At 39.6% G+C, this 121,896-nt stretch overlaps 3 protein-coding genes across 7 annotated transcripts in view; 1 reads left to right on the top strand and 2 right to left on the bottom strand.

Annotated features, from left to right (window-relative positions):
- Positions 1-1,463: 1,463 nt before the first annotated feature.
- On the top strand, positions 1,464-69,450 carry LOC148373630 (retinal-specific phospholipid-transporting ATPase ABCA4-like). 3 transcript variants are annotated; one of them, XM_088327511.1, is made up of 50 exons: positions 1,464-1,579; positions 5,156-5,312; positions 5,372-5,465; positions 6,558-6,699; positions 6,765-6,901; positions 7,634-7,761; positions 10,809-11,006; positions 14,830-14,919; positions 17,595-17,835; positions 20,922-21,061; positions 21,131-21,247; positions 23,379-23,576; positions 27,421-27,626; positions 28,639-28,815; positions 31,779-32,001; positions 32,152-32,373; positions 32,442-32,646; positions 33,122-33,214; positions 34,205-34,417; positions 35,179-35,356; positions 35,431-35,562; positions 36,184-36,323; positions 36,396-36,533; positions 36,603-36,784; positions 40,354-40,459; positions 42,807-43,012; positions 43,798-43,855; positions 43,937-43,981; positions 44,769-44,920; positions 46,521-46,645; positions 46,737-46,835; positions 48,505-48,786; positions 50,318-50,350; positions 50,435-50,540; positions 50,618-50,692; positions 51,928-52,097; positions 53,111-53,288; positions 53,368-53,483; positions 54,179-54,326; positions 56,490-56,613; positions 56,710-56,839; positions 57,956-58,076; positions 58,160-58,222; positions 59,723-59,829; positions 61,718-61,859; positions 63,030-63,164; positions 64,174-64,277; positions 65,844-65,936; positions 67,615-67,864; positions 68,452-69,450. In XM_088327511.1, the coding sequence occupies exons 2-50, from the start codon at positions 5,247-5,249 to the stop codon at positions 68,566-68,568; spliced, it is 6,945 nt and encodes a 2,314-aa protein (XP_088183637.1). In that variant the 5' UTR covers positions 1,464-1,579; positions 5,156-5,246; the 3' UTR covers positions 68,569-69,450. The 3 variants fall into 3 exon arrangements, with proteins under 3 accessions (XP_088183637.1, XP_088183646.1, XP_088183629.1); XM_088327520.1 differs by lacking the exon at positions 43,937-43,981; XM_088327503.1 differs by having other exon boundaries at positions 43,798-43,981.
- Positions 69,451-70,921: 1,471 nt separating this feature from the next.
- On the bottom strand, positions 70,922-76,100 carry LOC148373629 (noelin-3-like). 3 transcript variants are annotated; one of them, XM_088353562.1, is made up of 6 exons: positions 75,777-76,100; positions 74,435-74,584; positions 73,967-74,122; positions 73,675-73,894; positions 73,440-73,546; positions 70,923-72,808 (listed from the first exon to the last, which is right to left on the bottom strand). In XM_088353562.1, the coding sequence occupies exons 1-6, from the start codon at positions 75,840-75,842 to the stop codon at positions 72,134-72,136; spliced, it is 1,374 nt and encodes a 457-aa protein (XP_088209688.1). In that variant the 5' UTR covers positions 75,843-76,100; the 3' UTR covers positions 70,923-72,133. The 3 variants fall into 3 exon arrangements, with proteins under 3 accessions (XP_088209670.1, XP_088209688.1, XP_088209679.1); XM_088353544.1 differs by having other exon boundaries at positions 70,922-72,808; positions 73,675-74,122; XM_088353553.1 differs by having other exon boundaries at positions 73,675-74,122; positions 74,435-74,581.
- A 2,368-nt stretch (positions 76,101-78,468) lies between these two features.
- Positions 78,469-121,896, bottom strand: part of LOC148373628 (collagen alpha-1(XI) chain-like) — a 94,654-nt gene continuing 51,226 nt past the window's right edge. The window contains exons 12-67 of the mRNA XM_088327490.1: positions 121,082-121,156; positions 120,880-120,963; positions 117,033-117,089; positions 116,695-116,748; positions 116,574-116,627; positions 116,425-116,478; positions 116,293-116,346; positions 113,507-113,560; positions 113,387-113,431; positions 111,849-111,902; positions 111,717-111,761; positions 110,081-110,134; positions 106,519-106,563; positions 104,873-104,926; positions 104,743-104,787; positions 103,721-103,774; positions 103,606-103,650; positions 102,255-102,308; positions 102,056-102,163; positions 101,936-101,989; positions 100,934-100,987; positions 100,468-100,512; positions 100,286-100,339; positions 100,152-100,196; positions 99,929-99,982; positions 99,780-99,833; positions 99,566-99,619; positions 99,341-99,448; positions 98,466-98,555; positions 97,115-97,168; positions 96,093-96,200; positions 95,906-96,013; positions 95,662-95,715; positions 95,519-95,572; positions 92,305-92,412; positions 89,040-89,093; positions 88,899-88,952; positions 88,765-88,818; positions 88,454-88,507; positions 88,255-88,362; positions 88,122-88,175; positions 87,919-87,972; positions 87,778-87,831; positions 87,051-87,104; positions 86,786-86,893; positions 86,662-86,715; positions 86,542-86,595; positions 85,851-85,958; positions 85,718-85,771; positions 85,604-85,639; positions 85,437-85,490; positions 83,742-83,997; positions 82,556-82,668; positions 81,677-81,745; positions 81,368-81,601; positions 78,469-79,328 (exon numbers count right to left, since the gene is read on the bottom strand). Of these exons, the coding sequence (XP_088183616.1) occupies positions 79,182-79,328; positions 81,368-81,601; positions 81,677-81,745; positions 82,556-82,668; positions 83,742-83,997; positions 85,437-85,490; positions 85,604-85,639; positions 85,718-85,771; positions 85,851-85,958; positions 86,542-86,595; positions 86,662-86,715; positions 86,786-86,893; positions 87,051-87,104; positions 87,778-87,831; positions 87,919-87,972; positions 88,122-88,175; positions 88,255-88,362; positions 88,454-88,507; positions 88,765-88,818; positions 88,899-88,952; positions 89,040-89,093; positions 92,305-92,412; positions 95,519-95,572; positions 95,662-95,715; positions 95,906-96,013; positions 96,093-96,200; positions 97,115-97,168; positions 98,466-98,555; positions 99,341-99,448; positions 99,566-99,619; positions 99,780-99,833; positions 99,929-99,982; positions 100,152-100,196; positions 100,286-100,339; positions 100,468-100,512; positions 100,934-100,987; positions 101,936-101,989; positions 102,056-102,163; positions 102,255-102,308; positions 103,606-103,650; positions 103,721-103,774; positions 104,743-104,787; positions 104,873-104,926; positions 106,519-106,563; positions 110,081-110,134; positions 111,717-111,761; positions 111,849-111,902; positions 113,387-113,431; positions 113,507-113,560; positions 116,293-116,346; positions 116,425-116,478; positions 116,574-116,627; positions 116,695-116,748; positions 117,033-117,089; positions 120,880-120,963; positions 121,082-121,156 (4,014 nt within the window). The 3' untranslated portion in view covers positions 78,469-79,181. The remainder of the gene's footprint in view (positions 79,329-81,367; positions 81,602-81,676; positions 81,746-82,555; positions 82,669-83,741; positions 83,998-85,436; positions 85,491-85,603; positions 85,640-85,717; positions 85,772-85,850; positions 85,959-86,541; positions 86,596-86,661; positions 86,716-86,785; positions 86,894-87,050; positions 87,105-87,777; positions 87,832-87,918; positions 87,973-88,121; positions 88,176-88,254; positions 88,363-88,453; positions 88,508-88,764; positions 88,819-88,898; positions 88,953-89,039; positions 89,094-92,304; positions 92,413-95,518; positions 95,573-95,661; positions 95,716-95,905; positions 96,014-96,092; positions 96,201-97,114; positions 97,169-98,465; positions 98,556-99,340; positions 99,449-99,565; positions 99,620-99,779; positions 99,834-99,928; positions 99,983-100,151; positions 100,197-100,285; positions 100,340-100,467; positions 100,513-100,933; positions 100,988-101,935; positions 101,990-102,055; positions 102,164-102,254; positions 102,309-103,605; positions 103,651-103,720; positions 103,775-104,742; positions 104,788-104,872; positions 104,927-106,518; positions 106,564-110,080; positions 110,135-111,716; positions 111,762-111,848; positions 111,903-113,386; positions 113,432-113,506; positions 113,561-116,292; positions 116,347-116,424; positions 116,479-116,573; positions 116,628-116,694; positions 116,749-117,032; positions 117,090-120,879; positions 120,964-121,081; positions 121,157-121,896) is intronic.

Raw genomic sequence — 121,896 nt, 5'->3', positions numbered from 1 at the left:
TACCGGACAGGGCGGGACTGATACTGGATACACGAGCAAGATACCGGACAGGACGGGACAGACGGGATCGATACCAGATACTGGTTACAGAAGCAGGATACCGGACAGGACAAGACAGACGGGATCAATACCGGATACCAGACAGGACGGGTCAGACGGGATGGATACCGGATACTGGATACACGAGCAAGATACCGGACAGGGCAGGACAGACAGAATTGATACCGGATACTGGATACTGGAGCAAGATACCAGACAGGACGAGACAGACGGGGTCAATACTGGATACACGAGCAAGATACCGGACAGGGCAGGACAAAGAGAATTGATACTGGATACTGGACCACTGAGCAAGAGGAGGGAAGCCAATCAGGCAACGAGCAGCAGCTGGCGCCAAACGGGCGGGCAATGGGCAACCGTGAAAATTATGAACCCAATATTTTTTTAAACACTCCGAGAGTTTTTTACTTTTTGGAAGTGGGCATGCCAAACCTCTTGAAGGTATTCCGATTTACAAGGCTAAGCAAATCATTCTCCCAACAATACAGTGATCAATAGAGTGGATTTTGAACAATTAACTGCAAAATACAAAAAGAAGTTAAAAAATCAAATTCACTATCCCTGAACGCATCATTATCAGAAACTGTGCAGCCTCTGAAACTGCAGGTGTGCGCCAATCCAACAAAATGAGTGCTACACTTAAGGAGAAACACAATACAGACAATAAAAGTGCTTTTACTTGCAACACACTCTGACGGACATGCATTGATGGATAAGGTGCTCATGGCTGATAACGAGTACAAGCACCTTGAAATCGATCCTGAAATCAATTAGGCTGTTTGTACCCATGTTTAAGGATTTTAGTCTCCATTCAGACTCAGTCTTACTCCTTTGGTTTCCCATTCTCGTGTGCCAATGACCCTGCCAAAATGGGAAATACCACCCAAACAAGTTTTTGCGTCTCAACGCTGGGGATGCTTTAACGGCCCGCAGCCATTCTATAGTATTTAATGTCTTAACAATCTTGGACCATCTCATCTGTCTGATTTGCTTGACATGAGCCCTTTGGTCCTCGCCTATGGAACGGTCTAATGGAGAACATCAGGTCTGTGGGGGACCTATGATATTTTTCTTTCCATTAATATTTAAATTGATTTGATTCTAACCATTGTATGTGTCTTTGTATTAGGTGTTCCAGGTTGTTGGAAGGGGAAAAAGTGGATTTTATTATATGATCATATATTGAATGTTTTCAGTCGTCAGTATGAATGGCAATTCATTGGCTGAAAAATGCTTTACAAATTCATGGTCTGAACCAAAACATGTAAAAGCAGGTGTGGATGAAATACTTGTTCATACACAATCGGTCGGATGACTACTGTTGTCCTTTTTACTGCAGCAAGCTGAGTTGAGCTGGGAGATTAGAGCAATCAGATTAGAAGCGTTGCAGTTTCTGAGTCTGTCATTGCTGAGGAGAGTTCCGTCTGTCCTTCTGCCCGTGTGTCCGCAGCACTCTTTTTTTTGCTGTAAGCTTGATGGGCTCCATGCTGGGGGGCTCATATTCACTGCTCCCTCACAGGTAAGATTTATTTACTTACAAACTCTACAGCCGGGTTCTTAAACTTACTTTATCTGGGGGGTGGCGGAGCTAAGGTCTTGGTGAGGTAGGGCCAAACTGAGTTTTCATTGTAAAGGTGAGGTAGAAACATTCCACTGTTTTCAAATACAGTAATGTCCAAAAAGGTCAAGTCAAGTCATGTTTATATGCTTTATAAAATGTTATTTTTACAAATAACTTCTGTATGGTCAAATTGTGTTTCCATAGTGCAGTGGTACGCACATTCGCCTAAAATGCGAAAGGTCTCTAATTTGAGACCGGGTGGAAACATTTGTTGGCCTGGAGAGGGATGGGCGCCACCAGGCTGTACTTACCCAAGACGTGCCCCTACAATACTAGTCGTTAAGGGAAACCCACTGTCAAACGAATTAATTTTCTTGTTGATTTATTGCACAACTCTGTGAATTAAAGAAAAAATCCACTATACTTTACATCAGGGATCTAACAAGTCATGCTAACGAGTCATGTTAACGACTACATGCTAACAATTTATGCTAAAGTTGACATGCAAACGAGTAGATGCTGATGACTCATGCTAATGGGTACATGCTAAAGAGTTATGCTAATGGGTACTTGCCAATGACTCATGCTAACGGCTACATGCTAGCCATCTATGCTAAAGGCTACATACTTGCAAGTAGACACTAATAAGTCACGATAACAACTAAATGCCATCAAGTAGATGCCTATGAGTGATGCTAACGGATACATGCTAACAGCTACAAGCTAAAAGGCCATAGTAACAGTCACATGCTGACGTGTAGATGCTGACGGTAACATGCTAACGAGTCAAGCTAATGGCTACATGTTAATGATTTATGCTAACAGCTATATGCCACAGGTAGATGCCAAAGAGTAGATTTTAATAAGTGGATGCTGACAACTAAATGCTTAAGACTACATGCCAGAGCCCAGTCCCAACTAACACAATTGCCGCAGGCGGTGTCCAGTTTTTATAATTATACAATGAAATACTTTACTATGGATTCATATCAAAGGGAAAAAAAACTTTTAAGACAATGATTCAGCAATTAAGTAAATAATCAAGTACATTTTCTACACATAAAATCTACGAATAAAAGAATAAAAATTAAAATGACAATAAAGCGGTAAAATTGGCATGCACTTACTTCACTTAATTCATTAATTTCATATTAAGGCAAGGGCACTCTAACCATTGAGACCCCTGTTGTTAGCTGTCCCAGCATTTATCCCTCCAGCACCAGTATCAACTCCATCAATTCCATTTTTTTGACAAAGGAAAATCTTCCCCGTGCAGGCCCTTCATGAAGTCAAACCTTGTCCTAACAAATGACTCCTCTTGAGCTCTTGTCATGCTAGTCGGGGATTACAAGTTTTACAAGGATGCATCCATGTTATTGTTCTGAAATATGAATGCAAAGGTTGATTGCCATGCCAGAGTGGCGGAAAAACGTCAACATCATGCGGATGTTGTGTTCCCTCGACCAAACCAAGACACGATTTCTTGATTTGCTCAGTGGCTGATCCTCAATCATAACTAGATGGCTGGGCGCACCTGTCCCTAATTATTCCGACCCTTCACAATGACATTTTGGGCAGCACACATCGTTAGTTCCCTTTCATTCTTTTTTCATTTCCACTGTTACAGCCACTCGTTAGGACATTTTGTCAGTAGTTCAGGGACCACTTGGTTGTTACCATGTTTCTTACCTCTCCATGACTTGTTTCTGGTTTGGATATTTTGTTACTTTGTTCCTAGTTAGTTCCTGCCTCAGTTCCTGCTTCCCCCTCACATTGGGTCCACCCCGCAAAAACATTTACCTTGCAAATGACATTTTGTCATTTTCATGGTCATAAATTGTTTTTGCAATCTCTTTGAATACAACCATGTAGTATCCAAACCATTTTTAACAATATATATTAGAATTCTACTTTTTGACCCCCCCCCCCAAAAAAAAAATAGTCCTCATTCTGTTAGTCATTTTACAAGATAAAAGTGTTTGTATAAAGGAAATAAATTGGTCGTTCATAATTATGCAATACTTTATTGAATTTAGAAAGTTATGATTGATTTTATGATTTTTCTTGTAACATGAATCAAACATTACTCTATGAAGCACTAAGTTTTTGTCTTGCCTATAATTTAGATACGTTGAGTGGATCTCATATTCACTTTCACTTGTTTTTGTTTTGTTTATATTATTATTATATTTTTGGTGGAGAAACTAAATTGGACCAAAATTGACACTGTATGCTTTATAAGAGGAATTGTGTATTCGTTCGCAACCTTTAATTTTCAACTTCCTAAACACAGAGTAATAATGATTGACTTTAATCAAATACATTCACAGCGCAGATGCGGAAATATTTCTGGGTGTCATTTTCCTTTTATCTAGGGTCATTCACATCCAGAATAACCTACCTGTTTTCTATTTCAAATTACCTTGAGAGGGTAGAATGTCTTTCTAGGGAAGTAAAGTCAGCAAAACAAAAAATGCAAAGTGAGCTTTTTTGGCAGCTTTCATATTTGGGGTAACCTATCCTATTGCATATAAATGATGGTGTTGATATTCATTGTTGTTCAGGCCTGGGAGAGTTGAATGTCTATTTGAAAACAAAATCTGACTCAGCAAAACCAAAGGTGCCGTGTACACTTTTAGGGGCAATTTTCAGATTTAAGCCAACCCTTATCCCCTCAAAACATTGTGTTGAGATTTGATGTTTTTTTTCCTGGAAGAGGGAAATGTCTTTCTGGAAAAAATGCTGAGTCACCCAAATCTAAAGTTTTGAGTGTTTTTTTTTCTGGCATTTTCACCACCAGAGTGACATACCCAATTGCTTGTGAAAAATAGTGATCCTGGCCAGACTTGTCCTGGCCTGGGAGAGTCGAATGTCTTTATGGAATATCTGCTAAGTTGGCAAAACCAAAGATGCTGCGTCAGATTTGTTTGGGTATGTTTCACATCTAGGGTAATTTAACTGACTTCCTGTAAAATATGTTCATACTATCCTGTGTTATTTTGGCTCGGGAGAGTGGAATGTCTTTCTAGGAAAAAATGCTGGATCAACAGACGCAAAAGTGCAGAGTCAGCTTTTTTTGCTCTGCTTTTTTGGGCATTTTTTCAAACATAAGGAAATCGACCTCACTGCGTGTGAAAGATGGTGTTGATATTCAATGTAATTCTGGCCTTGAAGTGTGGAATGTCTTTCTAAGAAAACATGCTGAGTCAATAAAACCAAAAGTGCTGAGTCAGCTTTTTGAGCATTTTTCAAATCAAAGGTAACCTACTTGACGGCCTGTGAAAGATAGTGGTGATATCTAAACTCCTTCCCCTGTTTCTTGGCTGGACGGACGGACGGACACACACACACGCACACACTATCAGACAAACAAACAAACATATATACTGCGTATATATATATATATATATATATATATATATATATATATATATATATATATATACACTTAGATCCCATTTAAATAGTCACAATCCTCGCTTTGCTTGCAGGTGATAATGAATGAATTCATATTTTGTAATTGTACACTTCAAGGGGAAACAAGAGCTGTCAATTTGGTCTGAGGAGCACGACTTGACTTGTTTCGGCTTGAGCAAAGTCACATGACCTTATCTGAGGGAGAGCCATGAAGACGGGCTCTCAAGTCCGCCTGCTGCTCTGGAAGAACTGGACCCTGCGTAAAAGGCAGAAGGTAAGATCCAGCATGGTCCGTACAAATCCAGGTGTTTACACTAAACTCCTTTGACGCAGATTCGCTTCCTGGTTGAGCTCCTGTGGCCTGTTTTACTTTTCATCGGACTGGTGTGGCTCAGGAAGGCCAACCCGCTCTACCAACAACATGAATGTAAGACTTACATATGGAAAGAACGCCATTTCCGTAGTTCGGGATGTTTTACAAAGTATGTCAGATGAAGCTGGTGTTGACAAAAAGAGGAACTTTACCTTAACTTATAAATGAAGTCGATGTGCTGCTCCTCTTGAATAAAAACATGAATAGATAGGTCATTCTTTGTTATGAAAAAAAAATCATTCAACAAAAAAAAATATCTTGGATGACTAGACTTGCGGCTAAACTATCACTAACTATTGTTTGTGGCTGAGATCTACACCAAATCAGAATCCTTGGACTCATTATTGCCTTCAACCAAGAGGCAAGAGAATTTCTTGCCTCACTCTGCATTTGCAGACGCTCAGCACAGCAATACGTTACATGCCAAATTGAGTGTCATCTATGCCAAGCGAAACCATCAAACACCGTAAGGGCTGTGTTATTAAAACTTTAATTCACTTCCGTGCATAATGAAAACTGCATCAATACAATGCATTGAAACCATGTGCCAAGATTTTCACCAAATAGCCAAGTGGATAAACTTTACACTTCTCCGAATTATTACAAGATATAGTGATTTATACATCATATAAACAGTTTTAGAAACTTACTGCATTTCCTTCTAAATACTTCAACATGGACGGAGAGGGATTTGACGTGACACTTCTGGTGACAACCAGATTCTGTTATGCGGGAATCCCAATAGTAGTATTATTTCACTATATTGTTTAAAAACCCTGAATACTCACGAAAAATACTTCTTAATGAAATCAAATCCGTTTTTACTCTTGTTTAAAAAAATTAAACACATTAAATACAATTATTTATCAAAGAAAGACAGTAACCATAAGGGCACCACATTATTTGTAAGATATATTCAATTGAATTTATTTTATTCATAATATAAAATTTAGCCATTTTGACACATAAAATCTAAACATTGTAAAGTTGAATGAGAAAGAATCTTAACACAGAATAAAAACAACCTTTGACAGGTGGGGCACAACTTCACCATAACTGACATGGAACATACCACAAAGCAAAGTCAACTGTTGTGCAAAATCGAATGACCTTTTTTACATTTCCACGACTTTCTATTGGTTTTAGGTCATTTCCCCAACAAGGCCATGCCGTCTGCAGGCGTCCTTCCTTGGATCCAAGGCATCTTCTGCAATGCCAACAACCCGTGCTTCAGACACCCCACAAGAGGAGAGTCTCCGGGGGTCGTCTCCAACTACAACAATTCAGTGTAAGTGCATCCATCTTTGTCAGCCTGCGCCATCCAGCATCTTAACTTTGTTGATGTTACTTTAGATTGTCGCGCTTCTATACCGACATCTTGGAGATGTTCAGCGATGCGGAGGTGCAACAGCTCGGTCGTCTGTGGCGGGAGATGACCTCCTTCTCTGACTTCATGACTATACTGCGCAACAACCCAGCCATCATGTCAGGTACGATTTTCCTGGAAATGTGTATTTTTGTGGTAATAGTGATGCTGTATTTTTATATGACTTTTGTGGTATTTCTGTTATAGGACTTTTGTAATATTTCTTTAGTAGAGTTTGTGTAGTATTTCTACGGTAGTATTTTGTATTATAATAATACTGTAGTAGTATTTCTGTAGTACCGTAAATTTCGGACTAAAGAGTGCATCTGATTAGAACCCGCACCAAGTACATTTTTACTGAAAAAAACATTTTGTACATATATAAGCGCACCTGATTATAAGCCGCATGTGCCCATATTGAAACAACCTTAACTTTCTGACTTTTGATAAACAAATACGTGTCTGAACGAGGTCACCAGTCACTGAAATACGTCATTCCATATATCATTGGACAGTGTAAACTCTTGGGATTTAAGATATCATTTCAAAATATACGTATACAATCAGTGTGAAACAAGATACCTGGAAACTACAAAGCCGAAAAAACTCGTCACCTAGTCGTCTTTAACTTCTTTGAACTTCGGTGAAAATGGCTTTGTTACATTAAGGAAAAAAGTGTCATTTCTCATTAGTGATACTTTTTTATGATTTCGTATAATGCCCAATTGCCCATTGTATTATGGCTGCCAGATTAAAACCCACACGAGCCAAAATTTGCTCAAAATAGACAATTGTTTTTTCGTTTTTCCAAAATCAAACCGGAATAAAACATCAAATGTTGTTGTGTTTCGCTCAGGTCATGGTCTGAAGATCGAGGACATCCTGAAGGACGACGAGGTCCTGACGGCATTTTTGTTGCGAGACGCCGAGCTACCCGAGTCAGTTGTCTACCAACTGACCAATGCCCGGATACGTATTGAACAGGTGAGGTTGATGCTATTGCTAATGCTAATGCTAAAGCTTACCACTTCGACTGCAACTATTGATTATTTCAACAGTCAACTAGTCACCGACTATTGAAACCATTAGTTGAATAATTGGATAATTATGTTTTTTTTTTTTAATTTAGCATGAAGTATTTATGTGACAAACGATAGTAAACGCAAGAAAACTGGTACAATGACAAATACTTATTTTCTTGAACATACTGCAGATTGCTCAACAAATTGAATAGAAATGCCGTACCCAAAAGAAAGTGCTTGGTCAGTAGAGACATCAATCCATAATTAAACCTCAGTCCATTTTTCCAGGAACAGGCAAGAAAAATATTACCGGTATATTAAATCAACATTTCTTTTATCCCCGTAAACCAAAAACAGGCTCTTTAGCAGCAGTAGAATAATAGATTAAACAATTTCCATGTGCATTTTCTGAGGTACATTCTGTGTCAACAGCAAAATCTGTACCAAAAGCAAACAACGGTTTTAATAACTGACGTTTGTTGTTTTTATCGCTTTGAAAACTGACGTTTGTTCTTTTGGACTGCAAGCTTTCCATTTCTAATGTGTTTGTTAGGCACAGCATGGCATCACACCCGAGCTCTAATAATTAGCAAAATATATACATATGAAATATATATACAATATATATACACTCATTAAACCCTTGTTGGCTTGAATGGCACTTGATTTTACTCACGACGAGCCTGACTCAGTTTTGTTCAACTGTCTGTCATGCTCTTTAAATGTTCGTGCGTCACTGATCCACCGCCATGATACACAAGGTCAGTGTGGCAAAGTCTTCAGGTAGTCTTTTTATTCACTGTATCCAGGCTAAAATGCTCCCGGACTTTAAAACACATCCCCCACGGGCCAAATGTGGCCTCCACCATCATTTTATGTGGCCCTCAACATTGAGGAAACCCAGCCTGGTGTTATTTAACACTCCACTTATTGAAACATGAATATTTTGTTTGTTTGTTTGTTTGTACATGATTCAATTGTTTGTTTGTTTGTACATGATTCAAATTGAATCTTTTCTTCCGGCGCCGTCACGAATGGCAGCCACTCCAGCAGCTCCCGTGTTATTTTCGATTGTTCTCGATTGTTCTCAGCTCAGGGATGCTGCTGGAAATGTGAATTTCCCTTCGGGGATGAACAAAGTATCTATCTATCTATCTATCTATCTATCTATCTATCTATCTATCTATCTATCTATCTATTTTACAGAAAAGCAAAGTCACAGACAGGCTATTTAATGCAACACAAAAATACAAATAAAAAGAAACAGTACCTGGGTATCCTTGTAGGAGTAAAAGCTTTCTAAAATAAAGTAAACTCAAACAGCAACGTATACATATTCAGGGAAAACATTTCCCCCAAAAAATAAAAAGCAGAAAGACTTTTAAATCATAAAATCATTCATTCAAATTAGTGTTTGTATGCTATTTGTGAATGGGTAAGTGTGAAGCACATTGTAAAGCGCTTTGGGAGGTCTTCATTGACTTGAAAAGCGCTGTATAAATGCAGCCATTTTCTGTCAGTTTCACTGAGTTTTTTTTGTACTGTTAATAAAAACAAGAAGAGATTAAGTTTTTAGAGAAATAAATACATTATTGAGGGGAAAAAAAAACCTTAATAATCGTTCTACAATCAAATCTTACATCCTTAACTTAATTGTGAGCCTCCAAACAGACTCCCTGCCCTCTAGCTAAGGCACACACTTTATGTCATTAATTTATTAGTCTGGTGTTCTGAAATCCCTCCCGACCTATATCACGGTCCATGGATCCCTTAACCGCATAGGTCGTCGGGGCACCAATGAGACGCAACTCTAGACAGCCTTCTCCACTGTTGACGGTCCCTGACCTTTCTTGGGTCGTGGCAAAGTTGGGACCAGTCCAGTCCTTAATGTTGTCGGCCCAGTTCTTTTTCGGTCTTCCTCTCCTCTTGCCCCCTTGGACTGTGCCCTGGAGAATTATCTGATGATCTTGTGCGGGACCATACCACTGAAGTTTCCGTCTGCGCAACAGTTTTTTGTAGGTTCCAAATTGCCCTTTGATGGTGTTGTGCACTGTTTTGATTATCACATGGGGTATGTAGCTAATGCCTAGAAGTTTCCTGTAGCATCACATCCCCATGGCCTGGATGTTCGCTCATCAGCTTTGCTATAAGAGTCCATGTCTTGCAAGTGTGGAGGAAAATGGAAGAAACCGTCGCTTGCATGAGTCTGATCTTTAATTTCACTGCTATGTTCTTCCCTCCAGATGGGTTTAAGTCTGGAAAGTGTGGCTGTGGTTTGAGCTATCCTGGACATGATTTCTGGTTCTGACCCCTCTTCTGATAAGACAGTTCCAATATATTTAAATTTAGTGACAGGTTCTAGCTCTCTGTGGTTGATGCTGATGTTTGTGAGGATACCTTAAATGATACCCATACTGTTTAGACATCCTATTAATGCCCAGTGCGCTGTCTTTGTGTCTTTGAATGTGCCAATTTTTGCTTCAGTCTTATTTGACTCTCACTTTTTTTGGTGAGTTTTTCTGTGGTAGCTTTCTAGTATGGTGAATGTTGGTAATCAACGAGTGTATGCATGCTTACCTTTGTTTTAAATGATCAGTAAAAGTTCTGTTACTGGTTTTAGTTAATTATAAAGAAAAGAAAATTACTGGTGTCAGGTCAGACCAAGATAGCACGTCACTAGAGGGTAGGATGGTTTTTGGCAGAACACAGTTTTTTTCTACCTTGTGGCCCCTGTTCCAAAAATTAATTTGACATCCCCTGTTTTAGATGTTTTGGTAAGCAAATTTAAGATTAGCGCCAACATTTTTGTATGATTTCGCTTGAAACAGAAACGCTAGTGAGCATGAGCAACTCTAGGCAGAGATTATATTCATCTAGAGATGCCTCACTCCGTTAGAAAAACAGTTGACGATAGAATTCCCTAGTTTGAACTCAATCCAAGATATAAGGTTGTCATTGTTTTTTTAAGTTTGACTAGTGAGATTTTTTATTTCTATCATCTACGTCCAGTTTGCGTCGGGCGTCCCGGACCTGCAGCTGAAGGACATCGCGTGCAGCCAGGTGCTACTGGAGCGCTTCATCATCTTCCCCAGTGTTCGTGGCCTCCACGCCGTGCGCAACAGCATATGCGCCCTCAGCCAACCGCGGCTGCAAAAGATGGAGGATGTACTTTATGCCAACGTGGATTTCTTCAAGATCTTCCAACTGGTGAGAGTGGCCCGGCCACAATTTATCCCATGGTCGGCAACCACCGGGCCATGGACCGGTGCCAGGCCGTGAGTCATTTGGTCCCGCGTTGCACAGAAAGATTTTTGCTTATTTATTTGTGTATACACACATTTTTTTTAACCTAAAAAAAAATCAGTTTGTGATGTTTTACGGTGGTAATTTACAGTATTTTAGCAATGATTGATTTATCGACATGTACTCAGACCACTTTTACTCAACATTGGATGCACTGTTGACTGAGGAAAAGGCATTCAATTTGATCTCATCATCACACTATTTTTACTCACACTTTTTTATCTTGAAAGCACACATGAATAGTCAATTGTTCTACAAAGTTGTTTTGGCTGAACTCATTCCCATAATACTCCATTACAATGTGAAACAACGTGGCACGATCCGATACCGATGCTTTTTGCTCGGAAAACTCATGACCAATGAATAATTGAACCCCTCACACTTTGAGGTCGTTTTTAATTGCACTAAAATCGTCACTTTTGAATACATTTTGTAGCTGAAATGCAAACTTTACTAGCATATGAAAAATATCAGTATTTAATTCTAACTGTTTAGAACTAAAGCCAGGAGATTCAAACCAAAAAAGCAGCAATCTAACAAAAGTCAACATGAAAAACATAATAGCTTCCATTACAGATGTATTTAAAAATAAAGCTAAAGTGCCAATGGTGCAAACGAAAGAATGTAATAACCTTTAACAGTATAAAAATCCAAATACTTCAACGACAATAACTGTTTCAGAATAAAAGTGAAGAGAGTCAGATCAAAAAAGCAATACAAATAAAATATGACAATGTAAAAAAGACAACTAAAATAACACATTTATAGACTATAAGCCACACCCAAAACCCAAAGGACCCCAAATTTGCCAAGGATTCAAATGTGCCTTATAATCCATTGAGCCTTTATACAAACAGAAATAAGGTAAATATAATCGATAATGCAAAATTATAGCGGAAGGCTTCTGCTGTACATACAGTAACCATTTATATTCCCTAAAGTTTGTATTAAATGCACCTTATAGTTTGAAGCGCCTTTTATATGAAAAATAAATCTTTCTCAAGGGGTATTTTTGAAGGTTCGGCCTTATAATCAGGTGCGCCTTATAGTGTGGAAAATACGGCAATCGTTGCACGATATTTTTTAAATAAAGTCAGTAATGTAAATAAACTGTAACCTCAATTGGATCAAATTTGAAAGTTATAATGTATGTATAGTCTTACAGCACACTAACAACATTATAATAATGATAGTTAAAATGGAAAGATAGTATCGATCTTAATAAAATACGATCAATGTGATCCAAGTACACGCTTATTATCGATAATAACGATATTTGGATTGATCTGGTCGCCCTTACTTTTCCCATATCATCCAGATACCTAGTGGTCCAGTAATAACACAGTGGATTTAGGCTCATCAGTACGATTATTATTGTTATCGTTATAATGCTGACCACTATTTGAGCCCACCAAACAAAGTGGCCACAAGCGCTCAGCAGGTGCCTGGAGCTTTATCCGTCTTGCCCCTGTTTCCCTAATAAGCTTAAGCCAGGCCCCACCCACGTACTTTAAGACGTGACCCGTGGCGGATTCTCTTGGTCGGCAGATAATCGTCGCTGTACTCTATACCAGTTAGCAACCTGTAGACCCTGGACCGATACAGCGGGTCGAATTCTACCGGCCTGCACTGAAAGAAATAAGTTGCCTTATTTTTCACTATCAACATATTTGACATGGGGTTTTATTAAACACAAAACAACGCAAAGGGCTGAAATATTGTGATGCTGGCTAAACTTCTGGCCTTCGAGAGTAGATTGTTTTTCTGGGACAGCTACTTCGTCAGGAAAATACAAAATTCAAAGTCAGCTTTTTTGTGGGAGTTTTCACATCTGGGTCAACTTATGTGACTGTCTGTAAAATATGGGGTTGATATTCAATGTCATTCTTCCCTCGGAGAGTGGAATGTCTTTTTCCCATCTTACAGTTCATATACTGATCTCAATTTAATTACGAATACAATTTATAGGTTCATTTGTTTGTCACTCTGACTGTATCTCACAAGACACGGATCGCACTGCCCGTCACTGTTCCAGGGCATCAGTAAATAGTATTATTTGCAATCACTGCTCAAAACTTGATAACTGGCATGCCAGGAATTTGCATACAAAGACTGATATTTGTCCATGTTTATGTACACCGATTCATCTTTAAAGGTAATACAGAACAGACTTATTTTTTCCCTACATTTATGCTAATTTATAATAAGTAGTCCTCATGCAAGGGCACTCAAAAATGTAGTCTCTAAGTTAAATGATCTGGCTTATTTCCTCCAGAGCTGTGACATAATTAAATGAACACAACACTTTCAAAATGGTAAATCCCATTAACACAAGATGTGTGGCCAGCTCCAAAACAGACGGCGATTGTAGTGAAAAGCGATCACATAGCAGTCATTTCTGCTGGGAGAAATTGGAACTATGCTTACCCTGTCGCTGTTTGGTCCGAGTTCCGTGCTTCAAGCTCCAAAAGGGTAGCGTAGGGTAAGTTTACCTGCCGCTGTTACAGCGTGCATTCCTGCCTTTTAGGTAGGCGATTTTGCCTTTCTGTTGTGTTTTTTTGTCGCCTGTGTCGCGGTTGGTATCATTTTGTCCAAGTAGCTCTCCGTTAGTGTAGGTGCTGCAGAGAGCTTTCCCTGTTTTATTTGCCCCAGTTGGTGCTCTTTGGCTTCCTACCGTATGTTGTTTCACCGGCTAGCCTGGCGTTGGTGCAGGTTTTACCCTGTCCTATGGTTAACTCCTGGCTGGCTTTGCCTTTATCACCGTATCTTTTTGTTGTTGGTTCGCGGTTAGCCTTGCTGTCCAGCATCGTGTTTTTCAGCCTAAGCTCGGGCCACCTTTCTTTGATCGGTCTCGGTTAGCCCCCATTGGCGGTGCTCTTTTTTCTTTCGCCAGTTAGCTCCTTTTTGTTTGCTCGGCTTTGTTGTACCATTACTGCACCAACCTGCAACACAACTCCCGACAAAGGGTCACCAAAATGGTCTCCATGGCCACCAGGTAGCCCCCTAAGAACACCCTAGTAGCACGTGGATGTGATTTTCTAGGAAAATCTTTTAGTGGTCGACAGCCTATTTTTATTCAACTTCAAATAATCTCAACCTTGTAATAACATGGTGACAACATAGTAATAACATCCTAGGTTGCCATTTTAAAAAGGCCTATAACACTGGTTGCCCTCCTGTACCAATCAGTAAGAAAAAATAGCTCTTAGGTTTATAAAGGTCGGTGACCTCCGCAAAAAACAACCAAAACGTCGCTTAAAACACTTTGATGAATTAACACATAAAACAATATGGTAGCTGGCTTGCTAGGGTGCTGGTGTTCCTTTGGTGACGTCACAGCTCTGGATGAGAGAGACAAGACATGCTGTCTTCAGAATGCATTATCTCGAAAAAAAGTGCAATATACCAATGGAATATATATCGATTTTATGGAAAAAAAAAAAAAAAAACATGTCCTATTTCCTCACATTTTTATGTGTAAGAATTTGTGAAAACCTTAAAAGTTTGAGTCATATTTAAGAGAGGACTACGCCCATTCTTCCTCCACCCTCCAACCAGCTTTCGTCAGCTTGGCTTCCCCTTCCCCCTTTGTTGGTGAAGAATGCGCCAGGAAGGATGTCCCGCGTGTTTTTCTTGGCGTTCCCTCTCGCAATTTCCCTGCATCACCTCGGCCGACTTCCTTTGAAGCAATACTTGATGAATCAATGAACTTGTACTCTGCCCTAAGTTGCCCCGCGTGATGGACAGCTCCTCGGAGGGCGTGGACCTACGCCGCTGGGGTCGCGTCCTCAGGGCCACGTCAGAGAAGATCCGAGAGGTGAGATGTCCCACAATGCACCGCTGCAGCTCTTTTTACACCAGCCCACCTCATCCAAATCCCTCAAACCGCCACACTCCCAAAGGCCCCAGAGGCTATTTCAAGCTTCTTAAGTGCTCATTGGGGTCAACATGGCCCTCTTATTACCTCCGCCAAGTAAGGCATCTGGTTGATTGGTTACAGTCTTTTTAGTTCAAGTTAACAGCTAACTGTTAAAGCAAAATATGTGCTATCAAGCTGACAACGCCCCCCTCCCCACTTGAAATAAGAAAAAAAAAAAAGATTTATTTACTGTGCATTTATTTTGAATCATCCGATGTTTTGATCGAGTAACGCTAGATGCAAATACTAGTTGCTAATGCTAATACAGGTAGTGACAGTCTGTGACGTCAGCTGCTTAGGCAAAGCTAGTTGCTAATGTTCTAGCGTCCCCTCAAGCAATGACATCAAAGATACTAAAGCTTGGGGCTAATCACTAAATCTAAATGTTTTCCAAATACCTACAAAAACATTTTTTGTGGAATATGCATTCATTTTAAATTTTCTTGAATTGAGAAAATGGATGCTAAAAGCTGCCTTAGCAACACAAGCGGCTATTATTCATGTGCGATCAGTAGCCTCTAGTTTCTATTTCCAGCAAAATTAACTTTTAAGAAAACAATTCGAATGACAAATTTATTTCATTTATTCACTCGGCTGCAATATTTACCAAAATATAATCAGATTTTGGGCAGCACGGCGGCGCAGTGGTTAGCGCTTGTGCGGCACAGTTCATGTCATGGGAACCTGTCGTGGGTTCAAATCCAGCTCCAGACTTCCTGTGCGGAGTTTGTATGTTCTCCCCGTGCTTGCGTGGGTTTCCTCCGGGCACTCCGGTTTCCTCCCACGTTCCAAAAACATGCCTTTCAGGTGAATTGGCCGGTCCAAATTGTCCCTAGGTGTGAATGAGCGAATGCATTGTCTGTCCCTGTGTGCCCTGCGATTGGCTGGCAACCAGTTCAGGGTGTCCCCTGCCCACTGCCCGGAGATGGCTGGGATGGGCTCCAGCCCCCCCGCGACCCTAATGAGGATAAGCGGTACGGCTGATGAGATGAGATAATCAGATTTTAATACAATCAAATAAAGTGCAACAATCTACTAACCAAAGCAAAACATTCTTCAAGAAGTAATGTACAGTAAAAAGATAAAATACCAGGTTCCTTGTGTATGATATAATAATGTCTTAAGATCATCTCAGAACCTGTTGAAAATCTTCCGGGCCACAGCTTTGACATACAGTATATGGTTTAAATAATTACAGTAATGATTAGTATTTTTTTAATTGCAGTGTTTTTAGGGTTATTATATACTCCTTTGTAAATGGGCAGAGCTTATTTTTATTTCTTAGGAAAATCATGACTCGCACTTTGATAAATTTGTGTGATTTGGCAACTTACCCGCATTTTTGTGGGAGGATAAAGTAGGAAAGAGCAGGAGGTGCGCTGTCCATGAAAGGATGCTGTTTGTCATCATCCTCATCACTTCAGATGAGTGAGAAAATAATTGCGAGTGGGTGGGTTCACATTCCATGTTTATGACGCATCCTGCTCGGTGGGACCTGCATGTCGTCATGGAGACAGACAGCGCAGCTCGATGCTTCCCGTCTGACTTCATATATTCTTTGGAATGAGTGGCCATCAAAACGTGACACAGCAAGAACTTGTAATAAAACACCTGGGAATGGATTATGCCTGGGCTTGAATGTTGGAAATGTTTGAGCAAAGAAAATAATATACAAACATATCGTAAAAGAAATATAGCCAAACAAATGATGACTAAATATGAAGGATGAACTTCGATGAGAGTTACCGGATTTAACCGTGTGTAACTGTTTGGCATTTTGTACACTTACGATGTATATTAGCAATGATTGATAGTCTAAAAACCTAGCTGTGTATGCAGCATTGAGAGCACCGAAACCTAACCACGAGACCACCAGTGATACATCTGATGTATGAAAAGGCATTCAATTTTATCTCAGTATCACACTATTTTTGCCAGAAACAAATGCTGGAGAATGGAGAAAACAGAAAGTTCCTCCTGAAAGAAATAATCAAACGCAAAAAAACCCAGAATGAGTGAAAGAGATCAAGCAGGAAAATACTGTACAGGCTGTTTTACGTATGTGTACAAAATAAACAAATGTTATTGAGGCACAAGTGAGAGGTTAGGATACTGTTAATCATAATGCAATTTGAATTTCAGTGTTTCTGGCACCCTACCATAGTTTGATAATGAGATGAGCTCGAATGCCTTTTCTTATGTTATTTGGAGAAATGTTAATCTAGTGGAAAGGTATCAGCGCTCTCACCGTCACTGCTTGGGTTTGACTCCCGATGGATACTATGTTTAGCGATTCTGGGTCAGCAACAATTATTGTACGATCAATGATTGCCTTAATATATGTCTTAATTCTATAAAAAGCCCACCCCAACGGTTAGGTACACAAATACACACTCTTACTGTAGTCTAAATTTGATGTGCCTAATAGTCCATTGACCTTAAATATGAAAAATATATGACCAAAAACTATTCTTGGGGGTGCACCTTCCAACCTTGTCCACCTAATAGTGTGCAAAACACAGTAGTTATTTTTCAATGTATTCAAAGTGTTACAGTCATTTTTCCCACGTTAGTTGATGCAGCGCGACAACTCCCGGGCACTCATCCAGGCGGTCAGTTCTCTCTTCCGTGCCGGGGGCCCCGCATCTTTCTCAGAGCTGACGGCGTCCGTCTCCAGTCTTTTCTGCGGTTACCCTGAGGGCGGCGGCGCTCGCGTGCTTTCCTTCAACTGGTACGAGGACAACAACTACAAGGTGTTCCTGGGCGTCAATAGCAGTCGCGCCCGTGACAACTACGTGTATGACTACACTACCAGTAAGTTCAGCCTGCCAAAAATATTTCTACTGCCAAGCACTGCTATCCTTCACCTTTAAACCATCTATGTCAAAACGTTTCAAAAATAACTACTGTATTTTCTGGACTGTAAGGTGGACCTAAAAACCCTATTTTGGCCAGAAATATGCCGTAGAATACGACGGATAAGATTATAATTACCGGTACATAGAGTATTTACAGGTGAAAATGCATGCAGTATTTATAGGTGTGAGTAATTACTACCGTATTTATGCAATGATTAACCAATCAATAAACATTGCCTACCAAAATCACAAACTATTGTATGCAACGAGATCCTGGCAGTGAGAGGGCTGACACTTCATCCCTCGACCACAAAATGTACAAATAACATGCCGATGTATGAAACATACATGATAAGACAAATTTTTTGGGGATGGGCCTCAATGTACGGAGACTACGGTAATAGATAACACATTTTGATGGATAACAGGCAGGGACTAAATACCTACTTCACTTCTGGCCTGGATTATTGCAACTCTTTTCTGTCTAGACTTCTCCTTCAATCATTATGAAAACTCCCAACTTCTTCAGAACTCTGCTGCTCGTATCATCACAAAGACTCCTTCGATGCATTACATAACAACACTTTAACACCAAATCCATTACTGTTTATATTTCATAGTTGTTAGTGTATTGTGTTTTCTTTTATCTGTTGCTCAGTGACCTTATTTAAAATATAACTTAGTCATACAATTATACCAGCACTGGTGAGCTATTTTCAATACAGATCCACAGAGATCTCAGATGTCCACAGGGAGCACCCTGGTTCACACCATGATCAAGACCTCTGGTCTAAATAGATAAAACATTTAATCAACAAACCAATTGACTGTTTTTTCTGCTAACTTAACAAAGTAACTTAGTTGCCAACCACCAGACAAAAACGTTTGTTACTAACTGCTTATACAACCCAAACAATCAACCTACCTACATACCTACCTACTTTCCTACGCACCCCCAAAAAATAGTTTCTGGTCCTATATCTTCCATAGATAAGGCGCATCGGGTTATAAGGTGCTACAATGGGAACGTCGACAAAACAGTCAGATGATTCAGTCCAACTGATTACCCCCTTAACATTCCCAAAGCTTGCAAAGAAGCAAATACGTGTCGTAGACACGTGCGGATGCGGTGTCCGTACGATGTCACTTAAATGCGTCATTTCAAATATCATTCGGAAGGTTGAAGTCTTGGGATTCAAGTAATGCCAAACTTTTCTATGTTTCTATTTTCTTTTTCGCTCACACCTTTACTGTGCATATGACAATAAACACTTGAAATTGAGTTTAATTCACTCAACTCATCACAGCAACATCAAGATTGTTCTAAAACAAGATACCGGGAAAATATAAAGCCGCATAACTCACCTAAGTTCTCACGTTCAATAATGATACGCAATCATGGTCTTCTTACAACCGTTAGTGAAGTAAATCCAGGAGAGTAAATTATTTGCAAATACAGACTAATAAAACATGTTTCTTTATGGTGTACTTTAGCAAGCTTGCTAAGCTTGCTACGCCATTGCTAAACTCGGCCAATTGCAGGGTTTGTTTTGGCCATCTAGCCTATTGGAGGCTCTGAATAACTTCAGCCAATAGCGATCGATTTAACTGATGATTGACACATCTTTTTCGGCCAATTGCAGGGTTTGTTTTGGCCATCCAGCCAATCCGAGGCTCCGAATAACTTCAGCCAATAGTGATCGATTCAAATGATGATTGACACATTGGTTAGCCAATGAAACGCCGGTATATAAATCCCAGCATACACCGCGGACTTGCTACGCCATGGCTAAACTCGGCCGATTGCAGGGTTTGTTTTGGCCATCTAGCCAATCCGAGGCTCCGGATAACTTCAGCCAATAGTGATCGATTCAAATGATGATTGACACATTGGTTAGCCATTGAAACGCCGGTATATAAATCCCAGCATACACCGCGGACTACTCCACGTTCGGGGTAAAATCGAGTCGGCGGCTGTTGAGTAAGTTGCGAGACCTTGCGAATTTAATATTGAGCCATATATAAGGCGCACTGTGTTATAAGGCGCATGGTCAGCTTTTGAAAAAAATGAAGACTTTTAGGTGCGCCTTATAGTGCGGAAAATACGGTACTTACCAAACTACCTATCAGACTTGCTAGAATTTTGGGTACTAACCAACCAATCAACCCACCAACCGACCAACCAACCAACTACCCAACCAACTGACCAACTGCTTTGCTACCCACGTACAAAAAAAACAACTATCCGACTATTTAACAGACGTAACTTTTTGCAACTAGCTTATTACTAACTTGCTAATTGACTAATTAACCAAATGTCTTGCTAATTTTCTACTCACATAAGTGACCTACTAACTGGAAACACAAATATGCATGAAGATAGATAAGTACTTTTATCTTTACTTGTCCACCAGAGTAATTACACGTCCAGCTGTTAAAGTATTGTAGTAATTTTACCTTTAGCTTAATACTGAACTAGCTAACTAACTAACTAACTAACTAACTAACTTCCCCCCTATTGTCTGAGTAATACATTGCCCATATTAAGAGTTACATAAAAAATGAGTTCCACTCACCCACTACCTAACCAACTATATAGTTTTCACTCACTCACTCAATCATATCCGACGAAAATCTGCAAATGATTATAGTTTCCCTCGACCAACAGAGGTGCCGCAATTGGTGCCTGTATTGTTTTTAGGTCCCTTCAGAAAGAATTACTAGATTAAACTGTATTAAAGGAGGAACACATTGAAAAAATGCTGGGCTGCAGCCCTTGAGGCCTGAAGTTTGCTCATCCCTAAACTAAAATATCCTCTCTTGTTAAAATTAATCTTCATGTAATAAAGTTAATCGAGTCCATGATTCGAGCTCTATTTTATGGTATGTATTTTATGAAACAATCGTTTTTGTTTTGAAATCAAAATGGCTTCATAAATTCAGACGTCATCCAGAATGTCTACTTTATTCAGTTAAAGACCTGAAATCCCTTCATAAATTCAATAAACATGCAAGTGATTTCTCCCTTATTGCTGTTTGTAGCTGCCTTTTGCAACAGCCTGATGCAAACCCTGGAATCAAACGCGATCACGAGAGTGCTTTGGAATTCTATCAAGCCCTTACTGATGGGAAAGATCCTGTACACTCCTGACTCTCCCGCCGTCCGCAAGATATTAAAAAACGTAAGGACGGTGACCCCCGTGACGCTTTGACTTCTATGATGCTCAGTGTCTCTTTGGTGTGTGTGGCAGGCCAACACCACCTTTGAGGAGTTGGAGAGGCTGCACAATTTTGGCAAAATGTGGGAAGAGGTGGGACCACAGCTGTGGGCTTTCTTCAACCACAGCGTGCAGATGAATATGATCAGAGTAAGACTGGAAAAAAATTCCTGAACGTTATTTATTTGTTATGTTGTAGTGCATTTACACTAAGGGATACAAACTCTATTGTACCAACAAATCAATAAAGGAATTAAGACGCTAGGGAGCTACCAACTTACCTTGATCTCTGAGTAACTTATTTTGGATAAGAAATTTAAAAGCATTTGGGGGCAGTGTAATACAGTAGTTCTTCTCTATTGCCATTGAAGCTAATGCTGAAGGTTGAGCCTGTCCTGACGTATCTCTTGCATAAGTCTTTATTCTATTCAAGGCTGAAAAAATTTGTATGACAGAAGCATTAGACCAGTGTCTGAAATAACATCTGCCCGGAAGCCCGGTGGCGTGCATCTTTTACGTCGGGCGTACAACTTACAAAACGTCTCCGCCCGGGTGGCCGACAACTTGGAAACAAAAAAATATTTTTTTTTCCCTTTGAAAATCAAATCAAACATTTGCTTAATTCCGTTTTCAAAATCTTCGTTCGGTTTGGAAATTTCGGTTCGTTTGGCAATTTGCATACTCGGCAGCCAATCAGAATCCTGCATGGAATAACTTCGTGCTTCCAGACTCTCCCTAATGTTGTAAGGTCGTGCATTTGCATATCATTTTCTAAAGTAGACGCACAGAGAACACAAGAAAAATTGATAAGTAGTTAGGACTCAAGCCAAAACCTAAGCCCCAGAAGAAATATTCAAAAGAAGCTAACGAAATTTATGACGCTACAAAATGTAAACATACTTAAAAGTATCGTGCAAAGATGAGTTCACGTGGCTTGTAGCAGATGACGCAACACAAACATTGCATGAATGAAGATGAGTAAATACAGGTACATAATGATGGCAGATGGAAAACAGCGATGTCATATCCATGCAATGAATGTCAAAGTAGAGTTATAATAAACGTAATTTTAAAGAGTTGTTCTGTTATATACTCTGATTATCAATCCTTAATACTCTGCAACAATGTTTTGTTTTTTCTTTGCGATTAGTTGTCTTTATGGCTGGGCAGGCAACTTTTCAGAGTTGTCTGCCCTGATGCCCGGTAACTTTTTGTCATGAGTTTCAGACACTGATTAGACACAGGGATTTTTTCTTCACCCTTTTGTTTTGATACTTCTGTTATTGCCCCTAGCCAATATTAGGTTGTGAAACCGCTGATGTTTCCTTATGCCTTTTAGAAGGCCCTGCCCCGCCAACCCAAAATCTGATTGGCTAAACCAACAACTGATGTAATGCGTCAGGGCCTGCAGAACTGACTGTTAAGGCCCCAGGGGAGATTTCTGACCCTGGCAAGAAGTAATAGCTCAAGTGTCCATCCATCCATTATCTGCACCACTTATCCACAGTAGGGTCGCGGGGGTGCTGGAGCCCATCCAAGCCATCCTTGGACAGTGGGCAGGGGAAACCCTGAACTGGTTGCCAGCCAGTCGTAGGGCACACAGGGACAGACAATTCGCTCGCTCATTCACACCTAGGGACAATTTGGACCGGCCAATTAACCTAACATGCATGATTTTGGAATGTGGGAGGAAACCGGAGTGCCCGGAGAAAACCCACGCAAGCACGGGGAGAACATGCAAACTCCACACAGGAGGTTCAATCTCTTTACCTAAGAACTGTGCCGCACACGGATACCACTGACCCGCCGTGCTGCCCTAGCTGAAATGCAATTGATTAAATGCTTGAAGCACACATCTCAAAGGAACTCAACCAGAGGAAAAGCAAAGGATGAAGCTGACATACAATCTGGAATTATTTAAAAAGTATTCATGGAAGGAATAAAATTAACATCACATGATTTAGATATTTTTTAGGCTAGCACAAGAGGATTTGCACCACTGGTTTACAACAACATTACACATGACAATCCAGGATGAACAAAACCTAAAAGAAAGAAACAAGATCAATATTTATTATTTTTCAAACCTCTGTTTAAACACCTGTGATCCCTTTGATCGATGCAGTAGAGTACAATAATTCAACCTCAATCAATGCTTGATTGACAAAGCAAGTTCAGATAGTAAGCTAACAGCATTACTGGATGCCTAAAATAACAACCTGCTAGCATTTTTTTTTGTGGTTGTACTGTTTATGTAAATATTTTCCTGTCATGGCCTCAGGACACACTGGGAAATCCAACAGTGACAAATCTTGTGGACAAGAGCCTGGAAGATGCCAACGTGACCACCAGAGACATCCTGAATTTTCTTTACAGTGGTCCGGAAGAGCGCCGAGAGGATGGACTGTCGCGTTTTGACTGGAGGAACATTTATAACGTCACCGACCAGCTCATACGCACAGTCAACCAGTATGCTGAGGTGAATGCAAAAACACGAATGGATTTTCTAAAATCATTTTGTAACTTTAATAGATAACACTCAAATATTATGCAAAAAATGATTTTGAATATGAGGTAAGGAAACATTGCAAAGTAACCCACTTGTCAGCGCAAATTCCGAATTCATACATTTTGCATCCTCTCATGTATTCAGTCACATTTATCTCTTTTAAATCTACATAACAATGATGAGTGGAGAGTGTATCGGGTGTAGCGAAAATGGGTGGTGATTAAATAATTCTAACAAACAATTTATTGACCAATTGAATTAAAGAGCAGAGTTTTTTCTTTTCAAAACTCGTCCCGCCTTTTTGGAGCACCACATACGTTTTTAGATCATTATGGCTTCTCTGAGCTCGCTGGCTTTGTCCCACTGGTTTGGCTGCAAGCTTGATCAAGCTTGGCTGCCGACTGGGCAAGGCTCGCAGGCTGCCTGTTGAGCTGGGACCTGGCCAGGACTGACCACGGCCTTGATCCAGCTTATTCTCCTGTTAGGACTTCCCTCCTGTCTTGTGACTGGCCAAAATCAGACTGCTCTTGCGAGGTGATACGTGTACCAGTTTTTGGTTCCGGTCTCCTGGCGGGGGCTGACCCCCTGTGGTGGAGTAGTCACAGCAGCCTTTGATGCGCAAATGAAGCCAACACCCATGTCCCCAACCTCACATTCCAGCAGTAACAGTCAGATAACATTTCTGTGTGATTGACTTCAAACACAGTATTCACCTCACAAGTTTTGACATTGTTTGATCATTTTCTGACATTGCAAAACAAGATTCTGACCAAACGTCTAATACTCTACACAAGAGAGGCCTTGATGTCACTGTTTAGCTCAGGGTTGGACAATATTTTGCAGTCGCAGGTCCCAATAAGTGAAAAAAATGGAGCAGGAGCAGGAAAAAAAGAAGATTGAATTTTTTAAATCTACCGATCCTGATTCTTGATCCGATGAACTCGGCAATGCGGGAGTGAACGACATATGAAATTCTCTTAACATGTATGAATAATAATCCATGCAAAAATGTATGTGTACAGGTAACTTATATTCAGTTTTACTGTATATATTTTTACCACTTTACGTTTGAAACATTCAGAATTAAAGGGACAGTGTGAATTATTTAGTGCTTCCTAGTGTTAGAAAACACTTTATTCGATTAAAAAAAACAAAAACAAATTGGTGAGCAAAACACATAAGCAATTATATAAACGAGAATCTTTTAAAACTAAAATTTGTATTTATTTTACATACTTTGGGCCTCACCTAGAGGGTGCTGACATACTTGTCAGCCATCTTGCGAACTAAGGGTACTCTAAGTCTCCGTTGTTGGTAATTTTCCATGTATCTTTAGGCAGTCATTTTCGCCTGCACTACATAATACAGTGACATAATACACACTGTCTCTTTAAAGCAAAGGAATATATCGTGCCACCTTTCTAAGCACTAAATTTGGTAAGTTGCATTAAAAAAATCAAAATGCAAGTGTATCTCAGATGATAAAAAAAAATGCAAAAAACTGAAAATTGCAGTTAAGTAACACTTGTGTTATTTGAGTGTACACAATACAGTAAATTCTGTTTAAAAAATATACAGTCCCTAGCCAAAGTATTAGCCCCCAAACTTGTTGTCATATTCCCACATTTCAGGCTTCAAACCTAAAGCTCAAACACTGAAAATATTTTCTTAGAACATGTTAGACACCACATCATGATCTACATGGTCTGCGTTTATATAGCGCTTTCAAGTCAATGAAGACCTCCTAAAGCGCTTTACAATGTGCACACATACCCATTCACAGACACTCACACACCGATAGCAGCGTCAACCATGCAAGGCAACCACCTACCTACTTATCATCATGAAGCGGAACCAATTTTTTTCGACATTTTATATTATGCTTACAACAACAACAAAAAATGTGTTGCAAAAATATCTCCTCTCATTTCTCTCAGCTCAGCCAGCTGACGTCAGAAGTGCCTTAATGACGTCTGAATAATCCAATGCTAACCTAAATGACAAACATGACAAACAGAATGCACCAGTGTGTCATTTAGTCAGAGTTTAAAAGGATCTGCTCTGTGATGGGCTCAGCAGTCTGAGAAAGGATACACTAATAATACACTAATGCTGACTGTTCCAGCATTATGAACACCAAACACACCAGGCAGGTCCGGGATAAAGTTGTGGAAAAGTTCAAAGCAGGAATGGGATACCAAATAGGTTTTGCAACATTTATACACCTTCAGGACCACTGTATGAGCAATACTATCGAAATGGAGAGAGAATAAGCTCACTGCAAACTTTACCAAGGCCCAGCCATTCCTCCAAACTACACAATTTGACAATGAGGACAAGAGTGGCACAAAAAACAACAACATTATTTTTGTTTGTATTGATTTTTAAAACTTTTTGTTCCGTGGGCAGGATTAAAAACCTGTCTGAATTTGGTCCATAGTTTGCCTACCCAAGGTCTAGCCCCTGATCATCCTCCCCCGATTGCACACACCCTGAATGGCGTCAACACAGTTTTAAACAGATGTCCGTGTGCATAAAAGTGAGACAAATGGCTGAATCCATTCTCCACACAAACAAATGTGACACATTTTTTTCAGCCAATTAGACATAGCCGTCGGATACCTTTATCCTGCCAGAGGACACCCCCGCCCTCTGTCAAGAGCTGAAACATATGTAACCATTAGGCTCTTTCATCCTGACATTTATGAATGCAAAGGGATTTCTGAACTAGTGTGCTTTTTCATCCACGGTCAAGTGAATGTGCACACTAGACTCACTGTGGAATAGAATTCTGTTGTTTTGCTTGTCTTGGGAATTTTTCAGGCTGTGTTCACGTTGGTGTGAAGAGACTGTTTGATAATTGAGTGTTTCTTCCATTGCAAACCAGGTCAATTAATCCTTACTAAGGTCTATGGTAATGCTACTACTACCAGGTATAAAACTGGTATATTTAACAAGATTTTACAGAATTAAAAAAAGATTATTCACTATTAGCTGACTAGCTAGATTGATTACATTGCAACTATTAAATTCAGAAAGTCAGTAGCAAGCTTACTACCTAGCTTACTAATTAGGTCACTTAAGTTTGTTCAAAGCTGGCGAAGTAAGCGGTATGTCATAGATTGCCAGCTTAGAAGTTAACTCACAACATTTAAGACCGTTTACGTTTAAATTTAATAGACCCACAAAACAAGGAGACAAGACATCAATGGAAGTTGAACTTTCAAATAGGACCGGGAGCAAAGCTTTCAGATAAGAGAGTTCCATACACGTTATAAGGCCCTCCCCTGAACTATTCGTTTTATTAAAACTAGATCAGCCCTAAGGGCGTAGGGGTCAAAGAATAGCAGCATGTTTGGCCGATTGCAAGAATGATGTAATAGTCAAATCAACAAACAACCGTGCGCAAAAATAGTCAAAATAAGAAGGATGCATCCTATGGATTCTCCTTTGCAGGGTCCAATCTTCAAAACAGAATAAACGTATTGATACCCTTTTGCTTATTATACAATTGGTGTCTTGCTTATCTAGCAAAAACTGTCCAAAAAGACCTTTAAGAAAGTGTCAACGTTCTATTCAAAATATGTCTTGAGTTAAAAAGATGATTTTTTTTTTGAGATGTCAAAAAAACGTACTTAAACACTTTTTGGGGGCTAAATTTGGATAACAATGGATAAGGTAAAGTGCTAAAATTAATATTTTCAGAATAAATTAGCGACATGTTGGAAAGTTCCAAAAAAAGCAACTGGACTGTTCTTTTGATAAAGGCTGTTTGTTACATTAGGTGAGTTTGACCTTGTTTTACTAACTGTAGTGCATCGACCTTGACAAGTTTGTGGCTTACACGGATGAGTCACAGATGATCCATCACGCCTTGTACCTGTTGGAAGAGAACAAATTTTGGGCTGGGGTGGTCTTCGCTGACATGTACCCCTGGACCACCAGTGTACCGCTGCATGTCAAGTATAAGATCCGCATGGACATTGATGCCGTGGAGCGAACCAACAAGGTCAAGGACAGGTCAGTGGGGATGTTATTTCAATTCTGAAATGTTCTTCTTTCTTAACAAAGAGCTGTCGAATGTGACTAAAACAACAAAAGACCAGTATTGTTAGCACTGAGAGACTGGGTGGTTAATTTCAGAGATACCTAGGTACATAATCTGTCAGGGATCAGTGTTGGAACACTGTATTATTCGAACACTGAAAAAATATCCCATAGTAATGGTATTTGTTTTTACGCATCCCTAGACATTCCAAAATAATAACAATAAAATGTGTACATAAACAACAATAATGATTTGAATGTATAGATGATAAAGATAAAACAAAATAAAGATAAAAATACAGTCCAATACACCTTTGAACAGCCGTTTGATGACGAACACTAGTATGCCATTCTCGTATTTCGCAATAATTTATTTCTTCAACTCGATGATATTTTGGCTATTTTCCTTTTTTCCCCCCTCTTATCACCAACTTTTTGGGGACCCATCTTTATCAGCAATAAAAAGGCAGTCTAACACACAAAATCAAAGTTAATTCTCAAAATGTGTTGTAGGAATGATGATCTCTCTCGAAAAGATTGTAATAACCCTAACACTAACTGTGCTAGAGTAGCCGTTATGGCTAATCATCTCTATCAGGCACACTTTCTGCTGTCTCTGGTGTGTTCGGATTTGTTTGAGGTACGATTTTACGCAAGAATACAAAAGCTAAAATTAGTCAAATTTAAGGGTCAAATACTGATTTATTCCAATAAAGTCGTTTGAGTACTGAAGTATTATTGTAATCATGATCTAACTGTAACCATTTTAGTGTGCCTACCATTGACTAAATAGATCGGCAACAAGCTGGCTGAACAAGCTATGTAACTATGAGTTTATAAGTAAATCAATTACGACTTAAGTAACTAGCAAATATAAACTGCAAAGTAAATTACCAACTTTACAATTTATTTTGAAAAATAACCAACCAATCAATCAGCAAAAAAAAAGCCTTAGCTTCCAAAAAGTATCTCCTTTTTTCCTCAGGTACTGGGATCCGGGCCCGAGGGCGGACCCAGTGGAGGACCAGAGGTATATCTGGGGAGGTTTCGCCTACCTACAGGACATGATCGAACACGGCATCATTAAACTTCACACAGGCCATGACTGGCCACTCGGTGTCTATGTGCAGCAGATGCCCTACCCTTGCTACGTGGATGACCTGTGAGTTTGCACTGCTAGTTAGATACCGTACATGGAAAGGAAACCGTGTACCATGTATTTACGCCCATAGGGCGCACCCTGTGAAACAACGCGGTCTCCGTAGTTGGTTCTATTTTAGCATTCAACACCCAAGAGGCGAACCCTCCCGATAGGGCACGGGTGCTCTCGGGTTGCCTGAAATGTTTCCACCTGCACATAAAAGGTTAATATCTTCGTGCTTTACTGTTCTATAACATTCCCCCCAAATTACACACAAAAACATTTTAGTAATTTTAGCACCTCGAAGGTGGACATTTTCATGCTTGGGGGTGGTTAGGTAATTTTTCGGCACAGACAAGCATACAAGTGTGAGTATTTAAAAATACACTGATAGCAAAACATAGGTTTAGTTGTCTCATCTCATCAGCCGTACCGCCTATCCTCATCAGGGTCGCGGGGGGGCTGGAGCCCATCCCAGCCATCTCCGGGCAGTGGGCAGGGGACACCCTGAACTGGTTGCCAGCCAATCGCAGGGCACACAGGGACAGACAACTCATTCGCTCATTCACACCTAGGGACAATTTGGACCGGCCAATTCACCTGAAATGCATGTTTTTGGAACGTGGGAGGAAACCGGAGTGCCCGGAGGAAACCCACGCAAGCACGGGGAGAACATACAAACTCCGCACAGGAAGTCTGGAGCTGGATTTGAACCCACAACAGGTTCCCATGACATGAACTGTGCCGCACAAGCGCTAACCACTGCGCCGCCGTGCTGCCCAGGTTTAGTTGTATTAATTACAAATTAAAACAAACTAATAAAAACTTGTCCGAGTTCTTTTTCAGCTTCCTTCAACTTGCGAACCGTCGATTCATTAATCTTCAATTCTCTTGCGGCAGCTGCTCGGTTCCCGTGTTCTTCCGCGAAGCATAGAAATCCTCACACCGCTGTGGACAAAAACACGGAAAGCATACAATGGAGGGAAAGTGAGGTTTTAGATTTAATTTATATTTAGGGGGGGGAACCACTCTATTTAGCCTCCGGTAGCACAATAACTTTCAAACTGCTATATACGCTACAGCGTTAGTATCCATGAGAACTTCCGCTAACAATGTATTGCGTGTGACCTCACGCTTCTTTTGCATGAGCGGGAAATAATGGCAATCAAAAAAGAGACACATAAAAGTCAGAGGAGATTCACAGAAGTCGCATTGAGTTGGAAATGTTAACGGTCTCACAAAAACATGGGATTTCAGGCAGAAATATCCAAGGCTTGACTCGGCCAAGGCTCGTACCGTGACCTCCCATTCTCTGAATCAGGCGCCCAACCCAAAGGCCACTGAACTGGTCCATGTCCGCTGCTCTGCATAAGATACAGGGGGCACTGCCCGATAGGGCGCGTCCCACAATTTGAAAAAAAATCGGAGACTTTTAATGTGTGCCTTATGGGCGTGAAAATACAGTGCATAAGATGGTTACTAATTATTATACATAAAATACCATGTTTATCAGATAAAGGTAGTGAAATCTGACCTTCTAGTTCGCTAAGTAAGTACCTAAAAATGGAAAAAAATTCCCTAAAAGTTTGCATGGCTTTTAAGTGCTGTTAACAACCAGTATATAATTCATAGATTACTAGCACCCGATCAAATGGGTTATTAGTTGGACTGTCATAATAATGCCCCTTGGTGCCTACGATCTGAGAGTGCTGGTCTTCTGATGATCCCAAGAGCAAAGAAGTCTTCTGCTGGTTCGAGAGCGTTCTCCATCCGGGCACCGGTGCTGTGGAATGCTCTTCCCCCTGAGATTCGATCTGCAACCTCAGTGGAAATGTTTAAATCTAAACTTAAAACTCACTTCTACTCCATTGCATACGAATAACCTACTCCTCTTGTCGGTTGAAAATAGTTTGTGTAATATAGTGTAACAATCTGTGAAGCCCTTTGAGACTCTTCGTGATTTAGGGCTATACAAATAAAAATGACTTGACTTGACTTGGTCCACTGACTGCATACCTGTCAAGCTTCAAGGCTTCGTGACCTTACAAACCATTGCATTTTTGCCCTACAAAATACAAAACAATGTTACACCAAGGCTAAAGCTTTGGCATGGACGGAGGGGATGTGTCCCATTAATATCGAGTAATGGTTATTTTGTCCCCATCAATATTATGTGATCACCTAAAAAAATGAGCTATGTCCCCACCAATGCCTAGACCAAACCCACACCCCTGTCTTACACCATGGATTTATTATTAAAAATGCAATACACCAAAATATAAATTAAAAATATTAACTCTGCAATGCTATAAATAAACAATAAAAAAACTATTAACAATTGAATTTAAACCAAAGCAGGCATACACATAGATGGCAGGACTCATATTGACCAGTCACGAGCGCCTTCCACAAAAAGAAAGAAAGACAGAAACAAAGAAAGAGAGAGAGAGAGAGAGAGAGAGAAAGAGAGAAAGAGAGAGAGAGAGAGCATTTGTTTGATATGCCTTTTCTTGATATTTGGTGCATAACCAAATGGTACCTATAATTGGCAACTTTGCATTTTCTATAAACATTTTCTTCTATGCTGTAAACACCTTAAAATACATAAAAAACATACTTTTTACGGCAAAAGTGTTCTAATTGACAGGTATGTAACTATCAATGTGAGTGTTTAAGTAGAGTAATTATTCTTTCTGTCTGTACATCAAATTGTGTTCACTTTTCTTCACTAAGCAGGTAATTCATTACCTACCTGTCCTTCAGTATATTACAAGCTACATGGATGATTAGGTACATACTGCAAATCTCTTAGGTGTTGTTAGCTGTAGTAAGTATTGTAACTCTTGAAAGCTATGAGATAACTAACTGACTGACTGACTGACTGAATAGAAACCTGTGCAACTCATTAACTTAGCAAGTACATGGACAGATAACTAGCTGTGTTTTCGTTATTGGAGCATAAGCATTTCCTGTTTCTCTTTCAGCTTCATGATCACACTGAACCGCTGCTTCCCGATCTTTATGGTTCTGGCGTGGATCTATTCAGTGTCCATGACTGTGAAGAGCATCGTGCTGGAGAAGGAGCTCCGCCTGAAGGAGACTCTCAAGGCCATGGGAGTGACCAACGGTGTCCTGTGGTACACCTGGTTCATCGACAGCTTCGTCACCATGGCGGCCAGCACAGTGCTGCTCACCTCCATCATTGTGGTGAGTTATTAGGTAACTACTGTATATTGCTACCTATCTAAGCAGTAAATGCATAACTATTAGAAAGTATTGGAACTTGTATAACTGATTAAATCAACCGGGTATGTATGGAACTGACTACCTCACTGACACCACACGACCGAATTCCAGGGTGGCAAGGTGTTGAACTACAGTGACCCCCTGCTAGTCTACATTTTCCTGCTGACGTTCACAGTGGCCACCATCATGCAATGCTTCCTCATGAGCGTCTTTTTCAACAAGGCCAACCTGGCAGCAGCATGCAGCGGGGTGCTGTACTTCACCCTCTACTTGCCCCACGTACTTTGCTTCGCCTGGCAGGACCGCCTCACAACCAACATGAAGATGGCTGCCGTATGTAGACAAAAGAAAGGTTTGGTGAGATTTCAGCCAGGTGATGATTTCACCCCTTGACTGTCCAGAGTCTGCTGTCGCCGGTAGCGTTTGGTTTCGGGACGGAGTACCTGTCGCGATACGAGGAGCAGGGGGTGGGCCTGCAGTGGGACAACATCCAAACAAGCCCGCTGGAGAAAGACACATACTCCTTCCTCACCTCAATCTTAATGATGGTGCTGGATGCCACGCTCTATGGTGTCTTGGCCTGGTATCTGGACAACATCTTTCCAGGTGACGTCCTGAGAATTAGATGCCTTTCAAATGCCTTTGTTTCTAATGGCTCAATTTTGTTGTTTGAAGCTTTGCAATTAGTGTTCTTTTTAAAGAACCAACTGTTTCAGCTAAGCTCACTAAAAAGAGCCGATTCTTTCCACTCTCAAACGGCTCTTCAAATTTTTCTGCTTTAATGATACATTAATAATAATTATCGAAATGTATGCTCACCATTAACTAATAATTAATTTCAAACTGTATTATGGCACTATATTCTAATAAACTCTGTGTGTGTGTGTGTGTGTGTGTGTGTGTGTAAAACGAAAGGATATGTCAATAGCAAGATAGCTAGATTGAGTAAGGTATGTGAAGCAAATTTCTCCAAAAGAAACCATATAACTTTCCACCAAATAACTGCATGCAGCTCCAGAGCCGCCTATGAATGACCCCTGAGCTAACTACATAAATGACAAATTTTCCTGTTTTTCTGCAGGCCAGTACGGTATTGGTCGGCCATTTTACTTCCCCCTTCAACCTTCGTACTGGCTCAAACCTCCTTCTGCAGCTGCTGCCACACCTGATTCAGGTATAGTAGCATTTCTATGTCAATTTGGCTATTTTTTTCAGTTGCCATAGGTGGGGTGCGCCGTTTGAGGTGTCCTTGAAAAGTGTTAAGTAGAATATTTTTTCTATTAAGTATGCCCAACTGAGCTCAATAAGCCTTTAAAAGTTTTTTTTTCCACTGCACCTTTCTGTTCTCATCTTACTTTTATCAGAGCTTTTCAGGACTCACATCACATTAGAAAGCAGTGAAGGCAGAAAGGGGGAGGGGGTCGAAAGTGATTTCATGCCTGTCCTCGCAGTTGTTGAAAGTAAGAAAAGGACCATTTCAAATACTGTCAAAACACCAAACCAAACCCCAGAAAGAAGAAAATAGAAGAGTTCATTTGAGCGTGTCTAAGAAATGCATGTACTTGAACGTACAACACAAGCAGCTTGAAAGAGGCTGCAATGATGACTTGAGGCCAGAAGATGGCCTCAGCGAGTAGACAATTTCAAAATTTCGCACAGCACCACTAAAACTTGGGTTCAAATCCAGCTACCGGACTTCCTGTACGGAGTTTGTATGTTCTCCCCGTGCTTGCGTGGGTTTCCTCCGGGCACTCCGGTTCCCTCCCACATTCTAAAGACATGCATTTCCGGTGGATTGGCCAGTCCAAATTGTCCCTAGGTGTGAATGAGCGAGTGAGATGTCTGTCCCTGTGTGCCCTGCGATTGGCTGGCAACCAGTTCAGGGTGTCCCCTGCTCACTGCCCGATGATTGCTGGGATGAGCTCCAGCACCCCCGCGACCCTAGTGAGGATAAGCGGTGCAGCTAATGAGATGAGATGAGACCACTAAAGCTGAAAGTTGAGAATACCTTTGATTTTCAAAGCTATTGAGTAGTACTTTCGCTAAATTTGCCTGTGACTGATGCCCAACAGAAAAAGAAAGAAAGAAAAAAAGCAAACCAAAACGCTGACCCAGATTTAACATTAAATTTTGGAAAATTGTAAAATGTGCATTTCTTCTCCAGCAATTCCAAAAGTGGACGATGCAGAGCTAGACCCAGAGAGTGGGGACTCACCTGCTGAAACTGTCAACACCTGCAATGGCTCAGCCAGTAGGAAAACATGCAAGCACCAAAACAAACGAGAGCGCATGGAGCAGGAGAAGGAGTGGCTCAGGCTACAGGACGAGGAGAAGACAAAACAGCAAGAGGAAGAAGAACACGACTGTGAAAGGGAAGGTGAGTGGAACAATTTTGGCAATTACAGACAAGGGACTAAGGGCAACATCTAGTGGACAAGTGAAGTATTACTAAACAAAATGTAATAACAGTACTATTATTAAATGAAATTGGATGTATTTTTGTAGAATTTTATTTATTTTTACTATTACTTTATTTTTAGAAATTATTTCTTTGAAAAAACGTATTTTTAAATTTTCACTCAGCAAAAAAGAAAACATGTTTGTCCAATTTTTGGGGGGAAATACAAAAAGTGATTGCACTTTTTCAGTGTGGAACAGTAAGCGTTGAGAAAGACTATAAGAAAAAAATGCAAAATACAAAATATGAGGCTTAATTGTTCTGGTAGGGGCAGCACGGCAGCGCAGTGGTTAGCGAGTGTGCGGCACAGTTCTGAGGTCATGAGATCGAACCCTCCTGTGTGGAGTTTGCATGTTCTCCCCGTGCTTGCGTGGGTTTCTTCCGGGCATTCCGATTTCCTCCCACTTTCCAAAAACATGCTTGTCAGGTGAATTAGCCGGTTCAAATTGTCCCTAGGTGTGAATGAGTGAGTTGGCTGCCCACTGCCCGAGGATAGCTGAGATGGGCTCCAGCACCCCCGTGACCCTACTGAGGATAAGTGGTGCAGATAACGGATGTTCTGGTAGGACTACGGTTAGGGATAGGGTAAGGCAGCGGTTCTCAAATAGTGGGGCAAGAAGCTCCATCAGGTGGGGGACGTAGGCGCATTTGGCCCCATGTAAAACATTGAGTCTCGACAGGACTGCTTTTGTTTGAACCTGATCCGGAGAGTCTGGAGTTAGGCGTTTGCATCCAGGAGCTGGTCAAGGTATTCCCAGAAGGCTCTCGTCCAGCCGTGGACCGCCTCAGCCTCAACTTCTATGAAGGTCAGATCACGTCCTTCCTGGGACACAATGGTGCCGGAAAGACCACCACCTTGTAAGATGACATTATACACGTACTTATTATGGTTGAATATATTGGGAATTTTTGCGACCTTTTTTTGTGAATAGGTCCATCCTTACCGGACTCTTCCCGCCCACGTCAGGCTCTGCTTATATCTATGGAAAAGACATCCGCACTGACATGGACGCAGTGCGCTCCTCATTGGGGATGTGTCCCCAATACAACATCCTTTTCAATCAGTGAGTGGCTAAAAACAAATGACACATTGGTTTTGCCAGAGGATGCTTTATTCCAGGGTTCTCCCGAAAATAGCTCATCACGATTGTGATTTTCTAGAATAATTATTCTTTTTTACTATACATATATATATATATCTTGAACCCGATATAAAAAAAAAAATAGACATCCCTTGTTTTTTTGGGGTTGCATTCCAAAAAGGTTCCGCGATATTTAAAACCTTCTATGTAAAAACTTTTATCCATACATTCATTCATTCCTTCTAATTTAATATAGCTGGCTTGAGTTTTAGCCAAAGTCGACAATCTTTTAGAAAATGTCCAAGCTTCATTAATAAAAAAATGTGAAATTTAAATATCAATAACATAATACAAGTACTGATAGAAAAACGTTGTTCAGTGCATGTATATCAAACTGCATTTTTAATTGATATAATTCATTCGTAATACTGGCCCTGACTACAATATCTGATAATAATTGCATCCTTGTTTCCTGTGGTGTTTGTTCTGAAATCTAAAATGGTAAAATTGGAAAGCATACCAGATTAAAAAAAAAGTTAAATCCTGTGACTATAAACAATTGAAATTCAATTGAATTCTGTGTGATTGGTGTTTGGCCTCTAGTTTGACAGTAGAGGAGCACATCCTGTTCTACTCACTCCTAAAGGGTCGAACGCATGCCGAGGCTCAGATAGAGGTGGAGGACATGCTGGTAGACCTAGGCCTTCCTCACAAGCGAGACGATGAAGCCCAGAATCTGTCAGGTCAGTAGCTGTTTCTCTATTTTGATTTTTATTTGAAAAAACAATCTCCCATCTTCCATCCTGCTCCACAAGGTGGCATGCAGAGGAAGCTGTCTGTTGCCATGGCCTTTGTTGGTGGCTCCAAGGTTGTCATCCTGGACGAGCCAACTTCTGGCGTGGATCCATATTCCAGGAGGTCTATTTGGGACCTCCTGTTGAAATACAGATCAGGTATATATATTGACCAATATCTGCGAAGCAAGGTTTTGTTTCCAACTGCTTATCGGATGCTGTGTGCAGGTCGCACAGTGATCCTGTCCACACACCACATGGACGAAGCTGACCTCCTGAGCGACCGCATCGCCATTATCTCCAAGGGGAAGCTGCACTGCTGTGGGTCGCCACTCTTCCTCAAGAATTGCTTCGGAGCCGGTTTCTACCTGACACTTGTGCGTCGCATGAAAGATCTCAAGAAGAAAGAGGTGAGTTTCCACATGCTGACTCTATAATCTAGTGGAGGGGTGTCAAACTCCTTTTCATCGAGGGTCACATCAGTCAAAGCACTATTTGACCCGTTTACTGGACTGTCTCAGAAAATTAGAATATTGTGATAAAGTTCTTTATTTTCTGTAATGCAATTAAAAAAACAAAAATGTCATACATTCTGGATTCATTACACATCAACTGAACTATTTCAAGCCTTTTATTATTTTGATATTGCTGAATTTGGCTTACAGCTTAAGAAAACTCAAAAATCCTATCTCAAAATATTAGAATATCATGAAAAAGTATACAAGTAGGCTATTCAACTAATCACCTGAATCATCTAATTAACTCGAAACACCTTGCGAGGGTTTCCTGAGCCTTAAAAACACTCAGCTTGGTTCAGTAAACTAAATCACAAGTATGGGGAAGACTGCTGATCTGTCTGCTGTCCAGAGGACCATCATTGATACCCTCCATCAGGAGGGTAAGACACAAAAAGAAATTTCTCAAAGAGCAGGCTGTTCACAGAGTGCAGTTTCAAAGCATATCCACAAAAAATCTGTTGGAAGGGAAAAATGTGGCCGGAAACGCTGCACAACCAAGAGAGATGACCGCAGCCTTAACAAAATTGTGAAGAAGAGCCGCTTCCAGAATTTGAGGGAGCTTCAAAGACAGTGGGCTGAAGCTGGAGTCCAGGTATCAAAAGCCACAGTTCACAGACGTGTCCGGGAAATGGGCTACAATAGCCGTATTCCCATGGTCAAGCCACTTCTGAACTCAAGACAACGGAAGAAGCGTCTGACTTGGGCTATGGAGAAGAAGCACTGGACAGTTGCAGAGTGGTCCAAAGTCCTCTTTTCAGACGAAAGCAAGTTTTGCATTTCATTTGGAAGTCAAGGCGCCAGAGTCTGGAGAAAGGCTGGAGGGGAGCAAAATCCAAGTTGCTTGAAATCCAGTGTGAAGTTCCCACAGTCAGCAATGGTTTGGGGAGCCATGTCAGCTGCTGGTGTTGGTCCACTGTGTTTCATCAAGTCCAGAGTAAATGCAACTGTGTACCAAGAGATTTTAGAGCACTACATGCTTCCATCTGCTGAAAAGCTCTATGGAGATGAGGATTTCATTTTCCAGCATGATCTGGCACCTGCCCACAGTGCCAAAACCACCAGTAACTGGTGCACTGACCATGGCATCACTGTCCTTGATCGGCCTGCTAATTCCCCTGACCTGAACCCCATCGAGAATTTGTGGGGTATAGTTAAGAAGAAGATGAAAGACACCAGACCTACAAATGCAAATGAGCTGAAGGCCGCTATCGAAGCATCCTGGGCATCAATAACACCTCAGCAATGCCACAGGCTGATTGCCTCCATGCCACGCCGGATTGATGCAGTAATCCCTGCAAAAGGATTCCCAACCAAGTACTGAGTGCATCAATGGACATTTTCAAATGTTTGATTTAGTTTTGCTGTTATAAAATTATTTTTTTACTTGGTCTGAGGAAGTATTCTAATATTTTGAGATAGGATTTTTGAGTTTTTTTCAGATGTAAGCCAAAATCAGCAATATTCAAATAATAAAAGGCTTGAAATAGTTCAGTTGATGTGTAATGAATCCAGAATGTATGACATTTTTGTTTTTTTAATTGCATTACAGAAAATAAAGAACTTTATCACGATATTTTAATTTTCTGAGACAGTCCAGTATTTTAGAACGTTAAGAGATTTTAAGCTGTCTTGGGCTGCATAAAATGATCGTGCTATGAGTTTGACATTTCTGATAGGGGTTGGGAGTAACAGAATAAAATATGTAACAAAAGTAAGTACACCCCTCACATTTCTTCACAGATTTTATTATACTATTTACTACAGCAACAGTGAAGAAACCTTGTTTTGACAGAATGAAAGCTTAGTCTGTGTAAAGCTATTTTACAAGTGTAAATTCATTTAAACCCTAAAAAAAAAAAATCAAATTATAGCCAATCAATAACTAAACCCCTTTGCAACAAAAGCGATTACACCCGAAAGTGAAAGTTCCTGAAGTGTATGGTTTGAGTACTTCCAGGCTGACCCCCCCACTCCCCCAATCCCTGCAGCAATGCTGACAGCACTCCTGCCCCTATCTTTCTTAGTTAGCATTAGGATGTGGCGCTGTGCACAATCACTCAGCTTCTTTGGACATTCAACACAAGCCCTGTTTTGAGTGCATCCTTATTTTTTTTAAAACGCTTGAGGATCTTGGCCAGTGTGCTACAGCTCAACTTCAGGGTATTGCCAATCATCTTGTAGCCCTGGGCAGCTTTATCTAATGTCACAATTCATTTTTAAGGTCCCTAGAGAATCAATTGCCATGGTGTGCCATGTTGGGAGTTTCAGTGACCAGTATGACAGAGTGTACTTCAAATTGAACACACCTGCTCCCTATTCATACCTGAGGACTAGCAAGGATAACAATTCACATGGTATTTCGGAGGGAAAATGACACTGCTTTTGAAGGTTATATTTTTAGTTCTTTTAAGGGATATAATACATTTACTCTGCTATAGAAGCTTTACACAGATTTATTTTCATTATGTCAAAGTGATGTTTCTTCAGTGTTATTCTATTAAACATGATAAGGCAATCTCTACAGAAATGTGATTGGTGTACTAACTTTCCTGACATACAGTACGTTACATTTGATGGTGTTACGTTATCAGGATACAAATTGTTTTTTTATTGTATTACATTACAGTTATAGAAAATAATACATATTTAAATGACAGGTACATCTAGTTATATATAGGATTAAATAGCAAGATTACAATTTTATTTAAAACTATATTTTCGTAGTATATGTAATTCAACAATAGACGAATTTTGTCTATCATTGTTTAAATTACTGACACAAACGACATAGAGATGAGACTCACACACGACTTTTGCGAGCCGTAACCGTTGGACAGATTTGATGGAGGGCTCATTTTGTTGAATCGGCGCAAGACTGCAGTTTCGTGAGGCTGCTAACATGTGTGCATATCCAGCACTGGGCAGTGCTCGCTAATGATGCATTCAGTAACATTTGGTCCATTTGAAATATTATCTTCTCTTTGTGTTTTCCAGTTTATTGTTGTTCAAAATCCATTTTTTGATCACTGTATTGTTATGTTGCGAGAATGTTTTACTTTGCCTAGTAAAGCTAAATATTTTCAAGAGTTTTGGCAACCTTACTTCAAACAAGTAAAACTTGAACTTGGACACAAGCAAAGTTTGTTGGAAAATTAACCCACCTATTCAACAATGTGGTAATGTGAAAATAAGTGGATGATAAGATAAAAGCTGAAGCCTTGTCCGAAGCCATTTATAACTTTAGTGGTCTAGAGGTTAAAAATCAGCACTCGCATTGCCGTGATCCTGGTTTGAATCTGTGTAGATTGTGGTGAGCGATATTTTTTGACCGATTGACCATTGCTCGAATACGGTAATGTACTACGTGTGTAACGTCTAACCAAACCTTGAGTTGTTTTATGGGTACAAAAAGGTGCCGGTTATACACAAATAAATACTGTAACTCTTCTTTTCTTGTCCAGAACGATTGCGACTGTGCTTCCGACTGTTCCTGCACCTGTTCCATTTGCACCAGACACAAAGACCAGTCCCAGAACTTGTGCCACAATGTTGAACGGGTCTTGGACGGTATGTGCACCCTGCCGCAAATTGATCCAAATGCAGAAATTATTGAGGAGTTCTGGGTAGTGAAGAGTTACATTGACTGTGCAAGCAGTGTGTGATCGGCCATGGAGCCCAAAGGTCAAAAGAGAATAATAACTGCAGAGAAATCAAATCAAACTATATTAAGACAATTTTAGTTACCCATTTTCTATTTTATTTTTATAAATGTATGTTACCTATTTTTTACCTTTTTTTTAATGGGAGAAGGGGCACATTATGAACCTTGTGGTTTTTTCCAATCGTCAAAATTAAAATGACATCAAAAATTGAATATCCTAGATGCATTTCTTCAATTTTATCAAAACAATTAGATATTCCGTAATTCATTATTATAAGTTAAACTTGAGGCGGTATCATACAACAGAGTGGTCAGGATGTGCTGCATCTAACTTTCTTATTTTGATAGTAGGCTAATACGGATAGATACAGCATGTGTTGTGTTCCTAATACGGCTTATATTAGGCTTTTAAATTTTTCCGGCTTCTGACAAATTAGTTGTTTTGTTTTGTTTTAGTCCAATATTGCTCTTTCAACTTTTTGGGTTGCAAATCCCTGGGCTAAATTGTTGTACTGCCTGCAGAGACTGTTAAAAAAAAGTAATGTGCTTTGAATGGAGGTGGGGTCCGCTGGCGAGCGCCTGGTGGCCGGTCCTTTGCTCATGGGGTCGGGCCGGGCACGGTCCGAAGGGACGACATGGGTCCCTCTTCCCATGGGCTCACCACCTGTAGGAGGAGCCAAAGGGGACGGGTGCATAGAGATCTGGGTAGTGGCTAAGGGAGTGGTCCTTGGCGCGACGATCCCCGGCTAAGAAACTGGCTTTTGGAAGAGGGACCGGAGAGTGTGTTCCAACTACAGGGGAATCACACTTCTCAGCCTCCCTGGTAAGGTCTATTCAGGGGTACTGGAGAGGAGGGTCCACTAGGAGGTCGGATTCGTTCCTGGTGAGGGTTGGACTCCGCCAGGGCTGCCCTTTGTCACCAATTCTGTTCATAACTTTTATGAACAGAATTTCTAGGCGCAGCCTTGGTGGTTTGGGGGCCTGAGCATCAAGATATCAAGATATAAAACTGTAGTTTCTTGTGAAGTATCAACAATAAGTGGGATGATTGCATCGCTGCTTTTTGCAGACGACGTGGTGCTGTTGGCTTACTCAGGCCGTGATCTTCAGCTCTCGCTGGAGCGATTCGCAGCCAAGTGTGAAGCAGCTGGGATGAGGATCAGCACCTCTAAGTCAGAGACCATGGTACTCAGCCGGAAAAGGGTGGCATGCCCCCTCCGGGTTGGGTATGAGATCTTGCCCCAAGTGGAGGAGTTCAAGTATCTTGGGGTCTTGTTCACAAGTGAGGGTAGGATGGAACGGGAGATCGACAGACGGGTCGGTGCAGCGTCTGCCGTCATTCGGACCCTGTTTGTCGTGGTGAAGAGGGGGGTGAGCCGAAAGGCAAAGCTCTCGATCTACCGGTCGATCTACGTTCCTACCCTCATCTGTAGTCATGAACATTGGGTTATGACCGAAAGAACACGATCACGGATACAAGTGGCCGAAATGAGTTTCCTCCGCAGGGTGTCTGGGTTTTCCCTTAGTGATAAGGTGAGAAGCTCAGTCATCTGGGAGGGACTCTGTGTAGAGCCACTGCTCCTTCGCATTGAGAAGAGCAAGTTGAGGTGGCTCGGTCATCTGATAAGGATGCCTCCTGGACGCCTCCCTACAGAGGTGTTCCGGGCATGTCCCACCGGCAGGAGGCCCAGGGGGCGACCCAGGACACGCTAGAGAGACTATGTCTCTCGGCTGACTTGGGAACGCCTCGGGATCCCGTCGAATGAGCTGGAGGAGGTAGCTGGGGATAGGGACGTCTGGGCTTCCCTTTTAAGGCTGCTGCCCCCGTGACCCCACCACGGATAAGCGGAAGATAATGGATGGATGGATGTGCTTTGAATTTGCAACTTGTGCTTAGTTGATTTACTTTATTTATACTATTATTATTTTATTGTTTATCCAAAAACTTTATTTTACTTGATTATATTCATCTATTTTTAGATCAAATGTAATTTACTGTTGATTGGATGGACTTTGATGGTTTGATTGATTTGTTGTTTTAAAAAAATATCAACAAATAAGCGATGCTACAGTTACACAGTACTTGAGTAATCTTTTCACCAAGTACTTTTTTACTTTTACTCAAGCAAGTATTTGTATGACTACCTTTACTTCTACTTGAGTGATATTATTCTGGAGTAACAGTACTTTTACTGGAGTACACATTTGGGCGACTGTACCCACCCAAACAAGCACAACATATGATGCCGACAGGGAAACTGGACAGCATCAGCGGCCTCATCCACCACCACGTCCCGGAGGCCAAGTTGATGGAGGCTATCGGCCAGGAGTTGACCTTCTTGCTTCCCAGCCGAGGCTTCAATCATCGCGCTTACGCTAGCCTCTTCAGGGAGCTTGAGGAGACTCTGGGCGATATGGGTCTCAGCAGCTTCGGCATATCTGACACGTCCCTGGAGGAGGTACACTCGCTTGTTAAAGGGTCTTATGTTGAACAATAAATTAACTTAGGTTAATCAGGTACAGTGATTCCCAGACTATGAGGCACACCTAAAAACCCCAAACCCTTCAGAAATGTGAAATTACGCCTTATAAACACGTGCTCCTTACATACCGCAAATTACGGTGGATAAGATGAGTAATGGATACATTATTTATACGGTTACATTACTACACGAGGTTTTCTGCAATAGTTGATCAATTGAAAAACATAAATGATCATAAATTCAAAGCAATAAATACAACAAGAATCGAACCCAGACCACCAGTGATTTAAAATAGTGTTTTTAAACCAGTACGCTAGGGCACACTCGTGTGCAGTGACAAGTTGTCTAGTGTACCGCAGGAAATAAACCAATTTGGTCTGCAAAAAAAGCATGCCATTGTTTAGTGTATTCATCTTCTTACAGTTATCAGCTAAGTTATTTTAACATTTACACATATCAGTAGCCAATAGCAGATTATTATATATTTTTTCTTTTTATATTCTAATTATCTGCTAATGAGTTGGTACAAATATATGTATTTTATACCTTTTTTGTTTTTGCACTCTCTCTCTCTCTCTCTCTCTCTCTCTCTCTCTCTCTCTCTCTCTCTTGTACTGTACATTTATGTGACGAAAAAATAATAATGATGTATTTCCTTTCATCCGTATGTATTGAAAAACACGAACCCCCAATAAACGTTCCTTATTATTTACTCACCTGCTGATAATTGCAAAATATTTAATATCTAATCATCTTTGCAGATCTTTCTTAAAGTGACAGCAGAGGGCGAAGCATCAGTGACCAATTCTGCCCCATCTGGTAAATATGATAACCCTCTCCGGTCACTCTTGTTGTGTATTTGTCATCTTTTTCTTCTGTATCCTGTCTTCCCTGCGAAAGAATGGATGTTGCGGAGGAATAAAAACAATGCGAGAGTAGATGAAGGTCAGACATGGGACAAATAATGCTTTTAATGTCCTTCTTGCTTAGCTTTGCAAAACTGGACTTGGCTCTTTGACGTTTTTATACAGACAAGCGGGGTATAGTGGTCCTCTAAATGGGTCAAATTGGGAAGCCCCCTTTTTCTAGATTTGCTGTCGTAAAGACTTCTGAAAAATGACTCGATGAAAAACTTGGTGCAAACCTTGACCACCATGTACAAAGTATAAAGAGTTTTGAGGACACTGGGTCTGGTATATTTCTGGCTTTATTTAAACTTAAATAAGCTGGTTCGCCGGTTACACTTTTATTTCAAGTAGATGCAATGGAATAAAAGACAAGAAAAAAAGTACCTAAGTATATTAGCAACCCCCCCAGAGAGCACAGTCTTTCTTCTGATTTTTTACCCAGCCTTTTGCAAGGTTTTTGTTTTTTGGGGGGCACCCATGGCGCCAAGATGGCAGTCAATTATGTTAGCTCTTTTTAAGTGAGGTTATTTAAAATAAATACATATTTACTGGCCTATGTTTTTTTTTATTTTTAATCCACTTATATATAACAGTTCACTTTTTTTTGTAATTTGTTCAATCAATGCATTTTTAAAATTACCTAAATCAAAAGTAAAACATACATTTTCCCTCAAATACGCTAGACTAAGAAATTGTAGAAACCAGCTTTCCCCTGCTCTGCTCTCCTAATACATTGCTTTGTTTCAACATTGAAATGTCACAGATTAATGCTTGGAAATTGTCTGTACACCTTCACGAATATTGATAAAATGCATTCACTGCAGAGCGCACCGATGCAGCTCCAGGGTCAGACTGCAGCGCCGGAAAAGGTTCCAGGCAGGTGAAAGGAGCACGGCTGATTCTGAAGCAATTTCATGCGCTTCTCGTCAAGAGGTTCCATCACGCCACCCGTAGCCGCAAAGACTTTGTGGCTCAGGTAAAATTAAAGTGTTCTGAATAAGGATGTGATTCCATATTTTTTCCTTACATTTCAAGATTCTTATAACGCTACATAATCTTATACGGAATCCTGCTCCACATTTTTGTCCAGATGACCATTACGATGTATCCATTTGGCTTTTAAAGCAGTAGAACTGAGCCAAAATTCTTGGAATGACAATTAAGTGCCACAAGCAAAATATTTTACAAAGCCATTACAAACTTTGTGGGTGCCATGTGTGTAGACCAAGAAGCATCTGCGTCTTGACTCAGATCCAGTTTCAGATTGTATGACAAAATTGATCTAATAGAAAATCCCAAACCCCTAATCGAATATTAATGTGACAATTATTTGAATCTCTTTACGTTTGTCCAAAGCGAAAGAAAAAAAAATCATAGAAAAACGATTTATCTGTCCATAAATAACAAACCTGGATGGAAACCCAGACAATCAGTCATTTAAACTGTCTTTGCAATTTCAGGAGCAATCCAATGATTAATTGTAAGCAATTCCAATATTATGAATTTTTGGTTTGTGTCAATTATTCACTTTTACCAAATGTAATGTAAAGTAATATATATGGTAATTTTCTTAGGTATTTATACATGTCAGAATGTAGAACTAGATCTGAAGCCTGGATACAGATTATAATTTTATTGATATTGTCACGGAGTGGAGTGGAAGGGGTGACCAGACCAGAACGGAGGCAGGAGGCAGGAAGGGAGAACTCAATTGCGTGACGATCCAAAACTTTTATTTACCAAAATAAAAGTTGTCCATAACTCAGGGACAAGACAGAACGAACAGGTTTTAACAAAACGTGCAAACACAGGCTTCTTCCAACTCAACAAAACAGGACAAGGCATAACAGAACGGACAATGGGTATATAATGAGCCAGCACCCGCAAAGCCCACAATCCAGCCTTAAATAGCAGACACGCGATTAGTTGAACTGCTTCAGCTGGTGCCCAGGGGGCGGGGCAGACCGGTCGCCAAGGCGACCATGACAGATATTAGCTCTCTGCAAACGTTTTCATCAAAATTCCCCTTTGGGGCTTTTAAAGAGACAGTGTACTGTCATGTGCCTCTCATGGTAGAAAACACTTAATAATTAAAAAAAATCTATTGATTTAACATGGATTTTTCACAAAATACTCGTACTTCGAGAAATGTATATTTCTTTTACATAACATGAGGTTTACCTAGAGGGACCTAACATAATTGTCTGCCATCGGCAGTACCTCAGTAGGTAGAGCGCTCGTCTTGGGATCAAGGGATCCCAGTTCAAATCCCGGCTCGTCCGTGTTACTTGTCGAAGTGCCCTTGGGTAAGACACTGAACCCCTAATACCCCCAATAAGCAAGTTAGCGCCTTACATGGCTGCAAGGCCGCTATTGGAAAAATGTGGAGCACATTGTAAAGCGCTTTGAGAAGTGCTTGACTTAAAAAGCGCTATATAAAATGCAGATCATTTCATTTCATTTCATCTTGCTGTTACGGGTATTTTGTATTTTTCCTTGTTTTTGTTTGCATTACACAATACCGCGACATATATGGCTCTTTAAATATTTGACCTAAAAAAAAAATCATGGTGCAGATTGTTCTACCAGCCAGCTTCGTTCTCATCGCACTCATCTTCACGACCATCGTTCCCCCATTTGGAGAGTACCCCAGCCTGACGTTGTCGCCCTGGATGTATGGCCCACAGGTCACCTTCTTCAGGTTGCGTCTCAACAGATGTCTTATTTTCTCTTTTGAGACAGTGATTTTGATTACAACGATGACCTCATTCTTTGTTGTCTTACCAACGCAGCAACGAGCAACCTTCAGACCCGGCCATGAGGCACTTCACCGAACGCTTCTTTAGTCGACCGGGCCTTGGAACCCGATGCATGCAAGGGGAGCCATTAGGGTGAGTAGGACTGAGGGTAGTTTAAACCAGGCATCAACCACGTGGGGAATTTGGTATTGATGCCTTGACCTGCATAATTCCAACTGCGCCGTGCCCCCACACACTTGACCTCATTTTTGTGTGTTTTACGTGTTTTTGGATCACATATTTACTAATGTGCCTTTTTAGACAAAAGTACCAGGGCAACCATACTGTGCGGAATAGTGCCAGATTGCAACACAGACGTGAGAAGTGTCTTTCTGTGTTTTCGTCATCTGCGTCAACCATAGTAACATATCATTTTTCTTGTTATCTTTACTCAAGGCAAAAAGTGAAACTTCATAGACTGGATATTGACGCCCATGATACAGAAAAATATTTGTCGAAATTTCCCTGCTTTCAATTCAGAAAGATAAATTGAGGACTTGATTTGACCGTGACAAAGTTAAATTATCGTGAGTATGTTGTAAATATTGCATAAAGTACTGTCAAAACTCCTGTTTGGCTTCAGTTATGTATCATACAAGCAAAATGGCGCTGCTTTTCCAGGCTGATAGAAATATGGATTTGGCTACTTGGAGTGCTCAGTTGTTGGGAGCTGCAGTACCTTGTTTGTTTGATATTTATCGATTTTGTTGGTATTTTTGGGGGTGGCTTGAAATGAAACCCTTCCAAAAATACTCGTGAAAGCCTAACAACTGTTTAAATTTTCACCGAAATCGCCCCAGCCGTTCCAGAGCTTGCACGTCATATACATACACGCGCACACACCTTGACACCAGGATTTATAAAGTACTTTAGATTAGATTTAGATTATATATATTTAGGAAGTTTGCATACATTGATTCCGATCACCTTTACATAGATCATTAGATTGATCGATAGGTAGGCAGGTAAGTTGGTAGTTAGGTAGGTAAGTAGGAAGGTAAGTAGTGTTGTAAAAGAAATGGACATATTTATTGTCACGAGGCGTGGTGGGGTCGAAGGAGTGATCGGACCAGAACGGGGCAGGAGGCAGGAAGGGAGAACTCAATTGCGTGACGATCCATAAGTTTTATTTAACAAAATAAAAGTTGTCCAAAAGTCAGGGACAAGACAAACAAAAACATTCTTACAATCAGAACAGAACGGTACAGAGTTCCTCCGGCACGGACTCAATAGGACAAGGCATAACAGACGGAAAATGTTTAAACCTAAAAACAGGACAAGGCATAACAGACCTGGGATTGTGTAATGAGCCAGCGCCCGCCAAACCCAAAATCCAGCCTTAAATAGCAGACCAGCAATCAGCTGATCTGCTTCAGCTTGAGTTCGGGGGCGTGGCATACTGGTCGTCATGGCGACCGTGACATTTATTTTCTAGAAGGGCAGCATAGATGTTTCCAGACGTCACTGGATGTTTTGTATTTAGAGCGCATACATTGTGGAAAAGAACAGCTCGCGGTTTTCCTTTTTGCTGTGCACACTTTGGCGTCCGAGCTCCAAAATTATCATACATGTTTAATCCTGGAGGCTATTGCCACCGCACCATTTTGCTACAACAAATGCCCCCAAACACAAATGCCAGAAGCAAGAAGCCAATCGCCACTGGCGTCGCATGCAGTTCGGTACTAGGTGTGCGCTTCGTGCCAGTTGTTTGCTTGGCTTAACTCAAATAGTATGTTTACATACTATTTATCTGTATTTCCAGGATGCCTTGTGGCGATGAACAGTCGGTGTGGCAGCGCCCTGACATTGATCCGGTTACAGAAAACATCCTGCAGAGTCCAGAGTGGAACCAAAGAAACCCGTCGCCCTCCTGCCTGTGCAGTAGCAGCCGAAAGCTAACCATGATGCCCATCTGTCCTGCCGGGGCTGGCGGCCTGCCGCCCTTGCAACGGCTCCAGGCCACAGGAGACACCGTAATGGACCTGACCCAACGCAACATCTCGGACTTCCTGGTCAAAACCTATCCGAGTCTCATCAGAACAAGGTGAGTGTAACTATTTCTCATCTTTATTTCCACTAACTAGAGGAGTACTTATTTTGATTTGTTTTGTGTTATTGTATTTGTGTTTACTGTAACTGATTTATTTGTTTGTTTTGCAAACACATAAAAATATCAAGAAACAAATGAAAGACAAACATTGAGGTTTTTTATTCACATCTTCTAAACATTGAGTACTTTCGCCAAACACATGTTCAAAAAAATGATCGTTTTTAAACCTGAGCCTGAACCTACTGAGCCGCAAAAGTTGGGCCACTTATCACAATACTGTATATCTCCCAGAAATGCATATATTTATGTAGATGAACACACAAAAAATGTTTATTGAATAAACATTTCCATAGTTAAATTTTATAAATAAAAAAATCAGTAGTAAACAAGTCATAACATCACACAAACAGAAAAAATGAGTACAATGTTTTAAAAGTAACCCACCAAAAACACTTAGGTGAAAGATAACCCAATTTAGGTTTGGAGTGCAAGTTTTATGTTTTTGTATTTGTGGTTATTTAAACTGATTCATTTGGTTTTTTTGTACACACGTAAAAATATCAAGGAAAAGACAAGACAAACATTGAGCTATTATATCCACAACTTATTTGAAACATTGGATACTTCCGCTGAACAAATCTCTTAAAAACATTGATTTTGTTTGTAATCTTGTTCAAATGAACCAAAAAATAATTTGTTATTAGTAATTTTGTTTAGACGAACACATTAAAAAAATGTGTACCATTGTAAATGCAAACTTCTATAATTTAATAAAAAAAAGGAGTAAATTATTTTAAAAATAAACCAATTTAGGTTAAGATGGCAAGTATTTTTGTTTTTGTATTTGTGTTTATTTTAACTGATTTATTTGTTTATTTTTCACACACATAACAATATCAATTGAAAACAAATGACAATGATTGAGGTATTTTATTTACAACTTCCAGAAATATCCCCCAAACCGCATCATTAAGAATGGATTAAAACACAAAAAAATGTGAATTAAACACAATCTTCAAAGGTTTCATTAAAAAAAAAGTCTGTTTGTATTGTAGAAAACAACCCCCATCTCACAAACAAAACAAAAAAGGAATACTTTATTTTGAAATTCCTTGGAAAAAAATCTTTATCTTAAAAGAAAAGAAAACTACCCTTAAAAATGTGTTGTTTACACCTACACTCATAAATTGGATTGTAGCCGTCAAAATGACTCTGAAAAAAAGAAGTTTTTTGGTTCAGGTTTCTGCACCTAGATATGGTGTTTATTCTCAACAAAATAACCCTGAAAGGTGGATCAAATTGATCCCAGTAATGGATAGGTTCATTTTTGAGCTAACTTCGTTTATACGTTTATATTTTTTACCTCTATCTAATTAAATTCCCCGTTTTAGGTTTCTGTCAGAGAAAAAAAACAAACAAAAGGCTAATTTTGCTAGTTCATTGCTGGCTTATTATATTCCTCATGCAAGTATATTTGTCTTTTTATTGAATAAGCTGTTTTTAACTCCTCTCTCGTTGTTCACAGTTTAAAGAGCAAATACTGGGTGAATGAACAAAGGTAACTACAGTACCACTACATGTTCCTCAAATTCCTCATTGATAAAAATATAAAATGAATTCACTAGAAGGAGTTTCTCCTCAGATATGGCGGCCTTTCTGTGGGTGGACAGCTTCCAATCCTGAATGTAGAACCCAAAGACATAGAAAATGTTTTCCATCAATTGGGGCGGATGCTCAACATCACTGGGGTAACAAGTCTTGTTGTTATCTCGGAGTACACACTTGACCTCCTTTAATCACAGTAATCACAACTGTTTTCTGGCAGGGTCAATATTCCAAAACAGCACGGAGAGAACTCGGCCCTTTCTTACGATACATGGAAAGCGAATTCAACATAAAGGTAAGCAGTATCTGAGGGAAAGGGGTCATCTAGGGCAGTGGTCGGCAACCTTTTCTGTAATCACAGACTGGTTTATTGTCTGATAGGTTTCCCGGCCTAAGGGCGGCATTACAAATGTTTGTACTTTCTCTAAGGTAATAACGATAATAATTAAAACAATTATAACATTTTTAAAAAGATAAACATTCGTAAAAATAATGAGCATACATCCACTAGATAATACTGTGGAACATTTAGATATCCTCGTAACATCACACCAAAATCACGTTTCTGAACTGCTTACCCTAGCGAGGGGCACTGAGGTGCTAGGCACATCAGCTATGTTTCTGTAATGTGGGAGGAAACCGGAGTGACCAAGGGCACCGGGGGAACATGCAAGGAGGCCGGTTCCTGGAATTGAACACAGGACACCTAAACTATCAGACTGATGTGCTAAAAGCAACACATTCTGGTCGCTTTTGTAACATTTAATGCAAAATGTCACGTCAATCGTTAAAAAGCTTGTTGGTGTAATGTGGTCCATGTGTCATGTTATTGAATCCATGCATCCTTCAACTTCATTTCAAAGTTTTTACAAGTGTTTTAGCATGACATAGTTGGCCTTTCCCCAAGGTTTTTGCATATAAGAGCAAAAGTTCGTTTTTATTCAGCCTTCACAGTATCTTTTACAGGTGGGAATCCACATTTCTAATATGAGAGTTGCACCGCCTGATAGATTCCTGCACACGTCCATAAAATAATGGAACTTATTTTTTTTTCTTTGCCCCAGTACCAAACTACCCACAGCTCGGTATTATTCCATGGCCTGGTGGTTGCAGACCACTGATCTAGGGAGCAAAAAAATCAAGTCAAGTCAAGTCACATTTATTTTTATATAGCCCTTAATCACAAAAATGTCTCAAAGGACTGCACAGGATTACAAATACACAATTACCTGATCTTAAACCAACATGCGGGCAAGGAACAACTCAAAACCTCAGCGTGAGAAAAAAGAGAAACCTTGAGAAGGGGCCTCACAAGTGGTAATCCTCCTTCCAGGACGACCAGGGTGAAATAGATTTAGCATTACAGTACACAAACATAGTAAACACTAGGTAACGTGTTGAAAATTTGTCCGGAAAGTGCATGACAGCAACGACACCCCAGTCTGTAAACTTGTCCAGAAAAATCAGTGAATTGTCACTGTAAATTCTGGTTGCATGCTGGATAGTTCATAAAAGTTGTTCCTCTGACAGGTGTGGTACAACAACAAAGGATGGCACGCTATGGTGGCCTTCATGAACGTAGCTAACAACGCCATCTTGCGGGCATTCCTGCCCACCAGTGCGAGACCAATCGAGTTTGGCATCACTGCCCTCAACCACCCCCTGAACCTGACCAAGGAGCAGCTTTCAGAAGTCACCGTGTGAGTGCTTAACCTCTGACTTACAAGTCGGTTAATCCTTGCAAGCACCGGAAGTTTGTAAAATGTTAGAAATGACAGATGGTGTCCTGTAGAACTAGACTAATTCAACCACAAATAAACAAGTAGTATTTACATTGTGAATAGCTTACTGGCAACAAGCTGGTGAACATGTACCATTAACAGGGCTCCTGACTACTATAAATCTTCTATATTTTATTATGCCAGTATATAGCAAAATACTAAATATGCATTTTCTATGAAAATAGAAAGAGAGGAAGAGAGGAGGTGGAGCAGAGTTCAACAGCCTTACAGCCCATGGATACAGACTGCGAGGCAATTTATATGTTTCTGGCCTCTTTGTTTTTATTTGACAACTACTTTGACTTTAAAAGGGCGCTCTTAAATGATACATATGAAAATGTTCCACCTCTTTCTGGGTTATGAAATATGATTTTCAATGTAACACAGCTCTGCATTAGTAAAACATAGTGAGAACATACGAAGTACCTTACACAATGTATTTTTGCAGGTACAATTTCAAAAAGAAACAGAATAGACCAAACACATTGGGCTTGTTAACTATAAGATAGCAAAATACGTACAAAATGCGCCATGGTGGATCCGTAAGGGTTTTTCATTTTGTGCTGGTGTTGTTTTATACTGGCAATAAAGTTAGCAGACAGAGAACTAAATCAGCTGAAATACGCCTAGCTAGGGAAGATGGTCTTACATCATACCACGAGCTAATAAAATAGGACCAACTGGCAATATTCTATGTGATAACAAAGAGCTATATAGTAATTTTACTATTGAAAAAATTTAAAGGCTAATACAGTGCCTTGACAGTGTAACGATATCAGAACATTCCAATCAGCAAGTGACAACATACATCAATACAAATATTTTTGAAAAATAAGTCAGACGCATTTCTAATGAGAATTGCTCCAGCAAGATTGCGAATAGGGTTCTCCTCTGCTTAGTTTTGATTGAGCTCGTTTTTTTTCTGTCATCAGGTTAACCACATCTGTGAACGCGGTGGTGGCCATCTGCGTAATCTTCGCCATGTCCTTCATTCCAGCCAGCTTCGTCCTTTACCTTATCCAGGAGCGTGCCACCAAAGCCAAACACTTGCAGTTTGTCAGTGGCGTTAGCCCTTTCATTTACTGGCTCTCCAACTTCTTTTGGGACATGGTGAGGGAAAAGTGACACGGCTACTTTTATTGTTTATTGCTGTGTTGTTGCTGATAGGCTGTTTGAATCATGCTTGCAGGTGAATTACTCCATCAGCGCTGCATTGGTGGTCGCCATCTTCGTGGCATTTGACAAAAAGTGTTATACGTCCTCAACCAACCTGCCTGCCCTTGTAGTGCTGCTCCTGCTCTATGGGTAAAGAGTGTTGACAAATCATGCACATAGAACTGTACTGAAATAAAACTAGAATGGTTGTGCGCCATTAGAGCATCACCCGCGTTGAAACGCAAAGCCATTTTAGGGTGGCATTTCCCTTTTTGGCAGGGTCATTGGCAGCTGAGAATGGAAAATCTAATGAGTACTCTCCTGTTGAATATCAACACCATTTTAGGATTTTAGTCTCCATCTGAATTCTATCAGATTATAATTACTCACGGTACTAATTTGCACAACGTTATTTTGGCTAAACTCTTTCCCATTATTCTTCATTGCAATGTTGGTCAATGTGGCTCCATAAGTAAAAAGAAAGTTTGATGATGAGATAAAATATTTTCCTTTTGTCATCACAACCTCAATGGCCAAGTGATTAGCACTCTGGGTTTGATTACATGCATCCAATGCTGAGGAAATGTGTTCAGCAATATTTGCCAACTGATCAATCATTGCTCATTTAAAATACTGAAAATAACCTTGTTGCGACGTGCACCCAATTTTGAGGGTTTTTTGTAGTAAAAGAAAACACGTCTACAGTATACACGGATAAATACTATATTAGCAAAAAGGCAAACAATCCATGGTACTGACCACCGATGGTTGACAACGATTGCATATACCCATATTTAGTGATTGCATTTTTCATTATGTAATGAGCAGTTGTATTGTGGATTTAGGTGGTCTGTGACCCCCATGATGTACCCCATGTCGTACCTATTCACCGTTCCGAGCACCGCCTACGTGTCTCTGTCGTGCATCAACCTGTTCATCGGCATCAACAGCAGCGCTGTCACCTTTATCCTGGAGCTTTTCGACAACAACCGGGTAAGCAATATCACACTAATGTTTTATGCACATACATTTATAAAAACAATATGGGTATATTATACACAGTATCATATGCAGTGACGTGTGTTAAGGTTCATTTCTGGTGAGGCGCAGTCAGATCACCAAATAAACTGAGTTACTCTACAGCTTAATGATCATTAGATTGTTTGAACCAGCATTTCTTCTATGGCAATATAAAAACTGTAGCAAAAAAATTTTTAACACTTAAAATGTGCTCGTCTTGACTTATAGATGAAGTCCATTTGGCGTTCCTTTTGAATAAAAGCATCAATAAGTACTCTTTGTATTTCTTCCGTTTTAAAAGTCCCTCTCTTCAATGAAGATCACTGCCAGTGAGGACATTTGTCCCTGATCTCTTCTGACTTTCTTCTCTTCTGACTCTTTTGTGTTGGTCGTCCTTAAAATAACATCTCTTGCTTTGATTTCAAGTCTAGCTTGTACAACTCTTTCAATTTCAAGAAATTATCCGCCCTTTTAAGAGATAAAGGACAAATAATGTGACAAAAAACTTGGCTAACTATTACTTTTAGCTTGCTAATTGTATTGATTGGCCCTGAGGGAGTGTGCCAAATCAAAATCACTGGTCATGGTCTCCCTTTCGCCCCCTGACACCCAATGGAACGTTACATAAGACAAGTGATTTTTGGCAGCTGCGCGCTCTCAGTATTCGAACGGTAAATGTGAAAATTCAACAATTTTGAAAAAGAAAATTCAAAAATGGGGAAGTTAAATGACACTTAATATTCACTGTATGCCAAAAGTCTTGGGCACATTTCGACATTCAAAAAAACCCATTAGAAACTATTGAGGATATAAAAGCACATCTGGTAAAATCAGAAAGCTTGGAATCTAACATTTTAATATAGAATGTTCAAAGATGTTCAATGTGAGCACCATTGGTCACATGACACACATAAAGCAAATTTAAAAATTCTTGCCAAACGTTTCCCACCATTGCATTGTCAATTGTTGCAACAGCTTCTGTTATTTGTGGCTTCAGCTCATCCACGTCTCTTAAAGTAGGGGGCACATAGACCAATCCTTTCACAAATCCCCACAAAAGGAAATTGCATGATCTGAGATTCAAGATCTGGGTGGCCAGGGCACGAGAACATGATCATTCTGCGCATACCATCCAATATATCTGTCAGTGTTGTGTTCATAAACTGTTTAACCAGCAGGCTTCAGTGGGTTGGGGCCCTAATTTGTTGGAAAATTAAGTCACCAAACTCTTTCTCACTCAATTTATCCATTAACCAGTTTTCCAGCAGTACGTCTCATCATTGATTGTTGCTCTTTCAAAGAAGAATAGTCTGTAGACATCTTTCTTCGACATAGAACAAAACACAGTCACCTTTGCGGAATCTTGCTCATGCCCAAGAAGATGATGTGGGTTGTCAGTACCTCATATGCAAGTGTTGTGCTTGTTAGCTTTGCCGTTGACATGGAAAGTTGCCTCATTGCTGAAAACAAGCCAGTCATCAAATCAGTCTTCTTATTTTGCATTGCAATAAAAAAGTCACGGCAAGCTGGTCTATCAGTGTTCTTCAACTGTTGGACTAACTGTTAGTTGTTGTCGAACACTAAAGCTCCTTACTGGCTAGTCTGATCGATTAATGGGGGCTCCACTGGAAATCAGTTCAAACTTTTTCATTTCCATCTTTTGAAGTTGAGGGGCGTACCGTTGTTTTAGCTTTGCATAAGTACCCACTCCGTTATCTCACTATGGATGTCCTTTCTGATGGCTCCTTTACAAATGTTCTTGGAAATGTACATTGAGCATCAATCGATGATCTAGTTTTAGCAAATTCAAGCACATAAAATGCCATTTCGGGTTGAGTAAATGCCATTAAAGAAATTTAAAAATCAATAGACTTAAAAAAAAACTAATGCAATTAGCTTTAAAATGGCACAACTTTTATCTTACTGTCGTTTATAGTTAAAGAGATATGGGGACTTTACATTTGGAACATCCTGTATATAAACATTTCATATATTTTTAGTTTTATATCTCCATTATGACAGGTGAGGCTGTCGCTAACTTTCCTCCCTTGACTGCACATCATTGCTAGTATGGTATGGTACAGTATGGTTTGATTGGATATAACATAATGATGATTTTTGCATGTTTAAAATCAGTCATTGCTGATGTTCAACGAGTGGCTGAAGAAAGGCCTGCTGGTTTTTCCTCACTTCTGTCTGGGCCGTGGCCTCATCGACATGGCCATGAACCAGGCGGTCACTGACGTCTATGCCCACTTTGGTAATGACCATCTTTTACACATAGAATTCAAAGTGTAAAAGAAAGTGCTTAAGTGTAAGCATCTCGTGGTCCGATTAATGGGTGTTTTTCTGGCAGGTGAGGAGCACGCCGCCAATCCCTTCCGATGGGACTTTTTAGGGCGGAATGTTTGCTTCATGGCTACAGAGGGTTTTCTCTACTTCGCTCTCAACCTTCTCATCCAGTACCGCTTCTTTTTAGACCACTGGTAATGCATTGTAACATTGTAATGTTTTAAATTAAAGAATGGGAACTTTTGAAAATTGATACTAATGAAACAACCAGGAATGCTGGTTTCACCCAAAGAAGAATGGTCCACAGAATCACTCGTTTTTATACCTGTCAACCTCAACCGATTGTTCCCGCTTATTAATGATTGCAATTCCCCTTATTGTGTGTAACAATTTTAAACAGGATTTTGTTTTTGAGACCAGAGTCTCTTGTTTGATGCCATTGATGTCCACACATGTGCATGCCAGATCTTAAGAGGATGACCTAGTTTTTTTGTTAGACCGATCTTTTTTACACCAGCTCGGTAGCCTAAATGGTAGGGCGCCCGCTCCAAGACTGGGAGGTCGCTGATTCAGGCCTCGGCCGAGTCATACCTAAGACTTACAACATTGGTACTCATTGCCTGCCCTGCTTGGTGCTCTGCATTAAGGGTTGGAATTGGGGGGTTTGGTCACCTAATGACTCCCAACACAGCAGTTGGGTCTAAAATGGCGGCGCCCTGTTTGGCTGCGGCTGCATTGGCTCACTACAGTTTAACCGTACGGGTCAGGTGTATCGACATTGCGTTCTGTGTGCATGGTTACAAAGAATGAAAATAAAAGTAAATTCTATTCTAATTCTATTCTTTTTTCCATCTTGGCTCTAATCCCGATCGTCTCGGTCACCGGTTTCAGATGACAAGGTTATCGTGAATGATAATATTGTCGCGTGTTCCCAGTAAATCTCATGCACGATCAAAATCTATTTGGTAAATAAACTTGATTCATAAATTATCTTTGATTTTTCTTTAAATCTTTTGTCTTGGTTTGAGTGCGTAGGTTCTGCGTGGTGTTTGTAAAGTTTATTATCTACTAATTAATTCGAGGATTTGCAATTGTTTAGAAGGGGAGCAATCGGCTCAGGTTGACTGTTGACTGCATTTTCTAGGGTACTGTGACAATATTATTAAAAAAGATTGGTCTACGAATAATAAATTAACAACAAAAAATTCCCGTACAAAAAGTGTTCTATGGCGTACACATTTTAAGATGATCAAAGAATGTATAACTTATGGGGAAAATATTTAAGTTGACAAGTATGCATTTGGTTTCAGGTTATCGGAGGGCAAGCATAGCCTGGCAACAGACGAGGACGACGACGTAGCGTGTGAGCGACGAAGAATCTATGAGGGAGGCAGCAAGTCGGACATCCTGCACATTAAAGACCTAACCAAGGTATTTCTTATTTAGCAAAATCATTTTAAAAATCAAGAGTATGTGATGTTAGAGTCTCTATTTTGTTCGTTTTTTTCTCACAGACCTACGTGGGAAGGAAGCAACCTGCTGTCGATGGGATATGTGTAGGGGTTCCCGCTGGCGAGGTTTGTTCTTGACAAGAAAATATCCTCAAAATGCTAAACTAAAACCAAAAACTGTTTCTTTAAGTATCCATAATTATTTAGACATATTTTATACAAAACAAAAACATACATTGTGTCTTTCCCGAGCAAGCAAAAATCAAAATATTTTGTAATGGCATGTAGAAAATAGATAAGCCTGGGGGAGACATACGACCCGTCAGGTATTTTAGTCAAGCCCGCCGAACAAAAACTGTAAAAATTAGCATTCTAGCTCACATATATGTTAAAAAGAAGTAAATATTAAAATGTGAGGTTGTTTTGGTGCTTTTTTAATCCTAAGTGCTCTTTGTGTGCCCCAATAGCAACTAAATATTTAAATACGCTTATGTCCAATATTCAAACAGCTATGTTTTTCTGTACTTACTCTTTTTTTTAAATCATTTATTAAGTTCATCAAGAAGATCAAATTCCATGCACTTCTGTTCTAGCCCTACTGCATTTCATGTTTTTCAATGCAAATAATCAAGTTCAGTGCTGAAAGAGAGATATTTCTTTGCTTCAATTAAAAGTTCTTATTTATAAAGAAATTTATATACACATTTCCATGTTTTTCAAAACAATTTGGAAGAAAATTAAACGTAACTTGTAAATGTAAAAGCAAACAAATATAGTTGGGTACGGTTTCATTATCTTTTTATCTCGTGTCATATTTAAAGGTATCATATTCAAAGCTCTGTGTCAGCATATACAAAAATTTAAGTATATCAATCGGGCATTTTCTTTTTTCTTTTTTCTGGTCCCTAAAGTAAAATGTTTTAGCTCCATGAAGCTCGCAAATCCAAGAAATGTGCCCGCTCCTGGTTTATAACAATGTTAAGATTTATAAAACAACCCCAACATTGTGTCATTTTGTTTTAAAGAAACGAAAAATGATGTTTTTGTCTTTAAACGCTTCAAATCTTTTTTCAAAACAACAAACACAATAAAACTGGGGTCTTTAAATAACCCAATCATTGCATTTTGGACAAAACAATCAAGCCAGTTGGTCCTGATTAATTAATTTGTTTTATTAGGCTATTTAGCGTAGGTTTTTTTCCCAATGCCGGCATCTTCTTTTCAAAAGGTGATAAATTGATAAATGGATAGAGAGAGAGATAGATAGATAGATACATTATTCATCCCCGTAGGTAAATTCACACTTCCAGCAGTATCCTTGTGTTGAAAAATACCCAATATAATGTTTTGCTACAGAGTATTTAAATAGTGCTACGGAAAATACACACTGTAATAAAAATAAGGTAATTTGCAAATGTGGGGTGGGGTTTAATGTGGGCTTTAAATCCCCCGGGTGGAGTTAAGGAGACTCATGGCATGAGGAAGAAATGATCTCCTCAGTCTGTACGTAGAACAAGACTGTGAGAGCATTCTGTCGCTGAATCTGCTCTTCTGTTTGGAGATGATGCTGTGTAGTGGATGTAATAAATTGTCCATGATTGACCGCAACTTGTTTTCTCTTCTCAGTGTTTTGGACTCTTGGGCGTGAACGGTGCAGGCAAGACAACCACCTTCAAAATGTTGACGGGCGACACTGATGTCAGCTCGGGGGAAGCGACTGTGGTTGGTTACAGGTACCAACTCAAACCTTTTTGTGCTAAAGGTGGGGTGCGTCAATTTAGGTGTCCTTCAAAAGCTTTCTCCATTAAATGTGTGTTAACAATGCCCAACTCAGTTCAAAGAGCCCTTATGCTTTATTGTCACCTTACTTTTAGCGAAGCTCTTCGGGACGCGAAGCACATTAGGTAGGAGGAATATGGTGTGGCGGGTGTGCTAGAGAGTGACGTCCTGCTCGTGCCCAGGGGTTTTTGTTCTGTTGTGTAGTATGAAAGTGATGACTTCCCTATCCTCCGAGAAGAAGTAGGATGTTGTAGATTCCTGGAAACTTTCAGTTCTTTAGCGAGTTAATTGGTGCCTCTGTCAGAACTCATACAAAACAGTGGTGAAATAACTACAGGCATCTTGACAACAATTTGCAAACAAGAGAGTGTCCATCTGCATGGAGAAAATTGCTAATAATTATGCTACCAAAGAAAGTAAAACTCACACTATGTACATCTTTATAGATTACAAGAAGGCGTTTAACAGAGTATGGCAAGTCGGGAATTACAACATGGGCCATAATCTAGTTCAGACCATTGAACAACTATATCCAAATGCCAAAAATGTGGTGCTGATGAATGGTACCGATGAAACAAGGTTTGAAACAACAGTTAGTGTGAGACAAACCTGCCTTCTCTTTTCAACTTCATTCAACATCTTCTGAGAGAGGATCACGACTAAAACCCCTACAGTCTAGACCAAGATGAAGGTACAGGCAGCATTGGGGGACACAATGCCATTAACCTCTCTTTTGTTGATGATATTGCTGGACTGGCAGGAGAAGAAGATAAAATCAGAGATCTTGTCAATCGCTTGGACAAAGCATCAACCCGATATGGGATGGAAATCACCCCAGAAAAAAAACAAAAGTAATGACCAACAACACCCAAGGTATCACCAAAAACATCTCCATCAACCACAAAGAGCTTGAACCGGTCACCAAATTGAAATATCTTGAAGCAGTCATATCAGAAAAGGGGGCAAAGCCAGAAATCCTGGCCAGGTTTGGGCAAACCACAGCCACACTTGCCAGACCCAAACGCATCCGGAGGGAAAAGAACATAGGAGTGAAATTAAAAAAAAGACTCGTGCAAGTGCCAGTTACTCCCATCTTCTTCTACACTTGCAAGACATGGACTCTTACAGTAAAGCTGAAGAGGGAAAATCCAGGCCTTGGAGATGTGCCGCTACAGGAAACTTCTAGGCATCTGCTACATAGCCAATGTGATAATCAAAATGGTGTGCAAAACCATCAAAGGGCACGTTGGACCCCACGAAAAACTGTTGTCAACTCTGCGCGGACGGAAACTTCAGTGTATGGTCCTGCACAAGATCATCAGGACTGGCCAAGATTATTCTCCAGGGCACAATCCAGAGGGGCAGGAGGAGAGGAAGACTGAAAAAGAACTAGGACGACATATTAAGGAATGGACTGGTGCCAACTTTGGTACGACCCAAACACAGACCAGGGACTGTAAGCAGTGGAAAAAAACTCTACAGATTTGTGTCCTCAACGATTCCTCGACGACCCAGGTGATTAAGTGATCCATGAACCGTAGCATCGAAATGGTGAAAGTAAGAAAAGCCCTCCTTCAATTACAGACAAAATAACAACCGCAACCCCAAGAAAGATGAAAAAAGAGTTAATTGAGCGTGTCTAAGAAATGTACATACTTGCATGCGCATCATGAATGAGCTGCATTATTGACATAAGCCAGGAGATGGCAGCAGCAGGTGAAAAAGTTCCAAATTCCATGCAGATCCTTTATCATTGATGGTTGCACTGTTTTTAATGTAGGATTAGGGTTATATGTGTCATCCAGCATTTTCTCTTTTGTTTACTTTTTGTGTGCGTGGTAGCATCCTGAAGGAGATTCTTGATGTGCACCAGAACATGGGCTACTGCCCGCAGCTGGACGCCATCGACGAGCTACTGACCGGCAGGGAGCACCTGTACCTGTATGCCCGCCTTCGGGGGGTGCCTGAAGACGAGATCCCCAGGGTTAGATCTTGACATTTTTAGCATACCTATTGTGTTTTCCGAGTTCTAAAAGAGGGGCACCCCGAGATAAAAATAGTCTAATCCTTCGCTGTATGTACTACCTTTCCCAATTTTGATACTTGGCTGATTTTCATTGTGAATTGTATTTTGCATTCAAAGTCGCCCTGCCATTTTTCTCCCTTTGTCTGCTTGTCCGTCGATAACGCTGCGGTATGAGTTGTACACATACGTAAAACAACTCGACCAACCTACAGTGGCGTGAAAAAGTATTGCCCCCTTTCTGATTTCAATGCTTTTTGCATATTTGTCACTCACAAAGGTTTCAGATCATCAAACAAATTTCAATATCCCACAAAGACAACCAAGGAAATACATAATGAGTTTTGTAATGTTGATTTCATTTATTTAGGCAAAATACAATTAAAACCAATCTTGCCCTATGTGAAAAAGTAAAAAGTAGTGCCCCCTGAACCTAACAGCAAGCTTGGCCACCTTTGGCAACCATAACAGAAATGAACCCTTTACAATATTTGGTCTTTCGCAACCCTGTGGAGGAATTATAGCCCACTCTTCTTTGAAAAATTGTTTCAAATCTTCCATATTGGAGGGTTTCCTAACATGAACTGCCTGTTTAAGGTCACACGACAGCATCTCAATTGGATTTAAATTTGACTTGGCAACTCCAGAACCTTAATTTGATTTCTTATTTTTTGGGGCAGCCATTCAGAGCTGGACTCTATGGTGTGTTTCGGATCGTTATCGTGCTGGTTGATCCAAAAGTGGTTGAGTTTGAGAGCACGAACTGAAGGCCGAACGTTCCCCATCAGACTCCTCTGGTAAACACCAGAATTCATTAATCAGTAAACCACAGCAAGTTGTCCCCGACATAAGGCAGCAAAGCAGCCCTAGACCATCACATAGCCACTTCCATCCTTTACTGTTGTCTTCATGTTCTTTTTGTCAAGTGCTGTGCTATTTTTATGCCAAATGCAACTGACTGGACACTTTCCAAAAAGTTCAATTTTTGACTCATCAGTCTACAGAATGTTTCTCCATAAGATTTAAGGGTAATCTCAAGATGCTTTTTGGCAAATTAAAGACGACTCTTTGTGTGCTCTTGTGACAGCAACAGTCCAGAAAACGAATTGTAATAATTTCCTTCCACATCAGGTGGCCGAGTGGGGAATCCAAAAGTTGGGCCTGTCTGAGTACGCAGGTCGTTGCGCCGGTACCTACAGCGGCGGCAACAAACGCAAACTGTCAACCGCCATCGCCATGATCGGTTGCCCGGCGTTGGTCCTTTTGGTGAGTGGGGCTGCAACTAACAACTATTTTAACAGTCGACCAGTCAACGAATATTGAAACGATTAGTCGACTAATCGGCTAATCACAATTGTTTCGTAATTAGCGCGGCAAATGATAATAAAAAGAAAAATGGGTATGAAAAAAATGCACATTTTATTAAACACAGTACGGATTTGCACAAAAAGTAAATAGAAATGCCCTATCCAAAATCAGTTGGGCACGGTGCTTGATCAGTAAAGATACATACATCCATAAAAAAAATCTCAGTCCATTTTTGGGTACAGGCAAATTAAAATCATATAAACATTTTTTTAATCCCTTTAAACCAAGTTCAGGGTCCTTAGCAGCAGCACAACAGTAAATAAAAAAATATGATGTTCATTTTGTGAAGTACTTTCAGTGGTGAACTGTAATATAAGAAACAAACTTTTCATTCTCATCTAACAATTTTAACTGCTGACGTTTGTAGTTTTTAACGTTTTAACAGCTGACATTTGAAATCCATTTGTCAGCCGCAGTCTGGCATAACGCTCAAACTCTCACACAAATATAAGTGTATAAAATGTCCTTTAATCTTACCGAAGTGAGTCAGACTCCGTTTCGTTTAACTGTCTGAATGCTCTTAAATGTTAATTTATCACTGAGGTATCGCCATGATCCGCAAGGTCTGCTTTGCAAACGTAGCCCCTTGTCCTTTCATTCACCGTATCCAAAATAAAATGCTCGAAAACATGGAAACTTTAAATAAACTCTTTTGAAGTTATTGAACGCGTACCTAATGTTTACGCCATCATTTTTGAACATTACGGCTTCAGACAGAGACGCTATTGCGCATGAGTGACTCTCAATGGAGATTACAACAATGGGAAAGGCCTCACACTGTTGGAAAATTCACTGTCGACTATTTTTATTATCCATTTTTGTCGACTAATCCTTGCAGCCATGTTAGTGAGAATGTTTGTTTGAGTTCCCTGAACGTTTTCCAAGCAGGGTAATGTTTGCCTTTTAGGACGAGCCCACCACGGGGATGGACCCGCATTCCCGCCGTTTCCTTTGGAACGCCATTCTGAGCGTGATGCGCGACGGCCGGGCTGTGGTACTGACGTCGCACAGGTTAGATGACGGCGTCTATCTCGCCCTAGCACAATGAAATGATGAGAAAAATAATAATGGATTATAAAAATCTGAGTATTGATTGGGCTTCATCAAAATAACTTTAAGTGGAGGCAGTTGTTGACACCAGTTTGACTAGTTTACCAGTGTAGACCTTTTCTAGTGTGCCGCAGGAAATTGGCCTTTTTTATCTTTTTAGAAAGGCATGTCGTTGTTCAATATCTGCTTTCCTCCACTGATTAATCATGTCAGGAGGTGGCAGCAAATTACTTTTTTTTATTTTTAAATACTCATGATCAGCTAATACAGTATATTTGATAATGTATTTTGTTTAAAATTGCACACAAAAAAAGAATCAAAGTCAAAATCTTGCACATGATATTGAAGATTTTAATTATTATTAATTATTATATTACTCAACCAAAAAAAGAAACACAACACAGTGTAAAAAAATGTTTCATAGGGAGTGTCTGAGCCCGAACAGACGGTGGACCCAGACGTGTAATGTTTTCACACAAGCTTTATTTTACGGGAAAAGGGGCAGTCATGCGCAGGGACACAAACGCCAGCCATTTGGCGATCGCTGGGCATAAGAGATCGAAACCGGTCAGGACAGACGGGATCTATACCAGATCCAGGATACACGAGCAGATACCGGACAGGACGTGACGGACGGCGTGGATACCTGATACTGGTTACACGGGCAAGATACTGGACAGGGCAGGACGGACGGAATCGTTACACGAGCAAGATACCGGACAGGGCAGGACAGACGGAATCGATACACAGGCAAGATACTGGACAGGATGAGACAGATGACATCGATACCGGATCCTGGAGACTGGAGCAAGATACCAGACAGGATGAGACAGACGGGATCGATACCGGTTACTGGAGACTGGAGCAAGATACCGGACAGGCTGAGACAGGGGGGATCGATACCAGATACTGGAGACTGAAGCAAGATACCGGACAGGACGAGACAGGCGGGATCGATACCGGATACTGGCGCAAGATACCGGACAGGACGAGACAGGCGGATCGATACTGGATACACGAGCAGGATACCGGACAGAGTCAAACCACAAGTCTTGCAAGTGCAGAGGTTTGTTGACGGACTGACCAGGAGTGAATGAGAGCAATGAGTTTGTATAGGAGGGGAGCCAATCAACGAGCAACAGATGGCGCCAAACAAGCGGGCCCTAGAGAGGGCCATGGGCAACCGTGACAGCTTACATAAAGTATTGTTTTTCTTAAAATCTTACAAAAACTAGATAAAACTGGTACAAAAATTTGGTAACATAAAAAATGGCAGCTGATTGTTTGAACCGTTATAATACTGTAACATTCATCCATGTCAGTAGATTGCTATCTTTAAACAATTGATACTTTTCAAGGGTTGTTTGACCCATGGTGTGCTTTGAGATTTCTTCATGAAAAATCGGTTGTGCCTCGGCTCAACATTTGCAGTTTCAAAGCAAGCTTTTTTGCTTGCCAAACTAATATTACATTTAAACTTATGATAAGGATTGATTTTGGTTTGATGTTGTTTTTTGTGCTTTCAAGCATGGAGGAGTGTGAAGCACTGTGCACGCGTCTCGCCATCATGGTCAACGGCACCTTCAAATGTTTGGGAACAATTCAGCACCTCAAATACAAGTAAGACTTGTTCGGATGGCAGCAACCGCCTACATTTGCTCTTTTGTGCCTATGACTTGGCTTGCTAAGCGTGTTTAAAACACACTGGAATTTTACAATTGAAAAATAATACTCAATATAGAGTTTATGGGTTAGGGTAAAGGTTAGTGACAAATAATCGCTTAATGTTAGGTAGGATTAGGGTTAGATTTATTTAGTTGCTTTGTTCAATAAGATTTAGGTTTCGGCATTGTTAGTTAAAAAAAAAGAACTGGAGTGTTTTCAAGAAGAAAAGATCATTTTTTTATGCTAATATGTGTTTTGCAAGTTGTATTGATTGATACAATTACTACTAAATAAATAATGACTATTATTCAAATTGTGAAATATTTGACCAATAGATGGCACTGTATTGTCTAATGAGAATGTAAATCGTTGCCAAATGAGCACAACCTAGCAGCAAGATGCCAGACAAACATGGCGGCGACTACTAGGTATGAATTAGGCTATGTAAAAAAAACACAAATTTCTCGACCCATGAAAATCTATAAAAATTAACATTGGTATGACGGTTCATGTATGTGTGCTTATTACCAAAATCTATATTTTTTATTTACTGAATAAAGTTTTTTTTTTGGTAACATTAGGAGGTACTAAATATTACACACTGTCCCTTTAAGTCCATACAGGAATAAATGATTCAAAAAAGGGAAACATTCAGTATGACAAAAAACATTTCCTGATAGTACAAAATCATAAAATAAGAAAATAGTATTAAAGCAGTGTATTTTAATTATAAAAAGCTGTTCTTTAAGGTGGGGTGCGTCATTTGAGGAGTCCTTAAAGCCCTAGTGAGCAATGTTTGACCACTAGATGGCATTGTTGTCTGATTCTGCTACGAGGTAGGCTGGGGCACTAGTTTTCTTTTGCAAGATGCCAGACCAACATGGCGGCACCTGACCACTGCCCGAAGGTAGCCGGGATGGGCTCCAGCACCCCGCGACCCTGGTGAGGATAAGCGGTGCAGATGATAGATGGATGGATGCATGGACGACAGTCCATGCATTTTTGCCTAATACTCAAATCAATGTTTTATTCCTTAACTGAAAGTTTTTTTTGGCACTAAGAGGCACTAAACACTACACACTGTCCCTTTAAGAAGTTGAAAGCTAGATGTTTTCTCTATTCAATACGTGTTGACAATGCCCAACTTAATTGAAAGAGCCCTTCTGTTTTTTATTTTCCACTGTGCCTATCTCCTTTAATTTTAATTTTGTCAGAGCTGTTCAGGATGGAACACATTTTCAAGGAAAGGGAGCTGGGGGGAGTGCTGGAGAGTGACGTCATACTGTTTTTTCTTTGTCAGGGTAGCATGAAAATAGTGAAAGTAGGAAAAGGCCTGTTTTAAGTACAGTCCAAACGCCAACCCAAGCCCCCAAAAATCTGAAAAAAGACATTATGGAGCCAAGAAATGCATGTACTTGCACGCGCATCATAGACGAACTGACTGATACTGCATTGATGACACAAGCCAGGAGATGGCAGCAAAGAATAACAGTTTTCGTACAGCTCTTTTAATACTGTGTTACTCATTCTAGACTTTTTGTGATTAAGGGCTATACAAATGAATATGACTTGACAAAAATAAGAACTTGCATAGGTCTTGTTAATAAAACAACACGTATGGCATGCGGCACAGATTCGGGGACGGCTACGTGGTAACCATGAAGTTGAGGGCGGGCAAAGCGGGTACACCCCCCGACCTGGAGTCCGTGGAGACCTTCATGGAGAGCAGCTTCCCAACGTGCGTGCGGCGCGAGAAGCATTACAACACGTTGCAGTACCACATTGCCTCGTCTTCGCTAGCCAGAATCTTCCAGTTGGTCGTCTCCAACAAGGACAGACTCGGCATCCAGGACTACTCCGTCTCGCAGACCACCCTAGACCAGGTTGGCCGTAATGCACGTTATTAATGATGATTTTCTTTGGTGTGTGTACAGTGATAGCTCTTCATACTAAGCTTCATTTTTTCCAGGATCTTGTTTGTAGCTTGAGTTGCTCATGTAACAAGCAGATTTTGGGGTGTTAAAAAAAAAGATCAATCTCGTCTCGCCCATTTAAAATCGAATTCGGATCGCGTCAGTCTCTGGTAGCAGAAGACAACCAATATTGTCAGGGTATTCTTGATAGTTGTCTTGCTGTGAGTAAATAGCTGCCGCGATATGTTTCCTAAGGTTTATTAGCGCCTAACAAGGGGAATTGCAACCAATAATAAAGGGAGCATTTGGCGTATGATATCGAGAGATGATGATACGTAAGCACTTAATGTACACTCAAAATTAAAGTTACTGTAACTTTATCAACGGTCTTAGGCGGCCTCCACTGGTAGCCTCTAGGAATGCTTGTGAGCGATATTCTTCTTCCAAATAAAACTTGTGTATCGAAATTCTCATGTTTAGAGGGGCTGTATAAAGAGGCACCACTCTATATGTTTGTTTGATGGCTCGAGCAAACATATCTGTGTGTTCATCTGCAGGTGTTTGTCAACTTTGCTAAGCAACAAACGATGGAGGACGATGCTGTCACGGTGCAGCGACGCGGAACCGGCAGACGCAAGGATGTCAAAATCGCACCCGTTAAGAGGAAAACCTAAAACGAAAACGTTAAACTGTTTGTACATATATTGTGTAAATCAAACTGAAGATCCTCACTTCCCCTGAAGCTTTTGAGAGGCTGTGGTTTTTAAAGGAAGCTTTGAAATAATGTGCAACACAGGCTTATATATGGGTCATTTAAAAATGAGAGCATTTTTTTTAAAGCGACAGTGTGTATTATTGATCATTAGTAAGTGTATTGTGTAGTGCTAAAACGCACAAGGAGAAATACAAGCTACGTACACTCAGTAAACAGACGGCCTCAATTTTCTATTCAATTCTTGGCCCGGATTTTAACAAAGTTTTTGTGTTTTTGGGGTACCAGTAGCAGTAAGATGGCCTAAAATGATGTCACTAGGTGAGTCTCAGGTTATAAATGCAAATTTCTCCACCTACAAGTATTTTAAAAAAGCATGTTTGTATGCGTTTTTGATTATTATTCAAATCAATCAATTTAAAAAAAATATATTTTTCTGAGGACTAGGAGGCAATTAATACACACTGTCCCTTTAATACTTAATGCCACAGTATATTCATCCTAAGAAAATAGTAAGGGCAAGAGCAGATGCTGGTTGTATATTTTTTGCTACAAATAAAAGCTGCTTTATTTATTCAGAAATGTCCTTTCATTCATTTTAAAATTGTAAGAGTTTTTTCAAACTATAATAACAATATCATTAAAAAAATCATAAATCATTAAAAAATATTTTACTACCCCTAATTAAAACCCATTTCTCGGGTGCCCTATCACTAATTCAAGATCCTAGATTAAAATTGTAATCCCAGGTTATAACCCAACCCTTCCTCATCTTTGAAATCTCTAGTTTGCATCCTTATCATTGTTTCACAAACAGTTTAAAACTGCACACCCAGGGTAAATCTCCTGTCAGAATACACCCCTCTCTTTAGAACCCTAGTTTTAAACACTCATTACAGTGGGACCTCGCTACTTCGCGGTTCGACGTTCGCGGGTTCAGAGCTTCGCGGGTCTGAAAAAAAAAAAAAATTAAAAAAGCAAATAATGAATAAAATTATATATATATATATATATATATATATATATATATATATATATATATATATATATATATATATATATATATATATATATATATATATATATATATATATATATATTTTTTTTTTAAGCATTTTTAAAGGGGCGTCGCAGGTTCAGAGCGTCGCAGGTCTAAAAAATAATAACAATAAAATAAAATCATTCGGTCCCACGTTCGTGGGTTCAGAGCTTCGCAGGTCTAAAAAATAATAATAATAAAATGATTAAAAATAATAATAATAAAAGAATAATAATAAAAGAAAATAATTTAAAAAAAAACAAAAAAAAAAACGTTTTTTTTTAAAAGCATTTTTGAAGGGGCGTCGCTACTTCGTGGTTCCACGTTCGTGGGTTCAGAGCTTCGCAGGTCTAAAAAATAGTAATAATAAAATAAAATAATTTTTTAAAAAAAGTTTTTTTTTTTTTTAAGCATTTTAAGCTACTTGGCGGATTTTCACTTTTCGCAGGTGGTTTTGGTCCCCATTGACCTCGATAACCGAGGGATTACTGTAATTCCCTTCTCCCACATTTTTAAAACCAAAACCATGCATCAAATCTTATTTGACCCCCCATTCTGAGTTTCAGCAATTTATCAACAGTTTAAAACCCTATTTGGAAATCCAAGGGACCTTGGGTCTATTGTTGGGACCGCAATCAGACTTTAGAAGCTTGGATTGAAACCCAAACCCTACTACTTTTTTAGTGAAATAAAGAAATAGTGTGCTCCCCTGACTCAATTTTTCTTTTTGTTCTTATGCATTTTTGTGCCTACTTGAATTAGCGTGCCCGCATGTTGGTTTAAAATCAGGCGATTGTGTAATTGTAATCCTGCGCAGTCCTTTGAGACATTTTTGTGATTAAGGGCTATACGAATAAATGTGACTTGACAAAATATAGCCTTGAGCTTTTCAAAATAAAGTATTGGCATTTTAACCCCATTTAGAGTGCATAATTGTTTTGGTGTGTAAAAAAAATCACACTAACATCAAGTCATTAGAAAAAGAGTTCATAAAGGACTTAAAGCCCCCAAGACTTAATTCCAATACCATTACTTCCTCTTTCTGCTATCAAGTTTGTCTTTTTTATATATGTTATTGACCTTCCACTTCTTTGATAAGGGCAAGGGAATAATTCCTCTAGGCCAGGGATCAGGAACCTTTTTGATCCAAAGAGCCATAAAAGCAAAAAATGTTTTAAAAATAAATTGAGAGATCCACATCATATATTTTCAGACAAAATTGAAAAAACTGCCAAACACGCTCTCTAGACAAAAGCTAATTCTTCTGCATATTTTATTTCACTGTGTGTCATTTCATGATTTAATCAAATGTATGAAATGATAATAATGCCAAATCCTGTGTCCCAAATCAATGTAAATATGCAATTTACAATTTGTCTTCCACCTTCAGTTAAGAGTGTTGAGGCAATTTTTTTCCATGAAATTTGTCCTAATAACGGTTTCAAAACAACGTGCATGCAAAGTTCTTTTGTAAAAACGTCACAAATTACTGCAAACGATAAGGATATTGTCATATTCACTTTCGGTGTAGACTGCACTGAGCGAAAGAGAGAGAAGGAAGTGCCTTGCGCTGTGTGCGGGGGTCCGCCCACCTGTACTGCTCACCCAATCAAAGTTGTTTGCCAGCGTTTTAATTTATCAGTTTAAATGGTTTCTTATCAAACTTCTGCATTAAGTTGCTTCGGCTTTATATGGACCAAAATCAGGATGAAATCACTTGACTTTGGAACGCCACAGAGATATGTGCAATAGTTAAATTTTATTTTGGAGCCATAAGTACTCATGAAAAGAGCCATATATGGCTCCCGAGCCATGGGTTCCCTACCCCTGCTCTGGGCGTTGGAAACAGATCTCCTGCTTACCTTACCATCATTTTGAGGTAGTGGTGATGTAACATGAACGACAATTAGTCATTCCTAACTGTTTTTGTTGTCGTTTTAAGGGTGATTTTTTTTTTTATTCCACTCAACTTTGAAAAATAACACTATGTCACAGTGCTTCACTCTTGTTTATTGTTCCTGTCTTCCCTATACCCACTTATCACTCCTGACTTTGTGCTTTTCGTTCCAACAGTGGCCTCTGTTGGAACTTAAGTTTTATACCACAAAGAACAAAAACATAAACATGGTTCATCTCCTCACACAATTGCTTTCTGCTGACAAAGAATAATCTATGGGCATGAAGCTAGGGCACTCCTGACATACCTTTGTGATATGAAGCTTGTGTCCCCTGCTCCTGCCCAAGGATTTGTTTAACAAATTAAAGAACTGTGTAGTGTACCTATAAACATTTATCCATTTATTTTTTAACCAATATTACCTTTCTTAGAGACTGTTTGGCAGAACAGATTGCTTAATGAAAATCCTCAAAGGGCCAAGACCGTATCAGGTGAACTGCAATATAGCGAGGGATTACTGTATTAAAATTTGACATCATATACTGAAAAAAACAAACAAGCTTGTCTTTCAGGCCCAGTAGATGCCGATGTTCAAGCACTTTCGGTTTCGATGAGGTGGAAGAGCGTGACGTTGAAGAGCACCTGGTGTCCGTTGTTCCAGCCATAGAGCGCTCGCTCACGGGCATTGTAGTCCAGCATGGACATGTGGAAGTACTGGTTGTGGAAGGGGATGTCCGTGTACTCGTATGTTGACGTGCGAGTGTGGTAGGCATAATAAACCTTGGCGCCGGTCAGGTGTGAGTTAGTGAGATAGAGCGTCCCGCAGATCATGAAGGCCTCGCCGGCGTTGCGCTTGGAATAGCCCGTGCTCCAGGTTGCCAGCAGGCGCAGAGTCACGGGGTCCAATCGACTAAGGACCACGTTGCCGGCGTTGCGGTTAGTGGCGTAGGCGGCCCACAGGCCCAGCTCGTCCGCCATCAGGTCGATGTCGGAGAACCCGCCCCACGTGTAAGGGTATACGTTATTGAAGCCGGCCGAGTCCAGCGCACGCTGAGTTAGCACGCGGCCTGTCCGCAGGCAGTAGCGCACCACGATGTTGCTCTGCACCTTGTTGTAATAGAGTGACCCGTTGTATACCACGTGGTTGGTACCTGCCCACTTGAAGGGCAAGCTCAATGTCCGCGACTCTATGCCCGACACAAAGTCAGACATGGATTTGTACTCCTTGACCATCTTGTTGTTAGAGTAGCCGTCCATGTACCAAACCTGTGCCAAAAGAAGACAGTTTTTGGAAGACCACTGGGATATGGCAGAGAGAAAAACGTTAAGGTTTCCCATCCAAATATTTTATTGTTTTGTTGTATTTGGGGAAACTGCTTAATTTAATGGCATCTTTTTTCAAATATTTTTCTTGTTGGCTGGGCGTAGACATATTGGAAAAACCTTTTTGCGGGTTACAGTAAAATGTTTTTAATAATAACTTTGCTATACACCATTAACAACAGCGACCAGATGATGAAGGTGCTGTATCTGAGTCAGATCAGAAGGCTTGTACACAAAAGCAGACATCTATCAATTTTGTTGATATTTTTGGGGAGTTCCTTGACATTCAACCTAGCTCAAAACACTCTCAGACTTCTAAAGTACAACTGTGTACATTTTCACAAAAATCGGTTCAGCCGTTTCGGAGTGTTTAAGACACACATGCACGCACGCACTGAAGCACGCGCGCAAAGTAGCAATATTTTTTGTTGTGTTTCTTGTCCAGTGAGGACAATGAATACTGCAAAGTGACTGTTACGTCCATCTATTTACTTAACTTAGAAGAGACTTTGTGAGAACTGCATGGAAGTCTTTGGAGGGAATCTGAACTCCTAACAGAAAACAATTTACTCACTTTAACATTTTCAGGAGCTGCTTTCGGGTCTGTCATCCATGCACCGAATCTGGTGCCTGAGGTCTTCACTGTGACTGGGCCGCTGATCTTCATCAACTTGCCGCATGCTGCAGACACAAAACAAATACAATAAAGACATGTGATATACTCATAAATGGATGGATGAATGGACGGACGGATCAATAGGATGGACATGAAGGACGAGATGGATGACAGGGTTAACTTTGCGACTGACTGAGTTTGCTCATGCAGTTTCTCAGACGGTTTTCCAAGGCCACGACTTTCTGGTTCAGCTCGTCATAGTCAAACGTTCCGGTCTGCTGCTGCGCGGCCAGCAAGACAGCCGACATATTCCTGATTTCATCCTTGAACTGGGAAATGATCCTGGCGTCGGTTTTGTACTGTTCCAGGACTGGGATCAGCGGCTGCAGCGAGTCCATCTTCTCCTTCAGCTCCTGAGAAAACACCAGGAATTTGCTCGGAATCTTCTTGGGTTTGAGGCAAGACGGAAAGAAAGAGACGAGTACCAGTAATTTTTTGTCGGCCAGCGTCCTCCTGTCTGAGTCCATCTGTCTGAACTTGGAGCGGAGACCTTTAATGAGGCTCTCCATCCCTATGATGTACTGGAAGTCCCTCTGGGTACGCAGGTTCAGAACCTCCATGGACTTTGACATGTTTTGGACCTGCTTCCAAGCAACAGCCGCAATGAGGGACTGGCATAACTGGTGCAGACTTCCCATCCGTTTTTAAATTAATCCATCCATCATTCACTAATACACCTACCCAGAACCAACATATATTTTTATCCATCTGTCCATCCATCCATCAGCAACAAATTTTGTCATTCATCCATCTATTGGTGCATGTATCCATTAGAAACAAATACTTTGATCCATCCATCCATCTATCCATCCATCCATCCATCCATGTAGCTATTACCAATAAATATTTTCTTCCATCCATCATTTTCTCAGCGTGTAAGCAGATTCACATGCCTTCTCCAGGAGTTGTCGCAGTTGGTGCCCTTTGGCATCACGGGAGCACAGACTCAGCCTTGGGGCCACCATTGTGCACACACATCGACCTCCGGCATCATGGGCAGTGCCAAACACTTGCCACCCCTCCCGCGGCTCCACAGTGGTCTGCTTGAACACACAAAAATGCCAAATCACATCACACGTCAGTTTGCCACACACCCAAACAGACTCGGTCCAAAGTAATGAGACCCTCATTTGATTGCAGAACAAAGGGTGCCTGAAACTTTTGCATGTAAACATGCTCTAAAATGCATGTTGTTGTACAGTAGGCGAATATACAGGCAAACAATTAAATTTCTAGTGAGTAAATGCTCACGATCATAAGGAGCAAAAAGCTTAGAGATTTATGTTCAGATGGGTGCCACTAGGCTGTACTTGCCCAAGACACCCCACAGGAAATGTTGCCCCTATAACCCTAGTGGTTAAGGGATCCACCGAACAAATGTAGCAGAATAATTAAATATATGATGGCACGGTAGGTGGATGGTTAGCTTCTCTACCTCATGTGCAGAGGTCCTGGGTTAAACTCCAGCTACCGACCTCGCTACAGAGTCTCCATGGGTTTTCTGTAACATTCCAAAAACATGCATGTAGAGTGATTGGTGGGTCGAAATAGTTCCTAGGTATGAATGAGTGTTTATATGGATCACATATGTCAAGGTCAAGGCCTGTGGGCCAAAACCACCCTCTGAGGTTTTCTCTTGTCTCTGGGTTGATCTTGTGTCATTTTTCTATGATGCGATGGAAAATTGCAATATTGTAACATAAAATACTCAAATCAGGGGGTCAGCTTATATGCACATATTTGGTTGTATGTCACCAGTAGCGGTAGAAAGGATGTAGGGAGGAGGTGTGGCTTATACAGGAACAAAATAAACAACAACCAGAAATCAATGGGGCAAATGTAAGCACCTAACTTAGTTTTTAATTTTAAATTAACTAACTAATAACTGTAACTAATAACTATTTCTTAGTAATGCTCCCAACTATTGCTGTCTCCTGCCAAATGTCTGATGTCAGTTGGGATGGGTTCTGGCAACCCCACGGCCGTTGAGTCAAGTAGTTAGAAATGGAATGAATTAAATACTTTAAAGAAAACAATCAGATATTAAATCATATTTTTTTTTAAAAAACGTTTTTGAAGACAATGTGCAGACATTCTACAAATTATTAGTTCGATGTCTAGTCAATGCAATACTAACATCACAATTAAATTAAATCCCATTTTTTTTAAAAAAACGATGATTTTATTTTTACAATCCAAACAAGTGCTGATGTTTGTAAGTGTCTTTGAACTCACCACAGGCGCCCAGCAAATGATCAGCAGCGGCACGAAGACGGACACAAACGACAGTGATGTACACATCGCTTGACACAAAAACTTCAAACAGGCAACGATAACACAAATCCGATATCACTCGTGTCCCTCCAAGCGCCAGTTTTTGCAGGCCACTTGTGTCCCTCCAAGTGTCAGTTTTTGCAGGTCCTGCGAACGCAGGGACTAATCTCTTGCAATCAAAAACATGATTTAAAAAAGGTAGGGGATGATGAAAATCTCAACTGCTGCTGGAGCCAAATGTGCCCACTCGTGACTCTCCAGTTCGCTCTGCCAAGAGGCAGCTGCTGCAATTGACGCGGAGACGCGCATGCGCAGCCTCCATCCCCATCGCCCACAGTGATAGTGGGATAAGGGCAGCGGTCGTAGGTAGTTTGTCACCGGGCTGCACAAGAACAAAACTATTTTTTTTTTTTTGACCAGTGGTCAGCTGTGAGGAACTGCTTTTCTGCCTTAATCATCTTAATTACATTTTGTCCATCAATACTTATTCAATAATTCCTAATTGTCTGTCAGCTTCATTTCATTGCTTCTCCCTGGTTGCGCTGCTTCCGAATGTGCGCTTTCATGTTGAAACATTTAACCAAACGCGCTGAAAAATCCACGGTCCGCCGCTGTTTTTCACCCAATGATGTTTTATTGACACTGCTACATGTCAGACTGAACTTAAACCAGGGGTTTGAAGTGCTGCGTTTTTATTCAAATCAGTGTGGTTTGCACGGGCTAGCGCAGTTGCCCGTGAAATAGTCACGTTTCAAAAAAGGATTCCCGCCCGCCGAAAACACAGTGAAGATGAATCAAACCAAACTTTTGCGCTTATAGCTAATCAGCATAGAGAATGGTCAAATAAGTCATGCTAAAACGATTGTAAAAGCACTTGCAGCTATGGAAAACTTTTGGCAACGGAGTTGGACGATGCATGTATTTTTGACTCATTTTCGTTCCATAACCTATAAAAACGTTTGCATTGACCCTTAGCGTCCACATGAGAAATTACGGTTTGATTGTTTTAAGAAAAATATTAAGGGTTTGGTGCTTCTCATCGGTGAGTATCAAGCCTCTGGGAATGGTTTCTGAATGATAAATCACAACTGAATAGCAGGAGCAGCTTTAATCAGATCTTTGTCCACAACTCAAGGACGCCCGCTTTCTACATCTGGCAAAAGGGTGTGTGTAGGCCGCCCCATGAGGCGAGTAGGCGTAGTGAAGCAGTGTGGTGAGAGTTGTTAGATATGGACGAATAGCGGTAGTTAACTCTTCAACAGAGCTTTTTCCTTTCAAAAAAAGTGGCAAAGTCCCATCGTCATTGTATGGTCATTGGGGAATAACGTTACTTGCCTGTCCAGAGGAACGTGGTCGCCCAAGGGAGGGCTATCACCTGAGGGAACGCGGTCACCCGATGGAACGCGATCACCCAAGGAGACGCGATCGCCGGAAGGAACGCAGTGGCCCGAGATCATGTGATCAGTTCAAATTAGTGAATTAGAGCCGGACTCATCAAGTGACTATTGTCCCTCTGAATCGGATGAATGTAGCAGCATGTCGTCTTCTTCGGGCTTCCATAAAGTAGTGAGAGAGGTAACGTCATTGCTTGCTAAGGATCATTTTCAAAGCTGTTACTACAGTTACCAGTTGTATATTGTAACATGCAAAATAAGAACAAAATATTTACAAATTATATATTTTGTGATGTGTGTATATGTATTTTTTTACCTCTCCTATTTAATATTGTGTGGTTATTGAACACATTGCTACAAATCGCAGGTGGTGCATTCGGCAGCAAGAATAGGGACATAATCTATGCCTTTGCTTTGATTCTGAAAGTTATTTATAGATTAAATAACATGTACTTCTTAATGTGTACATGTTTTTTTACTCATAAATTCATATTGTGGCTGCTATCCTTAAAAGACCCATCTCCATTTTTTTTCATTTTTTAATTTTTGCCCAAAAATAAGGATCACAGGGCAGCACGGCGGCGCAGTGGTTAGCGCGTGTGCGGCACAGTTCAGAGGTAATGAGATTGAACCTCCTGTGTGGAGTTTGCATGTTCTCCCCGTGCTTGCGTGGGTTTCCTCCGGGCACTCCGGTTACCTCCCACATTCTCAAAAACATGTATGTCAGGTTAGTTTGCCGGTCCAAATTGTCCCTAGGTTTGAATGAGCAAGTGAGTTGTCTGTCTCTGTGTTCTCTGCTACTGGCTGGCTGGAAACCAGTTCAGGGTGTCCTGTCCACTGCTGGGATGGGCTCCAGCACCACTGAGGATAAGCGGTGCAGATAACGGATGGATGAATAAAGATCACCCAGCATACTCTTTTTTCTTCATGTATCACCAAAGTATCAGATTCGAGACTTTATCAGTAGATACAAATAATCAAATAAATAGTATTTTCCCTCTGGCTCTTTTACAATTTTTTAAACCCAATGTGGCCTGCGACTCAAAAAGTTTGCCCTAAACTTGATTATTGAAAAAAAAAAAAATCCTTTTAGGGTGGAAAATACGTTTTTTAAAACAAGATTTTGGTGGAAAAAAAGACAAGAAATGAAGCAACTGAATGGAAAGATTGATTTTAGAGCAAACAACGACATAACAAATATTTCAACATAAAAATACTCATTCATTAATTATTTACCCTTTTCAAAAATGACTAAGTCATTCAGTTTCAGAATCCAGTTTTAATAATTTTCTAAGAGGCACACAATAAGTCAACAAGCTTTTTTTAAAATCAACATAATAAAAATGTTCTGTTTCCCCCCAAAATATAACCTCATGTATTTGAAACAGAAAAATACGGCCCATGTTTATTTGAGGTACTAAGGATAAAAACAATATTTATATTACTTTTTATTATGGCTCAATTTCCCATAAGGTCATTAAAATACTAAAATATTTTATGTTTTATTGTTGCTTGTTGTCATAAAAGGCAATTTTTATTTACAAAACATTTCAGTACTTACAATTTGGTCAAGAGCGTTGTACGTCCAGGTTGTATAGATTCTCGACTTTTTGACACAGAACAAAAAACAAATACCATCTGGGACACATGCAAAGTTTTTTAAGGGTGTTGGATTCAGAAAGCCACAATATTGTACAAAATAATAATAATTATTATAATAATTACAGTTTCATTAAAAAGCAATTTGTGTAGCACCTTGAGTGTTTTGCGTAAACGCACGTCTGTGGTGGAGCGCAACCGCCCGCCCGTCACGGCATAGAAAGTCCTGTTTTTGTCACTCTCTTCTCTTTCTTGACTCGCTTCTCAGTCATGCGGTTGCCACACTCCCCCAATTTTTTATTTCTTCTTGGGTTTACGCCCAGAGGACTTTAGGTGGTAGGCGGGGGTCCGTAGGGGTGTTCGGGGTAGGCAACTAGCCGAGGAAGCAGACGGGGCCGACCTCGAAGCCGAACCTCTGGTTGGAGTCGCCGAAGTCGTTGAGCATGACGTCGAGGATGGGCAGCTGGTCGATGCGAGGGGTGTTGATCTCCAGAACGGTCTTGGAGTACCCCTGCTTGGACTAAAAACGACACAAGGCGGCGTTAGGCCGGATGACACTTTGAAAAAAAAATAATACGTTCAATCTGTTTTTAATATTGCAGGACTGGAAAAGAGATTGCATGAGATAGAAATTCTTGAATTTGACTGTTGTCTGATTATTGTGCACTGTTTACAACATTGTCAGTATTGGCCAATCATATTCCTGATTTTTGATTCCCATCCCCCTAGGAGCAGATCTGCTTTTGTAACCTAGAAGATTTAACACCAAAAAGGCTAGGGGAGCATATCAATTTGGCCCGAGGACAGATCCAGACTTTTGGTTTTCACATGGCCTGGACCAGTATGTCATGATTACTGATGTGACTCAGCTGTGCTTGCTCATTTGGCGCCACCCGCTGCGGGTTCTGATTGGCTCCCTGTGACTATTTGAACCCAGTCCTGTCAGTCCAGTGTTGTCAGTCCGTCTGCGAACCTCAGTGAATACCAGGCAAGCATTTTTCGACCCTGATTCCCACCTGTCCCGTTTTTTGCTCCCGTCTGTCCCAGGCTTCAACCCGTTTTGATCCTGACCACGTCTACTCTCCTGTTCTGGCTTACGACGCCGACCGCGCCTTGCTCTCCCAGTCCCGACTACAGACCCGTTTTTTCTGTCCCTGACACCGCCATCGCTCACTTCGGAAAATCCACCTCCGCGTTCGGAGCACAATCCGAGTACGAGAGCGACTTGCTTTCCGCGTCCAACGAACACCGGATCTTGGCCGCAGCCCTTTCTCTTTCCTCCAATAAAACTTGTCAGAAACATAACGCAAGTGAGTCCTGGTTCTGTCCTGGTCCTGACACAGTGAATCAATATCAACACCAAATATTCCACTTTAATTTTCAATACTATCTTTTATCATTTAACCTACATTTCTAGCTTACCTTAACAATCATAAAGGGTCTCCAAACTCAATGGGACATTGATAACTTACTAAATAGAAAAAAAATATTCTCCTTTTGAACATTTAAGAACACCGCAAACAATGAACTTATAATTAGTAAGGTAGGCTACACATGTAGGTTGAATAATAAAGCATAGTGCTGAAAAACAAAGCTATTTATAATCACGAATGAAAAATGGATCTTTTCCAAGCACGCCACATTTATTCACAAACAATAGAAAAAACACAAACTCAAAAAAAGACCTAAACAAAAAGTATTTAGAGGAACACTGTGTAGTATTTGACCACTAGATGTCGCTGTATGGGGTAGGGCAACCGAAAAAAAGTGCTACAAAGTACAAGGAAAGGTACAAACTACAGAGACTCACTATGCAAAACTGCACCATCTTTTTTAAAATTTTTGTTTCCAGCCTTCAGTAAGACTTTTTTTCTACCCTTAGCAAGATGGCAGACAAAATTGTCTTCTGCCTTTAGGTGAGCCTTGTTATGTAAAGTGAACAAAATATTCTTGACCTACGAGTTTCTAAAAAAAAAAAAAAATGTTTATGTGATAACTCATGTAATTTTGTTCATTATCAAACCAATATTGTTAATGAATGAAGTTTTATTTTTCACTAGAAAATACACAACGTCCCATTAAAATGAAATACTCTAATGAGCTCTACACTGAATCAGAGTTTTGAAAGAATTAGGATATAAAAAGCGATTTTGATTTTCACACAAATCATACCATTTCAATTGTTTTAAAGTTTTGAAAAGGGTTTTCAAGTATAGCTATGTTAACGTTTTTAATTCGAGCAGCCTGGATTAGAATTTCAAGCAAAGAGGTTTTTTATTAAAAATCATGTCTATCTATCTACCTTGGTCATATCCCTCAAGAGGGGTGACCGCGTCTAAGAAAATAAAATACATCCCACATTTCTGCAACAAAATAAAAATTAAATCAGAATGTGTCTTAAAATTGGATTTCAATTTAAGGATTGTGGTAAAAGTAATGTGAAAAATAGTTTGAAAAACTCAAAGTCGTGTTGATGTTAGCATTTCAAACCAGGAACAGGTCTTAAAAATGACAGTTTACTAGTCGGTATAACCCGAGTCGTAGAGGTCGAGTACTTACGGCGCATCCGTCGAGGAGCGGCTTGATGAAGTGGCTGTTGTCGTACGACATTTCCTCATCGTTGGAGCCGAGGAAGCGCAGCGCCTTATCGTAGGTGTCAGTCTTGGCATCGTACCACGCAGCCGACTGGTGGCAAATGTACGAGAAGTTCTGGCGGGCTGATGAGCTGAGCAGTTTAAGGAAGGTCATCTGCACCGCGTTGATGCTATTCTCTGCCACGTCCACGTAGTTCAACTGCATGGTGGCGAGGAAGGAAACATGAATGTTGTACAAACGTTGATACGTCGGCCGCAGTCATTTTTTACTTACAATTTTTCCGCGTTTGAATTCGCTGAACCACGAACCGGGCGTCTCTTTAGGCCAGTTGGATATCCTGACCTGCAAGGGAGAGAGGACAGACCGTGACGCTCAATTTTACATGCATCAACATATAGGTTTAGCCTGCTTTTTATACATTTTTTGATCATTTCAAATTATGTACAACAAATATTTTTTTGAACAAGAAAATACATAGATGTATTTTTCAAATGTTTTTTTTCTATAACACCAATCTCGGTTTGCCCATTTCGGCTCTAATCCGGATCGTCTCAGTCACTGGTAGCTAACAAAAACGTTGTTGTAAAATGCTAAAATTGTCGCGGTATTAATCCAGTCTCTATGGCTAAACATATTTAAATTAAAAAGCATGTTTGGGCAAGATTGATAAAAGAGATTAACAAAGTTCTGCACTGACTTCCTCGCTCAAAGCCTACAGTGAGAGAGTATGCATGAAAGTACATCCATAAAATTGAAAGACAAGGGGAGCTGATACTCGCACATCTTTGTTGCAAATTACACTAAATTGTGACATTTCTGTTACAGAGTGAAACTTTATGCAGAACAGATGAAGTCTGTAAAATCCCGTTATGTTATGTGTACTAAGCAAAACTAATTTTACTGCAAGTTGGGTAAAAATTAAAAAAGATGCAGAGAAAATGGTTTGTGTTGTTGTTTTGGTAAGTATGATAAAATTGTTTCCACAAATTATCTTGTTTTTTTTAGACATGGTCTTTCTGAGTCTTGGTAAGTATGTTCGGAGTTACGTTTTGCTTGATACGGGGGTTGCAATCAATACAAATGAAAACAATTGGCTGAAGTTAACAGGTACGCACTTTGTCCAAACTGAGTCGTGTTCTTTTTGAAACTCACCCCTGAGGACTTCTTGTCTGGGTTGATACACGTCTCCCCCCCAGCCGTAAAATTGCAGAACACTTTGATGGCATCTCCAATGCAACCCTGGTTGGGATCGATCCAGTACTCGCCTGATGGTGGTAATGCGAGCATGAATAAAGCAAAATCCCAGGAAATACCACTGCAAAATCATTAATTTCCACTAAAACCTGATAAAACTGCAAACTATTTCACATTAACTAAATCAACACAGTTATTTTTATCATATTAAAGTTTGATGTGCATAGCTGTCAATGACAGTGATTGAACTAAAGGAAAATATCTCAGACATATGAATACAGGGACCCTCTAGATACAATTCCGAGACATTTGAGATATGAGCTGTTTTTCTAGAAAATAATCGGGCCCAACATAAGACACAATAATTTAAGTTATGACCATTTTCAAACGCTACCACTAGAGGGCTGAGTGCTCGAAGCCGCTCACCACCAGCATCTGTTTGTCCCGGTTTACAAACCTGAGCTCTCATGCTTCCACACTCCTTCACAGTCACAGACACACACCTTTAGCAACCGTAGACTTGACAAGACACCGTGATATGTGTTCATAATAAACTCCAGTACCAAATTTAGCCCCCACAAGGGTGTTAGACCCCACCAAAGCTGACCCCACAAAGGCAGATGTTTACAGATTTTTGTGTGGGTGTATTTCATAGGGGTGCCTTGACACAAAACCTAGCTCAAGACACTTGCGGAGGCTAAAAGTTGACTGCCTCAATTTTCAAATATTTGAGCCAACACACCCAAATCTGGATTTTTAAAATAGTTTCTATTAGATAGATGTAGATTGTATACATAGCTTTAGATAAGACTTGCATGTTTGTTTACTATTTGAATGTGTTTTAAATCATCCATGAGATGTGTTGTATAGCGATTTAGGTTTATCTTGGATGATTTTAGAAGCCTGCAAACGGATGAATTGGTTTTCAGTTCTTTACTATCAGGAAAAAGACATTAAAGGTACGAGTCAATCAAGATACGAGCTAGTTCCAGGAACAAAATCATCTCTTATCTGGAGGGGCCACTGTATCATTATTTGCTGCCAAATGTCACATAACTCTTGTGGAGTTCAAGGAATTTTAAATGCACGTCATCTGTAACTGCTGTAATGCTAACAGCTAACTGCTGTATCTAGATCCGCCTACCATCTGGGAAGTCCGGCTGGCTGAGGCGCAGGTCGTTGCAGGTGCGAGCGGGGTTGTCAGCGGTGCCAAGAGGGAACTTCATGCGCTCGACGTCCTGCTTGAGGTTGTGCAGGGAGCCGAAGACGTCTTCCATGGCCAGGCCGCCCACGCTGTAATCATCGGACAAGGCTTCGTCGGCCTGCTCCTCGGCCTGACGCTTGTTTTTCCTCGAAGCGTGCTGGATGGGCAGTGACTGGATAATGGTGCCTACCGGACCCTTCAAATCAAAAGACAAAAGGTCAACCAAACTTGATTCAAATGCGATTTGGCAGGAAATTTTGTAAAGACTCAGTTACTGAAGTGCCCATTCATTGGACATTAGCTGAAAACAGTTTTAGTCGAATACTATCATCATCATCAAATGCTAACATACCGTATTTATTCAAGTATAATACACAATTAAGTATAGAGTGCACCCCTCATTTAAATTAAACATTTTGTTTCAATTTTTCCCAGCTCAAACCAAGCATTGTACAGTGAAGAAAATAAGTATTTGAACACGCTGCTATTTTGCTATTCCTCCGACCTAGAATATAAGAGTTTGAAATTTTTATCATAGGTACATGTCCACTGTGAGAGGGACAAACTAAAAAGAAAAATCCAGAAATTCCCTAACATTCGTCTCTGGTACCATGACTAAAAGTAGTGTAATGATGAGATAAAAATATGATGCCTTATCATATCTCATCTATATTACTGGATTTCTAGTAAACGGGATTTGGCCTTTTCACCACTGCGGCCCAGGTTCAATTCCCTTTGTAGCCAATGTTTCGCATTGTAGTCAATGATATTATGGGAGTGATCAATCACTATACATATAAGGTACGCACCAAAACATTGAGAACATTTTTTGGGTAAAAAAAAAATGCGGGTTATACACGAATAAACACGGTAACTAAAAAAACAGGTGTAGTACTGAAATGTTTCACATTATATACAGGCTAGGTTGGAGGAATTTTCAGCTATAACCGCTTAAATATTTTAGTCATTTATATCTCCCGCATGATTATTCTTGCTTTATACACTTGACGTCATTATATAGTCTCTACATCTGTTGGATAGGATCCTTCTTTGACCACCTGCAGGATTCATTCTTTGCAAAGAACTGGTGAGAAGCTGGGATTTGGGAATTTTTCCACTGACTTATGTTTTATTTTCGTCATAGCCCACTTTCTTCCATCTTCTGGTATATACAGTACATGATTGTCAACCATTTTAAAAGCACACTTATGAAACCATCACCGCCTTGTTCTGTATTCACAGGCCCAGAATATTCTTTTTAAATTTGTTTTATTTGACTAAAGACGTAAACTCAAGCGCTCCTCCAGTGCCTGTTTTTACCATCTCGTTTTGCAACTGTGTGGTTGATTCGAACAGGCGAAAGGACAAAAAAGTCTGTACTCTTTTACAAGACTCAACAGTAAAACTGACTTCCAGGGTAAAAAATAACTTATTCGACTTATTGACGTGTGGAAAATAAGGACATCTAATACATTTATTTTTCTTTGCTTCTGTTAGGTGGTTCGGATTTGCAATTTCATCAAAATACGCACTAATTACAGATGCTCGCTTCTGTTCTGTTTTTTATTTTTTCATGTCTTCTATCAATTCTTTAAAAAAACATATTTTCAGTGCACCAAAATGTAAGAAACGTACAGGAGGTCCAGGTGGTCCCATCACTCCGGGGTCTCCTTTTTGACCTGCTCCACCCTAAAGGCAAAAAGAAAACATAATTTATGGCAAATGAAGATGTATCCTTGATCCAAGAATGGTACATAAAACAATGTATACAAATATAATATATGAAATAAAATAGCACTTACAAATGATCCCTTGGAGCCTTTTTGTCCGTGAGCTCCCTATTAGGAGAAAGCGGGAAAAAATTAAGGTGGAAAAAATGAAGTAAAAATGTGTAACAACCCACAAGGGCCACTTACAGGAATACCAGGGGGACCAGGAGGTCCCACTGGTCCGTGAAGACCCATGATACCCTGAGTACAAAGAGAAAAAAAACATCTATTAAGATAAGCTGAGGAAAGTTTTTGACAAGTCTTTCAAATTTCAACTCACAGCATCACCCTTTCCACCAGACAAGCCCTGTGGTCCGGGAAGACCTCTGTCTCCCTTCTCTCCAGACTCTCCAGGTGGTCCAATGAGACCGATGAGACCGGGGTGACCCTTTTCCAAGGAGGAATCAACAGAAATTTACCAACTAAAATAAAACGATTACCAAACCAAGAGGACCCAATATGTGATTTTTTGTTGTTGTGCTGTTTCTACTGTGAACTGATCAAAAGCCCACATGATACCACTTGCTAAATTAACATGGAAGAAAAACAGTTCCAAGGAAAAAAGCAATGGTTAATAATCAGTGGTTGTCAAATTGTCTGACATGAGGAACCACTATTCCATCATAATGACAAGAAAAAAATTCCACTTCTCAAATATCATTTATAAAATATTCCTCTTTCTTTTTTTTTTTTTTTCAAAAAACAAAATGACCAGCAAAACGAAAACGCCTTTAAGTAACATATATACTAATTCTCTCATATAAGCCTACATTGCATCCAAGCGACCCCTTAAAACTGCTTTAAAACAGCCACATACTAAAACAAGAGATGAAGCGGGGCATGATTGTCATCTACTGTGTAGTTTCCCCTCCATTTTTTCTTCTTCTTAGCAATATATTGCAAATGCAAAGGCATGTGACCCACTGTAGTTTTTATGATTTGGTAAGTACCAATTGATTTGAGCATCTTACCTTCTCGCCCTTAAATCCAGAGTCGCCTTTCATACCAGGAAGTCCAGGTGGTCCCTGTAGACAGTTGAATAGGTGAGTATTAAGGAAAAAGGGAAAAAAAACATGCAATGGAAAACTTACAAGAGGTCCAGGAGGTCCATCTTTTCCAGAGGCACCAGGCAGTCCTTGCTCACCCTGACATGAAACAAGAAGACTTACCAAGTGTGCTAGAAAGTGCTTTCATAAATGAAAACTCAAGACTCACAACAGGGCCAGGGATTCCTCGAAGACCCTCAGCACCAGATTTTCCAGGGGGTCCCTGGAGTCCTACTGGACCTGTCTTTCCGGAAGGTCCTTCAGCTCCAGCTTCTCCCTGTGATCCGCCAAAGGTTGTAAAAGTTAATCTTTGGACTGAGCTCGTACCAAACATGTTTTTGTAACTTAAATGTGAGAACTTATCAAATGTTACCACCCCACTAATCCGTAGCAAGACAACTTCCTGTTAATTTCCTCTGCTTGAATTCACATACCTTTGATCCCTTTTCTCCCTGTCGTCCTTCCTGTCCCGCTCGTCCAATGGGTCCCTTTAGGGAACAAAAACATGCACAATTATTGATTACGCCATCATTTAATTGAATGACCGCTTGTGCAATCGTTAACCTTGAAAGAGTTTCCATTATGCTCAAAACGTGCTGAGAGCTAAAAGCTGTCCAAACAACCTCAGGCCACCAACACTGGTATTGTCTTGTGCTATTAGTGCTGTCATTGATTGTCCATGCGAGCGTGTTAGTGTAGCCAAATGTTTAGAGCAGAGATCAGTAACCTATGGCTTGCGAACCATATATGGCTCTTTTCATGAGTACATATGGCTCGGAGGTAAAATGGAAAATGCTTATTTTTACATTCTGAGCCATCACACAATGATATGGAAAGTGCTGGAGAATCAGCTTTTGTCTGGAGAGCGGGTTTGGCGGTTTTCTGGAATCTGGTGTTGCTCTCTCTCTCTCCCCAAAAAAATCAAATCAAAATATTTTTGCTTTTCTGGCTTTATGGGTCCAAAACGTGTAGAGTCTGTTTGCTAAAGATAATGCAGTTCCAGTGATTGGACTGCATTATTATTATTTGAATAAACTTTACAGTGTCACAATGTGTTAATCCATGAATGTTGTTAATATGGATTATACCTAAGATTACAGACTTTGTTTTGAAAATGACAGACATTTGTATTATTCCTTATTTTTAAAAGAATTTACTCACCCGTTTGCCAGGAGGTCCTGGTACACCTGCCTCACCAGAAGGACCTGGAGGACCCTAAATGGAGAAAGTTGGTAGGGAGGGATTGTAAAATATACGGGTGCACTATTTCCTGTTGATGATTAAAAAATTGTAATACCGTACCTGCTGACCAGGCTCTCCATCATCTCCCTTGTCACCAGCCAAGCCGTCGATGCCCTGAATGACAGATTATTTAAACAATAAAAAAATGAAAATTAGTTGCTACACAATTTGGATACTGCATAAGTATGGGCTATGGGCTATGGGGATATTATTACCGCAAACACATCAAATACACATGAGATATGTGAAAATATAATACTTACAGCTGCACCGGGCTCACCAGGGGGTCCTGGATCTCCTGGGAAGCCAGCAGGTCCCTGGAGAGAAAGAAATCTCAGTACTACACACCCAAAAAGAAGCCTTATACAACATTTGGTTTAGTATGGTTGCACTTACAGAGTTACCCTTGGGGCCATCATCTCCAGGTGGTCCACGAGCACCAGCGGGTCCTGCGGCACCTGGTGGTCCAGCTTCTCCTTTCTCACCAATTTCTCCTCGAAACCCCTGAAAGCAAAAAATACACCTTGAGGTTATTCTGTAACTTCCACACAAAATCTCCGAAATGGCTTTTGAACTTGGGGTGGCAGAGACTTACAGCTGTACCAGGCTCTCCGGGTGATCCCGGGTTGCCGGCCTCACCGGTTTCTCCCTGTTGAGAGAAAAGAATGACGTGTTTTATAATACTGAAAAAATAGACATCATTTTTGAATATGACAAATTAAGTCTACTTTACATTTTAGACCATGTGCCCAGTTCAATTCCAGGACATGGTTGGTCTACGAATACGTTCTGACCCTTATGCACACTACTAAAGCTAGTTTGTAGCTAGTTTGCTACATACTTGAGAATTGCTAAACACAAAAAAAGCTAACACAAGCTGGCACACATATAAAAGAACTTCCTCACCTTCTCACCGACCGCTCCTGGTCCTCCAATACCTCCAGGGGGGCCTTGCGCTCCCTGTAGATATGGCATGTATTACAATGATGGCTGTCTTATAGATACACTGTTGTATTTTACAACAGAAAAATCCAACTTACACTGGCGCCACTTGATCCTTGAGGTCCACGAGGTCCTGGTGGTCCAGGAGGACCCTGTTAAATGTCATGATCATATCTTTTGTCAAAAAATAGCAAGACTTATTATCCTTATATATACTTATATAATCCTAAACAACTCACCATAGCGCCGACATCTCCATTTTCTCCCTTCTCGCCTGGGGGGCCTGGCATGCCCTGAAGGAGGTGAGAGTAATTTGTTAGAACTTGTCTTGATCGTGAATAAATGGACGGACAATTATGCTGAATGATGACATTATTAGGCTCCTAGGACAAGGCAAGTACAGAGGTAATTGACTTTAACTTTTTATCACCCACGAGCAAATCAAGGATCATGTAGTGACATAGGTTACCCTAGATAGAAACTTTTCCAAAATAAGCTGAATTAGCACTTTTGCTTTTGACAATTTTTTTCCCAGAAATACATTCCCCTTTCCCAGGCAAGAACAATATTGAATATCAACACAATTTTTCCAGACCGTTGGTTTGTTACCCCAGAGGTGAAAACTGCCCAAAAAAAAACAGGCATGGCAGTTTTGGTTTTGCTGACTCAGCAGCTTGGACGAAAAGGGAAATGCCACCCAAAAATGGTTTCGCGTCCAAACGCAAGTGATGCTCTATCGGAACACTGACATTCGAGTGTTGAAGATATATTCTTCAGGGTTGTGGTTGCTTATCGATGTTTTTGTGGAATAATAATTGATTTTTTTGCTTTAATTGACCTTATATTCAATATCTATAACTTTTTTGGGGGTAAAATTTCATCTGTTTTCAAAATATATACCTTTAGGCATAACAAAACCTATCAACACATGTTATACAAAATGATTATCTACTTTACATCCCACTAGTCTAAAAGCAAAATTATGATTACCGTTACATCCGTGAAATAGGCATCTAACTGATCCAGTTGTGCCCACTTTCAGGGGGCAAAAATGTAGTTATAATCAAATAAGGATCAATCACAAATCGGCATCAGAAAACAGGTTAACCAACCCTGTTTGTTTACCTGAGGCATAGGCAAGGCTGATATCATTTCTAGAGGGCAACAAATATCTAACCTTTCAACCCTGCCGCTAATGCAATGATGCGGCTAAGGTTAGTTTTGCAGGGGTGCCTGAGCAGTAATAGTAAGAGTTAGACAGGTGTTTTGTATGAGTCAAGAAAGACGCAAGTTTAATGTAACTTCGTGCTTTATGCATGAAGAAAACTAGCACGATCAGACCCTCATCATGTACAAGGTGTCAGGGTTGGGTAGGGTTACTTTAACTTGATTACTTTCAATTACTTTTGGATTACTCCAATACCAAATATGCTAATAAAAGACAAAAGAAACTAAATACGAATAAAATTACTAAATTTTGTGCAGGCTTGGGGAGTAACGAACACATGGAACGGCAAAAATGATGTTGGCAAGCTGTTTGGATTTATTTTCATTTTGTTTCTGTCACATTTTATGTTAGTTTTGCCGGAGATCAAAGAGATCAAAGCCAGGAGAGAAAGCTTACCACGTGTTGTGAGTCATAATTTTATTCATATTTAGTTTCTTTTGTCTTTTATTAGAATATTTGGTATTGGAGTAATCCAAAAGTAATTGAAAGTAATCAAGTTAAAGTAACCCAACCCAACCCTGCAAGGTGTCAATCGAAATGGGAGCGTTAGCTACCATTTTATAGTCTGTTTATTTATAAACTGAAATAATGTGGCAAAACGAATGGATTACAAGAAGCAACGTCCAATAATGTGCCAAAACGAATGGATTACAAGAAGCAACGTCCAACGAAGCAGAAATGTTTTGGAATAAATATTTTACACGGTTGGATTCTATGGATTGTCCTTGATGTTACGTAGCCCTTTTCACAGACATTCAAAGAAGTTGGAAACAAACAGGGGAAGTAATGGTGAGTTATGCTGGCTTTATAGTTTTTGGGTATTTAGTTTCAGACGGTTCTTGGTGTTTCTCTGATAAGTATATTTTGAAATGCTCATATCTTGAATCCCAAGAGGTTAAGCTTTCCAATGATATGTGGCATGACGTATTTCAGTGACTGGTGACATCGTACAGGCACGTAATTGTTACCCCGGCAGGGGGTTAAGGTACCGTAAAACTCTTTATATGGACCGTATTTCTTTGTAAATATCTCATGTTTCAATGTGGGCACATTGAAATTGCACCAAATGGTGTCTCTTGTAGAAATGTACAGGGTGCGGCTTACAATCAGGTGCGCACTATAGTCTGAATTTTATAATATCAAAATGTCTGCCTCCTGAGATTAATAAAAACTGAGTGGTTTGCTTCTTAACTGATTTTATACAAACACATGATTAATCCAGGAGATAACTTCTATCTCTTTACCGTAGATGTTGATGCTGGTGTTTTGCGGGCACTATTTAACGAAGATTCTAGTTGAGGACATGTCCCACTTCTCTTTCTACTATGAAAAGAGCCTGTTTGTGCTGATCTTTGAAGGGAGTAGTGAAGATCTTCAGTTTCCTGGCAAATTCTAACATGGAAAATCCTTCATTTTTTAGAACAAAAATAGACTATGGAGTTTCACACAAAAGGTATTTTTTCTGGCTATTCTGAAAGTTTAATAATACACACAAGAGTTACGCTAAGATACTCGACTAGCTCAAAGTAAGGTCAGTTTTATAGCTTCGACAACCACCTAAACTGTTTTCATATGAGCTAACATCATTGCACAAGGGTTTTCTAGTCATCCTTTAGTCTTATAACACAATCAGCAAACACAATGTACTAGTAGAACATTGGACTGCCGGTTTCTGGAAATGGGCCTCTATGCACCTATGTAGATAATGAATCAAAAAGCAAACATTTGCTGCTAAAATAGTAGTTTACTATGCTGACAATGCATATGATATATTTCTGATTAGTTTAACGTCATTCTCATTGAAAAAATATGTGTTTTTCCTCAAAATAAGAATGTAATTTCTTGTCAGAAACTTTTGAACAGTAGTGTATTATTTCCCCCCAAACTGGGGCAAGTACTATAGCCTAACCTAATTTATAACCCGCACTATACATCTTTACATTTATATTATCAAACTTTTTAACTGATGTATTCTCTTTAGCCATTAATTAAAACGATGAAAGAGAAATGTGTTCAGACTGTAAGTTCTCAGGCATGTTTCCTAGCTTTAACTATGTTAGCGCTGATGGATTTTTAACTTGGCATATTCCAAGCAGGAGAAGACAAGCGGGGATAGAAACATTATTTAACTGGGAGGGAAGCTTCATGAATAAATGATGTTGTGTTTTGTAAATGAGGTGAAATGCCATTAGCAGGAAGTCGTTTGTGCTCTGAAAACAATGTGACGCACATCTCAAGAAGGTTGCAGAAACAAGCAGAAGAGAGAAATGACCAACCTGTAGTCCGACAGGTCCTGGTAGGCCAGGGAAGCCCCTGGATCCTTCGTCTCCTTTCTGGCCAAACATTCCCTGTTGTCCTCGGGGGCCAGCTTCACCATCACTGCCCTACAGGAGGGCCAAAGAGAAATCAATTCAAGTTTGTACCGAACGTTGTAGCCAATAGGCTCAGTAAAACACAGATAAGGTCAATGGTTCCCAGAATTTTGAAGGTCTCTTTGTGACGATTTGCATTTTGCTCAAGTTATTGTCAGAGTCATGAGGTTATTGGAGTCCATGCTGAATTTGGGGTAAGTTAAAAACAGGATTATGATTGATAAGCAAAACATTTAATTTATGTTTGTTTTTATTCTGCTTGCTAACAATAAAGAAAAGAGTTTCGCTTTGACTATTGGACACCTGCACAGTATAATGCTCTTTATTTTGTTTTTGTTTGCAATGCACAGTTTACATCATTGTCACTCATATCAAGTATCATTAGAATAAAAAATATTGATGTGTTTGCGCCTTATTTTGAGAGTCTACTGTACTATAAATAAAGAATAGAGTTCTTGTTTTACTATTGGACACCTGCAGAAGAAGATTGCTCTTCATTTTGAGTAATTTTGCACACTGTTGTTCATTATTTTGGCCCTCTGTTATTTGACTGTTTACAATGTACACTTTACATCATTGTCACAATTCCCGAATCATGTTGCTGTTCCTGGATGTGAAGACCCTTTAGGGCAGATCTGCTTTTGTAAGCCAGGGGATTTTATACAAAGTAAGGGCTCGGGGCAGGACCATTAAAGCATGTTGGAATGTATGTGTCTTGAAATCTGTTTAACACTGCTCTGTCCTTATTTTTAGTGTCTACTAAACTTTAAACTTATCGATGATTAAACTCCATATAAGTTGACTATAGTTTCAAATATAACAGATATACTTTTACTCTTTATTAGGAAGCATGTTTCCCTGCCTTTCGGCCGGTCCGAGCGTTTTAGTGACACGGCTTTCAGAGAAACCCTGAATTTGAAACTATTAGCAAGTACGTAATAAACATTAGTAACGCAAAGGCAGACTACCATGGCAACTGTTTAGCGATCATAACGCAGAACACAATTCGCAATGAATAAACTGAAATGTGTGCTCTGCTCGGAAAACAAAAATGGTTTACTTTTAGATCTAAAAACTTAATTAATCTACTACTGAAAACTTCGTCATCCTTGTCCGACACATACACTCATACTTTTACTCAGCCTGAATAAATTATTAAACTATGGGAAATATAATTTTGCTCTCTCATTCCCTCTATATTGCAGGTTTCAATTTTCATAATACTGCCCAGCTTGGACCATGTCAAACTTAAGTTTAACTTTCCAATAACTAACAAGAGATGTTTGTGCAGCAGAAAACAGAACAGATATATTTGATTCAAACTGACAGTGGAACGCTCACTAATTGCCTATTGAGCTAAGTTGTGCTACCTTGTCTCATGTTTCTTTCTACCCTTTTTGCTGCCCAACAGCCTTGAGTGTTTACAACAACGAGCTGCTTGTTACGCTTGCACCTCCCTTTGGTCGAGCACTGATTGCAGAAAGTCTTCAAGTAATGAGGCGAGCGTGTTTGGCGGCTCGGCGAAAGTGGATGTGCTGAGGCAGTTTTTCCCCGGTAGCTTATGATTGGCAGCCATGGCATGCTGATGTGCTGCTGAGTTATTTAAATAATAACAATGTCAGAGCGGCTTGTTAACAGGTTGCCTGCGAGTAGAAAAGATCGCTAAAATCAACTGAGGCGAGTCGAAATGGAGTTATTATTCGCGTGGGACGTGATTGCTTGCATAACTCAAAAGAATTATACAACCAAGTACGTAACTCTTGTGATGAATGCAAACTTTTGATCATGTGTATGTTTGTTTGGTTTCTATACAAGTACTTTACAACATACAACCACTGAATTTCTTTATTTACGACTAGTCTGGGTTAATATTCTTTATTTTTGCCTTTTTACGCTTTTGCAGAACTTCAGTAATCACCTCCATATATAATGGTAGTTTGGTATAGAGTAAAGCCTCGCTGTTTACTTTTTATGGTTTCGTGACTTTGTGGATTTTCATTCTGCATTGTGTCCTGCAGTATTATTGGCTAAAACAGTTGCTCTGCTTGTGTTTGCCTTTGGTCGATCACGTTGCAGTCTTAACTGTTCATTAGGTACGTGCTTCTTTGATTTCAAGCAGCTCTAAATGCCAACATGTCAACAAAACAATTGGACGGACTGGATCGTGCTTTCTATCGCTAACAAAGTTGGACTTCTCTGAAGGAAGGTACAAGCAATTTTCCATAACATCCACATGATGCCGACAAAATATCTGTAAGGCGTAGAGTTTTGAAAAATACATACTTTATCTTTATTTTTTTTTAACACGGCCTGCCAATTAAAACTGGCAAAAATATAATGATAATATATCATCATACCAATAGCATAAGTGCATATATAATTCACCTATTCGGGCCAAAATTAAGATTTTTGCCTAAATCAGGTTCCAATAGAAAATTGCTTTACCTGCAAAAGGGCCTAAGTCCGTCAACCAATCCTGTTTCATATAAACAATCAATAGTACAATATAGTATCATTTAAGTAAAGTGGATTATGTCCTAGTGCGATAAAGCAGCAAACTTATTGTAATTTGACAGTACAGAAGTTATTTGTAAAAAAATAAAGTACAGTACTTTTATTTGTTAAACAAATTTGGTAGCCTGTAAATTAGTTTTTTTGTTTTAATGTATAATACAACATTGAATAAATACATAATAAATAAATAAATATAGGTTTCAACTTTTGACCATGGTGTGACATTTTTGGAACACATTATTTGGGAAAAACAAGAGATTCATGTCTGTGACTTTGCATATTCATATTATTTTTTGCCACTGTCTGGTAGCAACTTAGGGCCAAGAAACTAGTTTGTATCCAGAAAAAGAAACACAAGTGGTATATGGGTTTAACTTCTACATTGAAACAATATGCTTCCTAACATGGTAAGGTGCTACCCCCTTGAGTAAAAATACAGACTGCGATTCAATATTGCAGTCTGGCCGTTCACGTTGTCAAAACCTCAAAATCCCATTCGAAAAGTGCGTGTTAGGTTATGCATTTGATCTCAACGTCACCATCAAGAAGGTTTGCTGTATTGGGAATAACTGAGATTAAGAAAAAGAAAAAAAAGAACACTTACAGCGGGACCAGGAGCACCAATCACACCTTGAAGTCCACTGGGGCCAGGTGGACCCTAAAGCACGATAAATCACACATATGATTACAATGATGTATACTCAGGTTAAACCAAATTAACATTGTAAATGAAAACAAGAGACTTACACCTTCACCCTTGTCTCCTTTGCCTCCCTTTTGTCCGGGTCCACCAACCTCTCCCTAAGGCATAATACAAAAGCAGAAGCACTCACTTTGGCTTTTCAAAGTCAACTTGTTCGCCATCGGACGATTACATTTTTCTCAAGAGAAACATCTCATTTAATGGATGTTAGCAACCACCTTGACTTAAGTTTTGCAATCAAATTGATTGTCTGTGCTATACGTTACTAGGACTGCATTCAACACACACCTTGTCACCGTCCTCTCCAGGTGTGCCCTGAGGTCCCGCTGAACCAGGAAGACCAACAGGACCTTGAATGCCATCACGGCCAGCTGGACCCATTGGACCTTTCTCTCCCTAAAGAAATCAAAAATAAATGTGATGAGTAGTATACAAAGGGTGCGAGAACAAATGATACGGGGCAAAAGCTACTCACGGGGGCTCCCTTTTCGCCAGCTGGTCCTGGTGGTCCCTGGGGGCCGTTGCGTCCGGTCTGTCCAATTGGACCTCCCGGGCCAGCTCCGCCTCTCTCACCTGGAGAACCCTGTTGCATCAAACGCATTGTTCACAAAGAGAAGGATCCTTGGAGGGACTGCTTTTACAGTAAGTATTATTTTTGTCTATTTTACCAATTGACTTGGGAATTATCTAAGTTATTAAACAAACAATCCCTAAATAAACACATTCGATGTTTCATCAGTAGTTTTCTGTCGGTCTGTCTGTCTGTTTATATAAATTAAACCATATACAGCGTCAATTAACTAAAATCAAGGTTTGAATGGGTAAAATTTACTGACATTTAATGGGTAAATAAATGTTTCTATTTTGCAGGTTGACTATCGCGAGACTTTTTGGGAATGCTATCCATGCGAAAACAAGGAATTACTGTATTTGTAACATGAAACCAAAGATGTAGTACTGTATTTGGTAAAAAAATATGCGAGACTGCAGGCTAAACTGTCCATCAAAATGAAAGGATGAATAGATCAATGTGATTGCGTAATCACGCTCACTGACATCCCCACAGCAGGAGGAAGTCTATGTCTCGCCTTCGTTGTCCCAAAATATTCCTGCCAATTTAAGCTAATTGCCTCATCGCACTCATTCACAGATGATCCTTTCATTTCAGTAGATGGGCTGACATCTGAGGGGTTGTCACTGGAGAAAATCACGGGTATAATTGTAGGAAGGTCGTGTTTAATGGTCTGACAAATTGTCAGCCGTTTAAAAGCCGGATGTCAGTTCATTTTGGTCTTATTCAGCCGCCCTGAAAGCTTTTCAATTGCCACTCTTATTTATTGAGTATTTCACAAAAGAGATCCTGCTTGCAAATTTGAGCGTATATGGGCGTTTTTAAATGAAATCAGTGAAACCAGGTTTGTACCTGTTTCGATTACAAAAAAATGGAACACACAAAAAATACAGCGAAAAAATACACTGAAAATGTATTGTACTTACGATGGGGCCGGGGACACCCTGGGGTCCTTCTCCTCCCTTTAAGCCACCAGGACCCTGATTGCACACAGAAAGAATAAGATGGGGATACCCAAAAATTACAAACAAGACCGCAAGATTCATGATGAAAATTACTACAATTGCGTGACTGATGATGCAAACAATTAAAAATTCAAATATTCATGCATATGTGTGTGCAACCATATTTAATTTGGTGGAAGTACAGTCACGAAAAGTACCACAAAAGCTAATTAAGGTAAAATTGTATACTTTCTAGCCTCCATAGCAGGGAAATGTGGACATAAGTACGTGGCAGTAGATAACTATAGATTTTTCTTTTTATAATGTGGTACAGTGGTCTGCAACCTCTTCTGTACTCCAGACCAGTTTAATGCCTGACGATATTCTTGTGGCCCATCACAGTGATACCATTGTTTAAAATAACAACAATAATACTACTACTAATAATAATAATGATGATAATAACCCTAAATCTACCGTGTATTCTCGAAAAAACTATGGATCTAGACGACATAGGACAAGGCATTATGTTTTGTCTCATGATCACACTATTTTTATTCAGGGTACCACAATGTACAACTTTGTCTTGGCTGAACTGTTTTCCCTAGTGCTCCATTACAACGTTGTACAACGTGCCTCTGTGAGTAATAATGTGATGATGAGATAAAACTTAAAAATAGATTAAAAATGAAGTAAAATCCAAATTTCAAGCAAATGTATTAACCAAAAGCAATAACCCGGATTTACCACCCGAGCTACGGTGACCACAAATGAAATGAATACTTATTACAGTTCATTTCGGCAGCATGATCATTTAACATTTGGGGAAAACAAAAATCAAAATTTTCGAATGATAGAGTGCCTCAACATATTCTAATGAAAAAGGTGTGCCTCGGTTGAAAAAAGGTTGGGAAACACGATATGGCACTTCATAAAAGGAAAAAGAAGAATGATGAAGAAGTCCAGGTTGATCTATCTGGAGATAGCTGCCACGCTCCTTGGCTCAGCAATAAGTGCTGCATATTATTTGACTGACCTGAATCACAATTGCAAATGGGGGAATACAATGCTACCCGGAGGCAATAAATGGCTTTCATTAGTGTATCCCATTTGAGGGCCTAGGTGGCTGTGGGCATGTACGATGCTGAGAGAGCTTATAATTCCATGCACAAAACAAGAAAAAAAAGAAAGAATTGTGCCTTTGGTTGTGAATGTATGTACTGTGTATGTTTGTGTTGCGTATGCATGATTGATTGCATGAAGTTGGTTACCTAACATACGAGGACACTTTAAACTACAATTATATTGAAAGACATACAGAAATAGTACTTACCATTGCACCTGGAAGACCTCTTGTCCCCTGGAAGCCACGCAGACCAGCCGGACCTGGTTTACCGCTTGATCCTTGAGGACCTGGATCTCCCTGTAAAGAGAAAATGTAACAACTCAGTAATAACCAGATGAAGGAAAGTTTTTACAAAGATCTTCATTCTTCGCATTAGATAATATCTGGGGTGGCAACAGCTCAAGAGGTGTGATGCATGGGATGTTGAGATATCATAATGGGACAGAAAGGTTGCAGGTTAGCCTTTCAAGGTAAATGTCGCAGCGGCCCTTGGGATACAGACGTCTTCTGTGACTTGAAAATCGCAATATAGATGCAGTTTATTTACCACTGAAATATCAATTGTATTTTCGAGTTAAATTTATCTTTTTAAAGATGTTACAATAAATCATATCACAAAATGAAAAAAATACCAGGAGAAAAAAATTATATCAATCAATCAATTAATTGCATCGTTATTGAATGAGTTGTGTGCCTTAAAAGCGGTAAAAGTTAGACATGAGATGAACCGTCACACTTGGCACATTTTGGGCAAAATTGCAAGAAGTATAAGTGAAGTCAAATAACAAATTGAACTTGTAAGACAAGGCGGCAATACATAATGACTACATGTTTAATACAACATAATTTTTAAGATAATGGAGACATTGCAGTAATCTATTGTTTTAGGTAGAGCATTTCATTCAACATCTTTGTAGCTATTTTATTAAAGGATATGATTTAATGCACAACAATGACACTACTTCTCAGTAGTAGTAATTTCTCAAAAAATTGAAGGAAAATTAAAAATTGTTTTGGCAATCTACAGTACAATACTTCGTGGACTATGATATTTTCTGTCGAAGAAAAACCCCTTGGTTTACCTTTCCGCCCTCTTTTCCAGCAGCACCTGGCAAACCTTGCTCTCCAGGTGGGCCTGGGGAACCAGGATGTCCTCGCTCTCCACTAGGACCAGTCTCTCCAGAAGGACCCTTACAAGAAACATCAAAGATGCTCAATTATTGTTATTTTGAAAACCTTCTTTGTATCGTTTTTTTTCTAATATTGGTGAATATTATTCAAATGTGTGTCTCACGACAAGGACATACTTGAGGTCCAACTACGCCTCCAGGTCCTGGTGGTCCAGTCTTTCCTTGGAAGCCCTGATGCAAAAGAAAAAGCTCACTCTTCTCCCCAAGCAATTATGCAAGACTGGTAGCTTAGCTAACTATATAAAAGTTTGAGATTGGGCTGTCAGTATTTCCAGGGATGTTTTGGTGGAAAGGCAATTGAGAATTCTTGGGGATCAAGATAAATACTGACCGTCTCTCCCCTTTGTCCTGGGTGACCTGGCAGTCCATCTTTTCCTGCTGGTCCCTAAGTTGGGATGAACGACCAAATACATCATTATCAGTATCATAGAAAAACATGGCATATGTTTGATAACTGATACTGTGATTGCAAGCACTCACATTTGGTCCCTTTGGTCCGGGGAACCCTACAGGTCCTTGTGGTCCTTGAGGACCCTTGAATTAGAAGTAGTGGGGTAAGACATAATTTATTTTATGACATACCGTCTACTCTTCTATAAATGTTTATATATTAATGTATACATTACATCACACCCCCCAAAATATATGTAGCACCAAATTATATGTCCCTCTGTAGAAATATGTAAAACAAAATTAACCTCACCCTCTCTCCTGGTGGTCCTGAGGGCCCATCACTGCCTGAGGTGCCCTGAGTAGAGTAGTCAGAAAAATAATCCAATGTGTGATTTCTGCAGTTTCAGACAAAATCACATGAACCCAAATTAATTGGCTTCATACCTTTGCTCCTGGTTTTCCTGTCGGACCTCTAGCACCGCGTCCACCACGTGGACCCTGAAATTTTATTAAACGATAGAAATTTTGTGTTCAAAAAAAGTGGAAATGAATATGTTGTATATAAAGTGATTTGTACCGAAAGCAAAAATATTGGATTAATAATTCAGATGCATGTTGATGCCTACCGTGGGGCCGCGTTGGCCTCGAGGTCCAGATTTGCCAGCTACTCCCTGTGGAGACACAAAAATACGCAGAACAGGCTTCAATGGATTGCCGTAACTTTAAAATCAAATCAAGCTCGTGTGGAAAGGCAACCGTAAATATATGTTTTAGGGGAAAAGCGATTTAAAGGATGAACCCCTTTGACTTGACTTTTCTCAATGTTTCTATTAAATTGTATTGAGACTTTGAAAAAATGATGTTAATAAGTACATTTTAAAAAGAAAATATTGCAATGATACAATGAGTAGGGGAAAAAGCACACAAAAAAGTGTTGATTTTATGTACTTTCTGTTTTATTTTACTGTTATAGAGCACATATTTACTGATTTCTACAAGTTAAAGGTGAATATTACCTAAGACAACACTTTAAGCAAAAGATTTCAAGATTTAAATAAAAAATGCCTTGAACATACGTAAAACAAAGCTCACCCTTGCACCTTTCTCCCCATTGGATCCAGGGAAACCAGGAAAGCCATTGGAGCCCTACAAAAAACGTGTTGTTTAATAATTTCTTTATTATTGTTAAGGAGTGAAACATACTCAAGGAGTAAAAAACAAAAAAAAAACACACAAAAAAAACCCAATTAGGCATTAGAATACAAAATTCCAAATGAATTAAACACTTTTTGTAAAAAAAAAAACATTAAAAAAATAATAATAATAATTAAACCTGGGATAAAAATGTAATTACATTTTAATACATTGTTTTTAAAGGTGGTGTCTGTAACTTCAAAACATTGTAAAGCCATCTTCTGGCTGAAATGATCATTGCAGCTTCTTTAGCTGCTCGTGCATAAATGTGAAATTCTTAGACACGCTCCTTTTAGTGTTTTTTGGGCGTTTGGGAAGACATTTGTGCTGCATTTGAAACAGTCCTTTTCTTAATTTCACCATTCTCACTGTAGAATTAAATACAACCGCCAGCACACGCGCAAAATTACTGTCCTCCCCTTACATCCCCTGCCTCCATTCCTCCAGCGTAATGCGCTCCGTGGCTGTAACACCAATGACAAAAGTAAGATAGGAGCAGATAGGCGTAGTGGAAAAACATCTAAAAAGGTTCCTGGACTTCATTTGGGCATGGTTAACACATAATTAGAGAAAACTAATTTGTAACTTTTTGGGAGACCTCAAACTACACATCCCACCTTTAACTCAATTCTTATTGAGTTTGCAACAATTTTCCATACAAAAATATAATACATGCCCAAACAAACTCAAAACTGACATGCAAAAGAGGAGTTCAACATCATAAGCACTTAACTGCAGTTAAATATACTGTTTTTAATTTTCTCTTACTTACATGTATATTTAAAAAACATTGAATCTGTCACATGAATCAATTAATCAAATGTATGTTGATTTTCAGGTTAAAAAAAAATTAAACTAACAACCAACAACAAGTGCATCAGCAGAACGTGTTGCACTTACTTTGGAGCCTAGTCTTCCAGGGTATCCAGGCAAGCCCGGAACGCCAAGCTTTCCCTAAAAAACAAAGGAACCATTGAATCAAATTAACTCAGAAATCGAGCAAGTGATATGATGCTTTACCTTCTCTCCAGCTAATCCGATGGGACCAGAATCTCCGTTGGGTCCTGCTGTTCCCTTGGGGCCTTCAGGACCGTCCTCACCGCGAGGGCCTTGCGCACCTCCTTCACCCTGGATGCCATCACAATCAATTTTTACTAGGATCTATAATACTTTGTTTCGCATGCTTGTGATTTCCTAGGGGGAAAAAAGGGAAAATCACCTTGTCGCCCTTGAGGCCCATGTCACCTTTAAATCCAGGAAAGCCATCTTCTCCCTAAACGAAATTAGAGATTTTATTGATGAGATTGTATCCTGTAGTTTGGTAGTTAGCACAATCCCAGATTATAGCCAATAGTGACTTCTAGTGGCACATAGGATTAAAACGATAAAACCACTTTTGATTTTTATGTGTTACTTTGTTGACATCTAGTGTTTGGAACGTAGAGTGCAGCCTTGTAGTTCTTAAATCTTAATGGCCGTTGGAATTAATGAGAGCCTGGTTTAAAACCGTGTTTTGCAACCAATGTTCCAGGGCATACTAGTGTGCCATGAGACTGTGTGCCTAGTGTCTCGTCTAGCGTGCCACAAGAGACTAGCCAATTCTATATATAAAAAAAGGCATTGTTCAGTGGATTACTATTATCGCCCCCCCCTGTTTTATATGCTAGTTATCAGCACATGAGGTAATACAGGGAAATATATTTGATAGCATATTTTGTTTGATGAACTGCAAAAAAAAATAAATAAATATATGTTTAAATAAAAATCCTCACATTTTTGTTGGCCTAAATTCTAATTTTCCTATTTTAGTAAACTAGAATGTGGTAAAAACATCTGATTTCATTTTGGTCTTATTCAGCCGCCCTGAAAGCTTTTCAATTGCCACTCTTATTTATTGAGTTTTTCCAAATGTTAAAATTTTATTTTTGTGAATTTTCTATACAAAAACTAGAAAAACAAATCAAATAGAAAAACAAGTGATAAAATAGTGAAAAACAAAGCTTTTAAGTTTTTTTATGTCCCCCTGAAAAAAGCAATAACGAAATGTATGAAAATAAATGTGACTTTTCCAAATATTAATGCTTATATCGTACAGCATAACAGTTTGTAAAATGATCGGACGCTCAGCCAAAAAACTGTCAATTTCCTTTTCTATGAAACATGTCCAAACATGTCCAACTGAGTATTCCGCTTTTCCATGGACGGTCCAACTGAGTATTCCGCTTTCCATGGACGGTTTACAAGACGCCGTGAGAAATGTACTCCAATATTTTTCCTGCTTCTTTTTGTAACTACAGTCATAATGGACTAGAACATTTTGGCCATTTAACCATAGCACAGTATTGTATGTAGCCGCACCATAAATCTTGCTGCTTACTTTGGCGAGTCTCAAGGACAAGTCCATTCAAACAACCTAGTCACAAAGGTAATTTTTCATTCGCTTCACTTTTGTGGTTAAAGCATTCCACAAGGCTCATTCCTTTGAGCGACTCGCGGTTGTCTATACAAACAAATATTGTTGTCTTTGCCAATATAAGATTGGTTCATTTGGAAAACCTACAAATATTTACCTTTTCTCCTCGACCACCTTTTAGACCACGGATTCCCTCTGCTCCCTGGAGATAACCACAAATTAATATAAGGTACGCATAAATTGGGTTTTTTCAAACTCTGATGAGTGCTCACTTTGACGCCACGAGGTCCGGGATAGCCGATGGATCCTATTGGTCCGGGGAAACCCTAAGAAGAGGAAAAATGTTGAATCATTTTTAAAAATACAATTCCATTGACTTCCCAGAAGTGTGTAGCACAAGGATGTCAAACTCAGTTCGGCTCCGGGGCCGGATCCAGACATTCTGTTCTCAGGCAGGCCAGATCAATAAAGGAATGTCCACTTAAATTTTTAAGCTTTCAGTATTAGACTTTATCATTTAGCCTACTTTAGTAGTCTACCCTAAATATTATAATCATGAATGACAAGAGAATATTTCTAAGCATAACACGTGTACCCAGAAACAACAACAAGGAAATTATTTTCATGTTTTGCATTCAATATGTTAACTGGTTTATTTAAACAGTTGAGTAAATGTAGTTTAACACCTGAACCAACTCAGCACCGTATACAAACTCAAGTGGGAGCTATACATATATAACTTAGCCTTAATTGTCCTAGTGGTTTAAAATTAATAGAAAATAAATACAAAACAAAGATTTTAGCAATGCCTGGACAATAAGAGTAGATTACATCAATTCAAACTACTAAATTGGGCCTACTAAAGATAGGATTATATCCTTTACTTTGGTTGCATTTATCTAAAAAAAAAATCCAAATTTTTTATAGCAATGATATATATATATATATATATATATATATATATATATATATATATATATATATATATATATATATTATAGAAATGCTATCATATGAAAAAAGTGAAGCAATACAAGTTGAATAAAATGCGTCTAACTAAATATAAACAAGTGAAACATTTTTTATATTTACAATAAACATGAAAAAAATAAAGGAATAAAACTACCAATTATAGTTATTTTCAAAATTACTAAATTCTAACATAAAAATAACTACACAATTACAAATACTTAAAATTCAACAGCAGGGGTTGGTTGCGTTTAAATTGTGCTTTTACTAGTATAGAAACAATAAGAACTTGTATTTAGAATTATGTAATAATTTATTCACTTACAGCTGCTCCTTTCTCTCCTGCAGGACCCTCTTTACCTGGATGACCCTAGTGGAAAAATACAAGTCGTTCTTAGAGAATATAATCTTCTTTCGATGGCATTTTGGATTTTGAATTAATTAATGTGACTTACAGGAGGCCCATCAGCACCAGCGAGGCCGGCCAAACCCTGTTTACCTTGAGGTCCCTATATTATAAAAGAGTTGAGACAGAAATGTTGCAGAAATGAGCCAATGGAATCATACGGTGGGACGCCACCCATGACTTTAGCATTTGTGTATAAATTCAAAATGCAGGGTTCATACACTTTTTTATGGCCAAAGTCATAAAAAAGACTTTCAAAGCCCATTTTCCAATTTTTACTGTACCGTTAAAAGAGGAAACCCTAATTATGTATTTTGCAGGGATACAAATACATTTGACATACATACATATGCATTTTTAATCGTGTGTGTTTATCAAAACGTATGTTTTTAGATATTGCGAACATATTTGTGGATCTTAACAATATGTGTATACATTATTCAGAGGCAAATCTCTCCTCATATGAAAATTGGCTAAAAATAACGGAAATATGTAACCTACATTTTCAGTAGCAGGAACCACTGGCAAACACTACCCATTTCTTTTTTGCAGGGCCCATAATGAATGTCCATAATTACCATGTATTTTATAAAGCCCTGTTTAGGTGCAGCCTGCACCTGTCCTCTTTTGCGCGATCCATAGTGGGCAATGACTTTTTATAAGACAGTGCTGTACAAACTAATGCCAGCTTCCGCTAATCACAAGGGGAAAAAGAAATGCAACTGCAAAGAAAAGCCGAACAGAGAGCATTGTTGGCACACCTTTTTAAGCAGACTTGTTGAGAAACATCGGTACAATAAGCGTTCACAAGCACTTTACCCAAATTTCCACTACTATTCAATCCCCGAAAACATCTTAAAATCCAAGAATTTTCAAGAATTTCAAGCACCAGTATGAACCATGCAAAAAGGAAACATTTGAAAAATTTGTGATAAGATCGGCTGCATGTTTTGTCATTTGTTGAGAACTACATGTTCTGCTCTAGTGCAGATTATTGTCTTGTTCACCTAAACACAATAATACACACTGGCATTTTAATATACCCACCTGAGAGCATTCTGATGATACCTTGATATACATCTCATCTCATCTCATTAACCATACCGCTTATCCTCATTAGGGTCGCGGGGGGGCTGGAGCCCATCCCAGCCATCTCCGGGCAGTGGGCAGGGGACACCCTGAACTGGTTGCCGGCCAATCGCAGGGCACACAGGGACAGACAACTCATTCGCTCATTCACACCTAGGGACAATTTGGACCGGCCAATTCACCTGAAATGCATGTCTTTGGAATGTGGGAGGAAACCGGAGTGCCCGGAGGAAACCCACGCAAGCACGGGGAGAACATACAAACTCCGCACAGGAAGTCTGGAGCTGGATTTGAACCCACGACAGGTTCCCATGACATGAACTGTGCCGCACAAGCGCTAACCATTGCGCCACCGTGCTGCCCCTTGATATACATTTTGTGTCAAAATAATATCTTTTATGACTTATTTGATTAGACTTAGCCCCAAAATGTCTGTCAGCTGTAAAGGTTTCCTTTATCTCACATCTTTGCAATATGTGATTTTATGGATTCAACCTCAATAATGCCTAATCTTAGCCAGATGAAAGCATTTGAAGTCTTCTAACAGACCGGCACGTTTTTAAGACTATAACCCTGTTTAGAGGCAGAAAGAAAGGAAATACTCACTTTTTCGCCAGGAGGCCCGATCGGACCCTGAGGCCCAATGAGACCCTGAAAGGAAGGCGAGAGAAGTCAGTGTCACACCCGGAGTATAAAAAATGCCACCTGTCAAGTGTGCTTCCAGCTTTAATTTGCTTATTTGAGCTGCTTCATTGCTTCCACATTGAAAGCACTTTAGCAGTGTTTATTCTGACACGCTCCACAGCACCGTGCAAATGTACTTTTATTATTATTTCCCCAAGTCGCTTGGATTTACCCCAGGGGCCTCGATTTGGGAGAAAAATATGCGTTTTAGGGAACATATTGACCTTTTTTTTCCTTTGTCGAAAAAGCTTTTTGCTTCTTGATAATGCTAATGATGTGCACAGACTACATGCAGCCACATGAGGTTTATAGGCTAGTTAGAGGCTAGTTAGCAGTGGTGGGCCTTGAAGGCCTGCAAGGCTTTCTCCGCTGGCGTTAAATGAAAAGAAATGAAATGAAACGAACTGCATTTATGTAGCGCTTTTCAAGTCAAGACTTCCCAAAGCGCTTTACAGTGTGCTTCACATTTCCCAATAGCGGCCGTGCAGACATGTAAGGCGCTAACCTGCTTATTGGGGGCATTAGGGGTTCAGTGTCTTACCCAAGGACACTTCGACATGTAACACGGAGGAGCCGGGATTTGAACTGCGATCTCTTGATCCCAAGACGAGCGCTCTACCTCCTGAGCCACTGCCGCCCCCCCATGTTAAAAAACATCTGAATTATGTGCTGTCCATCAATACTTATCAAATGATTATTTAACCGTGGTTGCACTGCTTCCAGATGTGTGATTTCATATATCAAGCATTTAATCACTTAACATTCCTGTAAAATTCGCCTTAAATCCCAATCCAAGACGTACCCAAAGTAAAAATTGAATGCTGTTCTTGAAGCGTTTGGAAAATATGGACTGTTTTGGTCCATTTTAAAAGACTTTGAGGTTTTGTTCCAAAATAAAATGGTCACTGCAAGTGTTACAAGTAATCTGAGTAAGAACATACAGAAATATAAGGTTTTTATTCTCGTCTGAGTTATTATGAATTATGCGTTTCCAAAAGTAGCCATTTGGAGACGAACAGTTTTCAGCTGATTTTTTATCTGTTGACATTATTGTGAATTTTGGAGTAATTTTACGTGGTTGGATTCACTAGACTCTCGCGGATGTAAACAGGCCATGGTTGCGTCCTTATCGATTTTCATGGCTGCAAGATGATAGTCTATAGTGTTTTACCCCCCCCCCCCTTTTTTTTTTACAGTTTTCGGGTATCCTGTTTCAGACTGATAGTGATGTTTTTGTGATGAGTACATGCTCAGCATATCTTAAATCCCAAGAGTTTAAGCCTCCCTATGCTATGTTGCATGACATATTTCAGTGAATGATGACATCGTACAGACACGTAAAATGGCGGCGCCCTCTGTTGGCTGCGGCTGCATCGACCCGCTACAACGGGTCAGGTGTATCGACATTTCGTTCTTACAAAGAATGACAATACAAAGGAAATTATTATTATTATTATTATCAACTTTATTTGTGGGCTGTCTGACTGTTAAGGGGTTAACCAATCACACTTCAGCTATTCGTTGTAGATAGGTTCAGAAATCTACTGTAATGTCTGCAGAAGAGGATTTGCATGCTCTAACTAGACAAAGCAAGCGGGAGTGAAACTGTTTTTTCAGCCAATCAGATTCCAATTTGGTTTAAATGTGGATTCTGGAAGGCATTAAACAAGGAAATACACATTTGTGTTGATTTGATAGAAAGAGGTTGGACAATTTCAAAGGGAGCTGGCAAGCAGAGTACGCATCAGCAAGAGCGATTTTGCATGAGCGGTGCCGTTGTACACAGAACTTAGCGTGCAGTGAGGGCTGGGGTTGGCCCAGATACCTTTCATGCCAACCGAAATTTCACTTCAAAGAGATGGCTCATGGAGCTAGTTCGTTTGCAAACTACACATGACTTATTCTGACAGGAGTGAAGGTATAAATTCCACAGCACGCCATTGTTTGTTAAGAACATTAGAATTTTAAAAATATCATGTTAAAGACTTCCTACTAGTACACCCATGTTACCCCAAAATATGTCACACTTTAAGCACTTTGAACATTGTTGGGAGTACACCATCCTTTTCCAGCTGCACGATTGGCGACCGCAACTACAGTGAGGCTTTTGCACATGCACAGACCCATTTATGCAATTGGAATGGTTGGTCAACAATCAAAGATTTTTGAAATTTTCATTTCTTATTCCGTTTCAAGCTTAAATTCAAGCCCTTCTTTAAAAATGAGCAGAGAAATAAAAATGAAAATAGGACAACACCAGACATGGGACCAAGTCACACATGTGCAAGTCTCAAGTAAGTCTCAAGTCTTCACCTTCAAGTCCCAAGTAAGTCCCAAGTATTTTTTTCTTGGGCAAGTCAAGTCACAAGTCAAGTCCCGAGTCTTAGATTGCCAAGTCCAAGTCAAGTCACAAGTCATAAAAACAGCGACTCGAGTCGACTCGAGTCCAAGTCACTAAGTCTCAAGTCCCCATGTCTGCAACATACCTACAACATTTGAGAGGTGAGAAAACGATCATGACGGTATTTAGCAGCTGCGATTCATGTAACTTCGATTCAATTCAGTGCTGATTAGATCACGACATGCAAGCTTAGCCTTGATTGGTGGCACTTGACAAGCTCATAAATCTGCTCATTAATGACCTTGGTGTCACCCCTGTTCCTGTTTTTTCTCCTGTCACAACCCCCCTAAAGAAATGTATTCTACATAAAGATCGTTGGCCGCACGCCAAAGTATACTGAGCTAAACTGGATTCAAATATTGTAAACATAACAGCTACTGTTTTCTGTATTTTTGTAATTGCCTTTATATGCTATAAATTTGATACATTCAAGAAAAAAGTTTTGAGTTTACAATATGCATCAAATCGAGACATGGAAAAGGTAGAAACACTTAAAATCAAACCAATCAAAGAATCAATGATTAAATCCATATTTTTCTTTCCCCCTGGCTTGGCCTCTCATTAACCTTGGTACCCACCCATGCACTTGACTGAAAAGGGCATTCTGATTAATATTAGAGTCCAGGAATTTCATTAAAATAGTAAAATATTCCAATTTTAGGTGTCTGATCTATGTACGTACGTATTAGATGTATGAATCTGATAAACAGTACATATTTTCCATGTACATTGAGACACTGAATGTTGATTGAAATGGTCTGGGTTAAGGATTTAACCAGTCTTTTATGAGGCACTTGCATCATTTAATAAGGCCCAGGTCAAAAAGATTGCTCGATTTTATTGTTTTTCCTCCTGAGAAGTGAACCTAAGCCCATTCGTCGTGAGAAATATTCAAACTACAAAAGGGGGAGGAGATAAGAGAGCAAAGTGTTCGCGCAGACACTGAATGGGGAAAACAGACGTCTGAGAAGCAGAATGAAGGAATAGTGATGGCTAGAATTTAAGACAGGAAGTGATCATGCTGAGTTATAAAACAGAGCATGCAGACATACTGACAAGGAGAGGTCATGAGGGAGCACTTACGTTAGGACCAGGCAAACCCTGCTGTCCGGGCGGCCCAGGTTCTCCTTGTACACCCTGAAGCATTAAAGAAGAAAATCATTAATATTTTATCTGATTTTGTTGTTTGAAAAACATTGCATTAACTTTTTACTAGGTCAATGTTTATCCTTTAATCTCAGAGTAAAGTATAATGTTTTGATGTTTTAGTTTTTAAGTTATGGATGCTGCATTTTCATTTGCTGAGAAGGTTGGACACATCGAGTACTTGTTAGAAGTTTGGTATGGAATGTCCATGATAGAAATCTCAGTGAGGCAATAAAACGCAGTACTTGCATTTTTCAGGTAAAACTGAACATACAATTCCCCTCAAAATTTGGGGTCCACCAGGACAATTTGTGTTTTCTATGAAAAAGTCACACTTTCATTTATCAAATGAGTTGTCCTATGTTTCTGTTATTCTGCCCATATTAGTTTCTTCCTTTTGTTGGCCACTAAGATATAGCCCTTTTTTAAAATCTGCCTTGCAAGCCACCATATCGGAGTCGCCTCTTCACTATAGATGTTGTTGTTGGTGTTTTACGACTACTATTTAACCAAGATGCTAGTTGAAGACCCGTAAGATATTTGGATTTAGAACAAGGTATTTTTTAAGAATTAGAAGGACCCGGGTAAATTGCTTTTTGACTCAATCAAATATTTGAAATCGAATTCAACAAGTCACAAGTTTTTGGATAAATTCAAAGCAAAACATTGGCATAGGTCATTTAGGGAAACTTTAAGTCCCATTTTGAGACGATATAATACTTCGTCATGGTCAATGAATATTTTCATATAGACGGGCATAAATGTAAATTTTATGACATCTTTTGCACGGAACATAAAATACATTCACTTTTAAGAAAAGGGCTGAGGCGAGACATTTTGGAAAACTATATGCATGTGACATAAGACATTATAAATAACTTATGCCTCCACTGGTGGATCTTTTTTATAAAGGCTCACATGAGTTTGAACGGAAGAAGCCGATCAAACATGCACATTTACTTCACAAATACACAACCCTAGTGTCTTTTCTTGGAGATATTCATAATTAATCATTTTACATCCATTGTGATGCTGCAAATCAGTGTAGTGTGTTATTGTAACCTCAGGAAAATGATTATTTTAAACCTGTTTTTGAGATTTAAATCAGTCAAAAACAACTCCCACATAGAAAAACCTCCCAGAAGGAGAACCGTTTCAGCTGTACCCAAACTTCAAATAAACATGTCGTGACAACTCTGATGGAAAAGAAGGCTAATGAGGCGTCAGCAAGGACAATCAAGCCTCATTGAGATTACCCAAATAACAACGTAGGCTTAATGAATAGCTTCATTTCAATGAGTCAATGACCACATGTGGACGTTTTGAGGCGTGATGACCACTGACGCCACCCCAATCCAGATTCCCATTGAGACCCCCATGAAGCATGATGCTGTCCATATACTCTAGATTAATTATATTTGCGCTTTGCACTTTGTTATGACATGCAATCAACGCAAAATCGGGCTGAAGACAAAGTGATCGTACTGGTGGTCTGAAACCATGTTGTGCAATGCTTTTCTTGGGCAAATACTGACAAAAAAACACAGTGAAAAAACAAAAACAGTGTTCTAACCATGTTTCCTTTGGGACCTGCTTGACCATCAAGTCCAGGGAGACCCTAATGAGAAAACGGGTATGACATATTAGGGCAATTCGATCCAGAAGAATTCAAGCATGACATATACAAAATGTGATGTGCACGTACGCGTTGTCCAGCAGGACCTGCGGAACCTCTGGGGCCAAGCAAACCTCGTGGACCCTGCATGATAAACCAACCACAATGGTTTTTCACAAAGGCCATTACGTGAGAAAGGACAGAAAACTTGAAGTGATAAAAACAAATCAAAAGAAAAAAAAGCACACTAGAGAAACTGAAATAATATTTAGGACCACAGTAAATATAAAGCAAAAAGGATACCGACCATATTGATTCGTGTGTAATGCAGTCGTGCATAACGCTATAATTCTCGATAATTATGAGAGTTAAAACCGCAAAAGTATATAAGTTAAAGTAAATAAGTAATAAGTGGGTTGCATGACAGGAGTTTACCACATCATGTGCATGCCAACACGTGGTGTGGCTTATAAATGTGAGAACTTGGAGCTCCAACTAGTAAGCTCAAAACCCTGACCTCGTGTGGTCAAAATGGGTATCTCTGTCTCTATCAAGCAGCCTCTATTTGAAACAATATTTTCCGCACTATAAAGGGCACTAGATCACAACACGCGCCCCCACAAAAAATAGTCTTTTGTGATATCTGTTCCATATATAAGGTGCATCATACAATAAGGCACATGGAATTAAAACTACAGTAAAGACTAAAGTTGTGCAAATAATAAAGAAAATACATTGTTTGTGCATTGATTGATCAGTCAAAATCAGTTGAAATATGTCACTGATCTCAATCGCAAAACTTTTGATGCATATATCTTTGAACCCGTATCTCGGTGGGGGGAGTGTCTTATCCCATTCACTAGACAACTACTGACACAATGGACACACAAAAAAAGCAATAGATTTATTTCATCATCGCACAATTTTTAGTCAGCGATGAAGGTTCGGACTTTGTAGAAATGAAAAAAAAAATACATTGTAAATTGTATGTTGTTTTTTAATTTATACTTTATGTTGTCAATAAATAATTTTAAACATGGTCACACATGTTTAACGTTTGTTTCTTATAAAGCTTAGTTTGAGCTGAGAAAAACTGAAACAAAATGTTATACCGAGTGTTAATCACTTTCTGTTTTCTCCATTCTCTAACATTTGTATCTGGTACCATGACTAAAAATAGAGTGTTAATGAGATAACACCTAATGCCTATTCGAATGCCCTAGTGGCTTGGTCCTCAGCATTTGGGGCTCTCACCGTCACCGTCAATCCTGGTTGCCATAATTGTTATGCAATTGTGGTCATCGATAGTTTTTTGACTGAACAATAATTACTCAAATATGGTAATTTACTAGTATGCAGTTCCAATTTGATCCGTATCTAGGGTGCACTGGATAACAAGACGCATGTTGGATTTTCTGGCCAGTTCGTCTTTTTTAGGTGCACCCGAGAGTCGGTAATAATTAAGTATGTGTGTGTGGATGAAGGTATGGTGTAAAGCAGAATTTAATATCTTTCTGACGTCTCGTTTTCTGTTTGGATGACTAAGATGGTGCATTTGACATCTTAATTTGCCGCCACGTTTCGTACTTTAAACCGAACTTTATTTAGGAGGTTATAAATTTACTTACACCCTCTCCAGCCACACCTCTCTGTCCAACATGGCCGTCTTCTCCCTATGAGAGGATAAGTTGGGTTACTGGGTGGCTATGCTAAATTTGGACTGACAAGCATGACTGTTGAGTACTCACTCTTGGGCCATCTTCTCCTGGAGATCCTGGGGACCCTGTTGGACCGTGCTCCCCCTGGAGAAGTGATAAAAAAGAAAAGTTAGTTTAGCAAAAGGAGTGACTTAAAGCTGGGGTAGAGGAAGGAAAAATGCTGATGACTTAGCAATTCCAAAACATCGCAAAGACTCAAATCTGAGGTGGGGGTGACCACATTTACAGAAAACGATTCCCTGTATTTACATGTCCTCTATACATCCTTTAATTAAGTCATATAAGACTGAATTTAGGTCCGCAAATGCTTTCCCTGTGATTTTTTTAAAGACTCTTCCACAGCCGCCGCCCAGGCATTTACCTTTTAAAACAGGCCCAACAACCCCACAAACAAACACAGCTTATGGAACCATCTGATGTGGAATCTGAGCTGCTGCTTGTGTGAAGTTATAGCTATAAATAGGTCCCTTAAAAATCTAAAATTCTCAACCGTTTTTTTTGCTCCAGACAATCCAGATTAGTATGTACATTTTGTCATCATGTTTTCAATTAATAGTTGTCCATGTTTTTTCAATATTTTAGATATAGGCATATTAAGGTCACGCAAGACTCTAAAATCAGGGTGGTATCAAGGTCAAATGGACAGAGGGCCAAATAAAGAAAATTATTGCAAGCTGAGGGCTGGACCGATGAAATGTAAAAATGAATTCAAATGACACACATAGACTAGTGAACCTAATTGAGCCAACTGAAAACACAAAAATATTGCAACATGATTCAGATACATGGTGTTTTGAGCCTGCGGGAAGCCTGTTTTGATTGTTTTGACAGCGTAATCACACTTTTTTAACACGACGCATAGTAAAACATGTGCTTTTTTTTTAACAAATCCCTGCTTAAAACATATTCTAAGTATAATGTTGTGCTGGTCACAGATAGCAAGCGCTAAGTCGATGACAATACAGATACTAAGGCTAACAGGTTACCACAAAAGCTAAATATGTGGTACTTAAAATAAATTGTGGCGTATGATGTGCAATCATTTTAAATTTCCCAACGTTTTTAGGTGAGAAGATTGGTGTTAGAAGGTGCCTCAGCTCCGCTGGCCACTGTTAATCAGGCACCATCAGTAGCCTACAGTTTCTAATTTAGCAAAAGTGTGCTAAATTGACTTCAAAGAGGAAAGAAAAAAATGCAATATTCTACCACTCAATCAATTTAAACATTTATAAAAAATACACTGTGATTGAAACACATTATTATAAGCAGCACAAATGTATTTACTTTCTTCAAGGACCATACGATGAAAAAATTATCAATGACTCTTGGTGTATGATACAAAAATGTATCTAGATCGCGACTTTGACATGTGTGCCCTAGATTATCTTGTCAGCTAGGAACGGTACTTTGTTTAGCTGTGCTGCAATTGGCTGGCAGGAAGTACTGGCCAGTCATTTTATATTTCCCGCTCACTCAAAATTGCCTCCGTCACGACCAATGGGAATGTACACAACAATTGCAAAAAAAAAAAGAAACGTTTGAATTGATAACATCATATGACCACACATTTATAAACAAAATGGAAATGAACTGCAAGCCCTGCACTAATTGACAGAGTAATTAAAATAATAAAAAAAATGTCCAAGAAAATGATTATATTTTTGATATTAAATATAGCACAGCACATTAAAAGATAATGCCAAGTTTCACATCAGGCATAAACATGAATACGAAACGCTCACATTTGTAAACACGTGTTGCTATAATATGACTAAATCGGGGCTCATCTAAGCCAAGCTACTTTTCACTGTTTGGTATGAAGGGCTACCATCTTGATCTGCATTTCTAAAATGATAACTTATCAAGTATCAAAATGTTGTTACTACGTTATTAAATGGTTGTAATCACCAAAGGTTGAGTTGAAATCAGTCAACCAGTATAACATCATGCTAGTTGGAAATCAAACTTCCTGGAAGATCAAAATGAGTGAGCTTTATTTACAACCTGTTCGTGGGCTACTCAGGTGTTAGGAGACTACCAGGGACCAGTGGGCATCACGTGAGAGACCCTTGGTCTAGGGATACCTAAAACACTACACAGCACATCGAAGATTTACAAACTACAGTCACTCAACGTTTTTTTAAAGGTTATAGGTTTAAAAGAATTGCAGATGTATTTTCATTCATAACAATGTATTTTTGATAGATGTATGGCTGTAATGGGCTCCAGCACCCCTGCAATCCTAGTGAGGATAAGCGGCACAGTAAATGGATGGATGGATGAAAATTACTAGAAAATTGATGTTTTGTATCCACATTTTTTCTTTTTTGTTTTCTCTTTTCCTAATTTGTCTCGGTGATCATCCCCATCCCCATCCTCCTAATACTGTTTTGCTGTAATAATATGTAAAATGTGACATTTTCTCAAGCGTCTATTCTGGTCTAATTCATATCATATACCAGATTAAAGATTATAAGTATAACACGGCATATTCACACACAGGAAATAAAAGAAATACAAATGTAATGTGCAAAGCATATGAATAACTGATGTTGCCAACCAGTTTATTACTTCCAACTGACTGTCCACATTAGAAGTAGGTATGGCTAGAATTAAAAATGTTGTCATCACATGAAAAAATTTGAAAATACATAAATCCTCATGATAATTATTACTGAATTGATGTAATATTTTTATTGTTTAGTGTTTAATTTGTAGTTAAATGTAAGGGGTGCGGCACAATGACCCTGACAGATTGATGGTGCACCCTAGAAAGGAATATAAAAGGAAGGCAAAGACCTAGAGACGGATCTTACCCGGTGTCCTTTCTCTCCGGGGAGACCAGGAAGGCCATCGAAACCTCTGTCACCCTGGAAAGACAGTGATGTCATGACTGATTTAACTAAGAACGGCCATGGTCCTTAGTCCTGACTAGGGACAAAAGTTACCTTGGTCCCAGGCTCTCCTGGCATTCCTCGTGAACCGTCAGCTCCATTACGGCCCTACGAAAGCATTCACAGACCATATCGCAAGTAAGTCAACATAGTCTGTAAAAAGTGATCAAAACTTCTTTGTTTGAATCCAAGCTTGAACTCACTCGCTTTCCTAGCTTTCCTGGGGGACCTGTTGGACCTTGAAGCCCCCTTGGGCCCTAAGAATGAAAAAATAATCGTAACATCAATCATATCATTTTGACTATGGTGGCTAATTGTTCTTACCTGTGGCCCATTGTCTCCGCTGTCACCCTTAAGACCCGGAGCACCAGGACCACCCTGTTTGACAAATGAATTAGGCTAGAGAAAATGTTTTGCATGCTTTCATGAGCTGGACAAGAACCCAACATGCAGTAAATCAGTCCCTGAATTAGGAGTTTCACTGGGTGTGTAAGACACAGTTGGACCAGGACCAAACCAGAGATGACTGCATGACCTCAGTCGCCCAGAGACTCAATTACACATGTATGATGATATTTTTACGCACATCAAGGGTGTGCTCGTGATTCCATGTGTGGTGTGGGATAAACAGACGGTGCAACTCACTTGGAAAAGAGACTTACCACAGGACCGGACCTTCCTGCCATGCCTGCTGGCCCCGGAGGACCTCTCATGGCCAGCTGGGGAGAATCAAAAAGACTTGTAAAACCACCGCTCACCCACATGCAGAATGGTAGACTTTCTCACAGTGGCTATGTTCATGTCGCTTTTAAGGAAAGCTGTAATGCCCTCGAATGTACCACACTCAAATCTTCTGCGGATCTACCACAACGCTGCAGATTTGGCATCTGTTAAACCGAAATTCGGCTTTCTTACAAGCACATTGCATTACATAAGAGCATGTGGCATCTCTAAAGTAGACTTTTGCCCTAATCAATCCATCTTCCGTTCTCACTTCCTCATCAATATTTGGTACCCAAATTGCAACCCATCCCAGCCATCTCCGGGCATTGGGCAGGGGACACCCTGAACTGGTTGCCAGCCAATCGCAGGGCACACAGGGACAGACAACTCATTCGCTCATTCACACCTAGGGACAATTTGGACCGGCCAATTCACCTGAAATGCATGTTTTTGGAACGTGGGAGGAAACCGGAGTGCCCGGAGGAAACCCACGCAAGCACGGGGAGAACATACAAACTCCGCACAGGAAGTCTTATATTATATTTTCTACCAATGGACACACTCCCATTGCCCTCAGGATACTACGTGGAAATGTTTAAATCTTAGCTTGAACCACACTTCTACTCTATAGAATAACCTATATTTTGTGTTGATAATATGTGTATTATTTGCCCTAATGTAGGTTTTAGATGAAGGGATGGTGTCATGAGATGGTAGTGTGCCGGCTTTGAGACTGGGAGGTCGCTGGTTCGCGCCTCGACCGACACATACCTAATTGGTATAATGGCGGCGCCCTCTGGCTGCGGCTGCACCGACTCGCTACAACGGGTCAGGTGTATCGACATTTCGTTCTGTGTACATTGTTACAAAGAATGACAATACAAAGGAAATTATTATTATTATTATTATTATTATGATAGTCTGTAGTTTGCAATAGTCTTTCATCTGCGCAGCCCTTTGAGACTCTTTGTGATTAAGGGCTATACAAATAAACATGACTTGACTTGACTTACCAAAATAAACTAACCTTGGTCCTTCTACAGTCATGTACATTTGCACAACTCAGAGGTTTTTGTCCACAAACATATCATATATACTGTCGTACTGTCTACTTGTGTGTCTTGGTGTGGGGTGTCCTAGCATAGTGTTTTTTTTTTAATCTTCTAGACATGTTGCTTTGAGAGTAACGGAGTCTCAATTCTGTTTATGCTGCAGGATTGACAATAACATTGACTTTGAATTTAACTATCTTATTCAATTCAATTCAATTCAATTCAATTCAATTCAAATCAATTCAATTCAATTCAATTCAATTCTATTCTATTCTATTCTATTCTATTCTATTCTACAATACTTGTTATAAAGCATCAACAATATTCGAAAATAACCCTTAAATGTACAGATTGAGGCATTATGCCCTTTTTTTCTGACACAGCTTTTACTCCAAATAAAAATAAAACGTGTGAACAGTTAAAACCTGATGGCTAACTAATTATGCCCTGCTCTACCTTTTAAATGCGGTCTTCCAGAAGTGAGAATGACTTTTTGTAGTGCTGGAATTAATAAAACAAACATAAAAAAGGGTACTTTGACTTGAAAATGAGTTTTGACTGTATTCCAATGCAACAAATAAAACCATTGTGCTACCCTAATGAACTCCATGTGTTGTAAGCCTTGCCCGCCTGACTCTCTCAAGCGGTACCATTCGAGCTTTTCGTGTTCGGCATGCCAATTTATAAGGCATGTCTAGACAATACTCTTGAATTTATCATATTGCATCTAGAGGGGTACGCTGAGGTAAACTGTACTGGATTATGCTTTACTTCAAATTTTAGCCATTAGAGTAGTTTATATGCAAAATATAACCCAAATGCTGCATAATTAATGATAAATTGGGAACCTATGTTGAAATAAACTTCAAACAGTTTACTTTTAAACTACACTACAATGTTGTTTTCCAGATCGTATATTTTTTATATTTTCATATTTCATTATAGACGTTTTAACCTAATTTTAAAAATATGTATTGCATATAAAATACATTTGTGTTTGTTTTATGTGAATTAGTTTATTTGGAGGGGTTGGGTTCAAAATTTTTTATTATTATTATTATTTTTTTCATTTTCATTTCAATTAATAAAATTTCAGGGATCTACCTATTACTCTTGTGATGTTGGTACATTCACATTGAATAAACCCATTGGTCTGTTTAGCAAACAAAGCAACACATATATTTCAACTGCTCTTTTGAATATACCTATTTTGAACTACCGTATTTTCCACACTATAAGATACACTGAACGCATGAAATTGAGACTACAGTAAGAGTTATAATCTGTATTTTCTTCGTATAGCCATTGTGCTCCTTTAAACTTACAGTATATATTAATGCAAAGATTGATCAGACAATAACTGTCACTGACCAAAACGTAAAACATTAGATGGATCGGGAATCGAACACGAGTAGTGCTGGGGAGAGTGTTGACATTTTACCACTAGACTAGCATTGGTACAGATGACATACAAAAAGGCATCAAAGCTTATCTCATTATCACACTATTTTTACGATGCTAGAAAAACTAGTTTGGATAGTGCATTCTGATAGATTAAACAGTCTCTCAACTTCTTCATCTGTGTGTCAATAAAAGTTGAGCTTAATAGTATGTGTATTTACGTAAAAGAGCTTACGTAATATTTTGTTGAAATATTTTCTGTTTTCTCCATTCTTTAACATTTGTTCTTTATTCTATCAGAATGCACTTTTAAAATTAGTGTATATGAATTATTGCATAAATACGGTTGTATACGATAACATAAAGCTATAATTACTGTATGAATTTCCAATCTTATTCATCGCATTCTGCTGTATATAAGTGCACCACTGATAAGGGAACCTTTCAAACTTCTGTCCAGATTGGGGTTTTTAGGTGCACCTTATAGTCTGGAACATACGGTAGTAGCTAAGTACTTTTAACCCTATAAGTCATGCAATTTTGTTTTTACACTTTACAAATACAACTCTTATGCCGATAGAAACAAAAATATGAAATGTTAATATTTAATTTCAGTTCAATTTCAATCAATAATCACTAGTGGATTTCATAAGAATATGCCATGAAACATACAAAACACGTCCCCTCTGCTTTTCTGAAGAAAATGTATGAAGGGATATGAAAATAGGTCTCACACAATAATTTAACACTATGTGTAGAACAGGGATGTCAAACTCTGGGGTCGGATTCGGACTTACTGGTCTAACGTGGGACGCATCTGTAAAATAATGTGAGCTTGCTTTATTTCTCAGTATTATGCTTTATTATTCAGCCAACATTATTACCTTCCACTACATATAATATTCATGTACGACGAGGGATCACATATATTCACAAACATTGGGGGAAAATATTTTCATGTTTGGCATTGAATGTGTTAACTGGTTTATTATGACAACTGAGTGAATGCAGTTTTACCCCTGAACAAACTCACCACGCTATACAAACTCAACACTTCCCACTAGCAGCTGGAGAGTTTTTCCTTGATTTTAGGAAAATCATAACCACCTAAATACTCAGTTATCTTTGCCTTACATAAACTATGGCGGGCGGATGTTGGTGTATGTTTGATATGCTTGGTGTAGAGTCTACACTGTAGACAATGTGACTATTGTAAATACAAATGCAACCGCTTAAAGGAGATGTTGAGGTAAGATAGAAGAAAATTACCGCTCTGTTGTGTTAGACGTTTTGCTAGTTAACTTGAGAAAGACATGCTGGACGTTAGACTTACCCTGGCCTGGGAGAGAATGGCCTGAGCTTGAGCCTCTTGAGCCGTCACAACAGGTCCCTTATGTGCCTCACCGCCTGCTCTGAACTATTGATGACAAAAAAAGTTCACTCAAATCAAATTGAAAACCCATTGATCATAATTTAACACAATTTTAGTAGATTAGACAAAAAAACACTCTGACAATGAATTAAGCAGTACTTACTGGCAGCATCAGAATGGTACCCGCAGGCCCAGGAACACCGTCTGAGCCCGGAATTCCTGGTCGTCCTGGGAGACCCTGTTGAATGAAAACCACTCAAATTCAGAGTCGGCAAAACTTGATTAAAGTAAAGTTCCCGTTTGAATCAACAGCAAATGGACCAAAAAAAAATCCTGCGTCCGACATCAAGTGCAAGCTTCGGAATTCATTACAAAATCAAAACTAAAATGGTGGATGTCCCATTTAAATTCATAAGGTGGATGGCAATTCTGTGTCCCCTGTTATGTTTGACATCGTGTTGTAATATTGAAGCATGTCACTGCATATATAGTTCTCCATTTAAAACACTTCTTATTTTTATCATATCACTCATTTATTCCAAACATTTAGTCGTTCTTAATGGACTTCATGGTTCTTCATGTACTTGAGTGTAATTATTTACTTCTTGATATAATTACCTGACTTCTTGATTATATCAATTAATTCAGTTGTTATTCTTTCTTTACATCGTTTCAAGTGTTGGTTGCAGCTGGTGTTTTTAGTTTGCAGTTAGGAGAAGGCCTTGAGTTCGATCAGTAGTTGCCAGACCCGTCCAGACAAAGGGCTAGAATGAAGCCCACTACCTCTGAAATGTAGGTTATTTTTTCATGGTCCGTCCTAGTAGTATAAAACAGATTATCAGCCATTTTGTTTGCACACTTGTGAAACCATACGGAGTTGGTACTGTATGTACCTCACATTGCCTGTTGAATAAAAACCTCAACGGAACTGCTCAACTCCAGCACTTGTCTTACCAGTCTTACAACCGGGATGGTAAA

The sequence above is a fragment of the Urocampus carinirostris genome, chromosome 1, assembly GCF_059441175.1.
Source record: "Urocampus carinirostris isolate Australia breed hairy pipefish chromosome 1, RoL_Ucar_1.0, whole genome shotgun sequence".
NCBI classification, from domain to species: Eukaryota; Metazoa; Chordata; class Actinopteri; order Syngnathiformes; family Syngnathidae; genus Urocampus; species Urocampus carinirostris.
This window is presented reverse-complemented; position numbering and strand designations above follow the sequence as displayed.

Coding starts and splice junctions, on each gene's coding strand:
- LOC148373629 (XM_088353544.1), bottom strand. CDS start 75,842: ATGTGTACATCACTGTCGTTTGTGTCCGTCTTCGTGCCGCTGCTGATC. Junction 74,123..74,434: donor TGCGACAACTCCTGGAGAAG/GCATGTGAATCT, acceptor GCTTGGAAGCAG/GTCCAAAACATGTCAAAGTC. Junction 72,809..73,439: donor CAGCTCCTGAAAATGTTAAA/GTGAGTAAATTG, acceptor CTTTTGGCACAG/GTTTGGTACATGGACGGCTA.
- LOC148373630 (XM_088327503.1), top strand. CDS start 5,247: ATGAAGACGGGCTCTCAAGTCCGCCTGCTGCTCTGGAAGAACTGGACC. Junction 5,466..6,557: donor GCTCTACCAACAACATGAAT/GTAAGACTTACA, acceptor TATTGGTTTTAG/GTCATTTCCCCAACAAGGCC. Junction 48,787..50,317: donor CCGAGTCTCATCAGAACAAG/GTGAGTGTAACT, acceptor CGTTGTTCACAG/TTTAAAGAGCAAATACTGGG.